The sequence below is a fragment of the Dermatophagoides pteronyssinus genome, unplaced genomic scaffold, assembly GCF_027571235.1.
Source record: "Dermatophagoides pteronyssinus isolate colony J.1.1.1.1 unplaced genomic scaffold, Derpt_VIB-CSIC_2022.12 sq0021, whole genome shotgun sequence".
NCBI classification, from domain to species: domain Eukaryota; kingdom Metazoa; phylum Arthropoda; class Arachnida; order Sarcoptiformes; family Pyroglyphidae; genus Dermatophagoides; species Dermatophagoides pteronyssinus.
Genome location: NW_027461545.1, coordinates 356,580 through 495,934, shown reverse-complemented (window position 1 = coordinate 495,934; position 139,355 = coordinate 356,580). Strand labels below are relative to the sequence as shown.

The 139,355-nt window shown below is 28.5% G+C and overlaps 23 protein-coding genes and 2 long non-coding RNA genes across 36 annotated transcripts in view; 11 read left to right on the top strand and 14 right to left on the bottom strand.

Annotated features, from left to right (window-relative positions):
* The window catches only part of LOC113791168 (ras GTPase-activating protein 3-like), a 4,762-nt gene extending 3,672 nt beyond the window's left edge, over window positions 1–1,090 (bottom strand). Inside the window, exon 1 of the mRNA XM_075822871.1 lies at window positions 38–1,090. Within this exon, the coding sequence (XP_075678986.1) occupies window positions 38–258 (221 nt within the window). The 5' untranslated portion in view covers window positions 259–1,090. The remainder of the gene's footprint in view (window positions 1–37) is intronic.
* An 8,944-nt stretch (window positions 1,091–10,034) lies between these two features.
* LOC113791190 (uncharacterized) lies at window positions 10,035–33,347 on the bottom strand. Of its 2 annotated transcripts, none has more exons than XM_075822838.1 (6): window positions 33,223–33,347; window positions 23,260–24,117; window positions 15,572–16,614; window positions 15,125–15,496; window positions 13,106–13,201; window positions 10,035–13,015 (listed from the first exon to the last, which is right to left on the bottom strand). In XM_075822838.1, the coding sequence occupies exons 1-6, from the start codon at window positions 33,300–33,302 to the stop codon at window positions 12,354–12,356; spliced, it is 3,111 nt and encodes a 1,036-aa protein (XP_075678953.1). In that variant the 5' UTR covers window positions 33,303–33,347; the 3' UTR covers window positions 10,035–12,353. The 2 variants fall into 2 exon arrangements, with proteins under 2 accessions (XP_075678953.1, XP_075678952.1); XM_075822837.1 differs by lacking the exon at window positions 33,223–33,347 and adding an exon at window positions 29,940–29,968.
* A 175-nt stretch (window positions 33,348–33,522) lies between these two features.
* LOC113798929 (uncharacterized) lies at window positions 33,523–35,900 on the bottom strand. Its single transcript, XM_075822839.1, has 3 exons — window positions 34,982–35,900; window positions 33,765–34,102; window positions 33,523–33,687 (listed from the first exon to the last, which is right to left on the bottom strand). The coding sequence occupies exons 1-3, from the start codon at window positions 35,196–35,198 to the stop codon at window positions 33,538–33,540; spliced, it is 705 nt and encodes a 234-aa protein (XP_075678954.1). The 5' UTR covers window positions 35,199–35,900; the 3' UTR covers window positions 33,523–33,537.
* Window positions 35,901–48,445: 12,545 nt separating this feature from the next.
* On the top strand, window positions 48,446–49,621 carry LOC113798935 (uncharacterized). Its single transcript, XM_027349523.2, has 3 exons — window positions 48,446–48,666; window positions 48,739–48,930; window positions 48,988–49,621. The coding sequence occupies exons 1-3, from the start codon at window positions 48,588–48,590 to the stop codon at window positions 49,386–49,388; spliced, it is 672 nt and encodes a 223-aa protein (XP_027205324.2). The 5' UTR covers window positions 48,446–48,587; the 3' UTR covers window positions 49,389–49,621.
* On the bottom strand, window positions 49,520–54,979 carry LOC113798928 (long-chain-fatty-acid--CoA ligase 1-like). The gene is made up of 19 exons (XM_075822852.1): window positions 54,102–54,979; window positions 53,922–54,012; window positions 53,798–53,843; window positions 53,544–53,737; window positions 53,219–53,465; window positions 52,432–52,550; window positions 52,244–52,311; window positions 51,969–52,170; window positions 51,729–51,898; window positions 51,605–51,637; window positions 51,509–51,533; window positions 51,353–51,450; window positions 50,994–51,292; window positions 50,702–50,922; window positions 50,548–50,639; window positions 50,362–50,478; window positions 50,150–50,299; window positions 49,982–50,083; window positions 49,520–49,851 (listed from the first exon to the last, which is right to left on the bottom strand). Exons 1-19 carry the CDS (start codon window positions 54,213–54,215, stop codon window positions 49,618–49,620), a joined length of 2,622 nt encoding a protein of 873 aa, XP_075678967.1. The 5' UTR covers window positions 54,216–54,979; the 3' UTR covers window positions 49,520–49,617.
* A 233-nt stretch (window positions 54,980–55,212) lies between these two features.
* On the top strand, window positions 55,213–55,943 carry LOC113798936 (small ribosomal subunit protein uS11A-like). The gene is made up of 2 exons (XM_027349524.2): window positions 55,213–55,478; window positions 55,541–55,943. The coding sequence occupies exons 1-2, from the start codon at window positions 55,330–55,332 to the stop codon at window positions 55,845–55,847; spliced, it is 456 nt and encodes a 151-aa protein (XP_027205325.1). The 5' UTR covers window positions 55,213–55,329; the 3' UTR covers window positions 55,848–55,943.
* A 30-nt stretch (window positions 55,944–55,973) lies between these two features.
* On the bottom strand, window positions 55,974–62,071 carry LOC113798930 (uncharacterized). 6 transcript variants are annotated; one of them, XM_075822846.1, is made up of 5 exons: window positions 61,905–62,071; window positions 60,865–61,354; window positions 58,110–58,283; window positions 57,627–57,981; window positions 55,974–57,394 (listed from the first exon to the last, which is right to left on the bottom strand). In XM_075822846.1, the coding sequence occupies exons 2-5, from the start codon at window positions 60,913–60,915 to the stop codon at window positions 56,064–56,066; spliced, it is 1,911 nt and encodes a 636-aa protein (XP_075678961.1). In that variant the 5' UTR covers window positions 60,916–61,354; window positions 61,905–62,071; the 3' UTR covers window positions 55,974–56,063. The 6 variants fall into 6 exon arrangements, with proteins under 6 accessions (XP_075678961.1, XP_075678962.1, XP_075678964.1 ...); XM_075822849.1 differs by lacking the exon at window positions 60,865–61,354 and adding an exon at window positions 61,668–61,757 and having other exon boundaries at window positions 55,975–57,394; window positions 61,905–62,069; XM_075822847.1 differs by lacking the exons at window positions 60,865–61,354; window positions 61,905–62,071 and adding an exon at window positions 58,497–58,523.
* LOC142645757 (uncharacterized) lies at window positions 61,343–61,834 on the top strand. The gene is made up of 3 exons (XR_012846813.1): window positions 61,343–61,432; window positions 61,518–61,637; window positions 61,720–61,834. It is a non-coding gene; the product is annotated as an uncharacterized LOC142645757 (long non-coding RNA).
* Window positions 62,072–62,999: 928 nt separating the features above from the next.
* Window positions 63,000–64,178, bottom strand: LOC113798933 (putative methylthioribulose-1-phosphate dehydratase). Its single transcript, XM_027349519.2, has one exon. The coding sequence runs from the start codon at window positions 63,990–63,992 to the stop codon at window positions 63,252–63,254; it is 741 nt and encodes a 246-aa protein (XP_027205320.2). The 5' UTR covers window positions 63,993–64,178; the 3' UTR covers window positions 63,000–63,251.
* A 418-nt stretch (window positions 64,179–64,596) lies between these two features.
* LOC113798931 (uncharacterized) lies at window positions 64,597–73,036 on the bottom strand. 3 transcript variants are annotated; one of them, XM_075822936.1, is made up of 6 exons: window positions 72,879–73,036; window positions 68,554–68,688; window positions 68,191–68,484; window positions 66,397–66,491; window positions 66,254–66,282; window positions 64,597–66,137 (listed from the first exon to the last, which is right to left on the bottom strand). In XM_075822936.1, the coding sequence occupies exons 2-6, from the start codon at window positions 68,680–68,682 to the stop codon at window positions 64,804–64,806; spliced, it is 1,881 nt and encodes a 626-aa protein (XP_075679051.1). In that variant the 5' UTR covers window positions 68,683–68,688; window positions 72,879–73,036; the 3' UTR covers window positions 64,597–64,803. The 3 variants fall into 3 exon arrangements, with proteins under 3 accessions (XP_075679051.1, XP_075679049.1, XP_075679050.1); XM_075822934.1 differs by lacking the exon at window positions 72,879–73,036 and adding an exon at window positions 71,328–71,354; XM_075822935.1 differs by lacking the exon at window positions 72,879–73,036 and adding an exon at window positions 71,814–72,176 and having other exon boundaries at window positions 64,598–66,137.
* A 2,079-nt stretch (window positions 73,037–75,115) lies between these two features.
* On the bottom strand, window positions 75,116–76,518 carry Atg3 (Autophagy-related protein 3). The gene is made up of 3 exons (XM_027349510.2): window positions 76,152–76,518; window positions 75,458–76,082; window positions 75,116–75,373 (listed from the first exon to the last, which is right to left on the bottom strand). The coding sequence occupies exons 1-3, from the start codon at window positions 76,360–76,362 to the stop codon at window positions 75,223–75,225; spliced, it is 987 nt and encodes a 328-aa protein (XP_027205311.1). The 5' UTR covers window positions 76,363–76,518; the 3' UTR covers window positions 75,116–75,222.
* A 164-nt stretch (window positions 76,519–76,682) lies between these two features.
* On the top strand, window positions 76,683–79,180 carry LOC113798923 (G2/mitotic-specific cyclin-B3-like). The gene is made up of 5 exons (XM_027349507.2): window positions 76,683–76,842; window positions 77,241–78,135; window positions 78,214–78,516; window positions 78,602–78,732; window positions 78,809–79,180. Exons 2-5 carry the CDS (start codon window positions 77,290–77,292, stop codon window positions 78,852–78,854), a joined length of 1,326 nt encoding a protein of 441 aa, XP_027205308.1. The 5' UTR covers window positions 76,683–76,842; window positions 77,241–77,289; the 3' UTR covers window positions 78,855–79,180.
* A 70-nt stretch (window positions 79,181–79,250) lies between these two features.
* Window positions 79,251–79,935, bottom strand: Arpc5 (Actin-related protein 2/3 complex, subunit 5). The gene has a single exon (XM_027349512.2). It carries the CDS (start codon window positions 79,829–79,831, stop codon window positions 79,370–79,372), a length of 462 nt encoding a protein of 153 aa, XP_027205313.1. The 5' UTR covers window positions 79,832–79,935; the 3' UTR covers window positions 79,251–79,369.
* A 206-nt stretch (window positions 79,936–80,141) lies between these two features.
* LOC113798926 (uncharacterized) lies at window positions 80,142–87,756 on the bottom strand. 2 transcript variants are annotated; one of them, XM_075822933.1, is made up of 4 exons: window positions 87,642–87,756; window positions 83,314–83,468; window positions 81,383–83,138; window positions 80,142–81,317 (listed from the first exon to the last, which is right to left on the bottom strand). In XM_075822933.1, the coding sequence occupies exons 3-4, from the start codon at window positions 83,085–83,087 to the stop codon at window positions 80,323–80,325; spliced, it is 2,700 nt and encodes an 899-aa protein (XP_075679048.1). In that variant the 5' UTR covers window positions 83,088–83,138; window positions 83,314–83,468; window positions 87,642–87,756; the 3' UTR covers window positions 80,142–80,322. The 2 variants fall into 2 exon arrangements, with proteins under 2 accessions (XP_075679048.1, XP_027205314.2); XM_027349513.2 differs by lacking the exon at window positions 87,642–87,756 and adding an exon at window positions 87,249–87,443 and having other exon boundaries at window positions 81,383–83,468.
* Window positions 87,757–90,530: 2,774 nt separating this feature from the next.
* LOC113790281 (ninjurin-2-like) lies at window positions 90,531–93,951 on the top strand. Of its 2 annotated transcripts, none has more exons than XM_027339925.2 (6): window positions 90,531–90,822; window positions 91,490–91,547; window positions 91,970–92,006; window positions 92,098–92,185; window positions 92,288–92,432; window positions 92,642–93,951. In XM_027339925.2, the coding sequence occupies exons 1-6, from the start codon at window positions 90,763–90,765 to the stop codon at window positions 92,764–92,766; spliced, it is 513 nt and encodes a 170-aa protein (XP_027195726.2). In that variant the 5' UTR covers window positions 90,531–90,762; the 3' UTR covers window positions 92,767–93,951. The 2 variants fall into 2 exon arrangements, with proteins under 2 accessions (XP_027195726.2, XP_075679021.1); XM_075822906.1 differs by lacking the exon at window positions 90,531–90,822 and adding an exon at window positions 91,131–91,378.
* Window positions 92,839–94,491, bottom strand: LOC113790282 (carbohydrate sulfotransferase 1-like). The gene is made up of 2 exons (XM_075822904.1): window positions 94,155–94,491; window positions 92,839–94,089 (listed from the first exon to the last, which is right to left on the bottom strand). The coding sequence occupies exons 1-2, from the start codon at window positions 94,420–94,422 to the stop codon at window positions 92,927–92,929; spliced, it is 1,431 nt and encodes a 476-aa protein (XP_075679019.1). The 5' UTR covers window positions 94,423–94,491; the 3' UTR covers window positions 92,839–92,926.
* Window positions 94,492–96,099: 1,608 nt separating this feature from the next.
* On the top strand, window positions 96,100–98,730 carry LOC113790285 (T-cell immunomodulatory protein-like). Its single transcript, XM_027339932.2, has one exon. The coding sequence runs from the start codon at window positions 96,422–96,424 to the stop codon at window positions 98,234–98,236; it is 1,815 nt and encodes a 604-aa protein (XP_027195733.2). The 5' UTR covers window positions 96,100–96,421; the 3' UTR covers window positions 98,237–98,730.
* Window positions 98,731–102,385: 3,655 nt separating this feature from the next.
* On the top strand, window positions 102,386–104,446 carry LOC113790287 (uncharacterized). Its single transcript, XM_027339934.2, has 8 exons — window positions 102,386–102,622; window positions 102,705–102,845; window positions 102,933–102,975; window positions 103,053–103,109; window positions 103,203–103,316; window positions 103,580–103,617; window positions 103,737–103,949; window positions 104,014–104,446. The coding sequence occupies exons 1-8, from the start codon at window positions 102,614–102,616 to the stop codon at window positions 104,299–104,301; spliced, it is 903 nt and encodes a 300-aa protein (XP_027195735.1). The 5' UTR covers window positions 102,386–102,613; the 3' UTR covers window positions 104,302–104,446.
* A 125-nt stretch (window positions 104,447–104,571) lies between these two features.
* Window positions 104,572–106,691, top strand: Schip1 (Schwannomin interacting protein 1). The gene is made up of 4 exons (XM_027339935.2): window positions 104,572–105,643; window positions 105,699–105,894; window positions 105,960–106,059; window positions 106,128–106,691. The coding sequence occupies exons 1-4, from the start codon at window positions 105,080–105,082 to the stop codon at window positions 106,138–106,140; spliced, it is 873 nt and encodes a 290-aa protein (XP_027195736.1). The 5' UTR covers window positions 104,572–105,079; the 3' UTR covers window positions 106,141–106,691.
* Window positions 105,900–106,951, bottom strand: LOC113790290 (homologous-pairing protein 2 homolog). The gene has a single exon (XM_027339936.2). The coding sequence runs from the start codon at window positions 106,863–106,865 to the stop codon at window positions 106,206–106,208; it is 660 nt and encodes a 219-aa protein (XP_027195737.1). The 5' UTR covers window positions 106,866–106,951; the 3' UTR covers window positions 105,900–106,205.
* A 22-nt stretch (window positions 106,952–106,973) lies between these two features.
* On the top strand, window positions 106,974–109,036 carry l(3)07882 (Nucleolar protein 14 homolog l(3)07882). Its single transcript, XM_027339931.2, has one exon. It carries the CDS (start codon window positions 107,078–107,080, stop codon window positions 108,911–108,913), a length of 1,836 nt encoding a protein of 611 aa, XP_027195732.2. The 5' UTR covers window positions 106,974–107,077; the 3' UTR covers window positions 108,914–109,036.
* Window positions 109,037–109,074: 38 nt separating this feature from the next.
* Window positions 109,075–110,575, top strand: mRpS22 (mitochondrial ribosomal protein S22). Its single transcript, XM_027339933.2, has 4 exons — window positions 109,075–109,374; window positions 109,444–109,614; window positions 109,665–110,222; window positions 110,291–110,575. Exons 1-4 carry the CDS (start codon window positions 109,075–109,077, stop codon window positions 110,390–110,392), a joined length of 1,131 nt encoding a protein of 376 aa, XP_027195734.1. The 3' UTR covers window positions 110,393–110,575.
* Window positions 110,195–111,553, bottom strand: Elp5 (Elongator complex protein 5). Its single transcript, XM_027339937.2, has 2 exons — window positions 110,598–111,553; window positions 110,195–110,528 (listed from the first exon to the last, which is right to left on the bottom strand). The coding sequence occupies exons 1-2, from the start codon at window positions 111,464–111,466 to the stop codon at window positions 110,402–110,404; spliced, it is 996 nt and encodes a 331-aa protein (XP_027195738.2). The 5' UTR covers window positions 111,467–111,553; the 3' UTR covers window positions 110,195–110,401.
* A 69-nt stretch (window positions 111,554–111,622) lies between these two features.
* On the top strand, window positions 111,623–112,886 carry LOC142645765 (uncharacterized). Its single transcript, XR_012846820.1, has 2 exons — window positions 111,623–111,823; window positions 111,892–112,886. It is a non-coding gene; the product is annotated as an uncharacterized LOC142645765 (long non-coding RNA).
* Window positions 111,825–114,895, bottom strand: LOC113790283 (purine nucleoside phosphorylase-like). 2 transcript variants are annotated; one of them, XM_027339930.2, is made up of 3 exons: window positions 114,751–114,895; window positions 112,714–112,883; window positions 111,825–112,642 (listed from the first exon to the last, which is right to left on the bottom strand). In XM_027339930.2, exons 1-3 carry the CDS (start codon window positions 114,759–114,761, stop codon window positions 111,948–111,950), a joined length of 876 nt encoding a protein of 291 aa, XP_027195731.2. In that variant the 5' UTR covers window positions 114,762–114,895; the 3' UTR covers window positions 111,825–111,947. The 2 variants fall into 2 exon arrangements, with proteins under 2 accessions (XP_027195731.2, XP_027195730.2); XM_027339929.2 differs by lacking the exon at window positions 114,751–114,895 and adding an exon at window positions 112,993–113,270.
* Window positions 114,896–139,355: the final 24,460 nt, after the last annotated feature.

Sequence of the window (139,355 nt, the reverse complement as noted above, 5' to 3'; positions counted from 1 at the left end):
TGAAAAAAAATAACAGTGGCAAAATCAAATGTCTTACTCCAATGTTTTATCAATAGAATTATGTGTACGAAAAATTTCTTCACTATCCAATCGAATAACACAATAACAATCTTTTATTGAATTGGTACCATTTTTTGGTTGAAGATTTTTTGCTTCACCAATTCGTATTTTAACCTGTTGAACCAAACGTACATTCATTGAATGTTGCGGTTGAGCATCCGTTGTTGTTGTTGTTGTTTGAATAAAACTTTGTTCCATGTCATTTTATTTCAATTTTTTGTTTTTTTGGTTTTTCATGAACAAAAAAATACAGACAAAATCTTCATTGTTGATGATTGATGGATTTTTTTTTGAAAATTCAAAATTCATTAACAAAATAAAGGACAATTTTTCTTCATTCACAAAAATTTGCTGTTGATGTTTTGAAGAAACTTTTTTTCAATGAATGATTTTTGCAGCGAGAGTGCCTCTCTCTCAATCGAATCAATCGAGATGATAATTTTTTTTCAATTTTTTCGGTTGCAGCAGCTGATGATCATGATATTTTGGTGGTGGTGGTGGCTACCACTATTACATCGAAGAAACAAAAATGACAAAAAAACAATGTTTGAAAATTCACGAAAACGAAAAAATTGATTGAAAAACGAAAAATAATAAACGAATGCGAATGCAACAGTCAATCACATCGAGGAGGATGGATGGATGGATGAATGGGGTGAAATCTTGAACAAAAAAAAAACTTGAATGAAAAACGAAGAAAAGAAACTGTTATTTACAAACAGCAGCACCAAAGTTAACTGAGCAATTTTTTTCAAAAATGAAAAGCTAAATTGTTGTTGATGATGATGGAAGAATAGAATCTGATTTTTCGTTGTTGTGAGAAATGAGAGAGAGAGAGAGAGAGAGAGAGAGAGTAAATTATCATCATTAAAACAATTTTTGGTTGGAAGAAAAAAAAATTGAATGAAATCAAATTGAATGAATGAATGAAAATAACAACAAGTAAAGTGTGTGTGGTGGTATAGGCAAATAGATAAATGCAGCGAGGGAAAATCTCTCTCTCTCTCTCTCTCTCTCTCTCTCTCTGTGTGTTTATTGTTGTTGTTATGACTATATACACACAAAGTGTTCAACTGTGTGGATATAGTAAAATGAAAAACGTTCGAATTCGAATAGTAAAAAAAATGAAAATTTTTCAAAAACAAAATTTATAAACAAATAATGTTTATTTCTGCTGGCGCCAAATTTTATTTCTTTCTTTTTTTTGGCAGATTTGTTTAAAACATCGTTGATATAAACAAAACAAAAAAAAACATTCGAGAGAAAAAACGTACATGTTTTCGAATGGGGAGAGAAAAACAAAAATTGATTGATTGATTGATTAACCAGATTTTCTATTTTTTTTTCTTATTTTATTGACTTTTAGGCACGATTCTGTGATTCTGTGATTCGAATGTATCAAGTTAATTATTCAAGTTTGTTTTTTTAAGATTGAAAATTCTGTGATTTTCGTTTGTTCTCTTAATTCCGCATCAATCAATCAATCAATCGATCGATCGATGTTGTGGTTTGTTTTTTTCCTCACTAAAATCAATTGAATGAAGAAAAAAAAATTGATGTACATTTTGCATATTTTGATTTTTTTTTCCCATTTTCCCCATTTCAATTATGGTAATGTTATTTTAATTTCATTCATTCATTCATTTCATTCATTTAATTCAATTTACGCACACACACTGATTACGCACGCATCATACAATTTATGATTTACATTTACACTATACGTACATCCACAACGTACATTTTTAGAAAATTTTATGAATGAATGAATGAAAAGCAAAGGGGATGTGTAAAATAATGTTAACAATGATGATGCTAAATGATGATAATCGTTATGATTGAATTATGTTCCGGAGGTGTTTCCTGTTGTTGTTTATTTTGTGTAAATATGTCCATTTCACACGATATCATTACATGATCAAAACAACAATCAAAATATCTACTATATGATTCATTAATGATGATATCTTTTGTTTTTTGTTCGGATGTCATTCTATTATTATTGAATAAAAAAGGATTCATTTTTTTAACCCTTTGGCCGTTTTTTGAATGTAAGAATTTACATTTGAAAACTGAATTTAATTTAATTTCCGGTATTGTTTTTTCGGTCTGGACTTTGAAATTATCGATTAATGATTAATTCAGAATAATATCAATTTTCAATCGATCAATCGATCGATAATCAAAATATTTTTTTGGAAAAAAAATAATCATCGTTTACATCGTTGATCTAATTTCACTATCAGTGAAAAAGAAAAAGAAAATCAAGTGCGATAAAACTAAAAACCAAAAGGTTGTCAATCATACAACACAGTGGCCATGAAGTTTATTTACATTTTTTTTTCTTTCTCTCGCCAAAAAGTCTCATTGAATTCTCATCATTAAACAGAAATCAGAAATCAGAAAGATTCCCATGGTATCACACACATTGATCATTATCATTCGGAAAGTTGTTGTTGTTGTTGTCTATCCAATTACACCAACTGTAAACAAACAAACAAACAAACGATGCGAAAACATTGATAAAACATTATCAGGTTCCGATTTTTTTTCCGGTTGTTGTTGTTGTTGTTCAAACAAAATTGATTTAGGATTGCTGATAATATATTTTTAACCTGATTTTTTTAACGATTTTATCCTTTTGTAATCCAAAAGGTGTTAATTTTTTTTTTTTTTTTTTGTGAATAAAAATCCTATTAAAGTTTAAATCTTCGACACAAGATAGCGCATCGTTTATCAAATTTTTTCTTTGGGAATTTTTTCATTAAATTTTCAAAAAAGGAAAAAAAACATCAAAATCGTCGATTTTTCCAGAAAAACATCCGGTCGAAAATATCTAATAAAATTTTTGCAAAAAAAACTCCAATTTCTTAACACTTTGAAACATTTCAGGGGTAATAAATAATTTATTATTACATTTTAAATAATACATTCAAATTGGATTTTTCAATCTGAAAAAAATCGATCAAATTCTTCAATAAATTCAATGGAATGAACAATGAACAATGAACAAAAAACCTATCATTTTTCCCATTGGAATAATGTTTTGAATAGCGAAAACGAAAAAAAGCATCCTTTTTTTCTCAACAAAAAAAAACGGTTAAAAATTTCCAGAACCAGAACTCCAGAACTCGAGAAGAAACAAATAAATATTATGACTTTAATGTTGTTGTTTATCCTTTTCTTTTTCTTCTTATGGATGATGATGATCATCATAACTGTCTGACTTACTTACTTGACGATGTGATAATGATAATAATGTCATGAAAATTATTATTATTACCATTCAGTGTAATGGATGGTTAACAATGAATAAATCTTTCTTTTCTCTCACTCTCACTTGAATATAATATTTTAATGTTTTTGTTTTTCATTTCACTTTCGTAAAAAAAACACTTTATTATCATCAATTTTTTTTCATTGAAAAAAAGTAAAGAATATTCTTTGAATATTTATTTTCAAATTGAGAAAAGCAAAACTCTACGGTTTATGTCAACAAAAAAAAAAAAATGAATAAATTGATTTCGAAAAAAAAATTTTTTTCTCCACATTCTTATCCATTTTTGGTTGATAATTTTTGATCTGATTTTAAATCTTAACAATAAGACACCTTTTGGGTAATTCATTTCGGTTGGCATTTTAATGGCAACAAACAAACAGATAATCAAAATATGAAAAAAAAATGAAAATCATAACGATAATGATAATGGTTTTTTTCGTTTCGTAATGTTTTTTAATATTTGAATCAACGATGATGATGGTAAATGGAAAATAATGATGGCCATCATTATTATTATTATTTATAATCATCATCATCGTAGTCGATGCATATTTTTTTTAACCCCCAGAAACAACACTGGATATGTTTTTTTATCTGTAGGAAAAACGAAGCAAAAATAAATGAAAAAATATTTTGAATATTTTTTCGATTCGATTCTGATTTTTCCCTCATCAATTTGAATGATGTTGGTTTGGTTTCTTATATTTTGCCTGATTTCCAAAGTAATTAAATCTTTCAGAAAAAAATCTTCAATCTGAAATTCAATTCAAAGGTTAATTGACTTGAATAAGTTTCTCTTTTTTTTTACATATTTTTTTTTTCATTTGAAAATTTTGTTCTGGTGTTTAACACTCGAACAAGAAATTCTTTTCGACAATTATCATTATCAAGTGTAGGGCAATAAGTGTGTGTGTGTTGCAGGCAATTTAAATATGATGATCATTATGATCATCAACTGGCGAAAATTATATGGTAATCAAAAAAAAAACAAACCCAAGTTTATTTTTTCTTTGATTTTTAAAATGAAAGTAATAGAGCCAGAGAGAGAGAGAGAGAGTAAGTGTGTGTTAAACGATTCGATGCTTACGGGCATAAAACAATAATTGATAATTTTCAATGATTTTTTGTTTTCAGGTTGAAATTGAAAAAGAGAAAAGATAATGAACTGACGATTTTGGTTCAATTTTGTTGAATTGCAATTAACATTTGCCTTTTGTGCAAATTCTTTTCGTTTTTTCTTCATTTGAAGAAGAAAATTGAAACAAAAACAAAAACAAAAAAAAACGATTAAATTGAAATTGAATTCTCCGGATCGAAAACTCGATTTAGCTAGACAGCTTGACGACAATATTTTGTTTCGATTTTCATTTAATCATCATCAAATGAATGAGGTGAGGTGAGAGAATTTTGAAAAAACAAAAAAGGAAAAAAAACTTTATTTCATTCGGTTCGTTGATTGTTTTTTTGCGAAAATTAAATGAGTAAATAAATTAAATGTATGTTTATCTCTTTTGTTTGGTTGTTGTTTGTTGTTGTTTGTTGTTGTTGTTTGATTGTTGTTGTTGTTGAAAATTAATGAAATAATAACAATAAACAATGAAATAAACAAGTTTAAACTTGGGAATTGAGAATTTAATCATTACGGCCATTCAAATGAATGAATTTGAATGAAATGAATTAACGAACGAGCGTTATATATCCGATACGGTAGTAGTTACGGTTTCAATGACTGACAATGATTATTCAATTTTGAAACATTTCAAGTTGAACAACAACAAAACAAACTAATAGACCGAAATTTTTTTGGTTGTTGTTGTTGTCTTTTGCATCATCATTTATAATTTATATTTTGAATGAAAACAAAAAAACCTTTTTCGGAAAAGAAATAACGGTGGGAATGTGAGAAGAAAAAAGAAGAATAAATCGAAAGATCTGTCGGTGTAAGCAGAATTTTTTTGTTTTGTTTTGTTTTTCTTTTGCATTTGGGGTAAAAAAACAAAATAACCGTTTGAAAAAAAAGGCACGTGCCTTTATCTATTTCTTTTTTTCTTCATTTTTTGTTTGTTGAAATTGTTGCAAAGAAAGATGAATGCCAAAGATGAATGAATCTTCGAAGACGACGACAAGGAAAAAGTTGAAGAAAATGAATGAATGAATGATATTCTTTTTCTCTCTTGATGGTAAAGCAACGCGATTTGTTTTTTTATCGTTTTTGAAGAATTTTTTTGTTTTGAAACTGAAAAACAAAAACAAAACAAATGATTTATACGAAGGAAAAACATTGAAAAAGTGAGAAATGCTGATTTATACGGTTTTTTTGCCTCTTATTTCCAATCTTTTTTTCTCTTTGAGTTTATTTCAGATTTTTTCTCGCTCATTTCTCACGTTCCAAACACATTTTCAATTTTTTTTAACGATGAATATTTTGAATGGAATTTTCCATTGGCAAAAAAAGAGCCAAAGAGAATCCAGTTATTCAATCGTCCAACATAGAACGAATTGAAAAAGGTCAAAATCAATCAATCATCAAAATTGGACATCATGTCATTCGACACGAGATATTCTATTCAAATTCAATTTTAATCCATTATATAATCCATTTCTGGCTGTCAAATGATTTGATTGAAAAGCCAAAGCAATTTTTCAATTTCCTAATTTTAGCTAATTGATGGCGATGAAAAGCATCGATCGATCGATCGATTGATTGAAATGTAACAAATGAATGAATGAATAAATTAGATTCCTTCTTCTTGTGTGATGGACAATGGTGATTATGGCTTTTTACGTAATCGAAATTGTGTAAAGTGAAGAAAAGTATCCAGAGAAGTGAAAAAAAAATTCAATTTAAAGATTCAATTCAAATTCGTGAATCTTAGCTGGCATCACCAAACAAATAAGCTTTGAGAAAATTGGATTTTTTTTTTTGTTTTGTTTTGTTCTGGGTTCTCTCTTTCTCTCTGTGTTCAAATTGCAGCAAACTTTTTGTTATTGAATACAATGGCCACATGGACAAACAAACGAAAATTGCATAGAATTTTTGTAAAAGAAACGATATTACATAACGTCAGAATCAAAAAAAAAAAAAAACGAAAAAAAGCAAATTTCTTTTTATTTTGGATAGAGAGCGGGGGTGAAAAAAGCGAAACAAAGTATGCGAATTTTGTTCGTTTTGGCCACACAACACAGACAAATTGCCAACAAAGCAAGATTGATCATTTTTAAATGTTTTCTATTTTTTTTGGACAAAATAAAATAATAAATACCAACAACAACAACAACAACAACAGTGATGAATGAATGAAATGTTTTTTCGATGAAAATGGAGAGAGAGAGAGAGAGAGAATTGGTTGTGCACGAATTTGATTATATAATTTTCATTCATTCATTTTTTTCTCAGTTTTTGGATATGTCAATTTTCAATTCTTTAATTCTTCATCATCATCAGATGATGATGATCAACAACAACAACAACAAACAGACAAAATCGATTCATCAAAATCCTTAGTTTTATTTTCTGTGGAATTTTCATTGTTTTTCGTTTAAAAAAAATGAAATGAATTATTCATTTCATTCCTTTCTTTGTAAAAAATACCTTAGAAGAAGAAAATATTCATCATATTTTTTTTATGTGATCAAATTGTGATTACAACATCAACAAATTACCACCACCGCCATCATCATCATCCATTCATGAATATCATGATGATCATCATCATACATCAATCAAACGAGAAAAAATCGATTAACAAATTTCTGTCTTTTTTCTTTTCATAATTTCAAAATTAGATTTTGAATTTTAGTTTAGTTTTCTTTTTTTTTGGCAAAAAAAAATATTAATAAGAAAATGATGATGATCATTAAGGGTTAAAAATATGATGGAAATGAAAAATACATTAAAGAATGGAAAAAACATTACATTTTTTTTCAAGGAAAATTTATGATTTTTTCGTGATTTTTCCCCTGATTTTATCAATTCATCATCATCCACACAGACATCGTAATAATGTCAATATTTGAAGAATTTAACTACAGAAAAAAAAACTACAGAATTCCCATATTTTCTTCGTCGAAAGAATATTCTCAAATGTCACTTATAACCAGATTTGAATGAATCGGAAAAAAACAATTAATTAAAATTGATTGAAATATGCATCTGGAGAATATATTCATTCATTCAGTTTTTTTTCGCTCAGAATCGATCAGCATAATCATTAGGATTTTATGCAAACCAAAAAATATGACAAAGTTAAAGATGTGAAAACAGAAATTTCCATTTATTTTACTTTACGAAAAAAATTGACATATTTGGTTTCTCTGATGGTTAATCCGATCAAAATTACAAAAAAAAATTGGCAGAGGAAAAAAATCAAACTTTCAACGTATGAAAAAATGGGGAAAAAAATTTGAATTTCTTTTCCTCCGGTTTTTTTGAAAAATCAAAACTTTTTTCTCTCTCTTTGTTTAACCGGGTTTTACGATGATGATAAAAAAAATGAAAATTAAACAGAAAAAACACCCATTAGACCAGGGAAAAAAACAACCAGGAAAGTTTTATTTTCGTTGACTTTTTTTGTTTGTTTGATAAGAGAGAACCTATGACAGATGATCTATTCATTCACACACACACACACATACAGATTTCGGCAAATGACATTTGATAGGAATATATAAAAAAAATTTGATTGATTGATCGATTTTTTTTCTTCCAAAAAAATTGATAAGAAATGGTATAATATTAATGATACTTTTACTGTATAAACTGGGCAAATTGAATACAATCAAATAAAAAAGAAAGATAATAAAATGAATGCAAGTGTCGTTGACAATTGTAAAATTGTTTTCACAAACTGATAACCGTATTTGCATCACGAATACAAAGATAAAAGTAATCGATCCAAAAATCAATTTCCAACACCAAAAAAAAAATGGGCTTGTTGAATGACCGGATCCACCATAATTCACACACACAAAGATTATTTTCATAATTCAATTCAATTCAATTCAATCAATCAATTGTGAAATGCTTCAAGCAAAATCTTTCTTTCTTTCTTTTTCGGCCAATTCAATTCATCATGGACATCGACAGTTGCAGAAATTATGAATAAAGTTTATGAATTATTTTTTTTACGTAATCTAATTGTATCAGCAATCGAAAAAAACTATGGATGATGATGAATCCAAATCGAGAGAGAGAGAGAGAGAGAAGTGAAATCGAGATATGAAATGAAATGATCCAAACGAAACATTTTTATTTATTTTAAAAAACACACACACACAATAAATTACTTTTTTTGCTGCTGCTTTCTCTTGGTTTTGCTACATTCACAAAAAACATTAATCAATCAAAGTCAAAAAAGAATACGGTACGCGGTAATTCAAATGCACACACGTACCATTTTTTTCTGATCCAAAGTTTGAATGATGATGATGATGGTTGATTCAAATGAATTTGCCTTTTGCCTCTTTTCTTTTGGATATTTTTTTTTCGATGATGGTGATGAGGGGGGTGAAAGAAACTTTTCCAAAAGTTTTTTTTATACCAATTAAATCCCTTTATTATTTGGAAAGTTTTCCGTTTTTTGTTTGATAAAAAAAAAGTTTTAATTTCTTTTCTTCTATTTGGTTGATTGCAGCATCAAATATCATTCGGTTATGCCACCACCACCACCACCACCGCTACCAGATGTAGCATCTTTGAAAGGCAAACAAAAAATCATATGGCCAGGACCAAAGGCGTTTATTGATAAATATCATCGATCCAAAAAAATGAAAAAAAACATTGGCTATTATCAACCATCAAAACCGATTCAATCATATCTCAAAGTCAAGAAAATGAAAAACCCCTGCAAATGAAATTGCAAATGATGACAATAGAATTGTGAAAATAGAAATTACTTGGCAAATGGTAATCAATCATTTCAAATGAATGAATGAATGAATGAATGAAAATGGAGAATAATCACGATAGTGTCGAAATAGCTGTTCTGGTCATATCATTGAATCATTTTGAATTGAATAATATTTCTCATTCTCGATTACAAATGATGAATATCTTTGTTGTTTGCTGTGTGAAATATGGTGACAGCAGTAGTAGTAGTAAACATTTGATAAAATGAAAAATTGAAATCGATCAATTGATCGATCCAAATCTTCTTTTTTTCTGTGAATGAAACAAAAAACTTCTGACAATTGTCACACACAGAGAGAGTATGGACATTACATAATGGCCAGGTGTTTTTTCTTTATTTTCTCTAACTTTAGCTTGTAATCAACAACAACAACAAATTTTCTCACCTTGATTATTTACCGTCGTCGATGACGACAGGGACAACACAACGATGAATTATTATTAATGATATTTTTGCTGGTTCGGGTAAGAGAAAGAAAAAAAATATTGATATCATTTCCATTGGCACTTGAATTTCCTGTTTTTTTTGCAAAGTTTTTTTTTGGTCGAATCCTTCAAAAACAAACCAAAAAATCAGGAAAAAAACATCATCAATCGTCATTAAGAGTTTTAGTTATATGACAACTTTGCAGCAATTTTTGCTGCTGCTGCTGCTGCTGATGGAAATTCATATTTAAATATGACATATGCAATTGAATGAATTGAATTGAATGAAAATCCCAAAATCCCAAAGATCTTTAGGTCAATAGAAAAATGATTCGTTTTTTGTTGCTGAAATTTTGGAAATTTTAAAATTTTAAAATCATTTTTTTTTATTTCAATGTTATTCAAATTCATCAATCAATATCATGTGTGTTTGGTTTGGTGTTTGTGTTAATGTTCTGTGTGTTTGTGTGTTTTGGTTTGCATTTTCATATCGCCGGTGAATATGGATTTAAATTAACTATACTGAGGATTTTTTTTCTGTTTCCTCATTTACATGGTTTTTTTTCTTTGGTGACTATATTGACGGTTGCATAATGTTTGAGGTGTTAAATGTAAAATTGTGTAAATAAATAGAGTGCAAAGAGAGAGTAGTATATTTTGCCAAAAAAAAAATTGTATTTATAAATGAAGAATTTCTTTCTGTAAATGAAAATGAAATGAATCAAGATCAGGATAAGATATACATAGTGAGAGTGAGAGAGAAAGAAAGATGTTTTTTTTTGTGTTTGGTTATGTTATGCATATAATAATAATGGTGACAATTTTTTACTTCGGTGGAAATATTTGTCGGAGAGAAGAAGAAGAAAAAGGGGAAGAAGGGGAAAATAAATCAATATTATGTTACTAACTACAACCACTAATTAAAATTGAATGAATAAAATAATAATTGTTCAGGTATGTGCAAAGGTAAACGGTTGTTCAACAAACAACAACAACAACAAGAATAAGAATGGTTATTAGTAAAGAATTGCAAAGAATTACGCGAAGAGAGAGAGAGAGAGAGAATCGTGTTTGGGGAGAAAGTTTTTCTGTTTTCATTATTGAATCGTCATCAAATACAATCAAAAAAGATGCAAAATTTCAAAACGAAAAAATGAAATGACAAAAAACTGTTGTTGTTGTTGTTGTTGATAATCCACAAATTTAATTAATTTTGTTCACCACTTTTGACAGCAACATTTGACATTCGCAGAGAAAGAGAGAGAAATATAAACAAACAAAAAATTTTCAATTGTAAAGCATCCATCATCATCATCATCATTCTTTTGCATCCTTCATCCGCATCATAATGTTTTTTTTTCATCGTCTGATATTTAATTAATTAATTAAGAATATGAATGTGTTGAAACATATTTTGAAATATATATACCCAGAATGAGAGAAGGGGGTTAAATGAATTTATTATTATGAAAAAAAGTAATAAGCATCATCATCATTGGGCATTGATTGTGTGTGTGTGTGTGTATGTCAAAGACAAAGACAAAATTCTTTTCTTCATTAGGTTTTTTTTTCGGGGAGGAGAGGAGGGGGTTAACTGATCGATATAACACCACCATCATTGTGTGTGTAACAATTAACCAGAAAAAAAAATGAAACACCATTGTGTGTGACTGACTGAATGAAATGACTGGCATTGACATCTAGCACATATCTCTAGCGCACGACATGGATTCTGCTGAATTCTGCTGGATTCTGTATGCTGCTGCTGATGTTCGGGCTTGAAAAAAAATCAAAAGAATTTGCTACTAATTGTTTCTATATAGACAGACAACAACAAAAAAAAAAACAAACTTTTGATTGTGTGTTGAGGTTAAATTAATTTCGAAACAAAAACGAAAAACGAAAAACTAAAATTCTGATTCTGCAGAATCTGATCATCATATCACACACATACATAGTTTGACAATGATGACTCTTTGTTATTGACATTTTTTTTTTGTTATTGTTATTGTGCGTTTCATTTGTTTTAGCATCTCTCTCTCTTTACTTCTCGCATCTGCAAAAGAATTCAATGAGATCCATATACATGTATAATGAATGACAATGAAAAAAAGAGCCACACACACACATGACAATCAAAACAACAATGAAAATTGATAAAAAAGAATAACCAATCTGTTGTTGTTGTTGTTGTTGTTGATTCAATTTAATTATAATCAGGATTTTTTTCTGTTTTTTTGTTTTTGTTTTTTAAACAATAAAAAAAAATGGATGCGTGTGTGTGTGTGTGTGTTTCAAACATATCTTCTTCTTCTTCTTTTTCGTATGATGTGATGACAAACAAATTTTGAAAAAAAAATTTTTCAAAGTTTGCATTTTTTCCTTTCTCTCGCTGTGTGTGTGTGTGTTTTTTATGTGTATTTAGGTTCCAGCTTTGTTTGTTTGTTTGTTTGTGATTTGATCGGGTTATCTGTGCAAAAACGGGTGTTTTGTTTTTTTTTTTCTTTGGTGAAAAAAAAATCCAATGAATATTGTTAGTAAAAGTAGAAAGCAGAAAAAAATGCCTAAATAAACAGAAAAATTCTGTTTGTTTGTTTTGTTTTGTTTCATTCGCAATGTTTATTTGGAAAATCAAATTTTCGTTAACCCCCCCTCATCTCCTTCTTTTGGGAATATTCTTCAATCAGCTTCTTCATCCGATGATGATGATGATGATGATGATGTTGATGATGATGCTGATTCGGATGATGGTGATGGTAATGGTGATTGCGATGATGATAATGATCGTGATATTGATGATAATCGTGATGGTGATTGTTGCTGTCCGGTTGTTGTTGTTGTTGTTATCGATGCTTGTTGTTGTTGTTGCTGTCCAGTTGCGCTTGTTGTTGTTGTTGGTGTCGGTGGTGTAGGCGGTAACGATGACAATGATGTTGATGGTGGTGGTGATGAAGATTTACCATTGTTATTTGCTTGTTGTTGTTGTGATTGATTATTTTGATTGGTCAATGACCCATTATTATTATCATTATTTGATGATAATGATGAGTTATTATTATTGTTGACTGTTTGTTGTTGTTGTTGTTGTTGTGGACTATATTGTTGTTGTTGTTCTTGTTTGTTGTTGTTGTTGTTATTTGATGATATATTATTATTATGACTGCCCATTTGGGTTGTCGTTGTTGTTGTTGATGATAAACTTGTCATTGTTGTTGTCGGTGGCGATGATGATGATGATAATTTTTTACTATTACCATGTTGTTGTTGTTGTTGATGTTGAAGTTCATTTTCTAATTTACGACGAAGTTTACGTTCTTTTTTAAAACGTTTTTGATAAATAACTAAGAGAGAGAGGGGAAAGAAAAGGAAATTTTCCAGGAAAAAATAATTTCGTAAATTTTTCTCAAATTGAATAAAATTTTTTTGTTTACCTCGAATTTTTTGCTCTTCATTCAATTGTTTTTCAACATGTTCACGTAGTTCACGTTCACGATCCAATTGATTTGAATATTCATTACGTATTTCAGCTATTTTAGAAAAGAAAAATGAAATCAAAAATCAGGAAAAAAAAATTTCCAAAACCAAAATTGACAAAACGAAAGCACAAAACGAAAAGCATTGGAATTTTTCATTACATTCTTTTCATTTCATTTGTTTCTTACATATTTTCAGTTTAGGAAAAAATATTATGTAAGACACGTACTACCAAAATCACACACTTTAATGTTCCAAAATAGATTCCAATGGGTAACCCTTTTTTCGTGTTTTGTTATTAATATTTTTTTTTCACACATCATCATCATAATAATCATTGTTTTTTCATTGCATCATTGAATCGAATATTCATTAAACAAAAAATAATGAAAAAAAATATATTCTCCCTGTTACTAAAATAATATTTTGCCATTTGATAAAGGAATTTTTTTTTTGTTGAAACTTTTGTTATTGTTCCATATTGAAATATGTAGCATTAATTTGAAATATTCGGGTGTGAGAGAGAGTGGAAAGGGTTAGGATTCATATAACCGTAAAAAAGTGATTTAATCCTTTTTTTTCTGCCTTTCAAAAAAAATATTTTCTCTCTCCTAACCCGTTGTTGTTGTTTGTGGGTAAGGGTGATTCGGTATGGAAAGAATCGAAAGAAAGAAAGAATTTCATAAATGAGCATCATGTGAGTCAGGAATCATACAAACAAACAACTCCGGCCATACACACAGAGAAGTCAAAATAGTGTTCATGGATCACGGTAATTTTGGTCAGAAAAAAAACCATATTCAAAAGGATGCGGTTTTTTCTTTGTTTGTTTGCTGTACTGATGATGTTCAGGAATCTTTTTAAAGGATGTGTTTTGTGTTCAGTGTGTGTGTGACTAGAAAAATTTAATTTATTTCGATTCTATTAATTTTTTTTTGTTTGATTAACACTGTGCTACCCTCGTGCATTCATTCACCTCGTGTGTGTGCGGATATTTCATAATTTTTTTTCTGGAAAAAACCACCACCACCACCACCAATACATTTAGTAGTTTTTTTTGTTATTGCTGATGTTAATTTCCGTATGATTATCATGATGATGATAATCGTTGGATAATAATGAAATGAAATGAATCCAGTCAGAGAATATTAAATTGATAGATCTATCACACTGAACATGGTAGAGAATTTCATTTTTTTCATTCATTCATTCATACGATATGATATGATTCATTTCTCATATGATTATTCATTTCATTTTTCATTACAAAAGAGTTTAATTATCTTTTTTTTTTTTTTTGCTTTTCTTCTTCATCATTATTCTTATTCTGTGATGAATTGATTTTCTGTTCTCCTGTTTTGTTTTCATTCATTTGATTCTTTGTTTCTCATCCATTCATTCATTCAGTTTGAAATGTGATTCCATTTTTTTTAATATTCCAGAATAGAGATGGATTTTTTTTTGCAAAGTATCAAACCAAAGATGAATTAGCAATGGCAAAAAAAAAAAGATTCATTCGTTTAATACAGAGTTACTCGTGTGTCCATAATCCACATTTTGAATAATAATCATCATTGATGATGGTGGAGAAGAAACGAAAGAAAAGAAAGAATCCCGAATTATCATCATCATCATAAATATTAATAATTGACTGTTTTTTCCATTCACACTATCTGTTTTTTTAAATATTTTTCAAAAAAAAAAAAAAAATTAATCGCTCACACACACACCGTGGACTGCAGAACTAAACAAAACAAAAAATGAAAGAAAGAAAAAAAAACGATGTGTGTGCCATTTGAAGATAATAAAAAAAATTTTGATTTAATTTATTCATTCATTTTTTTACTAAAAAAATTAAAATTCATAGTCGAGTGAGGTTAGGTTGATGACCATGACTATGATTCATAGTCGAGTGAGGTTAGGTTAGGCTGATGATGATAGTGAAAATTTTTTTTTCTTACAAAACTTAAACTAACCTTTTTGCATTTGAAGTTGTGCTTGTTGTTGTCTAGCATTATGTGCTGCAATTGCTAATAAACCTTCAATATTTCGTAATAATGTTTCTAGACAATGTTCCGGTTGTTGTTGTTGCTGCTGCTGTTGTTGCAATGATTGATTCAATAATTGTTGTATAGCAACATTTTGTTGATGATTCAATGTTGATGATGATGATGAATGTCCAATTGTTGATGTTGCAGTGGCTGCTGTTTCGGCAATTGCTTCTGATCCATTTGGAATCGATGATGATTCAATTGTTGAATCATCATTATTTTGATTATTTGAATTACGATTATTATTATGATGATCAAATGAATAATTTCTTCTGGTTAAACCATTGTTTCCGATTCCTATTCAAAAAAAAATTGAAAATTGAAAATTGCAGCAAAAAAATTGCAGCAATCACACTGCAATTAAATTCTTACCATTAAAATTTGTTGAAATATTTTGATTATCACCACCATTACCATCAACAACACTATGATTACTATCGATATCATCATCATCTCTATCTCTATTATCATCATTATCGGTTGTATCGGCATCTTCATCATCATCTTCATTATTGTAATTTTTCATCAATCTTTTTGTTGATCTTGATGATGATGATAATGATTGTTGACCATGAGTGTTATTTTTTAAACCACCATTGATCATTGATGATTTCATTTCTAAATCAGATTTATCAATAACAGTACGATTTTTCGAATGATGATTATGATGATATTGATTATGATGATGATCCATTCGGCTATTTCTACCGATTGTTTGATGATGATTTCCATTTCCATTATCATCATTATGAATTGCTGTTGTTGATGATAAATTGTTTGCAATCAATGATTGTGATTTTTCATTGATTAGATCAACATTGCCATTATTGATGATAGAGTTTTTCATATCAAATAATGATGAAGTTCCATTGAAAAAATTATTAGCCGCTGCTTGTAAACTATCGATACCGGTAGTAGTGGTGGTCAATGAAGAATTACGATTAGTTAGATTTAATGCAGCAGCTGCGGCTGCTGCTGCTGCAGCATTTGCAGGTAAATGTTGTTGCTGCTGTTGTTGTTGTTGCGATAATAGCCATAAATATGCTGCTGTTGGATTAAAATCTGCAGCGGCTGCAGCTGCAGCAGCCGCTGCTGCAATTGCTTGTTGTTGTTGCTGTTGTTGATTATCCAATATTGTTCCAGGAATTGATGATGATGTTGTTGCTGCTGCAATTGTTGATGATGATGATATTGTTGGTGATAAATTTGAAACAATTCCATCCAAATTGCGATTTCCACCATTATTCAATGATGATAATGAACCAAATGAATTATTTCCGATTCCTGTTGTTGCTGCTGCTGTCGACGATGATGGTGATGATGATGAATAATGTTGCTGATGATGATGATGTGAATTAATAATACCTGATGGTGTTGGACTACTACCACTATTATTATTATTATTATTACCGAATCTATTTTGACAGAAAACGAAAAAGCAAAAAACACCGAAAAACAAAAAATTAATTAATTAATCCTTCAGCATAACTAATTATTTGATATTTGAGGGAAACGAAAAAAAGGGGTAATCATCTTTCATATATCTTGTTTGTTGCAGTCAATATGTCATATCTGCTTCTTCCACCACCACCAAGTGAAAAAATTCAAATCTTGAAACAAGAAAAACAGCTGAAGCAAAAAAAATTTGCATAGAAAAACCATTATCCAAAACAGCAAACGATGAAGGATTATCATTTTTATTTTTTTTGCTGCTGTGTTGCTGTTTTATCATCACCATCGAAATGATCATCACGATGATGATGATGATCCACCATTACAAAAAAAAATGAATATTAAAAAAAAACAGGCAATAAATCTATAATGCGTGCCTTTTTTTTCATTCTTCTGTTGTCTATTTTGACATTTATCCAGGGGGAAAGGCTATTTTAACCCGAAAAAAGTTTTACGAAAAAACAAAACGTGACATTTGAACGAGTGTGTTTCTGGAACACAACACTCAGTTGGCGGTGTTTGGTTCAAATTGGTATTTGTCAAAAATAATGTTGCAGCAGCAAAAGCAAATTGATGCTTTAAAAAATAAATGTTTTATTTGATGCTTTAAAAAATAAATGTTTTATTTGATGCTTTAAAAAATAAATGTTTTATTTGATTTGACTATGTGTGTGTGTGTGTGTGTTTGTGCAATGATAACAACAACAAAAACACTGACACTGAGATAGAGAAATAGATCACTTATATGACCAAATAATAATAATAATATCCGTAACCAAAATGGATCATCATGATTTTTTTGACTGTTAAAGTAAATAAAAACTTTACGTTTTTCTAGTATCATCCTCATCACATTGTTTTAAATCATATTAAAATCAAAAGAAGAACTGACTGGCTGGTTATCTGGCAAAATGGTTTTTTTCTATTCCTTTCATTGAATTAAATGATGGAAATAAAATATATTTGGCTGAATCTCATTCTCTGTGTTTGTTTGTTTGTTCAAGTGATTTTCTCGATTGAAATTGAAAACAAAAATCTTTTACAAAATCAAGATTCTTCTTTGGTGACGTTTTTTTTAATGACCAAAAAATATTGCTTGTAAAATTCAATGAAATGAAATAAAATTTATAAGATCTGGGCTTCTGGATTTGCAACAACAACGAACAACGAACAAGGAAGTCATAAAAATTGCTGCAACGAAAAACAAATTGAAAGCAATTTGAAAATAACAAATTCAATCTGTCAGTCTGTGTGCTTTATGGATAACACAACAGAATTTTTTTTTTTTAATCTTTGTTGTTCATCATCATTATCATTTTAATGACTAAAAACAGAGAAAGAGAAAAATGTTCATTTCCAGTAATGTTTTGTTTGTTTGTTTTTGTTTGATTTTACTGGCTTTAAAATCTAAAAATCTTTTTGGTCACACATAAATCAATCCGAGAATCGGAAAAGTTTCCAAAAAAAAATTTTCGATTCGAATTGAGTGTGCGCAATTTGATGATTTGTGATTCGAATATCTGGTCTGGATTGAATATTTTTCATTGCTGCTGTTTTTGAAATGTAATTCACCAAAAAAGAGAAAAAGACAAATTGATGGAAAACATTGTTTTTTTTTTTTGCCGTGAATTTACGAAAAGCATCTCTGTGTTTTTGTTTGTTGTGAATATCCGATTTTTGTGATGAATCTTTAGCCCGAAAAAATGCAAACGAGAGAAAACAAAACAACAACAGAAACTTAAATGATTGATCAGTTTTTTTGTTGTTGCAATATCAAATTGATTACAGAAGAAAATTACTTCTTGTTGTTTGGAATCATTACTTGTAATTTGTTGTTGGTTGTTTTGTTGTTACTCATTATTATTGATGTTGCGGATGTTTTCAACACAAAACCGAAAAAAAAGATCGATACATCTTCGGTATTTTTGTTTTCAATAATATTTGATTGCGTGCCATCATTCATTCGAATGAATGAATGAATGATGGCACCAACGATTGATTTCAATTTGTAGAAACATAGAGAGAGAGAGAGAGAGAGAACGAGAAATCAATTTGTCTATTAAATTATCATTAGTTGTGTGTCCAGCAAAAAACTTTTTTTCCATTTCGCTACATCTAAGGTGTCGGGATAAATTTTGGTTTTTTTTCCTATTTCTGGTTTCTTCAGTGATGCATTACACATACACACACATTAAATTCATATTATTTTATCGTTTTTCTTCCCGTCATTTCAAGCCAAGTCAATCAAAAAAAAAAAAAAACTGGAAAAAATAATATTGATCACCACCACTTCGTATGATAAACATTAGCTAAATTGGAAAACTAACTAACCACCAACCAACAACAGAAATAAAGATATATATTTTCTGACCACAATTACTTGTTTTTTTGGGGGGTGAAATCGACTATTTCAACTCCACCATCATCAACTATTTTGACATCATCATCATCATCTAATGCATCATCATTACATTATTATTATTATTATAAATATTTGAATGTATCAATAATAATCATTGTTAGAACAAATATCCAACAAAAAAAACCACAAAATTGATCGCGTGTACAATGTAGATAATGTTGATATCGATGATGTTGATGATGAATCGTGTATAAATTTTTTTCATTATGATTCCTATGTTGTTTTTTGCATTCGAAATTGAATTGAAATGAAATTGAAAAAAAAATTGAAAATCAAATCAATCAATCAATCAATCAATGAGAAGCAAGTTAAAGATAAGCAAAGCAAATCATAATGGGATGTAATTGAAAAGAAACGAAACAAAGCGAAGCAAACCACAAAGCAAAGCAAGCAAGAGAATTGATTCGGCAAAATTACAAAGTTTTTCGTGTTTCAGATATATCATTGTGCGTGTGTGTGTGTGAAATAACATCTTAATAACAAGATTGATGTGAATGATAATAAAGATGTTATCATGCTACAATGACTGGGAAAAAGTGTCAATTAATAAACATTGAAAGATGAATTTCAAAGATGAATTTCTCTTCATTTCTCTTCATAGCATCCAATAATTATGACATTTGAAGAATTAAAAAACAAAATTCGTGAATTCAATTCTCGATGATCATGGTGATGATGATGATGAATCAATTTTTTATAATTCAATTTCAGCAGAAAAAAATTCGTGCATCAATTGATTGAATTGATTGAATTATAGCGTGACTTTTTTTTGGAAAAAACCAGAGAAAAACTCTGAAAAATTGAAAAATCTGATCATCAAGAAGATTCCCGAGATTGAAAAAATGATGCAATTTTTATTCTCATTTTAATTATTGCATCATCATCAATGAGATAAACACACACACACACACACACACACATGGTCAATGTTTTTTTCAAAACATATGTGTTTTGTGTGTTTGATCTGTCAATGGACATTTTTTTTCCATAATGTCCATTGATTTATAAAATATGGATTTTGGAAAAAAGTTTTGACCTTTTTGCTGAATTTAATGACCCAAAAAAATTGTCTGACCACCACCCTCGAAATTATTCAAATTTTAACCAAAAAAGAATTTGTCATCTAACCCTGTGTGCGTCATCTAATGATGATGATAATCTAATAATTTTCGCCAATCGATATTGTTGTTGTTAAAAGTGTCTTTGATTACAACAACAACAACAACAATCATTATCAAAGACTTTCTTTTTTTCATTTGGCAAGTTAATTTACTTGGACAGAATGATTGATTACTTTTTCTCGTTTTCTATTCATTTCAGTTTCACATAATGGGTGACAAAGACATTTTCCTTTATATGATTTCGGGTTGATTTGGAAAGAAGAAAAAGAAGAAATTTGAGAGCTTCGAAGTAATCAAGGAGACCAAAAAAGCGCTTTCGTTTGTATTCGGAACATTCGGAAAAAAAATCCTGATAAAAAAAGCAAGGATCTTAACATCAACGAACGATAAAGAAACAATAGGCCAGTAAAAGATCTTTTTGATTCATTCATATGACAGGACAGAAAGTAGTGGAAATAGGAAACAAACGAACAAACGAAAAAGCAATGAACGACGATTGTTGTTGTTTGAATTTGAAATCCAAAAAGCAATTAATCATTCTAGTTAGTTGACAGAATGGGTGATATGAGATGAGGGGGAGAGAAGAAGGGAGAGATGATCATTGATGATGGTGGCATAGTTCACCAAACCGATTGATTATTGAAGATTGGAGATGCAAATGAAAACTTTTTATTTTGAATTTTATCTTTGAAAATTTTTTTTTCCAAAATTCAATCGAAATTCCAAATTGATAAAAAGAATTCATCCTTTTTTTGAAAGAAAGAGAAAGATTACCGAAATGTTTAGCTGTCCGGGAAGTTTCTCACAATTTCTATCCCCCTATCTTTTTTTTTTTTTTTTTTTTTTTGATTAACAAATGATGATAATGTATTTTAGACGAAGATGTAATGAAAACGTAATTACATCACAAAAAAAAACGTAGTGATGGTAGTGGTAGAAATAGTCGTTTTTTTTAATCGTTTGAAAGTTGATGTATGCATGGTCTTAATATATTTGTTATATTCAAATGAATGAAAAAATTTAAACAAAAAAAAAGTGAAACGAATTCGTCGTTCCAGAAAAAAACCGATCATTCATCAACCCTCAATCATTCATCGTGGATCAAAAATGGATCCACAACCAACGAATGAAAGAAACCTAGCAATTAAAATTATTCAAATATTTTGCTGCTGCTGCTCATTTGATGATGAATGTTTTTTGCTTTATGCAAGGCTGATATTGTCGTTTTTTCTGGTTTGATTGATTAGGGTTAGTTGATGTGTATATATAGCGGTACACAATGATGATGATGATGATCGGATGATAATTGGAAATGAATTTTTACGAATTTTCATTGAGCATAATGGCTGCACCTTTTTTTCTGATTTAAATGAATGAATTTTTTAGAAAAAAAATTATCAAATTTCCAAAAATGAAAACATTTTCTCTGATTATCGTTGTTGAAAACAGATCGAAAAATTCATTTAAAAACTGGAGAAATTTCCCCAGGATTTTCATTTTTGTCTAAATGAATGAAAAGTTTTTTTTTGCCAGAATAACGAATGTGTTTTTAATTAGATCGTATAACAACACTATTACCACCCAACAATACTTGTGTGTAGTTTGCCAACAACAAAAAAAAATTTAAAAAAAAACGAAAAGATTTCTGTTTCATTCGAGATAAAGTTTTTTTTTCTTTTTTGTTAATTCATTTCATCACTGACGTTCATTTTGATTTTCGGTGAAAAAAATTGTGTTTAGGATAATTAAACGGATACGGTAGATGTGTCACACACACACAGAATCACAGAATTTTTTTTATACAGTTTTTTTCTAGAATCCATCCATAATATCCGTAGTAGTGTATGTCGCATAGAATTATTCTCTCTCTCTCTCTCTCTCTCTCTCTCTCTCTCTCTCTCTCTTGCTAGTTAGTTATCAAGTTTTTAACCCTTTCACGTTCAACTGAATTTACTTTTACACCAAGAACACACACACACAATGGCAATTGCATAACGCACACACTTTTGTTGACTAATAAAAAAAACAAAGATGAAGTGACGAATAGAAAAAACGCGAAAAAAAAGATTACCGACACACACAACATTCACACTTTTTCAATGGAAAAAAACTTTCAAGTTCCATTCATTCATTTGGGATGATGTTTTTTTTCGAAAAACAAAAAAAAATCAAGAATGATTAATGATTATGGCCATCATTTGATGATGTTGCAATGCGAAAATTGCATTGCAGAATTTAGAAATGTATTTTTATTGTTGTTGCTGCTAAATTTCCTTTGGAAAAGAATATCTTTTTTTTCAATTTTCATCAATGAAAATTCATGTGACTTTATCGAAACAGAAAATCATTTAAAATTCTCTCAAGATAGATGGAGAAAAACGAGAAGCAAATTTGGAAAATTGAAAAACCAAAATTATTATTATTTTTTTTTGTTTTCAATTTTGAAAAGAGAGATTAGTTAGTTTTTTTGTAATAATAATTTTTTGATGAAGAAAAAATCGATATAATCGATATTTAGTGAAAATGTCATAACAAAAAACAAACATGAAATATAAAAAAAAAGAACATTGATAATGACAACATTGTAATAAGTTTTCATCATCATCAAAATGATTATGGTTATATTGTTCCTGGATCATCATCAACATCATCATGATAATAATGTTTTTCATTTTTCTCTCTCACTCTCTCTCCTGATGATGATGTCATTCTCAGTAAATTAAAAAAAACAAACTAAAATGTCCAGCTTTTTTCGCAGCAAAATAAAATAAATGATGATGATGACAATTATTGGCCGTAAGCATCAGACCAAACACATAATAATAATAATTGTCAACCTCACCCAAACAGAATTTGAATTGAATTGTTTCAACGCTATGAATAGCAGGTCTATTCTGGTTCTTTGCTTGTTCTCGATTAGTCAATAGGGACCGATGGTGGTGGATCAAGAATCAAAACAAAATCATCAGGATAATTTGTTTTTTAAGCAAAATAATAATAATAATGAAACAAAAAAAATGAAAAATTCGGGATTTAGTTTAAAAATTCTGGTCAAACCTATTTACCTATTTGTTGTTGATGATGATGATGATGTTGTCGTCGATGATGTTGTTGGTATTGATGTTGATGATAATGGTGTTGATAATCCAAGTGCGGCTGCAGCTGCTACAATTTGTTGTTCACGTTCACGTTGTTCTCTTGATGATAATGTTGTTGTCGATGGTGATGATGATGATGTTGTTGTTGTTGTTATCGATGCTGTTTGATGATGATGATGAGATTGATGATTTGTTGAAGATGATAATGAATTTTGTTGCTGTTGTTGTTGTTGTGCAGCGGCTGCTGCACTTAAATGTTGCAAAAATGGAAATGCAGCTTGATAACCATTTGCAGCAAGCATTGCTGCAGCAGTTGCAGCAGAATTTGCAGCAGCAGCCGCTGCTGCTGCTGCTGCATTATTATTATTATTTACATTATTTTGATTATTTAATTGTTTATTTAAATCTAAATCCGATAAACGTAATCGATTATGAATCGATTGTATTGAATCATAAAGTGATGATGTACGATTTGTATGTTTTTTATTGTAAGTACGTTTAACATAATTACAATCTAAATCATTTGCGGAGGATGAATATCTAGCTTTTTTATTATTCGTATTTCCATTTCCATTTCCATTATCATCATTATTATTGTTATTTGATAATGCAGCAGCGGCTGCTGCCGCTGCTGCTGCTGCATTTGTAAAACCTAATAATGGTAATAAATTATTTGCCGCTTGTGATGATGTTCCGGTTGGTGTTCCTGTTGTTGTTGTTGTTGGTGTTGATGATGAATTTAAATGCGAACCAGATATGGAACCAGAATAATTTCCTGGTTCTGGACTTGGTATTCCTGAACTACGTTTTGGTGGACGACCAGGCCTGATGATAATGTAAAGAAGAAAAAAAAAACAAAAAAATTTTTAATGAATCGAACCAGATGGAAACAAAATTTGCATATTTCTCACAACAACAAAAAACGCGTGCGCTTTTGTGTTTGATCAACAAACAAAAACCTGAAACCAAACAAATCAAACAAACGCCAAAAATAAATAATAAATAAACAAAGGTGCAAACATTCACACTCTTCATTATCTACAAACAACAACGATTCTTTCCACCCACACCAGAAAACACCAGGAAAAAAAATATTAAAATATTTTGTTTGTTATTCATTTGATTGCATGCATTATTTCTTGTCATTCAACATGAATATTATTCAAGAAAAGAATCAAGAGAGAAATATTTGCCATTATTGCGCCATAATAATATTAATTTTTTCTGGAACAAAAACAAACAGAAAAAAATGGATCAATATCCGACGTATGTCACACACATTTATTCTAGTTTTGCAGTTTTTTTGACAGAAACAAAAAACCAATAAAAATTAATAATTAAGCTTTGTCAATGTTGTTGTTGTTGTTGTTTATTTTTCTCCAAACAACAACAATTTAACAGAATAACCGAATGAAAGAAAAAAAACCTTGACGGTTGTTGTTGTTCAATGTTTTATTTTTTTCATATAAATATGATGTTTACATAAACACCAACGGTGTCCCCATAAACCACCATAAGTTTTGTTCGGTTTTTTGTTTTTCGTTTGGCAATGAGAAGAAAGATTTAGATAATATTATTTATATGATTTGTAATATCGATTTTAGCCTGATATAATAATAATCCCAACTAAACGAAAAATATTATATTACAAACAAACAATATGTGTGTGTGTGTGGTAAAATCCATAGGCGGTTTTGTATGTGTGTGTGTTTGGATCAAAAAAAAATGGTACATTATCATTATCTTTATCATATACACACACACGTGTCAAATATGATCCAGCAAAAAAAACAAAAATTTTGTCCTGTTCATTTTAGACAATTTATTATTGCTGTTTGGTGTTGGTGGTGGTAGTAGTGTACATTCATTTCTCATGAGGTGGCCACTGATGTAATAGTTTTTTGCTTTTGTTTCAGCTGGATTGTGATAAATTTCCCTGGAAAAATAAGCGAAAAGTTTCCCTCTTTTGTTTTTACCTTTTTTTTGAGAATATCTTTTATTTGATGATACTGATGATGATTATTATTGATGTTTATAGCCAAAGAGAGAGAGAGGGGAAAGGAAATAAAAACAATAAAATAAAAATAATATCAGCAATAAATTGCATTGCATTTCATTGTCGAATCAATCAATTATTTATTTATTGCTTTTTTTCAACAACAACAACAACAACAACAAACAAACAAATAATGTAATGAATAATAAAGTGTGAAACCATTTTTAGATAAATGAATTGACTTTGTTAGTTATTTAAGTGGAAATAGTCGATTTCAATAAATTTCAATTTACATTCGACGATGAAATGGAAAGGAAAGAGAAAAGAGAATATTCCGATTCGAAAATGGAAATAAAATGGATTTTTTTTCTTTCGTTGATCGGTTTTTGAATCAGCAGAAATAAAAAAGGGAAAATTCCTTGGCCAAAAAAAAAGTTTTCGGGAAAATAAACAACCAGAGAACCAGGAAAATGGATTGCTTGGAAGGGAAAAAACGAGGAATTTTCCCCAAAAAAGATTCGGTTGATGTTTGTTTCAACCAGGCAATCGAAAAAAAACATCACCCAGAATGATTGATCGATAGCGAAAAATTTTTTTGCAAAAAGCGAAAATGAAATTTAAAAAAAAAATTCAATATTCATTTCACAGAGATCAAATCAACAAACAAACAAACAAACAAACATTGTGAAACCAAAAACCCGGCATTAGGTTTGGTTCGTGGAACGAAAAATTTCATTTCATTTTTTTAAAATAAATTTGTTACGGAAATTGAAATCATTTTTTTTTCGTTGTCGTTGTTTAGGTTTTTTTAAAAATTTAATTTTTTGTTTTCAAATTTCAATTGAATTTCTGGTGTTTTTCGTTTCGTTTTTTCTCTTTTTGCGGTTTTCAATGTCGATTGACATTTTATTTGGGAAGAAAAACCCAGAGAATCGAACAAAATCATCATCAGGATAAAAAATCACCGGTCCCAAGAGTTTTTCATGATGTAGCATCACTGTTTTTTTGGTTTTTTTTCGGGTTTCCATCGATGATGATGATGTAATATAAATCATATTGGTGTGTGCGAAAAAGTAGATTCGAGGAGAAACCAAAAAAATGTCGAAAAGTTTTTTGGCCTGTTAATCTCTCATATAGAAACCATAATCGATTATCAATCACAATGAAAATGACAAACGTACACACACACACACATACTGAGCGAATTGAAATTGCCCGAAGGAATTGGCTTCAAAGCCAGAATTATTATCATCATCATATCAGACGCGATGATTATGGAAAACTTAACTTCATATTCTCTCTGTGTATGTGTTTGACTGATGATTTTTCTGTGATGTTTGTTTGTTTTTGTTATTTTAACACAAAAAACAAACAAACTAAACAAAACATACACAGGAGATATTTACAACAAAAAACACCGTTAGATCATCAATTTTCTTCTTTTTGTTTCCATTAAATAAAAACCAATCAAAGATCGAATAGATCGATCGATCGATAAACAAATTCATTCATCATCATCATCAATATTATCGATGAAAATTACATAATCATCACTGTGGATAGATATATTTTAAATAATGGACGAAATAAGCAAATTTTCCGAAAAGTTTTTATCTTTTCAAGTAAATATTTACATAGACAAAAAATGATGATAATGACGATTATCATCACAGTAAATCTATTTCAACCTAGAAAAAGGTAAAAATAGGCATTCAGTGCAAAGGGAAAAAATAAATGTAGCCATTCAAATGATGAAAATGATCACGTTTTTTATAGTTTCTGGAACACAAAATTTTTGTTCCAGAAAAATAAATATTTAAATTCAATATTTTCATTTGGAATTGAAAAACATTGATTTTTCATCATCATCTTCATCATTTTTCTGTAACATGATTTTCCAATTAAATATTTTCAGTTTTTTGAAAACTTGAACATTTTGCTGTTTTTCATTCACAAAAAACGAAAAATGGAAATTTTTTCCAACAAAAAAATTGTGGTTTTTTGTTCGGTTTGTTTGTTATTGTTATCTCGAAAATCTCTTTCCTATCCACTTATCTAATCTGGCAAAACAACATAAGTTGAAATTTTTTTTCAAAAAAAAAACCAAAACGAAACGAAAAAACCTAAAATTGGCTTTCCAATTTGAACAAAACAAACAAAACAAATGGAAACAAGAAAACGAAAATTTGATATCTTTACAATCTGTTGTTGTTGTTGTTGTTGCTATATATTTCTTTCCTGTTTATTTTCCTCTGTCTATCTCTTCAAAGTTTGACAAGTTTTTACTCTTGATGATGATGATGGGAAAACATCCATTCAATATTCAGCCAAAAAAAAAAAAAAACATTTTACCAATGATGACCCTCTTGTTTTGTTTTTTTCTTTTGTTTTGGAAAATTTATCTGTTTTTCGGTTGTTTGATTTGAAGATAATGATGATTATATGCAAATAAATAAATAGCCAAACAAACAAACAAAGATTTGAATTTGAAAAAAAAAATTCGGGTCATTTTTTATTCAATCACATCTGTGTACTATTGGGTGAAAATAGAGTAATTTTTTCGAAAAGTGATTTTGAAAGAGAGAAAAAAAAAGTGCAACAAATGTTTTTTTTTTTTGCTGATCTGAATAATCATCGAGAAATCATGTTTAGCAAAAAAAAAAAAAAATCATCATTTGTAAATCGTGATCATCATCTGAATGCTGATGAAATGGACACACGAATTTTCAATCGACCAATTTTTTTTTAAAAAAAAACCGCCGAATTTGATTATGATCATCATCATTCACTCAATCAAATGACATATTGATCGAGTTGTAAGCGCAAAAATCGTTTTGCTTGTTTTGAAAATCGAGCCAAAATTCAACTAATTTTCAAACGAAAACTCAAACAAGCATCTGCATATCATGGAAAAAACATTGGCAAAAAATTGAAACGTGAAAAGCAAATTTTTTTTTTTTAATAAAAGTAATTTTTGGATTTGAAATGGTGAAAAACAACAATCAGATAGATTTGATTGAATCATTTCCATTGAATCATCATCATCATTGAGAGATGGCTTATCTATTTTTAATTTCAAATGCAATTTGATTTGATTTTTTTTTCGTAATGAAAATGGATTGTTTCTTGTTTGTTGGTGATGATGATAATGATAATCACGAATTTTCATTTTAAAAAATGTGATTGGCTTTTGTGATTGTTTTTTTCTTTGATTATACAAATGAATTGAAAATGGTGTGAATTGATAGAATTTACGAGAAAATTTAGCGAAAAACGAAAAACAAGAGAAAAATCATCATAAATTATCATCGATAAATTGATGATGATCATCATCACCAATGATAATGATGATATTCCATCTGGGATTTTACCAAAAGTTTCTTTTGGCTGAATAATTCAATTCACAAGGACATCTATACAAACACAGCAAGCAAACGCACGAAGATAAACATGTTTCTATTGTTTTCAATTTTATCAATCTTGATTATTATTGATTTTGAATTTGAATTAATTAATTGATAATTAATCAATTTTTTTCAGTTTTCTTGCATATTATTTAATTAAATATTAACAGCCACAATCAAAAGTCAAAGGAAAAAAAGTGACTATCGATTTTTTTTTCTATCGATGCATTTCATTAATTTGCAAAAAAAAAGGAAATATTAATTTTCAATTAACAGACGCAAAACACAGACTTGAAAAGATCAAAAATCATCATCGATTGATTTGATTGATTTCTGACAAACGAACGAACGAACGAAAAATCCGTTAAAAAACGAAAAAAAAAGATATGCCGCCGCCATAGCCGGTCCATCATCAATAGACCTACTGCTGAAAAGTGATGATATCAATTATTGAGCTTTTGAATATCGTTTGTCTGTGTGGTTTGGTGTTTGACATCGACACGATCCGTTCATTTTTATTTTTTTCAATTTGATCCGATTCGATTCGATTTGAATGAATGATGAATGTTTGCTGTGGTTTTTTTTGGAACAAATGTTGTTCAATAAAAATAAAATGATAATAAACAACGAATAAAATTGGCCATCACGATTTGAATTTGGTCGTTGTTGATTGAAAACAATCAAAAATCAAAAAAATCAAAAATCATCATCATCATTCGCACACCAGAAATATGATGGAAAACCTAGACAATTTAATTGAAAAAAAAGTTTTTTCAATTTTTCAAATTTTTTATCAATTTCGTCAGAAAAAAACCTGATGATATGGCACACAACAAAAGCAGAGCAACGTTTTTCTTGTTTTCAATTACAACCAATCATCTTTTTGATGACATCAAAATGATGATCATGGTGGAAAATCATGATCTTTTTTTTTGATTATTCAACAACCGAAAACCATCAAATCAAATCATTGATGACTGATTGATATTTTCCATTAACCAAGAAAAAAACGATTGATTGAATGAATGAATGGAAGAAAGAAAGATAAACGAAACTATGAACAAGAAAAAGAAAAAACAATGGACAAATTGATGCCCAAGATATCAAATATCAAAAATCTTCAAAAAGTTTCGTTGTGTTGTGTGTAAAAATCCGATAAACAACAAAATTTTTTCGGCTATTAATAGACCATCAATCTACAAATGTTTTCAAATTTGTTCAACAACAACAACAAGATTTTTGTTTACTTGATTTTTATCATTATAGATTTTCTTCTTTGATGCTTTTTTGAATGCAATTTTTCAATATCAATTTTCTGTTGTTGTTGATGAAATATTTCTATCATAAAGTAATTTGGGCAGATGAAATGAAATGAATGCTTTTGAATGAATGAATGAAACAACATGATTGGCCTGTCAACTAAATTTTTTCGTTGCTGTTGTTTGATGATGATGATATTGTTGTTTGGTTGATTGAAATGAAATGGAATTAAATTTTTCATCTTTTTTTGATTGTTGATTGAATATAATTGAAAAAAATGGATGCATTTCCACAGAATACACAATGGAAAAGAGAGAATCTCTTTTTGAAAATCAAAATTCAATCAGATTGGTTTTTTGGAAAAAGAAAAGAAAACGATGATCATGATGATGAAAATTGATGTAAATTAAATGTCAGAAAGGAAAGTAGGATAAGAATAGAAGATGAAAAAAATTGAATTTCAATTTTTCAATTTTTTTTTTGAAAAAGAAAATTTCTGGGAAAATTTCTTTTTCTTTTGCTTTTGCTTCCAAGAAAGATTTCATTCAAATCATCATCATCATAATGATAATGGTCAGTCGTGGATTACCATCATAATGATGATGATGATCATCATCATCCGAGCAGAACTTAACCCGAAAAAGAAGAAAATCGAGATAGAAAAAAAACCTTTTCTTTTGAAAATTGCGTTGGCGTTTTTGGTTGTTGATTGTTAGCAATTTTTACAAAATCAAAAATTTCAAGCAACAATCATCATCATCATTATCATCAAAACAACGAGAAAAAAAATGGCCAATCATCATTTTTAGCCAATGATGATGATTGTTGATGGTCACATCTGTGTAAAACCAAAACACAAAAAAGTAAAAAGGCGTGTTTTTTTCATCCAAAACAAGAAATTTTTTCAGTTTTGAAACAAGCAACAAAATCAAACAATCAAAAAAAACTTGTCAGTCGTTTTGAATTGGTCAATTTTTCTACAACAGTTTTAGTTTCAGTTACAAATTGGTCTTTATTTCTAAATTGCATTATTGTTTTCAGAAATTTTTTTTCAAAAAAAAAATAATTGAAATCAACAAGTGAAAATTTCATTTTTGACAGCTCAAAAAACATATGTAAATTATTTTTTGAAAGGAGAGTGAAAACATTTTTAAAAGAAAACAGGAACTATCAATGGAATTGATTATTGTTTTGTTTTTGTTTTGAAATGTCAAAAAATCATTTTTTTCATTCCTAAATAATTCACAAATGAGAGACAAAGGGCGTAATTGATTGATTGAAACAAAAGTAAAAATATTTCAATGTGCCTCGAAGCAAAATACTCGAGATCAATATTGGCTATTTGAAAAGAAAAAAAACACAGGTAAGAAAACTCAGGTAAAAAATGATCATCATCATCATCGTTTATTTGACACCCAATAATACCAATTGTCATTAGTCATTTGTAGAAATTTGTACAAATGTTTTCATTTCATTTTACAAAGTAGTAATTATAATCTATAATTGTTTTTTTTGTTCTCTACGATTTCTTTCACTTAATAATAATAATAATAATAATAACGATTGAAATTGATGGGCGTTTCGGTCAAGTTATCTTTCGAGTCAATTAAAAAAACCTGTAGAGAGTGTGTCAGTGTTAAAAGCAAAAAAAAACAAAACAAAAATATTTTTCAAAATTCTCATAAAAAAAGATTTATGATATTTTTTTACCAGAAAAACAAAACTTTTTGTTGCCAATTGAATTCCAATTAATTTGAAGAAAAACAGAACAACAAAACAACAAAAAAAAAAAACATTTGAAATTCAGAAAAAAATTGAGGCAAGTCCACTGAAATCATACAAATCAAATGCGAAAAATCGAAATGTGTAGAAGATTGAAATAAAATCTACCCGACAGCAAAATCCGGCAATTTATGAATGTTTTAGTGTTCGATGCGGATATCATATTGATCAAAGCATTTTTTCAAATGATAATATGTTCATGGTATTTATTCATTTTCTTGTTTGTTAACACAGCAATCATCATGATCAAAAAGTCAGGATAGTCTACGGTCAATCACAAGAATCGAAAAAAAAAGAATTAAGTAGAAAGAAAACAAAGAAATAAGCATCATTTTTTCAAGTTTTTTTTTTGATGACCACAGTAATAAGCATTGGCCATTGTTTTTTCGCTCTATCATCATCATTTGATGATCCGCATCGTTTTACATCTGGTTGGATTAAAGCATCCAGCCAGCCAGCCAAAAATCAAAAGATCAAACGGTTGTTGTTGTTGTTTTACAAAAAACAACCATAAATTATTAATTTTTTTTTTGTTGTTTTTGATTGTTTGTTATTATATAATTATATTTCGATAATAAATTATTACATTATCTTTTAGTTTTTCTGTTTCTCAATCGAGAAATATTCCCGAAAATAAATGGATTTCCCATTAAATAGAATATATCCAACAAAAGAAAAATCATTGTTGTTTATTTTTCTCTCTCTCTCTCTCTCTCTCTCTCTTTGGCTATCTATTTGATTGTCGGATGCTAAAAATTGACCATTTGTCTCTCTCTCTCTCTCTCTCTCTCTCTTCAATCGACAAGATATACATCAGCAGATGTAATATGATTAGATGTTGATGATACTGACAAATATAAACAATAACTAAGGACAGAGGATAGAAACAAAAAAAAATTGAGCTGTTAATATAGTGTGCTTGTTTTGTTTTGTTTTTTGTTTTTGTTTTCGAAATGATGTTTTCCATACTGCAAGCATACATTTCAGATCATTCAGATTCAAATGAAAAATTTACTAAACAAAAAATTCTGTGCAGCTTTGTTTCAATTAAACAATATCAAATTTCATTTAATTTATTAGCCAAATTAATTGGTTGATGTTTGCTGCTCTGATTCTTCTTCTGCTTATTTTTGTTAGCTTTGCGCATAAATCTCGTATAACATCATTTTGCAATTGAAAATCAAAAAAAAAACTGAATGAAAATTCAGTTTGTTTGTTTGTCCTATGTGTATAAAATCACAGTGGTCTAACTAACTGTAGATCAACATCAGATATGCTTATGTAATAAATTTAGTCGATAAAAAATCATCTTCATTATTGATAGATGCGCTGAAACGTATGCCACTTAAAATTAAAAAAATTGATGGAGCATTTTGGGTGAGCATGCCATGCATATCGTGCGACATTGAAAATGAAATTTTTTTTGTTTATAATAAAAATAAAAAGTAAGCAGAAAATCAATGAAGAAAAAAAAACTTTAAAACTTACCAACTTCTTGAATGAATTGCCCATTTTTTATCATTATTATTATTATTATTTTTCATTTTTAGTTTGAATTGATCCATCATTATTATTATTGTTGTTTAGGTTGGTTTGTTTGTTTGTTTCATTCATTCGCAAAACCAATCAAGAAAACAATTTCGACAAAATCCAGAAAAATTGTAACAAAAGAAAAAAAAACAGAAAATAAAAACAAAAAAGAAAAAATGGCCATTGATTAGATTTTTGTCCAAGAGAAAAGTTCTTAGAATCGAATTTTTGGAAAGTTTTTTGAGAAAGTTTTTTGTAAAAATAAAAATTTCCTTACCGAGCAGTTGTACAATCTTTATAAAGTGTATCAAAATCATGTGTTGATAATAATTTACAACGATTAACACCGGGTTGTATTGCTCCTAAACCACGTAAAATTCTTACTTGTTCAACATTACATACGATTGGTACAATATCTAAACGCTGTTTGTTTGTGTTTGAAAAGAAATTCCGGTTATTCTTCTGCAAAAATAAATTAAGAATTTGGACAAAAAACAAACCTTAAGTTTAGTATAAACCGTATGTAGACCACCAACTAAATGTTTTAAAAATAATTCAAATGCTTGTGGTAAACATAGGAGATATTCTCCTTGACGATTAGCAGCTAGAAATGCTGCAATACGATGTCCACGATAATCAATCAGGCGACATTCATTTGTTGCAATATATTGTGGTTGTTGATTTGAATTATTTGATCCACCACTATTATGATTATGATTATTATTTGATGATTGATGTGGTGGTGAATAAAATGAATGATAACCACCACCACCAGTTAATGGTGATCCATTACCATTGTTGTTGCCAAATACACTGCCACCATGTCGAGATGATTTGTCTAAATATCATTTTCAAGGGGGAAAAATTAATGAAAAAATCAATGAAAAAAATTTTTTGAAAACAAACTAAACAACAACAGCAGCACTTTTTTGTTGTTGTTGTTGATGTATTCTGGATCATCAATTTTTATGTTTCACTTTTCTTTCTATTCTAGACTAACTGAAGGAATTTTTGTCTTTTTTGGCTTAAACCGTGCGCCACTCTATGCCAGAAAAAAAAGTTTTTTGTTTTGGCTGTGTGTATGTAAAAAATGATAACCGATTGAATAGAATGGGGTAACCTCTATATCCCATTTCAGAAAAAAAAATAATAATATATACCGATACACAATGTACGTTACAAAAAGTATTCATCCATAACCCCATAACCATCACTAACTAACTAACTAACTAATACTCAAAGCTATTCACGGATAGAGAGATGATTCCTATGGCTGGCTTATGTTGTTGTTGTTGTTGTTGTTATTCTGTTTTTCTGTTTGCCATTCTTTGTGTTTGATCTGGTTGAGGTTGATCCACACACACACAAGTGGACATTCGACAAACCTACTACATTATACAATAGTAGACACATCCATAATACCATAACCCCATATTTTTTATCAACAAAGAATCGACTCAAACTCACATTCACACACACAAAACTGTCATGATGATGATCAGAATGATGAAAATCACCAACAGCAACAAGAATTTTGTTGTTGTTTTTGTTGTTGTATATAGCTTTGCTTTAGTTTTTATTCATCGAAACAGAATCTAAAACGGAATCCGAACATGGATTATCAAGATTTGATTTTTTTTGTGTGTGTGTGTGTGTGTGTGTGTGTGTTAACGAAGTGTTAATTTTTTCGTTTGCAAAAAAAAAAAAAAAAACTTACGTGCAGTTCTGAGATCATTTGGTGAATCTGAATGATTACTTAAATCACCACCACCAATATCATCAATATCATCATCATCAATATCATCATCATCATCATCACTGATTGTTGATGTTGGACTATTATTTGATGGTAATTGATGATGTGAATGTGAATGTGAATGATGATGATATGAATTTGAATGTCTTGGACTTGGTGATATAGATAATTGAGACATTGTTTATCGATCAATCAATCAATCAATAATTTTTCCAATGATGAGATCAAGAAGTCGGATTTGGGCAGTTTTCAAAAAACAAAACGGTGGTCAATTAAGAGTCACACACAAACACAATGATAATTTTTTCAATTCAAAAAAAACGAAATTGTTTTTTTTTAAACATCCAAAATGTCAAAATAGAATGAAGAGAATGCGGATATACACGAAATACACGTAGAGAAACCAAGAAGAAATCAAAAAAAAAAAAAAAAAAAAATCAAGGTGTGTCATTCATTCATTTGAAAGCAAATGTTTTTCATCAAGTTTGGTAGATGGGTGGGTGGGTGAGTGTTAACACAAATAACATGACAAGAATCTAATCAAAAACAAACAAACAAACGGAAATCCAAATTATCTTGGATAACGAGCACAACATTCGAAAAACAATTCAGATTTCGAATTTTGAATTCACACACAAAATATTTCGAACAAAACAAAACGAACTAAAACGTATCGTACACAATCGAATCCAAACACCAAATGAAAACTAAACATTCAAACATTCACAATACATATGTACAAAAAGATATAGAAATTGGCAAAATAGAATAGAAAATTTTCGAATTCGTTTTTACATTCATTCAAAGTAGTAAAATGGGCTCCAAAATGTGCAATATAACAGCAGTCACACATATATAAAACACACAAATACAAATAAATAGATAGCACCCAAAAAAATTCACATAATATATATCATCATATTGTAGAAATGTAGAAATGTGAATGAATGAATGGAATGGAATGAAAATCTTCAACACCGAATCACAGACATACACAAACACACATACAAGAGACATTTATTTGTTCAATAGATGTGGAAAAAAGAAAATAGACAAGAAAGTAAAGAAACATAGATGCCCACCAAATAAAAAAAACATAGAGAAATGAATTTGAATTGAAATGAATAGAAATGTAATACAATGAATGAAATGAAATGAATGAATGAAAAAAAGTAGGCGATAACAATTCAAAGTGGGAATGGATTTGTAATCGAAACGCAAACGCAAAACGAATAAAGTTTTTTCGTTTCGTTTTGTTTTGTTCTGTATTTCATTTCACATTTCATTCATTCATTCATTCGTACATAGAGACATTGTACAAATCATCATCATCATCATATATAACTTCAAAGAGAATATCTGTGTGTGTTTGTGTCTCTCCCACTTTTTTCCAGTTGTTGTTCATGTTCAATGTTCATCTCTCTCTTTCTCTCTCTCTCTCTCTCTCTCTCTTGCTATCTCTCTCTCTCCCTAGCATTCGAACAGTAGAAAAAAAATAGTATTTTTTTTTCTCATTCTGGGTTGCCACCAAATATCTTTTTGTTTTGGTTGTTTTTTTTGTCTGTTTTCAATTCAATTCAGTCATTCATTTTTTTTATCTGGCAAAATTCAATTCCAAATACATACATATATAATGTGATATGGAATGTGTAATTAAAAAAAAAATGATGCCATTATATATGGTTGTTGTTTGTTATCTAATAGAATCCATAAAGATAGTTAAGATGGATCCATTTGATGATAGGGTATTATGTTTCAATCCTTTCATTTTTTTTTGGAAAGTTTATTGTTGTTGTTGTTGTTTTCAATTAATTCCAATTCAATATTGTTTTCTTTTCGTTTCCGAACAGAAATATCTATGCATATTTTCAGTTACTTTTACGTTGTTGTTGGCTCCCTTCAAACTGAAAAATTTCTATTCCTATCTTTTTCTTTCTTCTGACAAAATCATTTTTATTATTTCCCCCCCCACCACCACCACCACCAACAACAAAATCATAATAATTATATTCCTATGATCAGGAATTATATATGAGAAAAACGACTGCCGCTACCACTATCACATGAAGAAAAAAACTTCAAAAGTTTTCCATTGTTACCCAAACGTCTAAACAAAAACAAAAATCCATTGAACCGAATCACAGTATATGGATGAAATTTATGAACATCATCATCATATGAATATTCAATGTGTGATAGAAATAAAGATGTGCAAATACCCAAAAAAAAGAAAAGACATTGAAGAAATCAAGAAATTGGAAAAGAAAAAGAAGAAATACAACTTTAAATACGGATGTTATCTCTGCTGCAGTTAGTTTAGTTTAGTTTAGTTAGTAGGATGGTCGATAAACAAGTAGAAATAGTGGCCAAGAAATATTTTTGAATTCGAAAATAAATGTAGGTGTGGAAATAGGCATGGTTTTTGGTTTGTTCATTTCATTTCAATTCAATTCAATTCGAATTGATCATGTCATTAGTTTTCTTGGTTGAGACATTTTTTTGTTGCCATCTTTCTTCAAATTGCGCATCCACAACAAAACCCAAAGACATCCATTCCATTCTTTGTGAAGATGGAGATCCTCCTTTTATTTTCGGAAACGGAATTCCTTTTCGGTTTGATTTTCAATTCAAAGATTTTGCGCAAAAAAACTGAAATGAATTTTGTTTTTTCCCCTTGATTTTTTCGTTTGTTTGATGGAAAAACTTTTCAAGTGAAAAGAATCCTAATCACAAACACACACAGACAAACATTACCGAAAATAATGGCATTCATTTATTCAATGTTTGTGATGCTTTTATTAATGCCAGACATACACACAGAGTGAGTGAGATAAATAAACAAAGTAAAGAATCGATCAATCGAAAATGAAGAATTTTCTCCTTTCAACAGAGACATTCACATTCAGGAATTTTTTTAATTTTATTTTATTTAGGCCAAAATTCTAGAATTTTCTTCTTTCATGGGGCCTGCTCATCATCATCAACGATGACATTATAGAGCCAAGAATGTGGTGCCCAAAAATACCAATTACATAGCAAAGAATCCAATAACACAGTCATTCAGTCAGAATCGTATTTACGAATTGCGAATTGTCACAGAAAATAAAAATAAAAGAATTTGGATGAATTTGATGGTGGTGATGGAGAAATGTCATCGACATGCGCTGAATGCTTGCAGGTCGATGGCGCCCAACAAACAAACACATGCGCACTAATAATTTAGATTTTACAATGAAAATGTATTTTTGGGCGCCATTCAAATCCGGGTTCCGTCTGTCTTTCCATTCTATTTCCATTTCCAATGCATTTCCAATGCAGTGTGTGCATGTCATTCAAATGTAATTTTTTCATTCGAATCAAGTTGAACTGGAATTTTTTTTTTTGTTTGGTAATAAAATGCGCATGAACTTTGTATCTACATTCATTCATTCATTGATTGTAGGACAACAAGTTCTGATCATTACATTTCAAGTTTGTTTGATTTTTTTTTCTTCCATTTCTTCTTTGTATTTCTGGTGTCGATTCGTAGAACTTGAATGGCAACTCGAAGAAGAAGAATTTTCCTGCTCTGTGCCCTCTGTGTGTGTAATGCTCATGTTCAATGATGATGATGATGATTTTCGGAGTTATCATTTGGCAAAAAAAACTACGCAATAAAAGAAAGAAATTCGACCAATCGTAAATTCAGAATTGAAATGGTAATGATAATGATTCTCATTGGTATATATGAATGAATTGAATTGAAATAGGAAACAAAAAAACACCCAGAGAGATACAGGCCACCACCCAAAATAGTATTTGGCTTGGCGTCGACAATAAGACTATGATGAAATGATGATGATGATGATGATTTGTCTTAATGTTAAATGTGAATGTGAAAAATAAGAGCAGAGACAAAATATAAGGGGGATAGGCTTTCTTTAACTCTATATATGCAAGACAGAAGAAAAAAAATGAAGAAGAAGTGGGCGCCATTCAAAGACATTCATTCGAAGAAAAATATTTTTGGCTAAAGGGTTATTTCAACAAAGATAATCATATTGATTTTTTTTCTATTGACGAATCCGGTCATTTACATTTTTTTTTGTTCAATTAAATCAATCGATCAATCGATTAATCGAATCAAATCGATAAACAACAACAAATATAAATCATTTTTTAGTTGAAAAATTTCATTAACGCGTTCGCTACCAGCGACGCATATATGCGTCGTTTATTTGCTGTAGTTCTATGTGTTTTTCGAAATCTCCGGTAGCGAACGCGTTAACATTTAGAAAAGAAATGCTACCCGAAAAAAAAATCCAAAATAAGTTTAGCTATAGCAATAATAATAAATTTCTCTGGAGGTTTCAATTTAACCCAATATGCAAAAATGTTTCAATCTGAAACAAGTTTTTTCCATTTTGATTTAATGTCAATTTCTTTGCTGAAAACATTCTAATTAATCATCATGTTCATCGCATATGTGTATGTTTAATTAACAAACGTCATTTCTTAAATTCAACTAAAATCATACATAAATCTTTGAATAAATGATGTAGGAATAATCGATGATGATAATGATTGAAAATGAATATGGAAAAACAGCCAAAAGCGGCAGCAGCAGTAGAAAAAATTATGCAAGATCAAATAAGAATCGAATCCGAAAGAAACATTCAAAAGATAATCACAAATGAAAGCAGTAAAACGAAGAAGATTTTTTCGTTCATTTTGTTTCTTCGTTTCGTTCAAATCAGAATAATAAATTGCTTTTTATGTTTTCCAAATTAGAATGTTTTTCGTTGAACAAAATTTTCTTTAATCACAACAACAATAATAAAAGAAAACTTGGGTCGCGCGCGCGCTCGTACCTTGGGTCAAATTCAATTTCAAAGTTTCCAGGTTAAAATTTGTTTTTTGTTTAATAAGTCATTTTGTAATGGAGAAAAAACCTATAATTAAAAATTTTTTTTTATTATAATCATCATTATCATCATCATAGATCATTTTTTATTGTTATTTTTTTTTTTAATTTCGAAAGATTCCTAACAATTTTTTTTTTTGTTTGTTTCGGAAAACTTTTTCTGATAACATTTGATTGCTGATTGTTGTTGTTGTTGAAGAAATTCTATCTGAAAAAAAACATTTAATTCATTCATTTACAATGCAGGTGTGGTAAAAATGAATTGTCCTGATTTGAATTTTCAAATTCCAGATCAGAACAATTAGTAAATTTTATCATTTCAATGCGTGTGTGTGTTTTAATTGTTCAACAAAAAAAAAAAAAAAAAAAACAATTTGATTGCCAAAAATGAAAAAAAAAACCAAAAAACGAAATCATCATTTTTGCTACCTAAGAAATGATGTTCATTTTTATAGAGTTTCTTTTCTTTTCTTCACTCAAATTCAACAAAAAAACCAGAAAAATAATTATAGAAAAATATCTGATAAATGAATGAATGAATCGATCGATGTTTGATTGTCGTGATTTGTTATTCGATACTTATCTTTGTAAAGAGATAGAAAAAATCAAAACAAAATGAAATCATCTTTTAAATCATCAGTACTTTTCTATATTACTTGGTTGGTTTAAAGCAAAAGAAAAATTTTTGTTAATTAATCGTTAAGTCAAAAGAAGTGGGAAACAACATCATGAAATCCTATATTGATAATATAAATCTAAATGTTTGTTAATTTATTTACTGCTAATATAAATAGCATCATCATCATTATCATCATCATCATCATCTGTTTTTCAAACAAAAACCGAAAAAAATACTCGAAAAATGTTTTCAAACAGGCCATTACACTATATATCAATGGCAATGCAATGGACTTTCTGCAAAAAAAAATGTTCAAGGTGTCATTTCTTCAAACATTTACCTTTAGATCATCATCGGATGCTAAATAAAATACATGCACGTTTGCTTTCAGGCAACAAATGTAATAGGAGTTTTTATGTAAGAAAAAGATTCTTCGCAAAAAAAAATTTCAATCAAAAAACTATATAATAAGAGATGATGCCAGAGGGTGTATTTAATATTTTTTTTTTTACCTGGTGCTGCTAATTTCATTTCTGTAATGTTAGTTACATGGTTCGGTTAATTAATCATCTACGGAATAGGCAAATTTCTCATAGGTTTTAAAAAACGATAAATTCTGCTGTTGTTTTTCCTTTGCTCAAAAAAAAATAATAATTTCAGAAACACAGCACACACACATATGTATTCGACATTTTTTGCCATAATTTTCATATATCAAATTTACGTAAGGCAGAAAAAAATTGAAATTTTTCATTTTCCATTTTAAATAGACAATACAGCTCCACCTTTTATGCACGATTTTTAAAGCCAAAAAGATGTTTAATTTAGTTGATAAAAAGAGAGGGAGATTTATCCCGATATAAATCCTGGATATTTTATAAGTGTTATGACAAGAATCCCAGGTAGAATCAGAATCATATTATTATCATCCTAATCATCATGATCTATGTGTGTGTGTGTGTGGAAAAAAGCGAAAAACGCGTGCAATCGAATGAAATTTTTCTTGACTTTTAAAAAAATTGTAATTAAGAAAATATTTCAGGTAAAAAACAATGAAAAAAAACTTTTAAACAACCAGAAATTATAAAAAAGTAATAATTTTATACAAATTTTTCCGAATCAAACATAAATCATCATCACAAGAAAAAAAATGATGCTGCTGCCCATGTGGATGGTCATCATCTTTCATCTTTCAAAACCGAATGCAAGACAATCAAAAAAGTTGTTTGAATTTTTGTTGCTTGTTTTTTGTTGTTCAAATTGTAAACTCGAAACAAACGAAAAACGATAAAAACCAGTAAAAAAGAAAGAAAGAAAACCCGAATCATTCAATGATGAAAAAGATGATCATCATCGAGGTTTTTTTTCTACAATATTTATGATGATCATCATGATTATGATTACACATTAAATTTGGAATTTCAAATTCATAATTTATTGAATGAAATGAAATGAAATGAATGAATGAATGATGGATCGGCGTGATCTGGACATACATGTATTTTATTTCGAATGAGAAACGAAAGAGTATAATGACTTATAAGATTGAACAAACAAACAAACAAACAAACAAGAATTTTGTTTTTTTTTCTTCAATTGATAGGATCAATGATTCATTGATGATGATGATAATGGTATCTACTGTACATTTTTGATAAGTTGTTATTACATAATGGATAAATGAAGAGAAGAGAAAAAAAAAGAAGAATTTTTTCTTCCTAATCATATGATCGAAATATGAGAGATTCATTAACCAAAAGAAAAAAACAAGAGAAAAAGTAAAAGGAACAACAAAAAAAAAAACATCACGAAATTTCAAACCAGACAGCCAAAAAATCAAAGAAATTCTCATCAACATCTCAACGAAGAAGAAAATTTTTTTCGGGTAAAAACTTAGTGTCAATTTGTTAGTTGGCAAGAAGTGAAACTCAAATCTCGCTTGGCTAATTTTTGTCAAAATATATTCCTTTTTTTGCGCATATCATCCATATACGAAAATCCATAAAATGAAAATAAAAAACACAGTAAACATCTAAACATGAAAAAAGAAAATTTTTTCAATTTTTCATTTTTATAATTATTACATGAAGATGTGTGTGTGTGGTGTGTGAATGCTAATTATTATTATTATAATTTTTTGTTTTGTTTTGTTTTGTAACTAATTATAACGCGAAAAAAAAACTTTTTGACATTAAAATTAAAGTTAGATTAAATTAATTGTTGTTTGTTTGTCGACTATTTCTACTTGTAAATAATTATTATTATTTTCGGTGTTGTTGGTCGATCGGTGTAAAAAAAACGAGTTACGCATAACGATTTTCCAAATCATTTACAACAACATTCGTTCGATTCATTCATTCATTCATTTTGGCAGAAAAGAGAAGGAAAAAACTTTTTTGAATTCTCGAATAAAGTTTTTTTCTCCAGTTTTCTTCAGATCAATTTTCGGTTTAAAATAAGTTAAGTTTTTGCTTTGATTTTTTTTTTGGCTACTGAATGCACACGTGTAAAAAACACAACCAAAACGTACGGAAAAAAAATCTTTTGCAGAAAAAAATAAATTGAATGGGAATGACCAAAATGATGATGATGATGATTTGATTGTTAATCGTTTTTTCTCTGTGTTTTGTAAACCGGCCAATTATAATTACAATTATAATGATGATGATGATGATTTTTTTCCCTAAAAAATAGAAGAAAATTTGCATTTTTAAATCGTTCTTTGGTTCCGAAAACAATCATCGTTTTTTGTAATTCAATTTTTTTAAAAAAATTTCCAGAAAACTTTTCCTTCATTTTGTTTCAAATGGTCAGCAGCAATGTTTTCCATTTTCTCTCAACAAAGCGGTAACATTTGGCTATTTCCACTCATAATTTATTCTCATCTAAAAATGTTTTTCATTCATTTGACTGAAATGAGCAATATTCATATCATCATCATTCATAAAGTTATTCAGGGCAATTAATTTTCGTTGTTTAGGCAAAATTAATTTCAAAACAATTTAAATTAAATTAAATTAAAGTTTTTTTGAATGAATGAATGAATGAATGCGTGGTGTGTATGGTGTGTATTTATATGTGAAATAAAAAGGCTTGGTCGATTGAAATGAAATGAATGAATGGCCATTTCCACACACAAATACTAACCGAATGACTAAATGGACTTTTTTTGTTTTTCCAGAATTGCTTATCAGTCGAAATAGGCAGAAAAAATGTTTTTTGTTTCGTTTTTCAAATGGAAAAATTTTTCCCCGTAAAAAAAACATTATTTAAATTTTTTGATTTTTGATTTTTTTGATATTTTGATTTTTTTTAAAAATTTGAAAATTCAATTCGAGAAAAAGAAAAACCACCAAAACAAATCAATATGATGATGATGATCACTTAGCTGCCAAATGTGTTTGTTATCTGTGTTTTTCAAATCGGTTTTTTTGGAATCTTTTTGAAACAAGTGAAACCAAAAACGAAAACGAAAAAACCAGAACCCAGAATACAAACGAATGAATCCACAGTGGTGGTAACCAGGAAAAATTATTATGCATCATTATTTCTTTGTTATCGAATGACTTTTTTTGGGTTGATTTTTTTCCAGGATCAAAGATGATGATGATGCTATTGAATATGGCAGAAAAGCCAATTGATAAGCAACAACCGAATGAAAAGTTGAAAGTACATTAAAATGCTTGATGCACTTGTACCCATACCGAAATCACACACACACACACACACACACACACCGGAACATCATTGAAATCATTTTTTTTTATACTGATCGGGCGTAAAATAACAACAACAACAACAATAATAATGATGCAAACGCGTGTGCATCTCATAAATAATGGATTTACGAACGTGAAAAAACCCCAATACGCGCGTACTCGAGATTCGTAAAGATTCAGAAGAAGAAAAAAATATGAATATTTTTTCCCCTTGAAAGAAAACAAAACAAAACGAAACGAAAAATTACCCATGTTATCGATGATGATCAAAGAGAGAGAAAAACGCATAGATTTAAATTATTTCATTTTTTTTGAATAATTTTTAAATTTAGCAAAAAAAAAGGAGTGAGTGAGAGAAAGAAACAAAACGATATTACATAATCATCATCATCAGAGAGAATAATCGATATGATTTGGTTTCGAGAAATGTGGGTGAAATCCATATCATCATTAAATGTTTTCTCTGGGTTTTTGGGATGCACACACGACTCCTATTTGATTGATCTCAATCAATTCATCCATCCATTGCCAGATACGAAAACAAAAGGCAAAAAAACATTTGTTGTTTTTTAAATTTCGAAATTTTTAAATCGATCCAAATCGAATTCAAAAAATATGAATCAAGTTGAAAAAACTAATGTTTTTTTCGGTTGTTGTTGTAATCGGTTGGTTGATGATACCCGATACAAAACAAAAACAACAGCCGTTGTTTTGTTTCTTGAAAATGCAAAAGTTTCTTTTTTCCATTTCTAAATAATGATTACTCTTTCTGTGTTTTTTCCCTATTATTTTGACTGATTGAGCATAAAATTACATAACATTTTTTTTGTGACTAAATTCAAATCTAATTCGACTACAATACACACACAGAATTGAGAATAACCAGGAACAGTTTTGCGGTTATTCTTGATATGCAACCATACACCAATGCAGCAACCACTGCACAAGTCAATCATCATCAAAGTAATAATCGATTGAAAAACATAGAGAAAGAAAAAATTGATGCAAATGAAAAATGGAAACAAGAAAAAGAAAAACCTTCATATGATGAGATTCAGTAAAAAAACAGTAAAAAACTAACTAGCAAACTACCATGGTGAATAATCGAATTTTGGTTCGTTTTTTTTTTTTGGTTTGAAATTCAAGTAAATTTGGAAACGAAAAGAGTTGAAAAACGAAACAAAATGAATGTTTTGTCATCAGAGCAAAGCAAAAAACAAAAAAACATTAACTAATTATAAATTAATCATTTTTAATTGAATGAAATTTTCGTTTTTCGTTTTTTCTAACTTGCATTTCTTATTTGCATTTCATATTTGTGTGTGCAAATGAATGAAAGAAAAAGAGTAAATTCTGTTTTGTTTTTTTGTTTTTTGTTTCAATTAATTTTTTTTTTTAGTTTTCGGTGGTTACGAAATACGATCTTAAATGAATGAATGAATGAATGATTTGTATGATGACAAATTATTAATGTTGGGGTTGCAGAAGAAAAAAATGTTTCAAATAAAATTCCAGGAATCAAAAAAGTATTAATGAGAGCAGCAGCAGCTATTAGCAGCATCATTTAATTGATCAAATTAAAACACAGGGAGAGAGAGAGAGAAAGATGGGTGATTCTCGCTTTGTTTTGCCGTCATTGTGGATTCTTTCTTTGGGATTTTCCTACGTTTGTTTTCTCTCTCTCTCTCTCACTCTCCAGATGAATTTTACCCAAAGTTTTAAATTTCAGAATCTTTTACACACGGAGATAGCAAAAAAAAACATTCTGTGTATGAATGTTTGCCCAACTAATTGATTTAATATGTATACCATGATGACGATGTTTCAGTGTTTCAGTGTGTGTGTGTATGGGACAAATTTTACAATGTTGTTGTTTTTTGGATAAATATTTTACGATGAACCAGAAAAAAAACAAAACAAAAGAGCCACATTCATGTGGGGAGAGAGAGAGATTCCAAACATGGAGAGAAAAAAAAATATGTTTGTCACCAAGAGAACCTGAAACCAAACGATGTTTTATCCATTCATTTTTTAGCAAGCAAAAAAGCTACCACATAAATTCAATTATAAAACAAAACTGAAGGGGAAACAACAACAACAACAACAAAACACATATCATCAAATGGCAATGATGATGGTAGTGAATTACATGAACAAAAACAAAAACAAAAAACAAAATGTGCCATTTGCATATATGCGAATGATGATGGTGGTGATGGTTTTTTTTTTGTTTGTTTGTTTGGTTTTTTGGTTGTAAAAAACAACAACAACGGTGACCATATATAGTGCGAGAGTGAGTTAATGACATCAAATTAATTATTTTTGGGTATGAACAGAAACCCGAGAGAGAAAAAGAATCTCTTTTTTCAATGTTTTTCAGTGTTTTTTTTCTGGGCAATTCGTGAATCCATCTCGAAATATGGAAAGAATATTCCTATTATGGTAGATGCAGAATCTCTGGTTACTAGAGAGAGAAAAAAATCAATTGATGATGATAGGAATTCGCGAGAATTTTGTTTTTGCTTTGTATTTTACAACAATGTAACAATCACATCTTTTTTTCCTTTTAATAACTTTTTGGGCTGTCAGCAATGAAAATTTTGACAGTTTTTATCCAGAAAAAATGAAAAATAGAATAATCGATTGTATCGATACAAACCACAATGGCCACATCATTTTTCATTTAAAAAAAAATTCTAGCCAAACTTTGGGCTAGGAAAGTGAAAAAAACAGTGATGATATCTACCTATAGAATCACAAAAAGGTAATCATTGAACAACAAAAACCACCCTCTACTGATAGAAAAAAAATGAAAATTTTCAATCAAACAAAAGTTATTTATGGAAAAAGAGAATATTGTGCAAGGATGGTGGGGTGGGTGGAAATAGAATAGTTGGTTAAGGGCGAAAAGAAAAAAAAACATAACCAGAGATCCATTAATTTAAATTGATTCCAAAACAACGACAACAACAGAAGCAGGCGAAAAAAAAATTGAAACGGAACTTTATCGAAAGTCAGGAAAAAAATGGAAAAATAATTTTGTGACAGCAAAAGACTATTACAAGGGGAAGACTATTTTGACTGGATTGATAGTTATGGATTGTCGTCGGTTGGATTTTCGTTTTTTTTTCAATTTTAATTAAAAAAAAAAAACAGCAACAAAATTCATTTCTATATAACAACAGCAGCCATATCATTGTCATATCATCGTCGAATCGTGATCATCATCATCATCATCTACCCGATGACAATGTCGATGGTGGTGGTGATGAAAAATGGTCGAGCGAAAAATAAAGTCAGAAAAATTTATGAAACCTGAATGAAAATCAATTGATCGATCCACGAAAAAATTGAAAAAATCGTGGAACACCGATGATGATGAATATGATCCACACACACACACACAAACATAAACACAAACATAGCATACTTTTTTGAGGAAACTTTTTTCTGGGATAATCACGTTTTGAAATTGAATCATTTTTCGTTTGCATGAAATGGTTCCATTGGTTATTATTCGCGAATTTTTTTTGTTGAATTAAATTGATTTTTTAGCTCAAAACATATTCGGGGTTTTCCATAATAATGATGATGATGATTAGAAGATAGGTAAAAGGTAAACACACCCAAAAAAAAAAAAAATACAATATCAATTTTTCGCTCATAGGTAGATTTCATAGATTCAAATTCTGGTTGTTTGTTGTTGTTGTTGTTGTTCATTGTATTTAATGGATAATAATGATGATCATCGTCAACAACAACAACAAAAACAACATTAATTAATCGTCGATGATGACAATAATAATAACGGTGACTATCCACGATCTTTGTTGATCGGAAATATTTTCGTTCGTTTGGTTGATCTAAAAATAAATTGAAAATTATGTTTGATTATGATGGCATTATATTGGACATTTTTTTCAATCAAAATAATCCAGGTAAAATGGAGAAAATTAAAATCTATAGTCGTTTTTTTTATTTACAGATTTAAGGGGAAATTTTTTTTTTGAATTTTTGAAAATTTTTTGAATTTTATTTTCGCAAACAAATGGTAACCGTGGCGCCATCTCGTGTTCAGTAAACAAAATGATTTTTCAAATTCAATTTGACTTTTCATCATCGAATCGAATTGAATTGATTGATCGATGACGACAATTCAAAAAATTGATGAAATCAATTTTCAGCAGAAAAAACAAACAAACAAACAAACTAGCCACAAAGACAAACAAATCAATCAATCAATCAATCTGATTTTTGTCTGTCCATCAATCTGATCAATTTTTTTTCTACCCGATCAACTTGATTTGATTTGATTTTTCCAAAAAAATGAAATTCATTCAATTCAATTATTATTCTTTATTTTGTTTTTATTTTATTTCGATCATTTTCATTTCAAAATCATCAGGTTTGTTTTTTTGTTTTTTAAAATTTAAAATTTTCAAAATTTTGTTTTTTTCCCCTGCTTTAAAAATTCAAGCCAAACGACTTCGATTACCAATGCTGTTACGTAGTAATAATAAATTTGAATGTTACAATAATGTTTGTATATTTAGTGTAAAAGGTTTTACTACTGTACAGAAAAATGATCAAACAACTAGATTGGTTAGTGATGATGATGATTCTAAACAACAACAGCAACAACAAAATCAATATCATTTGCAAATTAAAGGTAAATTGAAATTTTCAACTTTCAATGCTTATTTGTGATGAATTTTCGAAAACACAGAATATTCGCTGCTCAGGATGGCTAGATTTTATTTTAAAGCTTCGTTTTCATCGATGAATGACGGTAAAAAACAACAAACGCAATCAAAAACAAATATTGCATGTCTTATCGTCGATTATTTAGTTAATGGTGATGAAAAATATCAATTAATCATTAGTCAACAATCAACCGAAACGGGAAAAGTGCACGTATTAAATCAACAACAACAACAAATTAAACATTATGATGATAAATGGAATACAATCTATGTAAATCTCGAAAAAGAAAATCTTGAAAAAGATACATTTATATTTGAAGTTATTTGTCAGAAAAACTGTACAAATGGATCAACATTTTCATTGTTACGTATCAATATAAATCAAGATAAATGTTTATCAACAACTTTACCAAAAACACCTTGACCAAAAACTTTTGACAAAAATCAGCCAACAAAAAACATTCATTCGGTTTAAACATGACTTTTTGTTTTGTTTTGTTTTTTTTTCAATTATTTTAATTCATTTTTTCTTCAAATTTTCTCATTTTTTTCAAATCAAATTTTTGTTTTTGTGTTTCAAATGGTTAAATTATATTTCCATTTTTTTCATTTTTTCCCACGTTAATTAAAAAATCCCGATGATCATTAATTAATTAATCTTGTGAATGGCTACCATTATTTTTTAATAATTGTATTGTTTGATCAATTTCATCACGAAAATAATGATATAATTCATAACGTTTTAATTTCATTGTTGGTGTTAACAAGCCAGCATCCTGTGTAAATGGTACTGAATGTAAAACAATATCATGTATTTGTTCATATTGTTTTAAACGTTCACGATTACCAATATTTTTTATATCATTTATTAATGTATTACGGAATGCCTTTGTTTTGCGGTTTTTGTTGGTTTGGTTTTTGGTTTTGTTGTTGGTTGATTAGAATGGTAAAATGATGATAATTAGATTAAGATTCTTTAAAGGGTTAAATGATTGCGGGATGAAGAAAAATACGTACCACATTTTTACATGCTTCAGCTGAACTTAAAAGCATATTATTTTCACTACACCAAAGATTTATACCATCAATATCCGGTACGATTACAGCTATTAAATAACCCTTTTTGGTTGTTTTGGTTTTCGATTAAATGAATTTGTTTGTTTTTGAATTGAAAAAAAATCTTACCTGTTCAATATCAATATCAACATAACATTGTCCAACATAAATACTTTGTATATAGATATTTTCAATTTTAATCGGTGCAATCCAACGTATTAAATTGTTATATTTAATAACACGTAAACATTGTCGTCGATCCATAAATTTAAGGCCATTCTATTCATACCGAAGGGTTAATAGAATTTATGAATCCAGTCAATCACATATAAACAGATTACCATTGTAAATTGGCCAACATCACCAGTATGAAACCAACCATCTTCATCCATATTTTCAATATATGTTTGATAATCCTTGTAATAACCGGAAAAAACATTTGTACCTTTTACACAAATCTTACCAATTGGAAAAAAAACAGAAATCATAATTAAGCTTAAACCAGTGAAAAATCAATCATCACTTACTTCACCCATTTGTGCATTTTTAGTCCAAATATTTAGCTCAGGTACATCGATCAATTTGATTGAACAACATGCAATTGGATTACCTAAATGTCCTGCAAATTAAACTACATTAATTAATCATAAACTAATTAATCAATTATGTTAGAAAATTTACTTTGTGATTGATCATTATATTTAGTTAATGTAACAAATGATGAACATTCAGTTATTTCATATGATTGCAGAACGGTACAACGTAATGAATTACGCATAAAATTCAATACTGTATCTGAAATTTGATTTGAACCACTAATCAATAGTTTAAGATTACCGCCTAACATTTGTTGTACGGTTTTGAATACCAATTTATCCCATATAGAATTTTTAATATTTTCGCTAATTTGATTGATTGATTGATAAAGTCAAATTGATTGAAAATCCGAATAAAGAATCATCTGAAAACTTACTTGAAAATTGTATCAGAATTTTTTGATTTCAAAGCAACATTCAATACTTTTGATTTCATCCAATTTCCTTTTAATTTTCCAATAACACGATGATAAATACGATTAAGGATTCTTGGTACACAAACCATAATTGTTGGTTCCAGTATTGGTAGATCACGTGATAAATCTTTAAAATCTCCGAAATAAATTCCAACACGACCACCGGAATAAAACATACAAAGTTTTATAATACGTTCACGTAAATGTGCAATCGATGAATAGGATACCATTGTTTCAAATTTTAAATCAATATTTTCATTCTAAGAATGAAATCTTTTCAAATCATTCGCTTTCTTCGTTGTAATGAAAATTTTACTTACAATTTGATGCAAAATAGCCGAACAATTTGCAACCAAATTACCATGTGTAAGTAATACACCTTTTGGTTGACCAGTTGTTCCACTTGTATAGCTTATTACTTTTTTTTAATTAAGTGAAATGAATTTTTAAAAAATCACCCTAAAAATCAATCTTACATGCTAAATCAGTTGCTTTTGGTAGCTGAATCGAAGAAAAAAAGATTCCAAAAATGAATTTTTCTTAATTGATTGAACAAAATACACTAATCTTACATTGACCGGTGATGGATTCAATGAACCTAATCTCTTTTGAAAGTTGAAATCATTCAACAGAAAAGAAAAAAAACCCAATAAAATCAATATTCAAAAATCAAAAATCAAATTTCAAAATTCATACTTCAATTTCAGTAAATGGATAAAGTTTTATATTCATTTTTTTACCATATGTCATTGTTTCCGGGTGAATATTTTCCGATGTAATTATGATTGTATGTAAATATTGACGACAAATATGCATTAATTTTTTTGCACGTTCATTTGAATCGGTTACAATGACGCCTGGTTCAACTATAAATCAATAAATTAACCCTTTTCCGTTTCCACAAATATTTAAAATACTTTGACTTTTATAACATACTTTGATGTAGAATTTCCAATACAATACTACCTTTAAATGTATCATAAATTGGTACGGATACCATTGAATAATGATAACAACCAAATTCAGCAATTAATGATTTAAAATTATTACGACCATATAATACAATCATTGTATGATTATTTGGTTCACAACCAATTTTTACTAAACCAGAACCAAATGAATGCATTTTAAATATTGTCTAGCGAAAAATAAAAAATCAAATGTTCAAAGTTGAAAAAAATTGACACTTTTTGATCTAAAAAAAACTTAACCTGATTGTAGCTAAACCATTCATAATCACTGGAATAACCACTTTTTCTTCCTATACAATCTTGTTCCTCTGTCAGACAGTAGAATGGAGGGTTGATTGAAAAAAAAATTTGATTTAATTAATTATAAGTGAAAAAAAAACCAAATGAAGAATCACATGATTCGTAATTTTTTCTCTTCCTCTTCTTACTTGCTATTTCAAATCCATGATAAATGCAGTCTAGGCAAGTTTTCACTTCATTATTAATGGTTAATAAATATTGTTCATTTTGTGAATACCAACGAATTGTATTTGTACTGTTTACAGTCATTTTTATTGGTTTTGGTATAGATGATGTTGTTGTGGTTGTCGTCGTCGTCGTCTTATGTCATAATGGCCAATGACATTTTGATGATAAAAAAAACGTACCCACAAAACGATAATGAGATTCGGGAGCAAAATTGAAGAAAAAAAAATTAAATTTCCAGATGAACGATAAGAATCATTTAGCGAAACTTACATCTTCGGTTGAATTTTCATCCGATAAATTTTCATCGTCCATTTGGTCACTTTTAAGTGATAAGAAAAACTTCTTTTTTTTGCAATCAATCAAACAAAAAAAACAGACTCGAGAATAAATGGAAAACCTTTCAAGTGAAATTTTTTTTTAAATTTTATTTTTAATTTAAACCAAACACAAATGAAAAAAGAAATATGGAAGATAAAAAAAAGAAAGAAAAAACCATTATCGATCGAAACTTGAAACTAAAAATTTGTTTTGGTTTCGATGGGTGAAGATTTTCATGTTATTTTTTTCAAATTTTGTTGAAGAAGACCATGAAGAGTATCTAGGGTTACCTTAGATACAATTTTTTTGTTTTTAAAAAATTTTGAAGAAAAATAAAATTTTTTGGTGAAAATTTTGCTATATAAAATCGATATTGAATAAGTTTCACTTCCAATTATCATAAAGGTTATTCTATTTGTCTAATTAATGGTAACTGGACGATCTTCAGTAGTAACTTCGAAACGAATTTCTTCTGGTTTATCTGGTACATTAAACAATTCTGGTTCAGCTAAATTTTGTTCACTTTCACGTGTAACCAATGTATTATTTGGACAAGTAGAACGTTCACTAATATGTAAACCAACACGATTAATTTTTAAATGATCCAATGTTTCATAAATATTTTGTCTAGTTGGATTTGATAATGTTCCATCACGTGATAAAAGCCACAAATATTCTGTAATAATAAATGAACGAAAAAAAAATTTGATTCAGTGAGTAAAAAATGAAAAATTTTCTTCAATATTCAACTTACCAGTATGATAAAATCCTTGAATAATACTACTGGTACAGGAATAAAGAACGGCAAATTCTTTATAATCGGTATCGATGATAGTCACTTCTGAACCTTGAAATGGTACACCAAAACCATAACGAATATTGTATTTACCAATTTTAGTTCCTGGATGTGGAAGACCATCACCTTTGACCGTAATTGGTAGACCAGCTCTTTAGAAAAAACAAATAAATTACAATGAAAAATAAAAATTCATTTCATTTTATGCTTACAATGATGTTCCTTTAACAATCACATTTAGATTACCATCATTATTATCTATAGTAACAAATAAAACACAAAAAAAAATTTTTTGTTTTGAATAACAAAAATCTTTGATCATTCAAAGGGAAATACCTGTACTACCTAGATAATCAACACGTAGACAACGCATCATAAAATCAAAAATTGATGGTGTCTTTTCCACTTCAACCCAATGACCTAAAAACTTTTATTTTTTTGTTTCAAAAATGTAAGAAAAAAAAATTCAAAATTATTTTTCAAAGTCAAAAAAAATTCAATTGTCATCAACCTTACCCGAGTCTTATCAAATGTTGCCATTGATGGAAGTGCTGGACATGGTCCGGATACAAATCGTTGACATTCAATCAATGAAATTGATGTTGCCAATAAAATTATGAAACGAAACATTTTTTTTGAAAAGTTTAAGTTTTTTGACTTTTGAAAAAAGATTCACAAATTGAAGGGTTCGTGTAGTGTGATTTGGTCGAAATCAAATTGAACACTAAGCTTATTTTTCATCAAATCAGGATGTTATATAAAAAATTTTTCATCGTTCATTCATTTTTTTTCATTGGATTTAATGGCCAGTTTGATGTTTGCCAATGAAGCAAAAGGTCATCATACTTTTCTGTTGATCTGTGTATTGGCCAAAAAGGTAAACAGGTGTACGAACGCGGAAAACCAAAAATCAAAAACCCTAAACAGGACAACCAGGTGATTGAACAACATCCCAATGTCCATTATCCATTAATGTACACCAACACAAAGATCGAATAAATTTTATTTTTGGGCGAAACAAAATAAAAAAAAATTATCGACCAAGTGGATACAAGAAAACAAAAAAAAACTGGATTATTCCGTCGATGCCGCCGCCATACATACACACACACACATATACAAAGAAAACATTTTGATGTGGGAAATCCAAACGTTTTGATCATTGATATTGCTCATCAATCAAGGGATAACCCTTGACCTTTTTTTTTGCTAAAAATGTAAATTGACTTTTTTTCAACATTAAATGACATCATTGATGTGATAAGAGAATTTGATACCAAATAAAATATTGGAAAAAAAAGAGGATGCATTATGTTTTGACAATTTAGTAAACAGTTTAGCAAACTAAATAGAGATTTTTGTAAAAAAAAACAAACAAAATTGTTTTAGTTTATCATTTTGGTCATTTTGGATAGAAAACAAAATTGTTTACATGGAAATTGTTGAATTCGAATCTATTATGCATTAGCAAACAATTTAGGTTAAAATAGAAATTTTTGGGTCTGAATTTAGGCCACACCTTTTTGGTAACTATCAAGCATGCATGGATATTTGTTTTATGGGTTGGGCATAGCTGACAATCTGCTCATGCCAGCATGCATGTGTGTTGTTGACACGTTTTCATCACTTCCAGCTAGCTACAAAGTTTCCTGTTCGTTCTTTTCGCCGTGTGTGTGTATGTTTGTGTTTGACTGTTTTGTTTGAATTTTTTTCAATTGTTTATCATCAAAATTCTTCAAGAATAATGTCGAAACGTAAAGGAAAAGCAAAGGAAGAAGCTCCAAATGTTCAATTGGGTCCACAAGCATTGGATGGTGAAAATGTATTCGGTGTGGCTCATATTTATGCATCATTCAACGATACTTTTGTTCATGTAACCGATTTATCGGGCAGGTATGTTTTTTGCCATTCAGGAATCATATAATTCTGAATTTATTGTTTTTATTTTAAATTAGTGAAACATTTGCCCGTGTAACTGGTGGTATGAAAGTAAAAGCTGATCGTGATGAATCAAGTGCATATGCCGCTATGTTGGCCGCTCAAGATGTTGCGGAAAAATGTCGATCATTAGGAATTAATGCTTTGCATGTAAAACTTCGTGCCACTGGTGGTACTAAAACCAAAACACCCGGACCAGGTGCACAAAGTGCTTTACGTGCTTTAGCACGTTCGGGTATGAAAATCGGTCGTATCGAAGATGTAACACCAATTCCACATGGTGGTACACGAAGGAAAGGTGGTCGTCGTGGTAGAAGATTGTAAAATCATCTAATAATTTTTTTCATTTTTGATTTCCTCAAAAAAAACAACAACTTGTATTTTCTAAAATCGAAATAAAAAAAAATTCAACCCGAAAAACATGCATATTTTGGTTAATTTCAATTTTTTTATTCATAAATTTGCAAAATAATATTTGGTTTATAAAATACAATAAATAAATGGCATTCGGGAAAGGATCATCATCGAATCAATCGGGAATTATCGCTGGAAATAAGTTTGAAAAAATGATGGATGAAAATGATGGTCAAATGATTGTTTTGATGATGATGATGATGATGATTTTTTTCGTATCATTATCATCATGAATATTATTGCACAAACAAAACAAATAATTATCAGGAAAATTAATGCTAAAATTAAACTGAATGTTGTTATGCATACAACATTCGATGATTGATCCAAAATCATTGGTGGATCATTATCGTCCGAGGTTATATTATGGCCGATTAATGGCATTTTTTCTGGATTCATTTCCAATGGAAATGATAAATCACGTGGTGATACTACTTGTATTGCTTTGTTAAGGCCGATTTCTTTTTCGTTTGTTTGTTTATCAACATCTGTTGTTGGTTGTTGTTGTTGTTTTAATGTTCCAGTAATAATCATTTCATTTAAATCACGACGTTTACGACGTTTATTATCACCATCTTCATTATAAAGATTAATTATTTCAGTATTTGATTGTTTTGTACATTGTTCAGGACATTGAAAACGACAAATCTGTATTGTACATTGAAAATGTACTTCCATTGAATCAGGAAATTTAAATGCTTGAAAATGTGTATAAGCCAAAACACTAGCACTGGATCCAAAATTTTTAATTTTTGTAAATTTTGTCATCAATTTTGGCCGTACTATACAACCATTTCCATCGACTAATTCGATTGGTGAACGTTTACCATCATGTGCAATACAATTTCGAACCAACATATCGAATTTACTTTCTTCATCTTTTATGGCTAATACCATTGTCATTGTTTGACCAATCTTAACAATCCCAGCTACTTCACTAGCCCATGGTCCTTTACCAACTTGTATTTGCATCCAACAACCAACATTATCACCGGCAAAATCAGCACGTACAACATCCAACATATCGACTGGAAATGGTCGAAATGTAACTGCTTTTTCATATTGATCATGCCATGTACAACGTAAACGTCTTGCTTGATCCCATGCTTCTTGTACTTGTGGATCATATTGTATAATGATTGTATTTTCAAAATATAATCCATTATCAGTGCCAACATCTTCATTATAAAATGTACCTTGTGCATTACCAGTCGTACCGCATGAATTAATAGAAATATCAAAAAATAATTTTTTTACACCACTATTTGGCATTAGATATATACAATTTCGATAGGTATAATGTCCTTTACTAAATATAACACCATGAAATGGTTTATCAAAATGTATTGATACTTTCATTGAATTTCTATCACATTTAACATCTAAAAATGTAATTTTTGGTTGATCATTGTTCGATGCGGATAATGATGATGATGGCCATTGTTCATTATTATCTCCTGGAAATAAACACAGAAAAAAATAAAAATAGGCGTGTGTAGAAAATAAAAAACCAAAAATCATCAGGAAAGATCAAACAATAATAAAACAAACAACCAGAACAAAACCAAACCAAACAATCGAATCGATCGATTCGATCTAGTTAAAATTATTATTATTATTGTTTGACCTGATTATCCTGATGATGATCATCAATGATCATTTGATGATGATGATGATAATAAAACTTACTTGATGAATCGCTTTGTAGATCAAATTCAAGATTATTTTCAATAGCAATATTTGGTTTAAAATTTGGTGGCGGTGGTTGAAATACGGCATGTTGTGGTGGTGATGATGCTAATGATAATGATTGTTTCGATGATAATGATGGTATTTGTGATGGTTGTTGTTGTTGATATTGGACAACGTGTTGATCCGATCGAAATTGTTGCGATGAAATTGTTGGTCGTTGTTGTTGTACTATTGATGATGATGACGAAGATGGTAAATTCATATTCGAATGTTGATGATAAGAAGATGTTGGTGTTATCATTCTTGTCATACCATTACGAAGTAATAAAAAATTCATTTCTTTTCCATTCATCTTGAATGATGATTAGTATTTTGGAATGGACAATAAAGATAAAAAACAAAAAAATCATAAAATTAAAATTTTTAAAAAAATTTCCAAAGAATTTTTTGTTTCGCCTATTTCAACCCCCCTACTCTTACCGGTAGATATGGATTCGAACCAAATGAATCTTGAATAATTTGTCGTTGTTGACGACGAGCAAATGATGATAATGGTATTGTTGTTGGTCGTTGTTGTTGTTGTTGTTGATGATGGCCATTTTTATTCTTAATGATATGATTGTGATCGATAATGATTGTGTCAACAATTATAACCTATTAAATATGATGATGGTTGGTTGGTTGGTGGTTGGTGATAATAAACAAATAAAAAATAAAGTTAACACCGAAAATGATAAGGAAGAAGGAAAGAAAAATCCCATCAAACAAACGAAATTACCGTGTCTGTGGTTTATTTGATGGAAAAAAAACAATGGCAAGTGATTGATGGAAAATGTATGGAAAAACAAACACAGAGAAGGAACTGACCCTTTTTTTCATTTCTTTTCTTTTCTTTTCCCAAACAGAGCGAAAAAATAGGAAGAAATTTTTTTTCGAAAAAATTTATTACAATTTCTGGATATATTCAATGTGACATGATGATGATCATTTGGTGAAAATTATTGTTTCACCAAAAACAAAGAGATAATCAAGATTAAATTTGGCTAACCAAAAAACAGTCAACGAAAAAAAAAAACAATATTTTTTCGCGGGTGAATCTCCTAATCATTTTACAATATTATTATTATCGAAAAAACAAAGATTCTTGGTTGTCAAAAACAAAAACAAAACAAGAAAAAACCAATCACAATCAATCACAAATCGATCAATCAGCCGACTAAAACAGAAACATTATTTACATTCGAATATCCGATTGGAAAACAAGAAAACACATTCGATCAACAATCGAATGTATCATATTAACAAAATTGATAATAATGATGAAGAAGAATCCTTTGAGAAGATAATTTTCACCTTCCTATTCAATCTTATTTGGTCGTGTTTTCTGTTTGTTTCATTATGTGTGTCAATCGAATGTTGTTTTGATCATTATCATCAAAATGTGTTACATTTTTTCTGTTTTGATCATGACATTGACATTGAGTGTTTGTTGTTGTTTGTTAACATCTTCGAAATGTTTGTTTGATTGAATGAATGTTTCGATGGGTTTTTCTTCTTCTTTTTCTCATTATCACCTTTTGTCAATTTTAATTTTGAAAAAAAAAATTTTCACACACAGACACGATTGTTATTATTATCATCATCATTGAGTCAATATGGATGTCATGTTTTTTTTCGGAATTCTGTAAAAGATCAGAAAAAAAACTTGTGAATTTTTTTTCATCATCATCACTTTATAAACTTTGACATAATTTTGTTGCCTTTGATGACAGGGAAAAAAAAAGTAGCCGGGAATTGATCTATATTTTTTTTCTGCTCTACCCGGTTATCATCAATCACGATAATCTCTTTTTTTATTTTTATTTCAAAAAAAAAAAAATCTATATTCGGTCATCATGATATGATCGATGATTCGTGTACAAGTGATGATGATGACATTTTTTCTGTTGATAAAAGATGACAAAGGTGTTAATAAACCAACCAGTCAATTGATGATACATTTTCAATTTCAATGAAAAAAAAACATCATGATAATAACAACATTTTGACACATTTACCTCATCATCTTCTTTCTTTCTTATGATTCTTTATGATTAAGATTAAGATTTTTTTTTTCTTTAAATAACCTAAACATAATCTTATTATTATTATTATCGGTTTTTTGTTTTCTTTCTTTTCTTTTCTTGTTTCCATATAGGATAAAAGAAATAAACGGGTGATGAGAAGCTATTCACGATAAAAACATTCATTCATTCATTCGGGATGATTATGATATTTACCTGTCTTTTCTTTTTTATTTCTGGTTTTCAATGTCCATTCATTCATTCATTCATTCATTCATATTCCATATGATATTTGTTTAATTGTTCTCTAGGTTACCTGAATGTTGTTTTCTATCTACCAATTTATTACATGAAAATATGACGCCCATAATCGTCAACGATGATTATGTTTCGTTTCGTTTTCAGGGTGGACATCATATATATTGTTATGAGATGAATATTTCGGTCAAGAGTCTACTTGGTGCATCTTTTTTTTCAATGTCTTTCTCATTTTATCTACCTGAAAGGCTTTTCCGCTACCAAGTAAACATTATTTATGGAAGAAAAAAATGTTTATTTTCTTAATTTCATTCAAACGATATGAATTATCTAATTATAATTTGACATTCAAACAAACAAACAACGAATGAAATGAAATGAATGGTCAGTATTAAATGAAATGACCAGTATGAAAAAAACGATGTCAATGGACAAATGTCATGGATGCTAATTATATACATTTATTTTCAAATGATATAATGATTACCAGGATTGGTAAATTGGTCAAGGTTTTGAACCTGAAATTTTCGTTTGTTTGTTTGTCCATTGATGATGATGATGATGATGAGAAAACCAGAAAGAAAAAAAGAAAAAACTTTCATTAACCCAGATTTATCATCAGAAATTGATGATGTTTTCATTTGTTTTTGTTTTTCGGCTACTAAATTTAACAAATTACTTCGACAAATGAAAAAACAAAAGACAGAAACTTTGAATGGACCGAATGATTAATCATCAACATCATCAATAATCGATTGATGGTGTAATCATCATGGATAATTTTGAAAAAAAATTGAATTAGGTTCGACATAGTTTTTGTTTTGTTTTGTTTTGTTTTTCAAATCGATTCCTAATCGATAATTGATCAATTTGATTTACAATTTAAAATTTGAAAATGAAAAAGATTTACTTACAGATAATGAAACGAACAAAGTCGGAATGAACAACGTTTTGAGAGAATTCATTTTTTGGTTTTGTTGTTTTCCTGGTTTGATTTGATCGATTTGATAATTGAAATTTTTTTAGAGTTGATCAATGAATATTTGAAGAAAAAAAAAATAAACACAAAAAAAAAACAAACAAACGGTTATCCACCACTAATCGTGATCATCGATAAATCAACCGAAAAAATCAAAATGGTGACATTCATGAGATTATCATCAAGATTGGAAAGTGATATTGGAACAGAATCCGAAAAAAAAGTAGAAGAAGAAATCTTTCTCTCTTTTTATCTTTAGCTCTCAAAAACACATGATATGATCATAACCATAAAAAAAATATCGAATCGGTCAAGTTGATTTCTTCATCGGACATCGAATACCATTCAGACATTGTTGTTGTTGATTTGTTGTTGTTTTCCAATGCAATGTACCTTCAACCTGACAATTTCGACCGATAACGATGCTGATAATAGAAAAAAAACAACAAAACAAAATAGAGAAAACAAATAGACAACAAAAAGAAAGAAAGAGAAAAATTTAGGTAAGATAGCCAACTGATTTGGCCAAAAAAAAACTATGTCTCTGTGTCAGACTCTTTTGTTGATTTTCTTCATTTTCTCATCCAGGATTGAGAGAAGCGAAAACAATTGAATTTATCCCATCATCTTTTTTGTCGTTTTGTTGGTTGGTTAACAAACAAGAAGAATGGCGCCAAGTAGAGAAAAGAACATGGAAAAATAAACAAGGTGAATATAGCTACAAAATATATACCTTACCTGTGTGTGGAGACAATTTTACAATGATTTTTTTTCATCATTTGGTTTGCAGTGAAATAAAAAATCTATTTATGGCTTAACTGAACTGAACTGAATGGATGATAAATAAAAAAATCATCAGATTTGGTCATTTTCGGTTTTTTTTTTGGAAAATTTGGATCAAATTAAACAGATTAACCAGATGTTTTTTTTTTTTTGGTTGTTGTTAATTTTCAATGGATAATTATCGTTAATTACCGAAAAGCAAACGTGATCTTCATTGGCAAATTAGTTCGAAAAAAAAACAAAGAAAATCAATGTTTGATGATGATAATCATCATCATTGTAGGTAGGTCGGATATCATCATCAAATGGGATACAAAATGATGGAACAATTCAAACGAAAGATTATCCATTCAATTTTTTGGATTTTCATTATCAAGATGATGATCAGAATGATACAAACAATGATGAATAAACGAGACAAACAAACATCAAAAAGAAAAAAGATCATTATCATCGAACAGTCAAAAATCAAAAATCATCATCCTTTAATTTTTTTTTTCGTTTTGTTCTTTTGAACAAAAAAAAAACCCAATCTGTACCATTCAGTGTTGATTTTTCTATGTCAAAATCATCATCATCGTCATCGAATGAAAAGGAAACAAAAAAAAAAAATATTATTTTTTTTAGTAACCCGATACCATATTGTACATTACACACATTTGAAACATAAAAGATTTCATCGAAAAAAAAATCATAATCATCAATTCATTCACACACACACACACACACAGTAGTTTTGAATGATGATCATTCAGATGAAATGAACCAAATATTTAACAAACAAACAAACAAGCAAAAATGTGATATTTTTAAATATTTTCTTTGAAAAAAAATCTTAATCCTCAAGATTTGAACCGAAATTTTTTTCTTCAATTTTTTTTTCGAAAGATTTTGAATTTATCATTATTGTGTGTAGGCGTAGGTTTTAATCTTATTGTTTGTTTGTTTGTTTTATTCTTTATTTAGGTTCTTATATGCGTTACATAAGGATTTTTTTGTGTTTGTGTGTTGATGTAAATTGATTCGCGTGATTGTTTTTTTTTCTTCTTTTCATTTAGTCAATTTGTTTGTTTGTTTGTTTTCCTTCAACATCATTTTAATATTCAAAAGAAAAAAATGTTTAGAGCCTGATGATGATCAATCATTTTTTTAGATATCATTAGCATTTTGAATATCATTTTGGTTATTGATTTTCATCTTGTTCTTGTTTGTAGCTATTTAAAGGTATTTATTTCATCATTACACAACACAAACAAACAAACATACAAAATACCGGATCAAACAATATATTGGGTCAAAACAGGTGATTTTCTTTTATTTTTTTAAAAAAATGATGTTCCCATAATGAACATCATCAAAATCAAGATTATGTTGGTCGGCAAGCAAAATATAACCCATTGAAACAAAACAAAAAAAAAAATTATCTAAAATTTAACAAAAGATATTTGATTGGGTGTCGTTCGGTTTTTCAAAATTTCATTATGTAAATATTTAGATCGATCAATCAGAAAGCAAAAAATCAAAAGTATCTGAACATCATTATTGACAGCCATTTGTTGTTGTTGTTGTTGATTTTATAACCGGATCGATACCAAATTGTTTCAATTGTACAACATAATTGAATAAATAATCATAACATTCGGCCATTGTTTTTGCTTGTTTCCATGTTCTACCCCAAATATAAACACCATGACGACGTACCAATACGGCATTTGTATCCGGATATTCTTCCATTACTTTTTCTAATTGTTTAGTTAAATCACGTTCGAATGGTGTATTTTCAATTATCGGTACGATTAATGTTTGATTATAATGATAATTTTCATTGGTTGAACCACGTTTTATACCTTTAATCATTTCTTGATGACTAACACGAAATTCTCGACCATCGGTTATAATTGTAGCTAAAACTGCCGATATTGAATGACTATGTATAACAGCACCAGCATTACGTTGACGATATGCAGTTAAAAATAATGGTGTACATTCACTTTGTTTTAAACATAATTTTTTCGCTGTTGGTAAACATTTAACATTACCATCAATATCAATGATGAATAAATGTTCTGGTTTCAGACATTCTTTTTGTACACCTGATGGTGCAATATAAATTTCCTGATTATTCATCCGTATAGACATACCACCACCAGTACCGGTTACCCAACCAAGTTTATACATTTGTCTACATAATTTTGGTATTAATTTTCTTGGATGTTCATCATCATCATCAATAAGATTGTCATTTTTATTGTCAATCAGTTGATCATTAGTCGTAGACATTGTTTTTTCCCACTGTCACCTTGTTGTTGTTTTACTCGAGAAAAATTTCATAAAACGAAAACACCAGAAAATGATGAAAAAGTTTGTTGCTCGTTCAAAATTGAAAAACAAAAACATTAATGATGATTTTTGGTTTTGAAAATGATCGGTCGATATTTCGATCGATCGATTATCTTATCAATAATTAATATTTTTTTATTTAGTAAATCGAAAAATGTTATCAAATTTCAAAGTTCAAAATCCAAATTTTAGTTTCATTTTCGAACATTATTTCGAAAACAATATCATCAAACACGACATCTATTGATGACAATTGGAACGATTTTCGTTGAAATTTGAAACGATCGGGCTGCCATCTCGTGTTCAAGTTTTGATTTGAAAAATTTTAAAAATTTTTTCAAATCAACCAAAAAAAAAGCAAAAACAAAACAGAAAAAAATGTCGACTAAAAAACTGAGAAATAAGAAGCAACAAGAAACCATTGATTTTAAAGAAAATAAAATGATTTATTTATCAAAATATCAGTATTATAATCAATTAAATACAAAAAGAAAAAAATGATAATAAAAATAAATAGTAAAAGAAAAAGATTATAATCAATGAAATTTTGTAAAATTTTTGTAGCCAATTTTTTTACTGTGGAATTACAAATGGTAATAGTGAGGATAAATACAAAAAATAAAAAATAAAAGTTATAAAAAGTAATAAAAAAATAATAATCATTTACGGAAAATCAATTACAATGATAATTTGGCTTTCAACGACAATTTTTATAATTAATAAAAATAGAAAAATGAAAAATCAATCAAATTTATGAAACATTCATTGTAAGATAATATGGTAACGATTGTTGTGGTTGTTGTTGTTGTTGTTGTAAATTATCATTACAAATATGTTGTTTTGAACATTGTTGTTGTTGTTTTTTAATTAAATTAGATGATGTTATATTTTTTAAACGAATAACTAATATAATTGTAACAGCACAGGTAATCATCAAAAGTAATGTAAATAAAACAATACTTATAATAAAACCAGTTGCAGGTATACAAATTAAACTTGTTGAATCATTAATTGTTTCATCGGTTATCGGTAGGAAATTATCCATTGATCCATAACCATTACCGTTATTATTATTATTATTGGTCAGCGGTAGCGAAAAAGCAACATCACCTGGTGCAACAACTTTAATTATTTTTTCCGTATTAACATCGGTTGAAGTATTCAATTTTTCAGTATCCAAATTATCATCAGCTTGATAATCTGTATAGGAATTTATTGATTTTTTCTTTCGTTTTAATTTGTTTAGATTAAGCGATCTGGGCATAGCACCAATTGCATTCAGTGTTAACGATTGATTTGGACGCAATAATGGTTGTTGTTGACTAGCATGATGTGATATTGTTGATACGGTTGTCGTAGCTATTTCACCAAAACGATTTAAAAATTTTCGATTATCATCTTTACCATTACCACCGTTGTTACCATAATCATCACCTTCACAATTAGCAGGTGGACATTCATGACGACAAACTTGTATGACACATTGAAAATGTACATTCATTGAATCCGGGAATTTAAATGCTTTGAAATATGCATATGAAACAACCGTTGCGGATGGACCGAAATTTTTCACTCGTTGAAATCTGGACATAATTTTCGGCCGTACTATACAACCATATTCATCAACCAATTGAATTGGTTGATGTTTACCATCATGTGCAATACAATTTCGAACCAACATATCGAATTTATTTTCTTCATCTTTGATGGCCAATACCATTGTCATTGTTTGTCCGATTTTAACAATCCCAGCAACTTCACTAGCCCATGGTCCTTTACCAACTTGTATTTGCATCCAACATTGAATATTATCACCCAAAAAATTTGCCGTCACCGCATCCAACATATCAACATTGAATGGACGAAATGTAACTGATTTTTCATAAAAATCATACCAAGTACAACGTAATTTTCTTGCTTGATCCCATATTTCTTGTACTTGTGGATCATATTGTATAATGATTGTATTTTCAATAAATAAACCCAGTGATGATGAAGATGGTGCTGGAAGATTTGTTTTTTCACTACTTGCCATTCCACATGATCCAAGATAGATTTCAAAATTTGCCTGTAATTTTCCGGATCCTTCATCAATCAATAATCACCATATCAGGTATTAATTAAAGGTAAATTAAAACAACGAAAAAAACATGGATTAAATTCAAGGTTAACATGATTAATAGACGAAGAAAATTCCTTACCTGCAGGCAAATGTATACATTTTGGGTCGCTAAAAGTAGAGAAACAAAGGTAACGATTATGAGAAAAAGTCGGTCAAATACAAAAAAGAAAATCGATAATCACAATCACCATCGTAATAATGATTATATTGATAGTTACCTACCTATAATATCCTTTGCTAAAAATAACACCATTAAATGGTCGATCAAATTCAATATTAACTTTCATTTGATTTTTTTCACATTTAACATTGATTGTCTAGTTGTGGGGTGAAACAAAATGAAAAAATTATTAGATAAAATTGTCCGTTTAGTCAAAAATCGATCGATTAAAAAATTAATTTTTTTTTTAACAAAAAAAGAAGTTTTTGTCACTTAGAATCAAGTGACGGGTTAAAAAGTCAAAAAAAAATCATCATTGAAATCAGATCAGATCAAAAATCTTTTCCATTTTTTTCTCTCGATTCTTTCGATTATAAAACCATAATCATATACCAATGAAAATAACGATTATGATGACCTTTATTTTTTTCTTTCTTTCTTTCTGTTGACCATCACAATCAATAATAACAATGTTTATTGTTGCTGATGTTCAAATGATGGCCAGCCAAAAAGTATCCAATTTTTTTTTTTTGGTTTAGATGAAAAAAAGCATCCCAAAAAAACGAAAAAACTTTTTCAAACCATCCATATATAATCATGTGGATTGTGTGTTTTCCATACATTTTCGAAATTCATATTATCAATGATCATCGTTCATCATTGCAATGAATGGTCAGTGTTTGAAGAAATGATCAACCTACGACATGATGATGATCAGTATCATCATCATCATTCCATAACCATTAAAGATCATTGAAGAGAGAGAGAGAGAGAGGATTATCATCATTATTATTTGTTCAACCTATTGTCTTTCTCTGGGGTTAGATTCATCACCTTTATCGTCAAAAAATCATCAAGAAGAAATGACCAATTGTGATCATCATCATCATTATGAATTACAAATTGTTTTTCTCGTTTGTAAACTATACCCTCTCGTATACTCGGAAGAAAACTACATTTTTCTTCAATGAAATGATGATTAATAATGATTTCCTACATTGTTTTTTTCTTCATAAAACACACACCGTTGGTGTTTTTTTTTCTGCAGAAAAAAAAATTTTTTGTCAAAACTGGAATGGAAATGAAATGAAAGGAAGGCATATTGGAAGCAGAAGTTTTCAAGTTTAAACAGGGCTAATTTTATACAAATAATATTCGCGCACAACCAAAACAGCATCAAGATTGCGTGAGCAAGAGAGAGAACGAAAACTCAAATGGTAAGAATGGTAGAAAACTTGCATTTTACAAATTTTTTCAAAATCTCTTTTGATGATATATGTGTGTGTGATGGATTCACATACATACAAACAAACAAGTACAAATATACCGGGTAATCGATTATTATTATGTAAGGAATGTTTGCTGTGTTGCTGCTTGGTTATATTCAAGTCAAGTTAGTCGGTCAATGTTTTTCCTTCGTTCATTGACGAATGAACGAAGGAAAATATTTCGCTACACCGTTATAATTGTGTGTATGTACTACCTTTCGACCTAAATTTTTTTTGTTTTTGTTTCGTAAACACACACACTTTTTTTCGGAATAATAAATGAAGAGAGAGAATTTCATTTCATTTCATTTCATTTCAATCAATCGATTGATTGATTTTTTTGTTTTTGTTTGTTTTTCTTGAATAAAAAATATTTTATTCAAGTTATTCCGATGATGAAAGATTGATGTTTGATTTTTGTTTTTTTCAATTTTTTTTCGGGTTAAAAAACAAACGAATACAGAAATGAAATAATCGATCGATCAGAAAACAAAAAAAAAAAAAAAAAAATCAATAGCGATCGATTCGAATTTGCTGATTTCTGATTGATCAGTTTTTCTTTGTTGTTATTGTTGCTTAGTTGCTTACCTTAATCATTGATGATTCTGGCCGTACCATTGGCCATAATTCATTTTGATTATTTATATCCATTGATGGTAATTTATTATTATTATTCATATTATTATTTTGATAGAAATTTTTATTTTTCATAAATACAGTTGGTATACCATTTGAATGTTGTTGATTATGTTGATTTTGGTTATTCAAATGATCATCATCCATATCATATTGATCAGGAAATGAACGATGTTCAGCAGGTATTGATATTGTTTCCTCTTCCAATAGATCAGATTTGCTATCGATTTCTTTTACCATTATATCCTATGTGTGTTTTAAAAGTAAAAAAGTTTAGTAAAGTAAAGTAATTTCTCTTGATTACAAATTGATTACCGTTATAAGACAGAGAAAAATGATTGAACGAATTGTCGTCAATATTGACCATTTTGTTGTACGAAACGTTGTTATCGCTAATGTCGTCGCCGTCGCCGTTGTCGTCAACATTTTTCCGTAATTAAACATTATAATCTGTGGACAAAAAAAAAAACAGGGTAAAATTCAGAAAAAGCCGGTTTCAAAGATAATTTTTGAAAAAATTTGGTTCAAACATTATTCGATCATGAAATTTCCATTTTCCACTATAGTATAACACAATAGAAAAGATGTGACAATCAGAAACTTTATCATCTTTATCATCAATATTGCACATTTTGGCTATTTTCATCCAATACAGAAAAAAAATCTAGGTCTTCTTTATCAGTTTGATCTTTTTTTTTCTTAACTTCAGGGTATCTTCTTTTTTTTTACTTCTTCACCCAGTTAAAATAGGCAATATTTTTTTCTACATAAGTGACAACAATGATAACAAACAAACAAAATTCCGAAACGGTTCATCTGTCAATCTAAATGATTCACATATCCAAATAACGAAAGAAAGAAAGCAAAATATCATTATCGTTATGACAATTATAATCATCATCATTCAAAATAATATTAAGCGAATGAATGAAAAACATTTTATCCATTTGACAATGAAATTGTCATTTAGAGACTGAGGTAGAAATAGGTGAATGAAATTTGTCTAAAAAAATAAGATTTGGCTAAATAGATAAATATTTGAAAAGATAAATCGTTTGTTGGTTGGTTTGGTGTTGTGGTTGAATGAATTTTTGATTCTCGAATCTCCTATAAAATCAATATTTTTTTCAAAAAGAAGAAAAAAACATTGGTGACATTGATTTATATTTGATAAACCGAAAATGATGATGATGATGATCAATCTAGGTGAAAGATGAAGATGAAAAAAGAGAGTTTATGCCTGTGTGTGTGATTGAGAGAAAGAAATCAAAGAATCGAGATCAAGACCACCAATAAATACGGTCATCAAATTTAAAAAAAACAAACCCAAAAACCATCATTTAGCCAAGATAATCAGGTCAAATATTTAGTATCTAATAAAGGTAGGTAGATGAGGGTTATTCATAAAGATTTGATAAGGGGTAAATAAATAAATAAACATTTAGACATTTAAAAGGGATAATCATAATTTGTCGTTATCATCGTCGTCTCTATTTTCATTGACAATTTGATCGGTCAGTTGGTCGATTCATTTGAAAAAAAATCAACCTGATTCTAGCCTGATCAAGACAACAGCGGACAACAACAATGACCAAATCGAAGAACAAAATAAGTTTTTCTTTTTTCTTTTTTCTTGTTCAATTTACAAAACCTGGATTGAATTCAATTCAATTCAATTCAAACGAATTGAATTTAATCGATGGACAATGAATGAATGGTCAATAGAAATGATATGAAAATGATGATGATGACCAATAAGCAATTACAAATTACCGAAAAACGTAAAACCACATTCGAATTGACAACAAAATGATTTTTTTCTTTGAAATGAAAAACGATAATGATTTTTTCTGTATTCATCATCATCGGCCACCACCACCACCATTACAATCACATCCTTATAAGGACCATATTAGGATGTAATTATTATGATGATCATCTGACCACCAGAAGAAAAGAATAATGGAAAAATTACCCGAAGATAATCATCGTTATCGTCATTGACGATGATAATGATGATGATAATGGTTAAAAAGAAATTTTTTTTTAATTTTTTGAAAGAAATTTTTATCGGTCAATCCAGCACACACACACAATTGAAACCAACCGGACAGAAAACTGTATTGGAAATCTTTTTTATTTCCCTTAAATTTTTGAAACAAAAATGATCAATTTTTGGTTGGTTGGTTGTTATCAATTGAAGTCGGTCAAATGACCGAAATGAAAATGTTGGTCAATTGAAGAATTTTCCTTTTGCCTGATCTATAAGAAAACTCTTTAAGTTGATCATCATTGGCACATCGAACGAGCGAATCGTTAAAAAAAATCCTTTTGGATGTTCAAAGAAAATAAATTATCATCAGGAACAAAAAACATCGGATAATAATCAACGGTTGGATGATTATTATTATCCAGAAGCAGTGAACAACGACAACAACAAAAATCTATTATATTCTTTTTGAATCGAAATGAATTGAATCGAAAGAACAAACTAAAAGAACAATCATCACATTTATGAAAATGGAAATTATGAAATGAAAGAATGAAAGAAAAAAAAATTGGTTAAAAATAGAAATTAATATCGAAAATCAATTTCGAATGGAGAAAATTGAATTTTGTACGATATGATAATTTTATTTTATTTTCAAATCTCAATGGACCAGAATGGGTAGAAATAGAATATTATTCAAAATTTCATTCATTGGTTGCAAAACTGATAAAGATCCCTCTGATTGATTGATTGATGGCCAAAAAACCAAAACAATGAAAAAAAAAATTACCTGAACACATAATCATCACAAGGGTGACAATCACACAGGTATTTTTTCAATCATTTTTTGTTCGCCAAAAAAAAAAAAAATATATTTTCTTCGTATTTACAGGTGTCACAGTTATTCGTAAGAGTTAATCATATAGGAAATGTTATGTAACAAAGCCAAAAACAAAGCAAAAAAAAAAAAAAAATGAATTATTGACAACATTTTCAATGATTATCATTCATTTGATTTATTTTCACCCTTGAAAATCATTGATTGAAAACATTGGAAAATCAGCAAAAAAAAACCAAAAGACAAAAAAAATTGACATACAGGTGATATCATCAGCCAAAAAAGTAGCAATTTTCTTCTTCTTCTTCAATCAATCAATAGGATTTTCTTCCATCAAAAACTCGACTCAATCATTTTTTTTGTTTTTCTTTTGGATTTGACACTGAATAAAACTTGAAATGACATCATGATGATGATCAAGATGATGGAGATGATCATTTCGATCATCATCATCATTATAATCAAAATGATATCAGCATTTTTTTTCTTGAAAATGGTGTTCATTCAAGCAAAAATTGTGTTACATGATCAGAGTGAGAGAGAATTTTTTTTTGATTGTTTTCAAGTCAAAACAACAAAAATCAAAGATGATAATGATTTTGAAAAATCTTAAGGAAATGAAAAAAATAGACATCGATAGACAGACAGGTAAACATTATGAATGTTTTGGATTGATTGATTCAGTGAAAAAATGTTTTGATTTTCGGTTGACATTTTTAAAAATGTTTTGTTTAAAATAAAACTTACCTATTTTTTTTGAAATTAGCAAAATTGTAAAAAAAATTTCAAATAATCAAATGAAAATGACACTTGTTTTGACAAAAAAAAATATTTTATCATTTAGGAAATGAAATTTTTTTTTTGAAACAAAATTATTTATTCATTTATCGATTCAAACACGAATCAAGATTATCGAGATTATCGATTCAAAACAATCGATAAACATCGTCACTATCGATTATATCGATATTCACTGAATAAATTTTTTTTTTCGAAAAACACACACACAAACATTCAAATCGTTGACAGAATCGCAATTGTAAAGTTGGTTCAACAAAGTTGATTAAAAGATTTTCTGAAAAAAATGACAATTTCAAACAACAACCGAATTGAAATGAAATGATAAATAAATCAGAAGCCGATCAAATCTTTAACGCAAAACAAAACAACAACAAAAATCTTAACACCCAATATTTTTTTCAACCAAAAAGATATTCACATGTTAATTTTTTTTCTCTCTCTTTCTCGCTCATCATAATCTTCAGATCTTTCTCACCCGAACCGAACAAGCACATACCGAAAGAACGAAGAAGAAAAGAAAAAATGAAAACGAAGAAACACAGAAAAAATTCATTACAAAAAAAATACCGTTCAGTTTGAATTCAGGTAATCTCAACGTAAGAGAAAAAAAATGTAAGAGACAAATTTCAAAGCAAAAAGATGAGAGAAAACAAAATTCCAGAACAACTGATCAAGTTTGGTTTGGTTTGTTTCGATGACAACCCGAAAAAATCGTTTCGTTTTTAAATTCGATCTAGGTACACACACACATCACCTTTACCTGTATGGTAAAGGTAAAGTTTATATCAAAATATCGACCAAATATTCCATATGTGTGCCACCATCATGTATCCTTAAAAGACGCCATATTTCCCCCCCCCTATGATCAGAACAGGACGACAAATCAGGTAAATAATAATAAAAAACAACAAAATATTTAGTCGATAGGTCGGTCGGTTGGTTGGTAGTTTTTGACCTATACCTGTGATTGACCTAGATTCAATCACTATGTTTCACTTATGAATTGGTTACCTGATGAAATAAAATGATGATTGGCGCCGTTGTAATATTCAAGATCAAAATCCTGTTTTTTTCTTCTTCTTCTTCTTTACCACCACCACCAACACCATCTTCGGGTTGTTTGTCGTGTGTGTGTGCGTTTGGTTGCCAAAAAATAAAGATGAAGAAAAAATCTCTTGTTATAATGATGATGATAATAATAGTGGAAGGTAAAGAAGAAAATAGAAGGATTTTTTTGTTCTGATCATAAACAAATTTAAAACAAATTATAATGATGATGATGAATTTTGAATCGAATGGTTTGTTTTCGACGATGATGATAAAATCTTATCATAATTTGATTTTGATTGTCAACTTTTTTTGTTTCAACGTTGTTGTTTTTTGAAGGTGATGATAATGAATAATTGGGAGAAAAAATGCGGAAAGAAATTTTTGCTGTTTTTGTTTTTTTTTTTACTGAAAGCAAATCAATATATTAAATAACGATTGTTTTTGAAAGATTTTTGGGATTATCTCTACAAAATTGTTGGATTATGGAAAAAAAATGATTTTGAGTTGAGTTAGATTAGGTTAGGTAATGACTATGATTCATAGTCGAGTGAGGTTAGGTTGATGACTATGACTATGATTCATAGTCGAGTGAGGTTAGGTTGATGACTATGACTGTGATTCATAGTCGAGTGAGGTTAGGTTGATTATGAAATTTAGTGAATTTTTTAAAATTTTCAAAAAAAAACAAAATTTTTAATTTTTTTTATAATTTTTATTTTGTTTGTCGATAGAAATGGATCGCTCTCACTGTAAAAAATTCATTATTAAAATAAAATTACTAATAATATTCTCAGCTCCCACTCACTCTTTTTTTTCTTGTTTATTAATATCATCTATATTAATATTGTTCTGATTTGTTCATCCTGAACAATCAAACATTATTATTATTCCCCGACTAACCATTGTCCAACAACATGAAAAACAAAATTTGACAATTTCATAACACCTACGCGCCTATATTTATTTATTTTACCAAATGGAAGGGGAGAAAAAAACTATTTTTATAAATAAATAAATATTATTATTTAAACGACCAACAACAATCACTGTTTATGTAAATAATATCCCTATATATGAAACCAAATGGTTGAATGAATTTTCTGTTGTGTTTTCTTTTCTTTTTCATTTCGGTTATTCAATTTGACAACAACAACAGAAAAAAAATAGCCTAAACAAATCAGTTTACCATTATGGTTTTGCTTGTTGGCTATTTAAACTAAATGTGAACCAAAAAACAATGGATCGCCATATCAAAAACGAACAAAAATTCATTCCTGATAGACCGAATCAAACGATCCATCCCATCGTTGTCGTCGTAAAAAAATCAAATAAATCTATCTATATGGTCATTCGGTTATTATCCAAATGTTTGTTTGTTTGTTACCATACACCAAAAATGAACAAAAATAAAAAAGAAAATCTAAAATTAGATCGGTGATATAATTGAATCAAATTTACATTTTCCAAAATGGAAATATCCTTTTTTTCCTCCCGAAAATCCCTTCTTCTTTTTCCAATTGTCCATTTGACAATTAAACAAACGAAGAAAAAACCCAAAAATTCATTTTATTATCATCATCATCATCATTATCGACAGCGTTTCTCTGTATCCATCCATGATTAAAAGACCAAAAGTGATTTTAAAATGGTTATGCTTGTTCAATGTGGTTAGATTGAACCTGGTTTTTTTGGTTAAATAAATAAATGAAATTCTCCACCCATTCATTTTAATTTCAGAAAAAAAGATGATCAAAGATTTTCTTTCTTTCTTTTTTTTTCAATTTCATTTTGTTTTGTTTCTTGGTATTTATGTCATTCAATCAATCAATCGATCGATTTGATTTGATCGATTATAATGGATTTTTCTTCATTCTTTTTTTTTATTTGTTCTGGTTATGATCATCATTTGAATGGTGATAATGGGTAAAGTTTGCTGATGGTGGTGGTGGTGACAAAACTGGATTTTTCTTTAATGCAAAAGACAGGCTCCATAAACGATGATGATGATCGAAGAAAAAAAAATCGGATCGTGAGAATCTATCAAATCAATCAATCAATCGAATGCATGGATTTGAATAAAGATTGATCACACACAACGTGAAGAAGAAAATAAAGAAAAATCAAATTTTCAAAACGAAAAAAGAATGTTTACGGCAAAAAATTCCTAAAATGACATACATTCATGGTTGGTAAAGGAATTTTTTAAAGAAAAAAATTGATTAATTTTTAATAATTTTTTTTTATAATTTAAGAAAATTTCCATAAATTTCGGTTTTGCTTGTTTCGGTTGGCTTTTTTTCAAGATTTACATACAAACATTTTGTGTATAATCATATTGTATTGTTGGTATAACTGATTGTACAAATTTTAAAAATACAATTAAATAACGATCCACATCTAATTGTTTTTCATTTTCTTCCATTGTTGTCATTATTTTTTTCATCATTTCAGCATGTCTATTATGTTTTTTTTATCAAAAAAAGGAAAATTTGAAATAATCGATAAGATTGATTGATTGATCATTGATTGATTTTACAAACCTGCAAGGATGAACCGAAGCCATCATACCCGGAATATTTGGATGCCATTCCATTGTAACAGTTTTTTTTGCATGATCTTGGCTAATATCTTCATACATTTGTTCAATTGATAATGGTTGTAGATATTCATCAAAACCGGATAACCATAAACGTGGTGTTTGATAATATTTATCATATGTTATATAAAGATCATATGTACGGGTTTGAATCACATTTCGATTATTATTATTTTTTGAATTTGAATTCTTTGATTTTTCAAATTCTTGTTGTTGGCGTTGTATTTTCAAAAGATCAGCAACACATTTATCATTTTCATCCGAAACATCTTTACGATTCATATAAGCTTCAATATCCTCGGCTTCACTATCATCATCATCGCCATCGTCTTTTTCGTCATCATTTTCCGCAACCATTTTCAAATCACGAACCTGATCAATTAATTCATTATCTTCGGTAACTTCAACACCCAAAACAATATCATCATCATCGTCGTCATCATTGTTTTGTACATTATTCGAATCATTAACATGTGCATCAACCCAACCACCTTCCGAATCATTTTCATCAATAATTTGTTCCTGAAATTTTATCGATTCTAAATCTTTATAACGTTTCGAGCAATGTACTAAAATGGAAAAACAGAAAAAAATTAATGAAAATCAATTAAAAACAGACAAAAAGTGTTAAAACAAACCTTGTCGTGTAATAAGAAATTGTTTATTCGATGGTAAATATGATTTCAGTTTAGTTTTATCACCTGTTTGCCATTGCCATGTTGGACAATGATGAACTAAATAATCACCAGCTAAAACAAATTCATCGGGTGTCAGTACACCAGTTTCTTTAAATCTAGATTCTTTTAGTACTGGTGTTACATATTCAGCTACTTTTAATAATAATGACATTGTTTTTTTGTTTTGGAAGAAAAATTCTGCTAAAATTTAAGATCAACCTAATATTTGGAGGAGAAAGAAAAAAAAACCTGTGATAAAAGAATGTCGATGATGTCGACGATTTACATTGGAAACTCAAAAAAGTCAATCAAAACTGCAGTGCCTCGTGTTATCATGTGATGTAAACAACATTATTGAAAAAATTGCTGCGCAATTCGATAACGTTTTATTTGAATGGATCACAATTTTTCTTCCTAATTCAATTTAAATCAAATCAAATTTTCGAATACCAAACAATCGAAACCGATTTCGTTAAAATAATTTTTAAAATCAAAAAAATTTTATAAATCAAAAAAGATTAAAAAAGATTTTATAAGTTTTTTTGTGTTATTTTTTTTTAAATAAATAGATTTTTGTTTAAAAGTTAAGCGCGCGCACATTACACACTCATCGATAACAGACACACAAACACACAACACACACACAACAAAGGTAAGGACATTTAAAAAAAATTCGTTATAAAAACACGAAATATGATTGGTTGATGAATTTAAATGGACGACGATCAACACTGTGTGCGCACAGAAAAAATATGAGGGCGCACTTTTCAAAATGCACGAAAGTGAAAGAGAGAGAAGACCGTTTGACACTGACTGACTGACTAAAAGTTTGGCATTTAACACCAACCAAGTCGATTTTCAAACGATTTTTTTTCACTCACTCGTTTACCGAGATATCATATTCAACTCTGAACTTCGATCGTTCTGGTTTAATCGTTTATTTCTTTTTTTGGATCATGATTATTTTGTGTTTTTAAACAAACATCAGAAGCCTTTTAAAATTCTTCAAATCATCATCATTTAATCCATTTTTTATCTTTTGTTTTTTAGAATCTACATTCATTTTATTTTGGCTTTAAACAAACAAACAAAAAAAAATATGGAAGCTCAAAAAAGACCATTAGCAGCTAATGTGGTAAATATTCGTTGCGGTGGTGTTGTTGGTCAAATGGATGGCCTATTAAAGAATTCATTACCGAAAAATGATCCAAAATTATTGAAACGTGGCCGTGATTCACCACCGAATTTATTGCAGAAAAAAAAGAAAAATTTTGGTGTTGCTGGTGGTGCGGCAATCAAAAATGATGAAAATGCATACGATCCAACCAGAACGATCGAAACCAAAATCAAGAATATAAAAATATCACAGAAAAATGATTTACCATTAAAACCGTTGATGATTAATAATAATAATAAAAAACAACAAAATGAAGTAGCGAAAAACTTGCCAATCAAAGCAGTTAAAAATCGTAATGCAATTGGACAAAAATCATCAACAGCAGCGACAACAAAGCCAAATGTTCAAAAACAACAGCAACCATCGAAGACTGTTGCTGATGATGATAAAAAACATCGAATCGATCCAAAAGATTATTATGAACCACCAAAAAATCTACCAGCAGATATTATCGATTATGATCGTACACAATTGGAAAATATAAATTCCGAACCAATTTATGCATTCGAAATATTTGAATATTTACGTGAAAAAGAACAAACAACTCGTTGTGTAAAATATATGCATCAACAAAAAGAAATATCATCTAGGATGCGTACAATATTAATCGATTGGTTGGTTGAAGTACAACAAACATTTGAATTAAATCATGAAACATTATATCATGCTATAAAGATTATGGATCATTTTCTAATGTTATCACAGATAAAACGTACACGTTTACAATTACTTGGTATTGTTTCAATGTTTATTGCTGCTAAATGTGATGTATGTCTTTTTTTTTTTTTGTTTTGTTTTCAAACGATAAAAAATTCTAATCAATTTTTCATATTCACACTTCTACAGGAAAGAATCTATCCAATAATAGAAGATTTTCTTTACATTACCGATAATTCATATGTTCGTGATGATATTATAAAAATGGAAATAGAAATACTACAAGTATTACAATTTAATCTAAATTATCCATTATCATATAGTTTTTTACGTCGTTTTGCACGTGTTTCATCACAAACATTAGAAACATTAACATTAAGTCGTTTTATACTAGAAACATCATTAATGGATTATACATTTATTGATGAATTAGATTCAAAAATGGCTGCCGCATCATTATTATTAGCATTACGTATGAAACATTTACAATGGGTAAGAGTATACAAATTGAAAAAAACAATTTTTAAAAATGCAAAGTTTTTAATTTAACCCTTTGTTGTTGTTGTAATTTTTTTAGAATAAAACATTAGATTTTTATACTGGTTATCGTGAACAAGATTTAATTGAATTAGCCAAACGTTTAAATCAATTGATAAAACCTGTAAACAATAGACAACAGGAATCGATTCGAAATAAATATTCCGATAGGTAATGATGGTTTTCTTTTCTTTTCTTGAACTTTTTTTTCAAATATAATTTTTTCTTTTTTTCTATCCAACTTTAGTGTATTTTTTGGTGTAGCCAACATTCGACCATTGGATGATATTTAACAATTTGCTTTCGTTTTTGACCTGTCGATTCATTTATCTTATCATCATCATCATCATCGACTACACAAACATCAACAATCAGCCGGCAGACCATTAATATAAAATAATTTATTTGATAAGAAACAACAGACAGATTTTTCATCATTCCTTGTTTTCTATTCATCATCGTTTTCTAATTACTTTTTAACTTTATTGCAAACCCAAATCTTAAATTTTTTGTTTTTTGTAAAACTTCTCATCAACTTTTAACGCAAGCAAACACACATAACAGCAAACCCTTTAATCGACTTATAAAAAACATAATAATAATATTTTTGTATTTTTTACTTATTTGATTTTATTCACATTCTCATACCAATATATAAATTATACATCCTTGCCAGAAAAAAATAAATCTTAATAATAATAAGGTAATTTTTATTGGTTTTTCAGGAATATTCTTCTTTTGAAAAAAAAAAGATTTCTCATTGCTTCATTAGATGGGATGGACATATATTTATAGAATTCATACATGTTTAAACACGTCGTCGATCAGTTAATACACGAATAATAGAACCAACACCACCTTTTTGAAATGCTTTATCATGCCATACTAATAAATGTGCACTTGAATTATCGGATGGTAATTCAAAACCACGATAAATATATTTCATTAGTATATCGATTTCATCAAAATTCAGTTCCATACAAATTGATTCAATTTCAGAAATTTTTACCGATAATAATACTTTTAATACTAATTGAAAATTTGCATCACGTAAATGTTGACTTTTGGTTCCAATTGGTGATGAATTCAATACTAATTTTAATGCTTCTTTTAATTTACCCGAATTGATTAGATTGCTAATTTCTTTTTCATCAACATTCAAACCGGCCGGACTAGTTTGATCCAATTGATCTTCTTCTTTGAAAACATCTTCACAAAATTGATCAACATCAATCTTACGAAATTGGCTGCTTATCGTATTTTTGGCCATTGTTGTTTTGATTTTGGAATAATTCTTTTACAAACAAAAAAAAATTGAGCAAATAATAAACACACGAGAAACTTTCACAACACAGAAAAATGACAACAACGCCCGTTTTTTTTGACAATCAAATGATGCCGTTCATATAGTATAGGACTCGAATGTTGATTAAATATAACGAATGTTGAGCTGATTTTTTTCGATTTCCTTGTTTTTTTAAAAATAAATAAACTTTATAAAATGAAAAAGATTTTAATTATCCACATTTATTTTATTTTACTTATGAATTATATATTTAATGAATGAAACGAAATGAAATGAAACGGAATGAAAACAAAAATTCCCCAAAAAAATGGATGAACAGATTTGATTTTTGAAAATTTAAAGAGAAAAACAAAACAAAATTTTGATTATCCAGAAACAAATTAAATTTAGTGAATGGTGAGTGTATTTTTCTTTATATAAATTAATTAAGCAAGTAATGTTTGTTTACAAATTTATTATTTTCGTTTAATTCTTTTGTTTGTTTTTGTCGATGATTTACCATAACGAATATTATTATTACCAAAATTATTATTAAATTGATTAATTTCTTTTAATTTTTGTCTTTGTTGTATCATATTTTTTAATGTTAATAATGTTGTTGGACTTGCACCAGTACCATGACGAACATGTTTACCAGTTAATGGCCTACTGATACGTTTACGATCAAATATTGTACCATTAGTTGTATCAGCTGAACGTAATTCAGTTATACCACCACCATTACTACCACCATTAATAATAATTAAACCATCTTGACTACAATCTGGTGATGTACGTTTTGTTTCATACAGGCCATTATTTTCAAATGATGATGATAATGATTTACCATTGAATGATTGCTGATTTTTCATATCGAATCCAATCGGTGGTGATTTTGTCTTTGATCGATCCAAATGATCATTACCATTCGGACTTATTGTTGTTTTCGTTGTTGATGATAATAATTTTGCATATGTTTCAGCAACAACTCTTGATGCAAATGTTGATTGTTCCTGTTCATGTTGTTGTTGTTGTTGTTGCATTAGATAATAATAATAATGTTTATATAGATCTAATTGATGATGATGATGATGATGATCGATTGATGATGATAATAATTTTGATTCATTTTGATCAAATTGTGATTTCATCATCATCATTATTGTATCAGGATTAACAACAGCATTAGCAGCAGTAGCAGCAGCAGACAATGTATCGGCAGCCATATATTTAATCGACGATGGTGATGATGAAATTATCATTTCCGTTTGTTGATTAGAATTTAAATGATGATCATTGTTGTTGTTATGGTTGATTCGAAGATCAAGTATATTGCTAGCCAAACTGCCATTATTTCCTTTATGATCACTACCACTATCATCATCATAGCCATTATGATTATGATTATTATTCAATGAATGTTTTCTTTGTTTAATTTGTTCATTATCACGACGTTCATTATCCCAACATTCTATATATGATAATAGAGAAATTTTACAGAAAAAAAATTAGAAAAAAATAGAAGAAGAAACTTACCAATAACTTCCTTTCGATAATTACGATAAAATTTTGTTTGATTTGAATCTTGTTTTTGTTGTTTATTATTATCAAATTTTTCATTTGAATTTTTCGATTCTTTATAATTATTATTCGCTGTTGTTGATTTATCAAGTAAATAATTTGATGCAAATAATTTTTTTGGTGCACAAATTTTTGTCGGTGAATTATTTGTCGTCGTTGTTGTTGTTGTTATTGTTGCTTCTATCGATTTTGTTGTTGTGGATTTTCGATGATTATTATTAACAAATAAAATTGGTTTTATCGATGATGATGATGATGATCGCAGTAAATTTGATTCAGATTTTGATCTTGAACAAAAATTTCTTCTTTTGGTTGTTGATAACGATGACGATAATGATGGTAAACAAGGATAACTTGATGATTTTTTTAGTCGAAAATTTATAATCTGTTTTCGTTGTTGATGTGGTGGTGGTAGTGATGGATCATCACCATCACTTCCTTCGTAATAGCAAGCCATTTGAGATCCATTTAATTTCATCGTTAATAATTGTTTGGATTGATTTTTCATTATCGTTGCCGTTTTTGTTGTTGTCGATGTCGGTGGTGATGGTATCGATGTTGTTGATGATAATGATGACGGTGGTGAAGATGATGATGATGACGATATTGTTGTCGTTGTTGATGGTAACGGCGGTGGTAAATGATGATGATGATGATGATCATTATCATCATTTTTTAAAATATCAATTGTTTGACCATAATCAACTGTATGATAATCATATGGTGATGATGATGTTGATGATGATGATGTTGATTCAGTTGATAATGGTGGTCGATGATGATGAATCCTATCATTTAATTGTCGTTGTTCATGATGATGATGATGATGGTGATGATTATGATTACCATTTGTCAAATGAATCGGATGAATTGGATGATGAGGATGATGATGATCAACAACAATTTTGGCCGCATTCGATTGATAAGGAGGAAATATAATTCCATCTTGTGCGGCAGCGGCAGCTGCTGCCGCTGCAGCAGCCGCATGAAATCGATAAGGCATCACATAATGATCCAATAATGTGGATTTTGATTTCAATTGATGATGATTATGATCGATATTGTTTGAATGTGATACGTTTGTTGATGATGGCTGCTGCTGCTGCGGCAGTGGAAGTGGTGGTGGTGGCAGCGGTGGCAATGGTAATTGACCACATCCTACCGGATCAATAAATAAATATGGAAAAATATTACCGGAAGATTGATGAGAATTTGAATGAAACGTTGATGATGGTTGTGGATGATAATGATGTTTCATTAGATTTGGAAATGAATATCGACCAGAAGTATTATTATTTGCGGCAGCAGCAATTGCCGCTGCCGCTGTTACATTTGTTTGCGACCAATCATTAATTGATGATTGCGATTGATTAGAATTGAAAAATCTTTGTCGTTGTTGATGATCATATTCTTTAAACGATCCAAATGATGAACCATTATGATTTGAATGATGATGAATCGATAGTGGTGGTTGAACAACAACAATCGATTGTTGTTGTTGCGTTGAAGATTTTTTTACACTTAAATCAATTGGAATATCTTCTTTGATTGAAAATGATGAATTGGAATTTGTTGATTCAACAACGCATTGATGATTAGTTGATGATGATGTCGATGATGATAATAATGCATAGCTAATAAAACGTTCTTTTGGTTTCATAGTTATTCTCAACAAACAAATTATCTGTTTTTGATTTGCAAAAAATATTCACTTGTTGTTTCGTTTGTTCATTCAAAGATTGGTTGTTTGTTGTCCAAAATGATTTTCGTTTTTTTAGTTTGAAAAAAAATTTTCAAAAAGAAAATCAATAAATTGAAATTAAGAAATTTAAAAAAACCGGGGAAGAAGGAGCAAAGGGTTAGAAAGGCTGTTGAATATTGATTACCATTGATTATTTGTTTTTCACAGAATTTTTCTTTTTGAATTCTTGATGATTATGTTGATGGTGGTGGACTATGATGGACTAGTAGACTTTTATTGATTGTTGATTGTTGATTGTCTATTAAATATGATTTGTAATTCTGTTGAAAACAGAATTCACTATGTGATTGAAGAAATTAAAAAAAACAAAAACAAAAAAAATCAGTGGTTTTTATTTTTTTTTTTCGTTTCAAATGAATAGATTTCAAAAAAATAAGATAAATTTTTATTGTTTCCAGGAAAGAACTAGAGAAAAAAAAGGTAAACAAATCAATTGTCAATCGATGTGATTGATCGGAACAACAACAACAAAACGATTTTCAAATTTTAATTTAATCAAATTCATAGGTTCACACACAATCTGTGTTTGTTTCTATGTTATAAATGTGGTGGGTGGGTGGAAAGATAATTTTTTTATTTTCTTTAAAATTCTACACAAACAAACCAATTTGAAATGAATAAACAAATTTTCTCACTTGGCCATCGAATGTTGATGATAATGATAATGATAAACGTCAACGAACCATTAAACAACAAATCAAACAAATGAATTTTTCTGTCTCTCGTTTTTGGCATCCGAACTAAATTAAATTTTGTTTTTGTGGTCGAAAAAAAACTAAATAAAATAAAATTCAACCGGCCGGAAAAGATTTTTTTGCTGTTGCTGTTTGTCAAATTCTTGTGCAAAAGATATATATGACAGGTAAGATGGTTGACTTGATTTTGTTGGAAAATTTTTTTATTTAAAAAACTAAATTGGTTCAACAAATGAACAACAAAATAAACGATATTTGTTCGCCCATTTTAACCATATTTTATCAGTAAAAAAATTATAATTTTTTTTTTATTATTTGCATCGTTGATTTACGATGTTACAACAGCAAAAAACAACAACAAAAAAAAAACAAAACAACAACAAAATTGACACAATTGAAACAAGGTGGAGACGGAATTCAGTTTGATACACAGAAAAAAAACAACTTACATCAGAAAAACTTACATAAAAAACAAAAATTCTTTGAACTATAAAATAATTCAATTGGAAATTTGTCACCAAAAAAAAACAATGTTTTTTTTGCTTGGTAAAAAAGTTCCCAAACGACCAACAAAAAATGATTTAAGATCTGATCAACATAACTGATGACATTGAATGTGTCTATTTTTTTGTCTATGTATGTGTGAACCCTATGGCCCAAATAATTTTTTTTTTTTTTGTAAAATAGTACCGTTTGTTTGACATAATTTCTACGTTTTGTTGTTGTTTATGTTGTTTATTTTTTTTATTGTCAGTGTGGGAGGGTTTTTCTTCTTTCGGTCAGTTTACAGTAACAGTTTTCGGGTTGGTTCGCGTGCATTTGCATATTATTTTTCGTCAACCAAACAAATGATGATGTATTTGGTAGCTGAATGAATTAAGCTCTGGCTGGATAGCCATTGGTCAAGTATTTGATTTTTGTTTTGAATACGCGCGCTTGATATTGCGCGGGTGGTTGAATGAATGATGATGATTTTAGAATAAAATAAAAAAAAACTAGGTCACTAATCACTCGAGACTCGACTATACGTGTTTGTCTCGGTGTGTGAGTTACGGTGGACAGCCATCATTCATTTTTGATTATTTTTTTCCATAAGATTTGCCAGATAAAAAAACAACAACAACAAAAAATCTATATATTCGGGTGGTTGAAAAATATAAATCAAATCAAATTCGTAAACAACAACCGACCGACCGACCGACCAATAACCTATTTTGAATTGAAAAAATTTAGTAATTTCAATTTTATGATGATGATAATGGCTACCAATTTGTTGTTGTTGACTATTTTGACCCCTTAGGTCACACATTTTAAATTCCCATATTACCGATCATCATCATCATCATCAAATGTAACGGTTCTATGGTTGTCATATTTTTTTTTATTGACGGCCTGAAAAAAAATTCAGATGAAACCAATAAACAATAAACCATAACCAAAAACTACACCAAGTGACCAATGGTCAACAAAAAAGAAAAAGAAAAAAAGAGTTGTATGTGGTGAAGAAAGCAAGTGAGTGACCTTTGAGTTGAGATCTTCACTTTGACCTAGAACAATTTCTTTCTCTGGTTGTATCGGGAGGGTTATCATTGATTTGGTTTTTATGGTCTTTTGGTCAAAATTTTACAGTAGTTTTTCATCACCCTGTGGAAAAATCTCATCACACGGTTATTTCCAAAAAAAAAATTGATTGATTCTGACCTTATTTACATTTTCTTTTTGAAGTTTTTTCGTCATTCAATTCGCGATAAAGGGTTTCTCGTTCGAAGAAATTCAGAAAACAACCATAACAAATCTAGTGACATTGAAAATTTCATTGAAAATCAAGAAAATGTAGAAATAGCTGGGAGCGGTTTCCGCATTTGTTGGTCCGGATTTTTTTTCGTTTTTTTCTTTGGGATTTTTCCATGGAAAATTTTTCCATTTTCCTTGGAAAATTGCTCAAATTTTTATTAGATAAATATTACCTCATCGACAACAACAACAACAAATGTTGCTTCAAGACAAAAAAAAAGGAAGGGTAAATTCCTTAGGTAATCATCAAGGTAATAATTCCAATGAAAAAAAGCTGAATTTTTTCCAAAGAAACTCATTTTTATCTGAAAAAATATCAAATTTTCTTATCAAACCGGGTGATATAATAATGATTTTCATCGTCATCGACAACACAATTAACGTTAATTATCCTAAAGGTGTGTGTGTGTGTGTGTGTCATTAGCAAATCTTTTGGAAAACAATAAAGATTTTTATTTTGGAAAAAATGATCAGATTTCTTGATTTCAGAAATTTTGTTTAGTTTTGTTTTTTTCAGCAAATTGTTTCAGTTTCAGTTTTGGAAAACCAGTTTCTCTTTGGTTTTTCGGATTGTAATTTTCTCTTTCATTTTGATTGAAAAGATTATCGAATTGAAGAAAAAGTGGTAGTGGTGATGATGTTGTTGGTGGCCAACGAAATAATGCTTTCACTTCCGCATTTGATTATTGAAAAAAATAATGTTTAATAATGGAAAATCAAATGATAATAATAATTTTTTTGTTCAAAGTTTTGTTTTTTCGCTTAAAAACTGTTACCCTTAAATTTGGCTTCAAAGCCAAAGCGTGTGTAGTAATGCACGCTGCTCACTTACGGTCAAGTCAACCTAACCTAACTTTTTTCGAAACTTTTCAGCAAATTTTTCTAAATTAGGCAAGCAAAATGAATGATTATTAGTGACCTAATTAGGATTTTTTTTTCTTCCATATCGATCATTCACTAATGTTTTTTTTTCGCCAATAAACAGGATTCGGTTGTTTCCGGTTCAATCATCAGTGTAAAGGATTTCCCGAAATGTTTTTTTTCTTCCCCATTCATTCATTCATTCATTCGTATTGAAACAATTGAATGAGGGGGGAAAGAAGAAAAAAGAAAAACTTTTCGGGAAATCAAATTAAATAAAAATGATGAGAAATGATAATAATAACAACAATTTCATTGACTGACTGACTGAAATATATTACGATTTTTGTCTTGGATTTTCTCAAATTGGAAATCTTTTCTGGCAACAATATGTGTAGGTGGATATGCGGAACAGATGATGGAAATAAACTTTCAGTAAATTTTCTCTCTCTCTTTCTCTTTCTCTTTTCACTTGAAACTTTAAAAAAAAAAAAAAAATCAAAAGCGAAACATTCAACAACAACCAGGAAGTCATTAAAATGATTGTTGTCTAAAGAAAATGATGATGATTGTAACGGTGTTCCATCATCATCATCATCATCATCATCATGGAACACAATTCATAAAAATAACACGCGCAACGGGTTATTATTGTCTATATCGTCTCTTTGCCTTGCCTTGCCTTTTCTATGTTTATCAAAACACATACAATAATAACCGGTTTTTTGTCGTCGCATATATTTTCCGTTGTTTGTTTGTTTGTTTATTTGTTTTTCCGTAGTTTTTTTCGTATTTTAATTACATGATTGCAGATTTTTTTTTGTTGTCAGTTTTGCGTTGTTGTTTTAAGCGATTTTTTAAAGATTTTTAAATGGAAAAAAAAGAAGAACGTTTTGTTGAAAATCAATTTCATGGCCGATTTAGCTTGCGTTTAGCAGATTGCATGGAGAAAAACTTAATGAAAAAAGATTTGAAACATCCTTATCTTTAATCATCTTATGATCATCATCATTATTTATCATGGGATTTTTCAGTCAACAAAAAAAATCTATTCCGTAAAAGTCGTAAATTATGAAAGTTATCAAATTGAATTCAAACTCACATTGGATTTTGATTGGAAATTTTTTTCAGTGGTGTGTTTTTTTTCGAAAAAAACAATACAATTTCATTAAAGTAGCCAAAAAAAAAAAAAAACAAATCACAAAAATTTGCAAAAAAAAAACAATAACAAAGATGATTTTGATGATGACACCATAACAGGATTAAAATAAAAATAACGATGAAAGAAAAAAAACTAAATTAAACTAAAAACAAAAACAGGATATAAATCTTTCATTATTGATTTGATTTGATTGACGTATAATCCGCAAGAATTTCGTTTCGTTTCGTTTGTATTCACACACATCTAATGAAAACTGTTGATTTGTTTAAAGGGAAAAATTTACGCCGGATATCGGATTTACAAAGTAATTTTTTTCCCATTCCAAAGAATATTACAGGATGATGAAGGATTTTTGATGATAACTGTCGATGATGATGATGATGATGATGATCATAAATAATTATGGATGAGATCAGACATTCAACACACACCTACCACCACACTCGCATGCACACTCAAGAATGCACTTGTTACACGAATACATCCATAATGATGATGATGATTAATTTCCAAAAGAATCGTTGATTTCAAAATAATTTTTTCATCACAACAAAAAGACCATCTTAAAGATAAAACAAAATCATTTCCACAAAAATGAATAACGTTCTAACAATCATGACGATTCATTGATTCCGTTGAAAATTCTGTGATGCATTCTATTTTCAATTTAAAAAATAAATTTTAACACTGAAGAACAAGGGTGGGTGATAAAGATCAACATTTAACACTTTACACACACACGATAGGTTGAAATCCAAACGGGTAAACAAGTAGAAAAAAAAATCCAAATCACACATACACCTCGGATGTTTGCTGTTTCAACCTTTACCAAGAAAGCTGGAAGAAAAAAAATTTATCATTTTTTTTCATTTGTCGAAGCAACAGGTCGGATATATCCAAAGAAAAAAAATCAAACCAAACATAGATAGCAGCAACAAGGAGAAATAAAAACACGCGCAACGATGATAACATTACGAACAAATCTGGTGAGTAAATCAAAGAAAGAAAAAAGAGAATCCTAAGGACGAAAATTTCAAACGGAAGAAAGAGAAAAGCAGCAGAAAAAAAGATCCATCCAGTTGTGAAAACAAAACTTTTTCTTTTTCTTCTTATTTAGGGATTTTTTTCGCTTTCTTGCCTTTGCTGTTTATTACTTTCGCTTCCCGTTCCTTGTGTGTGGTGAAAACAAAAAAGAGATGAAATTAGAACAACAACAACAGCAACGAAGAAAATTACCCGGACTTTCTTTTTTTCGACTTGAAAATAAAGCATCTAAAGTTAGTCTAATGTGCAAAAAACGATTTTTAAAACAATTTAACCGGCCATCATTTTGTTTTTTGCTTTTTTGTTTATTTACATTGCTGACCTGATTTTCAAAAATCTTTTTTGTTTTGTTTTTTTCTATTTTAAAATTTTTTTTTGAAAAAAATTAAAAAGAAAAAACCAAACCAAACAACGTGTTGCACGCGTTTGGATTTTCTCTTGTTTTGGCTTTTCGCTTCGTCCCCCTTGTTGTTCCGTAAATTTCAGTCGTGATCCAGGTTGAAAGAGAGAAATTTTCATTTTCTGTTTCTTGATTATACCAGTTCGAAGATAATGAAAGAAAGATTTTTTTTAGTCAAAACATCATCATCATCAATAAATAAAATGCGGTAGTAAATCAAGATGATGATGATGATGAAGAGATGTCGAAATAGTCGGAAAATAGAAAGAACAATAGCTTGTTGATTTTTATCTTCTTCTGGTGTGTTAGTGTTATCCGGGTTAAAATAGACGAAAAAAAAGATATTTAAAAAGGATGATATTATCAATAGATAGATTCGATGATCTGATATAGGATTCAAAAGAAAAACCCGACAATATCCCAAAATTCAATTTCGATCTAGAGTTACCGATAAAGTGAAAATAGCCATCATCATCATTATTATTAGCAACCTCGAACTTTTGAAGGAAAAAAAATTAATTTTATCTTATCACACACCGACAAACAAAAAAACGTTGACCGATTTATCATCCATCTATGTTGTTGCTTGCCTGAATACGGTAATGATTATAATATAATGTCGGATGATGATGTTTTTCTAGCTAAACAAACTTTCTAACTATATTCATTTGATCACGGAAGTCAGTCAGTTAATCAAAAAAAATAATCTTTTTCTTTTTCTCTCTCGGTCGCTCGTTTTCTCAGTTTTATTCAGTCGTCTTTTCTTTTCCATTTCTAGCATCCGAGCAAAACATTGATTGATTTAGTTTCAGTTTTTTTGATATTTCCAATTTTGTCAGTGTGTCTTTTTTTCAATCAATCGAATGGTGATGGTAAAATTTTGATGGATAAATGTCACGAATGAATATTTAGACTTCCGAATAGAAATATGGATGTCCGGTTTGTTTTGTTTGTTTCTTTTGTTCCTCAGAAAAGTCATCGATATCGATGATTTTTTTTGTTTTGTTTTGTGACAAAAATCAAGCAAGGAAACCAAGAAAATGAAGAAAATGGAAATGGTAGAAGCAAATAAAAAAAACCCAAAAAGGATTTGCAAAACAACAAAAATCAATACGAAGAACAACAAAATTTACTTCCTGGAAGACTATTTTTTTTTCATTTTATTTTCAATCGAGCGAAAGTGGCGCCACCACCGTTGATGATTATGATGAAAATGATGAAAATGAAAATGACGCGCGCAATTCAAAAAAAAAGAAAAGAAAAAGTTTTTGGAAAAAACAAAGAAAGAGAGACAACAATTAAGAGAGACAAACAAACAGAAAAATAAAACCTATTCAAGTGTAACCGAGGATCGATATTAATTACAATTTATAAAATTCATTTTTTTTTCTTTTGTTTTTTTTTTTTTTTGGTTGATTCGGGAACCTATCGAATTATTTTGGTGTTTCAAATATCACCATAGAAACAACAATATAGTGAGAAATCAGAATCATTTTGTTGTTTGTTGTTGTTGTTTAGGTTCAGTTCAGTTCACGTTACTTTTGTTTTCCAAAAAAAAAGCCAAACAAACGAAATCTAGTCCAACCAAAGAAAGAAATTACTGTTATTACTAATATTATGACATCAATATTGCCAATAAATCAACCGACATTATCAGAAGAAGATTATAATAATGAGGTAAATAATTTTCCAATCAAGGTTGATGATTTAATGAATGAATGAACATTTTCAATGAAACCATTCATTGATTTCTGTGATTAACTGATTTCTCATATTTTAAATTACCCGAAAAGAAAATTTTCATTCTCTTTTTTTTCTCTCAATGATTTTTTTTTCCAATCCACCTTTATGAACGTGATTTTTATTGCGTTTTTTTCCTTTCTTTCGTTTTCGAAAAAATTATTATTATTATTCACACAACACCTACACACCTGAATTTTGAACAATAATCATCAAGATGTTAGTTTAGTTTGCAAGTTGCGTATTTATTTTCAAACACACACACGCTACACCTTCTACTTGCTACCACCATTTTCATCAATTTTTTTTATATAAAAAGTTTAGTCATTTCGTGTTTAAAGGGCGTAAAATTCTTTGAAAAACAAAACATCTGCTCCATTGATTTTTTTCCAATTTTGTTTCATTAGATTTAGTGAAAAAAAATATTCAGTGTTTTTTAGTTTTGCTGTGAAAAAAAAACAAACAAACAAATATGGAACGAATCGGTATTCAGGTGTGTGTGTGTCGGAACAAATCAGAAATTTTTTCGCCAAATTTAAAAATTTTTTCACATTAAAATCCCCGAAAGAAAAAACTAATCATTTTGCATCTTTCATCATTACAGCCAGGCAAAAGTCGTATCAATACAAATTCATATGCAACGAAAAAAACAATTTCACAAGGTAAATTTCAATTTTTGGCCAAAAACAGAAACAAAAGCTAAAAACCAATTTTTATCATGATAAATTAATAACTTTTCTGCTTTTTTCATCATCATCCCATGTCTTCATTGTAATTTGTCTTCCTTCATTATCATCATTTGTGTGAATGCAAATTTGGATTATCATAAATATTATTGATCAATTATTGATCAACAATCAACGAAAACGAAACAAAAATCAATTACTATTGGGTGCCTGGGATCATCATTGTTTTTTGATTTTTCTTTCAATAACGATCATCATCAAAAATTATCGATGAATATATCAAATTTCTATTTGTCCAAAATCAATATTATTAATGAAATTTATATGTTAATTTCTTTCGTGAATCACTCTGTCAATCAATCGATTCAATCAATTCAAATCATCAACGAAATCCATAGGATTGTTTGATGTTGCATTATTGACGGCAAATGCAAGGTCAGTCAATTAGTTCCAATGTCTTTTTTATATCCTCGGTTTACATTGTAATTAACATTTTTTTTTGTATTTGTAAATAAATAATTTTTAGCCAATTAAAACATACACTTACATTGGGTGATAAATCTAGATTCTATTTATTAATGGTTATACTGATTGGTGCATCAATTTTATTACAAGTATGCGTTTTATTGATTATAATTTACAAATTTAATTTTCTAAAAAATTTATTAATAACAAAATTTTAAAAATCATTAATCATTTCATTATATATTCAATAGGTTTTGGTTGGAATCATATTCATCTATTTAGGTTATCATAATATTGAACATGAACAAAGACAAAAACGTTTAAATAATTTAAATAATATAACAACAATACTAGTGTTTATTATCACAGTAATCAACGTATTTATATCCGGTTTCGGTATCAATAATCAAACCAATAATTCAATCGATTATGATTAATTCAAATTGACTTCTTCTTCTTTTTTTTTCTTCCTTTTTTTTCTATGTAAAAAATTCGGTATTTCGTTGTAATGCATGCCCCTTTTTGGAATTTATTTTTTGCTGATTTTTCCTTTTACTTTTTTCTTTTCTGATTCTTTCCAAAATCTCTTTGTTTCCCTTGATCAGCATATGAAAATGATGGCGGTAGAATCGATGATTATGATTTGAATAATAATAATTCTACATCGTTGAATGATTTATTATTGAAAATTAATCGATCCAAATGGCCACTACAACCACAACAAAATTAATTTAAAAATGTCGAACAAAAAACTTTGTTAAAGTTGTTGTAACCGAAATATCAATAAAAACAAGAGAAAAAATGCAAAAAAAATATATATTTGTCGATATCACATTAGATGATGAAAATTTCATCTAGTCAAATCATCATCACGATTATTTGAAATGTCACTAATTAATTTGAGTTGAATTTTCTTGTTGAATCGATTGTAATATTTTATTATAATTTAAACGTTCAATAATATCATTACAAACTTGTTCAGCCAGCTGTAATTCACTTTGATTTAATTGTTTTGTCCATTGCCATGCTGTTGATGTTGAATTTAATCGATATGTTGAATAGGGATTTTTTTTATCTTTATCTTTATCTTTATCAGTACCACGATGACGATTATGTTGTGGATGTTGATGATTCGCAGTACTATTTGTTGTATGTGTACGCAGAAATCTTTGTATATATTGTGAAAATTCTAGATTAATATCATGAAAAAGTTTTCGTGTTTCATTGAATGGATTTGCAGATATATCTTCATAACGTATAAGCAATAGATTATTATTCAATTTCGATTTTAAACGATCATAATCATTTAGATCTTCTCTCATATCATTACAAATATTTGTTAGATTTTTACATTGATCTTGATTACACCATTCCATTGATTTACGTGAATTATAAATACCACGTGGATCACGAACTAGATAAATTACTTTAAGATTTTTAATTTTTTCATCTTCTAATCGTTTATATAATGATTCAATATCTTGTAAACGTAATCGTACTGTTTTAATTATATTATAACGTGAACGACGACAAACATCACCCATAAATTCATTATCATAACAAATAGACATTGTACGAAATTTACAAATATTCCAGAAAAAACGATTCCATCTAACAAGAAATGTATGATTATGTATCCATTGATTATATTGTATGGCAGAATTATAATTAGAAAAATTACATTGATAAATTCCATTAATCAAATCAATAGCATCAGTTTGATTATTATTATCGATACGTAATTGTCTTGACATATAATGTAATGGTTCAAATGTATAAAAACTTTTCCAATTTTGTTGTAATAGATCACCAATAAATGATGAACCGGAACGAAAATAACCCAAAATCAGCACACGTTGTTGATCATTACCATTGAATATTTTAAATTTTTCAATAAAATTATATTTATGACGAATTGCACGCATATTTTGTTCATGTTTTTTCTGTTTTTCCAATTGTTTTTCATCATTAGTTTTATTCTTTGAATTCGAATTCGATGATCCAAATGTTTTGGATAATTGTTCAACAATTTTGTTATACGACCATTTTGATTCTGTATTTCAATGAAAATAATCAATCAATCAATCAATCAAAAATCAATAAATCTGAATAACTTACCATCATTATTATTACTTTGATTTTTAATATGATTCAATGTTGAATTATTACAGGATGATATGTTGTTTGGATTATTTAAAACAAAATGATTATTTACTGTTGATGAAATTTGTGAATTTTGTTGTAATAATATGAATATAGCACCAGCTGCTATTAAAAATAGGAATATTTTCTGTTTTTCCATTATAAACATTTTATTATTATTTGTATAATGATGACCAATGATCAACGGAAAACCATTAAAACGGCAAATATATCTACTGATCATTGATAGATACACTATATAAAAAAAATATTGATGATTGGAAGAAAAATATATATTTTTCAATGATGATGATTCACTGGAACTAAATGAAAAAAAATGCAGAAAATACAGGTAAAAAAATTGTCAACAAAAAACAAAATTCCAGGATTAAATTGGATTAGAAGTGATGACTTTAACATTACCATCAAGCCAAAAAAAGTAAAAAGTGTGGAATTTTAATCATTTGATAAACGATGATTATTTTAATCAATACAGCGGCAATAATTTAGTGGTATATCATTATAAATAATCTTCAATACACGAATGACGACGACGACGAGTAAAGAAAAATAACGAAAATTTATTTATTGATATGGCCAATGATGATAATAATCACTTTTTGATACTCCAAACATCAATTTGATATGATGAGGATGCTCATTAGTTTTCATCAAGATGATGATGGTCACTGTTTGTATATTGAATTTCCCATTTGGAAAAAAAATATCATATTTTCAAATGGAAAAATTCTCTCTCTTTCTCTTTTTTTCACATGCATGTAAAATACTCAACAACAACAACACGGCTGTCCACTATATTAAAAAAAAATGTTTCGGTTGATGATGATATACAAACACAACTGTTGCTTAAATCAACAAGTGGTATGTTGTTGTTCAACAATGTTTGTGAATGCTGTAAATAGCAACCAACCAGACATTCAGACATTCATTCAATCATCAAATTATCGATTTCAATTCGATTCGTTGATATGATGTTGATGACGACATTATATATGAATTTATTCATCGATGATGACCATTCGTTGTGATGATGATGAAAAAGAAACCGAATAATAAAATTATATGGTTTTGGTTCGATGGCTCATTTCTTTCGTTCTCTTCAATCAGCAGCTGTCTCTCTTTTTTCGTTCATTATACAAATTGTAAATTCTCTCTTTTTTTCCTTCTTCTTCTTCATCAATGTTCTCACGGCATCATCAAGTTTTTATTTCTGACTGTATCATCATCATTTGATGGTTTTCAAATTCAATCTTCTCTTTTTCTTTTGTTCGAATTCGAATTTAATATATCATTCGTAAATTGATTTCAATAAAATGAACGGATTGATCCACAAAAGAAAATCCAAAAGATAGCTGAGCAACATAGTTATTATTTTGGAGAAAAAAAATCTGCAGATTCTTTTTTTTGACCTTCATATTTATGGCGATAAAGTCCAACCGCGTATCATCATCGGTCTGATTGATGGCTGAATGATAATTGTGCACTGAAAAAAAGGCAACAGGAAAAAAAAGAATTTATTATCATCATAATAATGTACAATGTACACACTCACATGATTGAATTTGTTGTTTTTTTTTATGGTTATTTACTGTCATTTTTTTTGATATGACAATAATAATCTAATGCTAGACATGGCCATTTTCATTTATTAGATTGTCATTTGTAATGATTCATATGATTGTTTTTTTCTGCTGTTGTTGTTATTTTCCCTCGTTCAGGAAATTTTGATTTTGATGATGATGATGATGCGACAAACTTTGAACAACAAAACAGAAAGTGATCTGGCGGAAAAGAAGGAATACAAGAAAAAAAAATCAATCAGTTATATTGTCTGTTATTTCGTTTTGTCAATGACAATTGTTAAAATTGTCGAGAGAAAACTGAAAAATTGAAAAAAACAAACATTTCTTGATGGATATTGAAATGATCATCATTTGATCGATTCGAATCTTCCATGATGAAAAGGTTGATGATGCTTGACAAATTGATTGATTGATTTTTTCCGATTATTGATTGAATTGATCAATGACAAATTGCCGGTTTATTGTTGGTTTTGTTTTAAAATTTTTCAATTTTTCCTTTTTCTCATGAGAAAAAAATGAGTTACGTTCTTTATGAATAAGAATCTTTCACGTAAATAAACAAAAAAAAAAGCAAAAAATTCTCATAAAAATGTCTTGACATTTAAGGTTTTCCAAAATGTTTGTTAAAACAGCATAATAATGGATTCATTATTTTTGACGTTGTTATTGCTGATTGTTTTAAATCATCAATCATGTTTTGGTGCTGATAAAAAAATATTATTCAATACACAAATCAATGGTTTAATAGCTGCTTTTAATGATTTTGATTCAGATCGTTTTACCGATGTTTTTATCATTACCGACGATGGTCATACGTTACAATTATTAGAATCATTGGAAGATGAACCTGATCTTCAACCTTCGGATCAGATAAAATGTTCATTTCAAAATGAAAAAATTACCGGCATTATACCGGCCGATTTTACTGGCGATGCAATAATGGATGTATTAGTTATAACTAAACCTGAATCATCATCGGGAAAATTATTCAAAATATGGATACTTCGTGGTAATAAAACTCATCTAGAATGTGAAACAAAAAAACCATTGATCGATAATGCCCTCGGTCATCCTTTAATACTTGATTATAATGGTGATATGATTACAGATTTTCTAATTGAAACAACAAATTGTCCATATGAATTATGGATTATGAATTCAATATACAAACTTTCACGTGGTGAATGTCGTCGTAATCAATTTGGTGATTCACCATTACGTTTACCACATTCAAATGCATTTGTTAACATTCGTAATTGTCAACCAGATTCATTAGATTATTCAACCGATATTGTTATAACAAATGAAAAACATATTGAATATTGGCTAAATCGTGAAGGTTTCAATATTGAAAATCGAATCAATATAAGATATCCAGATGAATCTTTGTATACGATTGGTCAATCAGCTTATATTGATCTAAATATTGATGGTTGTATTGAACATATAATTGCTGTTTGTAAAAAAGAAGGATTTTTTCATCAACGATGTTCGCCACAAATTCTTTGGTATGATAATAAACAAAATGAATGGATTAATATTGCCGATTTTACAAATCATTCGAATCTTTATTTCGAAACAATCGATACTGAATTCGGTATACAATTACCGATTGCTGTACGTTCGGGTGATATTGATAGTGATGGTTATGTTGATTTGATTACTGTAATGAAAAATAAAACCGATTCAGGCCAAATTAAACAAATTGCTGTCATTTTACGTAATATTCCGGATGAAACGAATCCAAATAGAAGAAAATTTATTCTTTTCTGGACTAGTGAACAATTAATCCATAATGATAATGATAATGTAGAATTGGTTTCATTCTTAGATTTACAAGAAAATGGAAAATTAGACATAATATTGACAACGAAAAATTCAACAAATCATTATAATATTAAATGGATTTTAAATACATTTGTTGATAATTCTTGTTTTTTGAAAATTTTGGTTACTTCAGGTCTTTGTTCGGAAACATGTCCAAATGAAAAAGTTCCATATGGTACAAATCAACCAGGACCATTTGTATGTTATGAAACATCCGATGTAAATGGTCAACTAATGAAAGGTTGTTCAGCACAATTATCACAATCATCATATTTTGCATTACAAATGCCTTATTCAATATTTGGTCTTGGTGAAACACCAAATTTTGTTGAAACAGTTATTGCATCAATACCAACCAATGAAAATCAACCAATACGAAAATCTAAATGGACACAAATTGTACCTGATGCCCAGGTAGTATTGATACCATATCCACCGAATGAAACTGCATATTGGATTGGTAAATTATTCTATACACCAAGCAATATGATTTCATCAACATTAGCTGTATTGGCAATATTATGTGCAGTATTAATTGTTATTATTTTCATATTACATCGTAAAGAAGTATTGGAAGATTTAACTGATCATGAAGAATATAAAAGACATTGGCCCGAAAGTAGATGATAATAATAGTCATAAAAATTTCTTTTTCTTTTCTTCAAATTTTGATATATTTATATATACATCATTCGTATTCGTTTATTTTAAAAATAACGACGATGACGACGACTATTATTGAATTTTTTTTTTGCTTTTACTTTTCAATATTGCAGCTTAATGATATTGATCGTGATATTTTTTTTGGTTGGTTTGATATTTCGTAAACAACAAATCTTGACAATCATCATTATTATTATTATCATTCAATTGACCATTGTCTAATCTTTAAATGTATTATATCAGCAGCATAGTAGTAGTATTGGCCATAAACGATGATCTTGACATCAAATATATCTCTTTCGTTTTTTTTCATTATCATCATCATTTTTGGAACAATTCTTCTTTCAAGCTTTAAAAAATATTTTCCCAAATATCAATTGACAATTGTGACCATTATAAACCAAAAATAAAAATATTCATTGATTACAACAACAAAAATTATCTATGAAAAGAAAGAAAATAAAATAAAATAAAATAAATCCATTTTTGTATGTGAAAAACAGAATTGTTGTAATGTTGTTTTTTTACCTCGAAATTATTTTTGAAGTATTTTGTAGCCAAAAGCGAAAAAAACGAAGAAATTATGATTAAAACAAATTCAAAATACGGATTTTTTGATATTAAAATGAATGGTGGGAGCAAAAAACATTTTGACCAATCAATTCAAATCATCATATCTAGAGCAGCACGAATAGGTCAAATTTGTTGTTGTTGTTGTTGTTTTCGTTGTTTACGTTTGTAATTTTTTTTCGTCATTATAAAATTATAGAAAAACAACATAGGATCAATTTCGGATGAAAAAAAAATGTTAAACCATAAATTGAATTCACAGTCAGTGGATTTATTATGAACCGAAAGAAAACGAAATAAAATTCATAAGAAAATAAACAAACAAACGATAATAATCGGCCTACCTTGAAATTAAATTTTTTTTTGTTTGTTTGCACTTTTTCAATTGGATCGGATCGAAATAACAATAATTTTCCAGGTTTTTTTTGTTTTTTTGAAGGACATTTTTTTAAAATGGAATATCTGTTTCGATATTGTGACATTCGTTGACAATTTGATTTCTTCGACCAGAATGATGTACTTTTTTCGATGTTTATTTTGAAAAATTGAGCAACAAAGAAAATTCAACAAAAACAAAAATCGTTGACAGATTTGGTGGTCAACAAAGAAATTAGTCGGAAAGTTCCTTTTAATTCGAATGTTTTTTTTCTTTCCCCTCTGTTCGACTATTTAAACCTAATCAAGTTCAAAAATGTAATTTTTGTTTTTTTCGAACGTTGTTTCGCAATTTCGAACAAACAAACAACGGGAAATTCAATGATCATCATCATCGTAAATCTTTTACGATCAAAGGATGTTTTAATTGTTTTTTAAAATTTTGAAAGAAAAAAAAGTGAATTTAAAATGTAAAATAAAGCTATTAAAAGTGGGGGCGAAATAGCCTAGAAAATCTATTGTTGTTTTTGTTTTTTTATTGTCACCATTGTTGGAAATGATTTATTGATAATCAAATCACGGTAAGTGTGGATTTAGGATTTTTTTTTTTTTTTTGGTTTTGCTCGAATGATTTTGTTTTGTTGTTCTTTTTTGTTCTTCACTAGAAATTCGGAAATTCAGAATGAATATTAAACATTTTCGCCTAACAAGATAATTCGTCAAATTTTTCTTTTGTTTTTTTCGAAAAAATTTAATAAAATTTGGCCGATAATAATTACCAAGAACAACAGCAACAACAACTCTTTATTTCAATGAAATTCAGTAAATTAAGCTTCAGATAATAATAATGTTTTTTATGATAATCATCATCACTGTCAAATTATTATCATCAACAACATGATATGATATGATTATTATTATTATTGATCTATTGATCTAGATCCGTTAATAATAATGATAATGATGAATATGAAGAGAAGAGAAGAAAAAAATTCATTACAAATCCTTAAATCTTTGCCAATTGCTTCTTGTTGTTTTGTTGTTTTGTTTCAAATGTATTTGCTTCACTTTCAAACCTATTAATTATACCTAAGTTCAATTAAATCAGGCACGTGCTTATCATCATCATCATCATCCCCTGAAGTCATCAAAGTCACAACTCATCGACCGACTACTGATCAATATTTTTCAACTACTGTATTTTCAAATGGAACAATGGAATAAAATCATATTTCTTGACTTGTTGTTTGCCAAGGTAATTTCCTTATTTAATAATTTTTATTATTTTTTTTTGTTGTTTGTAAAATTGAATATGGATTGAATGATAATAATGTTATCGTAATTGTTATATAACACGGATTTTTTTGTTTTGTTTTTTTTTCTTGGTTAAAGATTTATGACTAATTACTTTTGGACAATTTTCTTTTTTTTGTTTTGTGTCCATATCCTCATTTTCAAATTAAAAAAAAAAATAGAAATTTCAACCCATATATGAAAAAAAGCTGTACGTGTTAGAAACCTAACCTCACTCAACTATGAATCATAGGCATAGTCATAGTCATCAACCTAACCTAACTCAACTATGAATGTGATATTGATATTTTAATTGTAATGACATTGCTGAACATATGAAAACAAACACCAAATTGATTGATTTGTCATTTATTCATAGATTTTTTTCGCCCATTTAAATCCGTCAATAATTTGGGATTGCCAAAACAAAAAATTCCACTGCCTTGTTAGTACCGCGTTTGTTTGTTGATGATGATGATGATGAATAACCGTATTCACATGACGGAAATTAACATTTTTTTTCCACCATCATCATATTTTTGTGATTCAAAATGTGTTGAATTTGCAATTGATTTTGATTTCGATGATGATGATTGAAAAATCAAAAATCAAAAAATGATTTATATCAATATATTTCCCCTCCTTATTCCTCCCACACACACACACTCACTCTAATTATCATGATTATTTCATTTTCCTTTCGGCTTTTTTTCTCAATTCACTTTTTGGTTTTGTTTTGTTTTTTGTTTTGATTATAATAATAATAACTATTATCATCAATTAGCGATTGGTTTTAATTGTTTTTTTTCTCATGTTAACATCGAATTAAAACATTAATATTGATTTTTCCAATTTTCGGAAACAAGATAATACCCGGGTATCACGAGACACCGTCCGCGATTATCGTGATTTTTTAGCTGACTTTCTTTGTCGGATTACATAGTCATTATTTGATTTTTTTTACAATCCGGACAAATTGATTTTTTTTCTTTTTTCCATTTCGATTTTACTTTTTCTCTCTTGAGCAACTTTCACAATTAAGAAAAATGATTTTTTCTTTTTATCATTCGATTTTGCCCAAGGCCACAAGTGTTATCACATCATTCTTGGTAATGATGATGATGACCGAAAAGAAAGTTAAAATTTTAAAATTTTTATTTTAGATTTTTTTTTAAAACTCTTCGATAATATTGATGATGATAAAGATGATTGTCATGGTCATAATTCTTTACATAGAAAGAGAGATTATTATTAAATTTATTATATTTCGATTTATAGCACGATTTTTGTTTTTTCGATGAAAAAACAAATCTCATTAAACAATAATGATGATGATAATGTTTCGAAATAAGATAATGAAAACAAAAAAGATGTTTTCATTTTTTTCAATATCGATTTGATTGAATTTTGATCTTTTTTTCTGATGTTGTTGTTCAAAAATGGTTACCCAACTACCCGAGCGGCCATAGTTTTTTTCAAGTTTAGCAATTCAAATCCAATTAGGAGATTGGAGAAAAAAATACCCGTATTACGTAACCAGTAGTAAGAAAGAAAAAAAATTAAGAGAGAGATCTTAATGAAAACAATCAACAAACAAACAAACAAGAGAAAGAAAAAAATGAAAGTTTATTAAATAGCCATTGTAAAGTGAATGGTGTTCCAAATGGAACAATTCAACAACCAGCCAACTTTAATCCAAAAAGAGATCGGGCAACAAAAAAAGAGACAAATTTTACTTTCATTTTCATTCCAGCAAGCCTAGCTAGCCAAAAGAAAAAACTCTGATCTCATTTTTCAATTTCGAATGAATAAAACTTATTATCGTCGTTTGGAACCTTGTCGAATCATATAAATACTCGACATTAATATTAACAATTTTTTTGATTTGTTTCATCAACAAACAACAACGAAAAAATTCATTCATCATCGATCCGATTTTGTGAAAGTTTTTCTTCGAAATTTTTTTGTGCGTGCCAGATTCAATGTGAAAAAAGTGACAAAACAGCAACAACAACATAAAACCGGGATAAAATATTTAAATTTTTCGGTCAACCTGAACATTTTGTTAATTGTTTTGTGTTTTACCTGCGAAAAAAAATAACCATGTACAAGGTCAGAGAATTTTATTTATTTTTGTTTGCAAAAATCTTTTCAACTTTAAATTTCCCGAAAATTTTCTCGAATTTTTTTTTAGATTTTTTTCATTCTTATCGGTACAATATTACCATCATCATTTGGTTATGGTTATGGTATGAGTGGTATGGGTGGTAATAGTGGTTATACAAAACGTAGTACTTATGGTGGTGGAAGTAGTAGCCACGGATATGATAATTATGTAAGTTTTTTTACCGAAAAAAATTCCTGAAAACTTTTTCAATTTTTTTGTTTAAATTTTACAATTTTCGTTTTGCTACAAAATTAGCATGCACCACAGCCATATAAATTTGGATATGATATTAAAGATGGTAAAATTGTTTAATTGTTTTGCTTTTCTCACAATTAAAAAATTAATTTCATTTTTTTATCTTAATTTCTCAAATAGGATATGGAGGTGGCCTTTATCAAAAAGAAACTGGTGATGAATATGGTAACAAAAAAGGTGTGTGTTTGTATTTCATGTTTATTAGGCAAATAAGAAAACTAATAACAAAAATTATTCAAAAAAATTATCTAACGAAATTAAAAATTACAGGAAGCTACGGTTATACAGATAGTTATGGTATATATCGTCAAGTTGATTATGTAGCAGATAAAAATGGATTTCGTGCAACGATTAAAACAAATGAACCAGGAACGGCCAATCAAAGTTAGTTTTTTTTTCTTTATTTGTAAATTATATAATCTTTTCCAAACACACAAACGAAATACACACACATTTACACATTTGATAAACTCCTAACTCTAAATCCAACCTTAATTATCCAAGATAAGAAAAATATCGGAAATCAAAATTGAATAAATAGTTCAATCAATCGATATATCGATATATAATGAATTCAATCGATTAATCTTTAAATGTCTTTCTTTTTTTTCAATATAATTTTGTCTTTGTCCAATTTTTTCCTGTAGATCCAGCATCAGTTTATATTGATTCAAATGCTCCAGCCGTAAGTGAATTTTGTTGTTCTTTTTCATTGATCCAAATTAAATCAAATCAATCATTATCATCATTAACTTTTTTGTTTTGTTTTGTTTGTCTATTTTTGATTTTTTGATTTTAAAAAAGGTTCAATACGCATCAGCTGAAAAATATGGTTCATCCGGATATGGGAAAAAAATCTCAGCATCAAGTAGCGGTGGATACGGTAGTGGAAATAGTGGATATAGTGGCAGTATGACTGCTGCAAGTAGCTATATTAAATCATCACCAACTTATTCCGATGAATCAACGAATAATGGTCAATTTGGTTTATATAAATCAGCATCACATTCAACACCGGTATGTTTTATTTTTTCAAACAAAAAAATTGTTTTTTTCTCATTATTTCATCTCCCCTTTTCAGCAATATTCACCAGCCAAAACATCCGCCTATAAACCAACAACAACATCAACAATAATTGATAATGAAAAAATCAAAGCCATTATAGCTGCATTATCATCACCATCAACATCAGCACCGATTTATCAAATGCCAGCATATTATATGGAACCAAAAACTGTTTATAAAAATATACCATATAAAGCATCGGCATCCAATCCAGTACCAATATTGAATATTGATGCTGAACAAATTCAACAATTATATGGCCAACATTCATTATATCAACCAGCCAAATCAATCAATCAATAAACCTAATCAATCAATCAATTCTTGATATCAATCACCTTCTCTATCTCTGATGATATTAAAAAAAAATCACATTCCATTTCACACACATTATATTTATTTTTGAAAAAAAATCATTTTCGCTCAATTAAAATTCATTTATTCATTGTTTTTTGTTTTGTTGAAAAAAAATCCACAGATCGAATTCAGCAGATCGATTGATTTCGATCGATTGAATATCGAAAGGATTAATTTTTGGTTTTCTGGTTTGAACATCGTCGATTAGTGCTTGTTTTTTTTTGTTTGGTTGGTTGGCCACACACACAGACATCGAAATGATTTCTGTTTCGCTAATAGGATTTCTGTTCGGTTGTCGTTGGCGACTTGATTGTATATATTTTTTTCTTGTTGTTGTTGTTGTTGTTTCGATTCACGGCGTATAACAAAACTGCTCCAACAACAACAATAACAACATTTTTCGAGTGTCTCTTTCTCTCTCATTCGCTCTTTAAATGTTTCTCCACTCAATTTCTCGGGTTTCAAAAAGAAAAAATCGATGGTGCTCAATATGTTCATATGTTTTTTTTTTCTTCTGTAAAGATTGAGCCGAAAAAGAAGATTTTCTGTTTTGTTCTGTTGTCATCATCATCATCGAAAGTAAGAAAAACTAAACCACCCAAACTGTTTTTATTTTCAAATGTAAAATTATGCAATCATCAAGTCTTCCATCATAATTTAACTGGATTCTTTTTGACAAAATATTCCTTTGAAGAAACCAATAGAAACAACCGAGAGTTTTCATATGTCTAAAACCAAAGATCAACAGTCATCAACGAAAATCAATCAAAATGTTGATGAAAATATTGAAAAATTGAACATCAACGATGAAGACGAAGATGATGAACAAAAACCGATTGAATCTTCATCGAATGGTGGTGATGCAAACAGTAACAACAACAACAACAAAGAAGAAATACGAAGACGTTTAGCATTCGAAATTGATGATGATCCAATTGCTCAATATAAATTGAATGTACATAAATCAAAGAAAAAATCACAATCATTATTATCATCATCACGTATACAGAATTTAGATAGTTTACAAATATGTTTTCTAAATGAAAATAATACCGATAATAATGATGATTATATATTTGGTGATCTGAATCAAATTGGAAATGAAACAAATAATAATGATATTATAATGCAAAATCGTATTTATTATTTGTTTAAAAAATTACAAAAAGTTAATTTTGATTTAGATAAAGTTGATCTATTTGTTGATATTGAAAAACCAAATGATCAATTAAAATTTTCTGAATATCATTCAAAATTATATACAGAAGCAAAGCTAACACTTTCACAGGTTTGTTTTCTTGTAATTTTGTTGAATTTTGGTTTAATTTTTTTGATTTTCAAAGATTAAAGAAATTTGTAAATTACGATTAAAAATTGATAAAGAAAATGAAAAAGAAATATCATCCATTTATGATTTGATACATAATTTTCCACCTGATTTTCAAAAAGGTATTACCAAATTAACCATACCGATTTTACGACGATTACGAATGTCCGAACTTCAATTAATTGTTAATGATCATTTTAGTCGAATCGAAAGTAAGTTTGAGAGAAAAACTTTTAATTAAATTTCAAATTTTTAAATTTTTAATTATAAAACATAGAACTAAATACAAGTTTAGTTAAACTTTTAATCACTCGAGATGAATTATATATGGAACAAGATTCATTATTGGTTGATATTGAAGATCTCACTAAATTTTTGTAAGTAAATCTGGAGAAAAAAAAACATTTTAATGGAAATAATCATTTCTTTTGGTTTTTTTCGATAGACTTTCCAAATGAAATCATTTTTTTTAAAAAATCAAAAACTTCGGTGCAAACATACATAGAGAATCTTTATCATCATTTTAAACATTGGAAGGAATAATAACGTTATAATCTTCATCCGTTTCGATACCAACTTCTTCGAAAAAATCTTTTTTCTTTTTTGGACAATTTTCCATTATTGTTTGAATGATACCGGTGGCCATACGTTTACGTTTTCGCCATTCATCAATCAATTTTTTACGTTTTACAGTCAATCGAGATTTTTTCTCCAAATTGTCATCAATATTTTCTTCAACCGTAATATTTTTTGATTCATTAAATTCTTCAGATTTTTGACGAAGTTCATCAATTTCATTACGTAATCGATCAAGATGATTTTGAAGTTCTTCAATTGATTTTTGACTTTTTAATTCATTTAATTTTATCTGTTTATCATTAATCGATTGTTTTAAATCATTAATCAATTGATTATGTTGTTCAATTTTTTCTTGCACTTTTTTCATTGATTCTTCATTGAAATCGGTGTTTGTTTGTGAAATAAAATATATTTTTTGTTTGCCATTTAATTTTTCAGTCACATCATTTTGTTCGACTAACAGATCTAATGATTTTTGTATCAATGATTTATTGTATTTATTTTGGAAATTATTGGCCACATCTTGACAACTATATGGACGATTAGCATTGATAAGGAAATTTTTCACTTCTAATTTAGCATCATCGATATTATTTTTAGACATTTTTTTGAAGTTTTGATGATAATGATGAAATCTTAAGTGTCATCGACGATGAGTGAAGTGATATTTTTATCAAACAAACACAACAAACAAAAATTCGAATGTCTTTCAGTCACGTGGTTTGTGAATTGTGCCAAAAAAAAATGTAGAAATCGGCTGATCAACACACGTGCGAATTTGATTTAAAAAATTTTTGTTTTGTTTTTGTCCAAAAAATGGCTAAAAATCAGGCAAAAAAACGTTCAAAAATTGAAATGAAAAAAGCAGAAGAATCACGTTTGAAAAATGAAATGAATCCATTCGAAATACGACATAATAAAATCAAACATAAAGTATTGGGACGTAAAATCGCTAAAAATGAATTTGGCAAACCATTAATCAATCGTAATCGTGCCTATAAAAAACGTGAACAAACATTATTGAAAGAATATAAAAATACGAATAAAGCTGGCCATGGTCTTCGTGATTTACGTGAACAAGATGCAAATGTACGAATGATTGAAAAATATCGTCAAGAACAGAATCGTATTGATTTTAATCATAATGATATTATCGAATTGACACATAAAGGTCGACCATTAGATGAAATGATTGATGATCGTATCGATTCGGATGATGAACATTTAGATCTATTTACTCGTGATGATTATGTTGAAACCAGTCATTTTGGTGGTGGTGAATATGGACCATCGAAAAGTAAAAAAGAAATTCTTGATGAAATTATGGCCGAAAAAGCCAGAATTAAACTTCAACAAGAAGAAACAATTAATTTAACCGAACAATTAGATAATAAATGGAATGAAATTCGTAATCTTATTCGTCATAAAGGTAGTAATCAAACAACGATGGATAAAAAATCCTATCGTAATGATTATGATACACTTTTACAACAATTGGTATTTGATGATAAAAATCAGGTAAAAGAATCTAGCCTTAGCAAAACAACCCAATCATCTACATCAGCCGATGATCAATCAACACCGGATGGTCAATTTCGATCCAAACTTAATTCGATTGAAAATCTGAATGATATTGGTCAAATACTTGATACGATTAAAAAAATGATTGATCTTTTAAAATCAAAAGTAACAAGAAAATCATTTATACTTTTAAAAGATCGACTTATTGCTATTGCTGAAAAACAATTAAAATTTACCCCAAAAGAAATGGCCATATTAATTGTTGGTGCATATTTCAAAGAACTACAAACATTTATTCATCTAATTATTCTACGAACATTGAACAAAATTAAATATTCAAATTTAATGGAAATTTCTTGTGCTATATTTTTGAATAATTTCCTGCTGAAAAGTCAATCCATCGATAAATTCTGCCCAGAATTATTTGTTCATGTTGATAATTTAGTTCGTTTATGTTTACCACAATCATCGACTAAAATTAAACTTTTTCATCGATTAGAATATGAAATTGATTGCCATTTAAATGTATCAAAATTTAACGATTCAGAAGTTGAAGAAAATCTTCGTTATAAAGTATCATTAACCAATTTGTTTGATGGAATATTCAAATCAAATGATTCATCTTTAGTTAAATATAATCTTGCCATACAAATATTCAGATTATTATCAAATCTTCGGGAAAAATATTCATCATCATCCACAGGTTTTATGTTATCATCGACAATCAAAATGATTGATGAATCAATTCGACCTGCTGTTGTATCGAAACAAATGAACCAAATTCTTGAAGAAATTTTCAATAAATTTGAAACTGCAGAAAAATCATCCAACAAATCCGTTATCATCGTTAATAATATTAAACCAAAACCATTTATTCTACCATTATTGGAACCAAAATTTGAAGATGATCTTCGTCTGAAACCAAAATATCAATGTGAAAGAAAAAAATTAACAAAAAAATATAAACGTGAATTTAAAGGTGCACAACGTGAAATCAGAAAAGATTCAAAATTTTTACGTGATACTTATTTGAAAGAAGTTGAAAAGAAAGATCGTATACGAAAGAATAAAGTAAAAGAAATCTTAAAAGATTTATCCATTCAACAAGGATTGTATAAAAAGAAAAAATAATTTTTTTTGTAATAAAATTTTTCATTTTCAAAACAATCGATTGTAATCGATAGTCCTTCACCCAATAGCTATGATCACATGGCAAACCAATGTTTTGTTTGAATTTTAAAAATTTTCTTTTTTTTTGAATAAAATTTTTTTCTTTTCTTTTTGCTGACAAAATGTTTAAATTTCATAAACGTAATTTATTGAAATTATTTTCACAATCAGAAAATCTTCATAGGATATCGAATTCAAGATGTTTTACAACGACCAGATTTCTTTCGAATGAAATGAATGAAAAAAATCAATCGACAACAACAACAAGAAATGATATGGAAGATTTGTTTCTTGATAAACGTGTTGGTTATCTACTCAAAGCATTAACCGGTTATGATCCGGTAAAAGTTTTTTCCACTAAATCCTTAGATAGTCTTAATTCACCTAAATATCGTCTTATGACTGATGAACAATTAAAAATGGTCAGTAATATGAAACAATTGGTTTTTTCCGAACAATTATTAATGTCAAACATTAATTTCATTTAAAAGGAAATCAAACAAGCTGATCAACGAGCAGATTCATTGTTACAAATGCCACCGGTAAAATATCCAACAGAATATGAGCCAAGAATTTTGGAAAAAGATATTGCACTTCAAGGTTTTCTTGATCCATCAATCAAATTAGTTTTTATGGATGCTACAGCCGGTTTTACGGACAATGTAAGCTTATTTTTTTCATTTCCTTTGTTAAGTTGTTTTCATCATTATAGGAAAGAATGATTGTTGTACGTGAACCGGATGGAACATTGCGTGAAGCAAATCGTGAAGAAAGACATCGAACTAATCAAATATTTTATCCAATCGATGAACGTCACATTGAATTACCTAAAATGTTTGATGAACCACATCTAACTGAAATGATGAATCGAGCAGCATATAAATTATTATTAGATAATATTTGTCTGCATTTTGAACCAGAAGATCCAAAATATCAAGATTTATGTCATAAAACTTATGAACATATCACATCAAATAATAATTTTGATCATTTATTATTCACACGTCATTATGGTGGAATGGTTTTCTATTTAGCATTCAATCGTAAAATTGATTCACTTTTATATCATCTAATCACTGAACAACGAATCAATGATGGACATAATCTATTAATTTTATATTACATTATTAATCCAAGTGATGAAGTATCGAAAATTGTTGATGAATTCAATTCAATCACACCGCAAGAATCATTAGAATCTGTTGCCGATATTAATCGAATAGAATCATCAAAACCAATAGAAATGGAAAAATTTCTGAATTTATTAAAGGTAATAATTTGTTTTTATGCAATGTTTTATTCAATTAAATTGAGATTGTTGTCTTTTTCTGATTGTAGATTTACTTGAAAAATGATTCCAATTCGAATCTAAAATCACGATTAGAATTATCATTGCAAAAGCTGTTATCCGAACAACAACGAGATGAAGCGAAAAATTGATAATAATTTTTAAAAATCTAGATCATCATCCGGATCTTCATCATCGAAATCATCAAATTTATCATATGTATAGATAATATTATATTCAGGTGATTTGTTGGATTGATTTTTTGTTGATGGTGAATCATCATGTTTTCTATTCAAAAAATTATAATAAAAATAAAATTGTATTATTCAAAGAAATTTTCAAATTAAATTAACTTACTTTACATATGGTAAAACAAGATTTTCTCTTGCTTCTTCTTCCTGTTTCGTTAATGTTAAACGAAATGATGATTGTGGTAATTGTGAAACATTATCTTCGAACAATTTTTCTTGTTTCATTAGATTATGTTGATTAATGAATTTGATTTTGGAATTTGAATCAATTTCAATATGTTCATGTTTTTGATCAAATTGTAAATGTGTTCGTGGATGTTTCTTTTTAGTAATCACATGACAATGTATTGTTTTTTCCAAAGAATTATCATTTTGTTTACAAATTTTTGAACAACATTGTCGATATGATTTGTTTTGGCTGGTTAATCGAAAATCAATTATAACATTCGAAATGTAAACAATGTTTGATTCATTTGAATCTTCTAATGATGAATCAAACATTGAATGATAGATCAGTATGATTTGTTGATAATATTGTTTGATTCGATGAAGAAATTGATAAAATTTTCGGGCAATAATTTCATCATCATGATCATCATCATCGAAAATAAGAAACAATGGATTTATACTATCAATAACCAATACATTCGATGAATCATTTTTCGTTGCCACCGAAATGAGTTTCGATTCAAATTCTTTAATATCTGATTGATTGATTTCTTGATCATCCAAAATTTGAATTTTCGAATTGGATTTGGGTTTGAAATGTTGTGGATTAGTACCGAATAGAATGATATTTTTCGATGAATTTTTCGTTACAATACGATCGATAAAATGTTCAAGAAATATTGTTTGTTGATTCAATGTTTCTAAATCATCAATTAATGTTAATATTAATGGTTGTAAACGTGTTGATTCATCCCAAACATCTTGTAATAGACAAGTTTTTTCAACAATTTTTGATTTATTGGACATCTTCTTTCAAAAACAATCACCAACAACAGAAAAACGATCGAAATGATGTTTTTTGGCACACGTTTTTTTTGTGTTTTGATCACGTGGTTCGTTTTTTGTCATTCGACACTAGATGGCGCAAATAAATCAATTTTTTTACTTTTGAATAATTTTTAATTTTGCGACGAAACGATCCGCCTGGAACATATGATGGAGTGTCCAAGTCTGACAGGAAGGTTGGCATGCAGATACGGATACCTCACATCTCATCCAAGCTAGTTTTTTTGTTCTTATTTTATTTTTTATTATTATTGTTATTTTTATTATTGTTGTTGTTGTTTTACCCGTCTGTGATTTTGCCGAACAGGCGTAAATAAAGTTAATTCATTCAATTTTTAATTTTTATTTTTTTAAAATAATTTAATAAAATCTGTTTTTAATTTAAGATTTAAAATTAGATATAAATGCATTCATAATGATAAACATCACGATATTATATAAATTAATTATCAGCAACAATTTGATCATTTTGAATATTGTTAACAATTTCTTGAATTAAATTTTCAAAATCATTTGATCGTTCTTTAGCAGCAGCTAATACTTCTTCATGATTAGCTTTATCTTCGGAATCATAATCGGTAACAATTTTATTTGTAATCAATGAAAATGCTATAACACGCATACCAGAATGATGTGCAACCATTGTTTCGTGTACAGTACTCATACCAACAGCATCACAACCAATCATACGTAAAAATTTTGCTTCAGCAACTGTTTCAAAATTTGGTCCACCAACCATAACATAAACACCTTTACGAAAATGTTTTTCAATTTGCAATTTTTCAATAGCATTTTCAGCTAATTTCATTAATTTTGGATCATAACAAGTATTCATAGCTGGAAATCGGATACCAAAACGATCATCATTTGGACCACGTAATGGATTATTACCGGAAAATCCAGGGAAAAAAATATGATCTTTAATCATCATAATATCGGTTACATTGAAATTTCCATTCAAACCACCGGCAGCATTCGTAGCGATTAATGTTTCAACACCTAATCCTTTCATAACACGAATTGGAAATGTACATCTGGCTAATGAATAACCTTCATATGCATGAATTCTTCCTTTCATACAAACGATAGGCGCTTTGCCAAGATAACCAAATACTAATGTTCCAGCATGACCATGAACTGTGGGGAATTTCAAAGTTAATTTTTATAAAAATTTGAAATCAAGCAAAAATCTAATAGACAAAACAAACCTGTACTAACAGGAAAATGAGGTATATCTTTATATTCAATTGAAATTGGTTCGGTAATCAGATTGGCCAGACCACCCAGTCCAGATCCACAAATAATACCAATAGTAGGTTTAATCGATACTTTTGTTTGTAAATACTTAACGGATTCATCAATTTCTTCATGTGTTATGCTATATTGTCAACAAAAAAAAAGAGAAAAAAATTTTCAAATTAGAAAATTAAAAATCAAATAAAACAATTTTAAAAGATTTTCGGATTTAAAAAAAAACAATTCCCAACCGATGATTATCATCATTTGATTCTGGTAAATGAGAATTTTGATTCTGATGATGATTATGATTCGAATTTTGATGATTATTACGATGATTATGTTTAGATTTGATTGGCGATTTAGATTTAGCCAAATAGGATTTTATATTTAACAATAAATTTTCCATTTTTTTCAATCACAGAAGTAAAAACAAAAAAAATATTTAGTACGGAAAAACAAATCAAAGCTTCAAATGTAAAATCGAAGTTTATTGTCCTCAATTATGTTCAAATGATGAAGAAGAAGAAGAAGTTATCATAGACAAAAAATATCACTGGTTTAAATACAGCAATTTTCAGAATAGCGACTATGATGATGTTAATGATAAGCAATCATCATTGAAATCAATGAAAATCTTGAACGCAAACAATAACAACAACAACAACATCTTGCAACCAAACCAACCAAACAGAAGCAATTTTCATTTATAAAAGTTCAAAAAATTGGTTATCATGTTTGTTCAAGTTTACTACGATTTAAACTAAAAAATTTTTCGCCTTCTTCAGATTTGGTCATATGAGGATCGACAGTGAGCATCCAAAAAAGAGTTGTAAACAAAAATTGCTGAAATAAATAAATAAATAAATAAATTTTTAAAGAGCAAAAAAATGGGATATTTATGAAAATCATTCGATATTTCGATGTCTTGCGAATTTCCTCAATATCATTTTATCGATGATAATCGATAAAATCAGAAGAAATCAGTTGAAGAAAAAACAAAACGAATTGCAGAGGCCAAATCTTTCAAATACAAACCCAAAAACCGAACATGTGAATGAATGTCAAGATAGATGAATGTTTATTTATTTTGTTTGGACAGAAAATTTCTAATCAAATCAAACGGGAAGAAACAGAAACGGGAAAAAATTCCATAAAGAAATTTTTTCTTCAAATCAAATTTTGATGAGATAAGCCAAAGCAGCAACAACAACAACAACAAAAACATACAATGTTTAAATCAATCAACTTTTAGAATATTTGTTTTGTTTTGTTTTTTTGAATGTTTAGATATGATTCGATTTGATTAGTATCATATATATGAAATATATTGATTTCATCATTGAATTTTTTTTCAAACAAAATAATAGGCAAAAAAACCATTGATTTCATTGAAACTATTGAATTTATTGATTGATTGCCTGAATTGTTTGTAATCAAATATATGTGGATTTTGTTTGTTTTTATTTCAAACCAGAAAAATGACGAAATAAATGATAACCATGTTAAATATCATTTGATTATCAATTTATATGAAAATTTCGTTGCAAAGGAAAAGTACATGTCTATGATTAGAATTCATTCATAGAAACCATTAAAGTGGTTGATTGGGTGATTTTCGATTTTCTTCTTGATTTTCACCCAATCAATCGATTTCATCTAATAGATTAGAAATTAGAGATGAAACAAACCAAAGAATCAAAGTAAATTATCATCATCGTATATGACACACGTTTGATTTTTAGTTAGTTTGATTTGATTTGATCTGATGGTAAAGATGAAAAGAAAAACTTAACTAACATTCTGTTATCTGATCATTTGCTACAACCGGGTAATTTTATACAGGTTTTCTCAAACAGCAAACTAAAAACGAAACATTGTAACTTAAATACCTGAATTTATTCAATCAGATTGGGGATTAATGACCGAAATTCAATTTGTTTTATTCAGGTGAAAAAATTCAATTTTTTAAAATTTTCAAATGAAAAAAATGAAGTGAAAACACTTACATATAAGCCATGTTTTTTGGTTTGGTTTGTTTCGCAGAAATGAAAAACGATCAACAAGCAAAATAAATAAAACGAAGGTAGATTGAATGAATGAATGAATGAATGGGTAGAAAAAATTTAAATGCAAGAAATTCCCATACATTTTATATATTTATAACGGTTATAAGATTGTAAAATTGTTCAATTTGTAAAATCAAAAAAAAAAAAAAATTATAATCATTAAAAAATACCAATCATAAAATCTGTAATTATCATCATCATCATCATTAATAATAATTTAAAATCAGACTTGTAACAAACCGCGGTAAATTAACTCAATTTAATTTGTCACTTTTACTATTACAACAAAAATTATAATTAACCAGAGAAAGAAATTTACACACATCAAGTGCGTGCCAAAGGTGATTTGCTAATGATAATAATAATAATTAACGGTTGGTTGGTTGGGTTTTTCGCTAATTGAAAAACATCATCATAAAAAGGGTTTTTTTGGTTGTAATTAAAAAGAAAAAAAAACTTGTAATAATCAAAGATTATAAAATATGTCTGACAATCTTTATTTGTTAATCACACATATCATTTGGTAGGTTGTTTTTCATTTCATTATTTTTCCAAAAAAAAACAACAAAAAGATTGACGTCAATTTAACCACCACCAAGAACAACAATGATGGCCAAGTTTGTTTTCTGAACGACAAAACAAAAAAAATTGACCTTTAACTGAATTTCTTAATCGCAGAATATTTCTTTTGATTCTAAAAATATAACGTTTTTAACACTGTCTTGTTTTTTCTGGTGATGGTCAAACAAAAAGATTCCGGAAATTTTTTTTTTCTTTTCTGCTTCTCAAAATGTTACCCAAACATATTTAATTTTTATCATCAAAAAAAAAAAAAAGAAAAAAAAAAGAAAATTTAATTTTAAAGTCGCAAACCGAACAAAAAATGACCATTTTTTTCCTGAATAAATATTTGATTTGGTACGTTCATCAGGTGTACGGCCGGTTTTTTTTGGTGGGGGAAAAAAGTTTCATCAACGAAAATCACTGTGTGTGTGTGACATTCAAAGAATAATCGCTAAACGCTAAATGTTAACTGATGCGTTTTTTCTCAAAAAAAAACGATATGGTTATAGTAACCAAGTTTTCGAAAGTTTTTCATTATTCGAGACCATTCTGTTTGCAATGATTCGCACCCTATTTTTATATATTTACCTTTATCCTTTTTTGTTTTGTTGGTTTGTTCAAAAAATAAATGATAACATAATGGATTTTTTTTTACCTTTACCTTTTTTTTGTTGTTGTTAGTGGTGGTAAAAGTTATAAGCAAATAGTTGGGTGTGAGATTGTTATTCTGGTAATTTATACCTGGGTTTTTTATCATCATAGGTAACACACAGAGAGAGAGAAAGAGAACAGACAATATCAGAAGGCACTAACGACGTCATTTCTTGCTTTGTTTTTTTTTTTCCTGTCGATCAAACATCGTGGAATCAGTCTACATTTACTATGATGATGAACATGGTGGTGATGTTGGTCATTCAATTCATTCACAATGAAAATTATGAATTTTTGAAAAAAAATAATCATCAACATTTACTTCTTTTAATCGATAAAAGATGGCGATAGCTGTATTGATTATTTTTAAAAATAATGATAAATATAATAGAATTTAAACATGGCTTATTCGAAGATATTTTCATTCTTGATTCTAATGGAACAAATTATATTCAATTGATTCATTATTATCATCATATAGTGCCTTCCATTATTCAATTTTTACTTGACAATCAATCAATCATCATCATCAATATATATTGACCAGGTAAGTTAATTTAGCTTAGTAAATTCAAAATTCGTAATATACATTATCAATCAGACACATAGTTTACAGCACAAACATATAGGATTAACCCTTTTGTTGTTGTTGTTGTTGTTCACAAGTAAATGAAGACATTTATCATTCATCAATGATAAAACAACAACAACAACAAAGGTGAAAACAAATTTATCATAATTATTTCAACAACTACCAACCTATTTACCTTACAAATAATAATTTTCTTTCATTATCATTATCATTATTATTCACTATCAAGCGTTATTATTATTTATGAACACCGTTTATACAATTGAACAAAAATTGATTATGATAATGTTGATAATGAAGAATTTAGAATAGAATGAAAATATAGATAAACAAACTGACAAACTGACTAACTAGCTTTATAAAAATAGCGTTAATCACTTTTTCATTGAACCATAAACTTGTGCGATAGAGTTATTATCGCAATCTGTCCGTTTTTTGGTTAACATTTTTTTTTATTTTTTCAACATTCAATTGTCGATTTGAATCGATTCTTCAGGTTTTTGGTTCAAAGTCATCCCCCACAAGTTTTACTTTTTATCCAACAAAACAAGAAAAAGATAAGGCCAAAAAACATTGTCATTCTGTTGTTGTTGTTGTTAACATTTTCAAAAACAAAACCAAAATGATATCAATGTTGTTGTTATCCATTGTTGAAAACATTCCCAAAAAGAATTATAAAGAAGATGTTATCAACATTTATATAGAGAATATGCTTTTTTAAGAAAAAAAACATTCTTTTTGTTTTGCATCCATGAAAATAGCAAAAAAAAAGATAAGAAATGATCATTAGGCTTTTGAGTGAAGAAAAATTTATCGATCTCACCAGAATATCACTGATATTGGTGACTGATTTACTTTCTTTCATTCATTCATCCAATTCAGGAATTGATAATGAATCCTATAACAACAACAAAAATTAGGATCATAATCTGAAGAGAATTTTTGGAGAATTTTTTTCATCGTTATCTTTTCAGGAGAAAAAATTAAGTCATAATGTGATTCTTGTCTGTAGTCGATATCGAAGAGAAAAGATAAGGAATATTTTATGTTTGTTTGTTTCTGTTTTCAAGTAAATCAACATTTTTGAATGTAATCGAAAAACAAATCCAAAGAATCGTTGAATTGAAAGTGATGCTGAAAAGAAAGAAAATAAAAACGAAAAGTTTATCATTGATTTGGCAATCATTTCAAAGATTTTTCTTCGTTGTTGTTTTGTTTGGATCCAGAGAGTTTCATTTTTCTTTCTTCTTCGTCTGAATCAAATGATGATGATGATGATGAAAAACCCTCCTTGAAAACTGATAAGAATTTTTATTTTAGAAAATCTCTCTCTATCTCTCTTCACTATTTTTGATAGTGGAATTTTTTGTTGTTGTTGTTGTTGTTTGGTTTCGATAAAACCTAACCTAACCTAGAAAAAAATGATAAATATCGACGATATGGTTTGGTTTGGTTCCAAAGTTCAAAAATAAAAAAAACATCACAAACATCACAAACATTAACATTATCAATCCATTGATCTATCACAAACTCTTATCTTTTATCGAATTTCACTTCAAAAAAAAAATGTTTTTTTTTTCCTCTCTCTAGCTATCTAGCTATCTCGGCTATCTCTTCGGCTATAAAGCTATTCATAAGCGATAAGAACTTTGAAAAGATTTTTTTTTTTATTTAGAATTTTTGCTTGCTTGCTTCTTATCGCTTATTATAGCTCTTTTGATTTCGACAAAAAAAAAAATTAAAGGAGACAATTCCTTATCTAATGTAGAATGGGACAAAAAAAATATCATATCACATTGAATGAATGAATGAATCAAGTTAATATTTTATCAGTCAAACAAACAACATTAGATTTAGCTAATTTTCTTTCTGTTCTTCTTCCTTCTCCTTTTTTTACTATCATATAAGCTATCTTCCTTACAAAATAATAATAATTTCTCTCTCGTTTTTGGGCTAAAAAATCAAAAATGAAAAGATTTTGGATTTTTTTCTGATGATAATTTTGATGAAGAAGAAAAAAAATAAGTTTGTTATCAACATTAATTGACCATAGATCTTGGTTGACTTTATCAACCAAGATCTTTTTTCAAGTTTCTTTTATTCAACTCTGGGTGAACATTACCCTCCTTTAGTTTTTTTTTTTTGAGAAAAATTTTGATTTTTGATTCTGATTATGATTTTTTCCATCATCGATGTTGATAAAAGATAATGATGATGATGAAAGTCAGATATAAACCTTGGGTGTGTGTTTTCTTGGCTAAAAGCCTATAGAATGATTTATTCCATTTGAAAAAGAGAAGAGGAAAATTATCGATTTTTTTTCTTCTTTGAATAAAAGTGATGGTCAAAGATTTTAATCGATAAGTTTTATTTTTGCTGCTGCTGCTGCTGCTATTGATCAATCCATTCGATAAGGATGCAAACATGGTAAAGGTTAATGGTATTTTGAGCAAGCAAAAAAATTTTCCATGATGATGATGATTCAAGTTGATAAGATTTCATTTTCAATTTTTGTCAATCTTTTTGATTGCCAATGTCATCATCATCAACAACAACATTATCATCATCTCGATCTTCATCATTAGATCAAGATGATAATCAAGAATTTTCAAATCAAATTTTAAATCTTTTTTTATAAGCAACAGGTTTTGCAATCTTTTCACAAACAACAACAACAACAACAATGATGGATGTTTATTAACCCTCGGCTATCCAGGTGGGGTCAAATTTGACCCCAACGACATTTAAAACTTCGCCATTCGAAAATCTATCAACATAAATCAATTTTCTCTTGAATGATCGAAGATCTATGTTTATTGAACATGATAGGCAATTTTCACCGTTTTCCGACTAAGAATAGTGGAGAAATCATCGATTTTCGGGATGAAGTCTAAATGTGCATAACGTAAGTGCTGTAGGATCCCTACCTACAACACTTACGTTATGAACGGACCCCAAATTTAATAGGAAAATCAAAATTTGTTTGCCGCTTTGTATCATTAATGATATGCTTTTAAGATAGAATTTTTTGATGAAATTTTAAAATTGATAATATTTTCTAAGAGTTGAGCACAAAATTTTAGATTATTTTAACTTTCTAACATAATTTAAAAGCGATCAAAGTTGGGGTCAAAAATGACCCCACATGGATAACGACGTGAGAAATGCTGCGTGAATAGCGGAGGGTTAAATAATAATAAAAAAAAATTCCCGGGAAAATTTCCTTGATGAAATAAAATTTCCAAACATTATTATGATGTGATGATGTGAAAAACATCCAAAAAAGATTTATTATTATTGTCTGATGGTTCACATAATAAATTCATATCCGAAAAAAAAATTCTTGTCCAAATTTCATTTGTTTGAAAGGCTACCTTTCTCCAAAAAGATTTTAAATATCCAGAATCTTTTCCGGAAAAGTAGAAGAAAAAAGAAAATCAACGATCCGTAAAATCTGATATTTAATCATCAAAATTTTCATTCAAAAATTTTATAAAAGAGGCCTTTTCAACCAAGCATCATCATCATTTTGAATAATCTTTTAAAGAGAGAAAAAGATACAAACTATCTGATAAATGTAAAAGATAAACAACAACAACAACAACAACCATAGTGATTCTTCATTTCTTTCATTAATTTTCTTATCAAATTATTTTTTGTTTATCAAATTTTTCGTTGAAATTTTCAAGTTACACACACGCCCAATGTGAATATTTTAAAGATTGTTGTTGTTGTTGTTGTTGATGATGATAATGAGAGATAATAACATGATGAAAAACGAACGACGATGATACATCGATTTGAATATAATTAAATATTACATATCCATCATCATTTGATGAGATTTTTTTCCCCTTTCATTTGCCGAATCTCTACATACAGGGCGTTTGATAAGTCCCTGATGAGTTTTTTTCGATATCATTCAAAAAGTATGAGGATATAAGATATGATGTTTATGGTGAATTTATAGGGAATTTATTAAGGTTTTGTTGAGTTATCATCAAAATTTTCCATCGATGATACTTTTGATGAAAAACGATTTTTTCCGAATCAATGTCTAAAATTTTCATCAACGCAATGGCATTTTCTCTATGGAGGCAATAGCCATATTTTCCAATGGAGTGTATGCTATGATCGCGTTCGAATTTCTGTTATGCTGTTGTGCTAAGTGAAAATTGTGTTGAATGACCAAACTTGTGATTTTTTCTGAATTCATGGATCATCCCGAAGAATCAAAACTTGGAAAATCAAAATTACCAACTTAACCAAAAAAAAAAAAAAAAAAAAAAAAAAAAAATTATCAATACCATATTATCGTCAGCCATTTTTTAAAATAATCTTATCATTGATACCATTCTGCGGTAGATGGTTAGATTGTTGCTTTAAATAATATGAATTTGTCAAGTGATGATTCTTCTGGATGTTTGGCCGATTCAGAAAAAATTGAAGTTTTGCACATTCAACATAATTCTCACTTTGCTTAACAATTTAGCACACATTGGAGCTATGCTAATGTATGGCTATTGCCTCCATAAAGAAAATGCTATTGCCTTGATGAAAATTTTAGACATTGATAGAATTACCAAGTGATGATTCCCGACAGGTTAGGTTAGTAATTTGAGTTTGTTCAAATGATTCTGGTCATTTTAGGTCAGTCAATTGGGATATGTCAAATAATGATTTGTAAAGGTTAAGTTAGTGATTTGACTTTGCCAGAAGAATCATCACTTGACAAATCCAAATTATTTAAACCAACAATCAAACCATCATGATACCATCCAGAATGGTATCAATAAAGCAAGCAAAAGATTCTTTGGCTCGAAAGAAAACACCGATCGGTTTACGAACATTTTCTTATAAAAATTAAAATATGAATAATGAAAAAGGGATAACAATAATAAGAAAAAGATAACAATGATATGGTTATAACAAAAAATAACAATGATATGATAACGACAATAAAATAACAATGACAAGATTATTTTTAAAAATGGCTGACGATAATATGGTATTGATAATTTTTTTTTTTTTTTTTTTTTTTTTTTTTTGGTTAAGTTGGTAATTTTGATTTTCCAAGTTTTGATTCTTCGGGATGATCCATGAATTCAGAAAAAATCACAAGTTTGGTCATTCAACACAATTTTCACTTAGCACAACAGCATAACAGAAATTCGAACGCGATCATAGCATACACTCCATTGGAAAATATGGCTATTGCCTCCATAGAGAAAATGCCATTGCGTTGATGAAAATTTTAGACATTGATTCGGAAAAAATCGTTTTTCATCAAAAGTATCATCGATGGAAAATTTTGATGATAACTCAACAAAACCTTAATAAATTCCCTATAAATTCACCATAAACATCATACCTAATATCCTCATACTTTTTGAATGATATCGAAAAAAAACTCATCAGGGACTTATCAAACGCCCTGTAGATTTATTTGTTTTTGGTTTTGAATGAAAATTATCAAATCAATAATGATTTTCTGGGCTTGTTGATTGTGGTTAGCCAATTTTTTGTTTTTTCTTGAAAAAATCAACAAAGCAGAAAAAGTTTAAAAAATTCAATGATCGTCATCATCAGGACTGATTGAAATCATTTTTCAAGAGTGGGAAGATTTATTATTATTTTTTTAAATATCAAAACGAAAAAAAAATTTCAAATGTCAAATTGCAAATGTCTTTTTCTCCATTAACAAACCAGAAAAAACAACCAGAAAACCTCTTCAATTGAATATTGGTTTGATTATTTTGGTGTTGTTTCAAACATGCGAAATATGTTTTGTCCAAGGAACCAAGCCCGTTTTTCATTTCATTTCATTTCTTTTCAATGAAAAAAGAAGAAAAGAATTTTCTCACAACTAAGGATTGTTTCTTTGGTGTTTTTCATTCATTCATTCATTCAATTTTATTTGGTTTGTAAGGTATATATGTCATAATGATTGGTTAGTTAGTCAATGGTGGTGGTGGTGGTGATGGTTCAATTTTTTTCCATTCAGTTTTTTTTATAAATATAAAAGATAACGGGAGCCAAAACAAGAAAAAACTAACTAAATTATTATTATTTAACACTCACACACACACACACATTGGTTCCATAAATTATTACAACTTTTTTCATTTCTTTATTATTACTTATTTTTAGGATCAAATATTTAACAAAGGGAGGGATAAAGCCAGAGAGAGAGAGAGAGAGATATGAAAAAGAATCGAAGAGAATCTATTACGCCCTGAACAATTTTTATTTGAATGGATATTGAACTTGTGTTAGTTTCATTTTTGTCGATGACGTTGATATTATTCATAAGAATTGTTTGTGATTGGGTTTAGATCAAACAGACACAAAAAAAATCATCAAATCATTATTCACATCCATTATTATCAACTGAGAGAAAATTACAAATTTACATCTGAGAAATTTGATAAATAATAATCTTGATAATTAAAAAAAATATCATCAAAATTTTTTTAGTATTTCTTTTTTTAAACATTGATCCATTTAAAAATGGAATTATAAAATTATAAAATTCTCATCATAAAAAAAATTGAATTAAAAAATGAATTGCGGATTATGATTTTTTGCTCTATTTTCTATCGTTATTGTAACATTGTATTCTGATTGTGTGTGTGTGAAAATCCCAAACAAACAAAATTTATTATGATTACGGAAGTTATGTTTATGTTTGTGTGAATCTAGATTGTTGTTTTTTTTCCATATATATAACGATCTACATCACGATCATTTTCTGTTTGATTAATATTTTCATATTTTTTTCAACAACAACAAAAAAATACGGAAAAATCTTTCTATTTACCTAAAAACAATGATGATTCAATCCAATAATCCAAGCTGAAAAAAACCAGAGAAAAAAAACATAACATAACAAGCAAAACCAATACAAAACCAAGGTAAACAAATTCATTTTGAAAAAAAAACTATTTTATTGTTACTTACACAGAAGGCGTTTTTTTCATTCTTTCATTCATTTTAACCCCAAAAAAGATTTCAAGGATTTTAAAAGTATTTTTTTCTGTTTTGTTTGTTTTGTTTTTGGTTATTATCATTACAATTTTTTTTTTGCTTTAATCGACATCATCAAAAATGATTTTTTTGTGATTAAAAATTGCACGCACACAAAGTAAAGACTAAGACAAAACAATGGATTTTTTTCATTTTGATATTGATTCTGGTTGAATCTATTTACCAAATCAGCCAATCCCCCTTAGAACATCAAGAATCGAGAAAAAAAAGAGTTTATGGAAAAAAATCACAAAAAAAGCAAGCAGATTCTTTATTTTCACCTTGATCTGAATTGAGAAATATTTTTTTGAAAATATCAAAAAAATTCGTCGTCATAATTTGTAGAATTTATTTATGGAAACAAAAAACTTTACTTTTCCACACCCGTGTGTAACATACATATCAAAATTCTATATTTAAAAAACAATAGAAAAGACATTTACATCATCAAAAAACCAAACAAAAAACAAAAAAACAAACATACTACCCTAGTGATATTTTAATTGGTTGACCACCACATCAACAATGATGACCCGAAATTCTGTGGATAACCTGCCAATTCTTTCAATGAACAAAATTCTAGCCAAAGTTGTTGTTGTTGTCGCTGTTGTGAATATGTACTTACCTACAGAATTTTAAAGTTACTTAACTTTGTTGTTGTTGTTGTTTATTATTATTTGCTTATCTTGCTGACCATAAGCAAACACATTCTGCACACACATATTACCAAATAGACAGACAAAACACACACACACACATAAAGAATATCACGAACATTATCATTACAGGGCGACAATTGTCATCATCATCATTTTTTTGGGTGGAGATCATCATCAAGTGTTGATGAGAGAAGAAAATCCTAGAACAAAAAGAATGAAAAAACCAATGATCATTTTGATCTATGATTCTTTTTTTTTGGGCGTATTTTTCTCCACCCTCCCTCCGATTCTTTGTTTGATTCTTTCTTTCTTTTGATTGATTCAACAGACGTTTTTTTCTGTGTGTGTTTGGTTGAATCAATATGGCTGAATTGAAGGGGAAAAAATATATTCTGAGTTGATTTGACTTGACTTGATTTGTTGTTGACTTGTTTCATTTTCATTTCATTTTACAAAATTCAGATTCATTTCGATTCAAATCAATCAACTGAAAGCAACAACAACAATAATTTCTTGAATCAAAAGTTTCTGTATTTTTTTTTTTTTTTTGCTTACAACCAGTTGATCAATTGATTGATTGAATACTTTGATTTTTATTTTATTTTTTACTTCTTTCAACATCGCTCAGCAAGTGTTTTGTGAATTTCGATTATCGATTATCAATCGATTTCTTGTTGATTGTTTTTGTCTCTTTCTCATCGTATGGATATTAATCTCCATCAATAACAAGTGATAATTATTCATTTGTAACAAGAAAAATTACAAATTTTTTATAAAACAGAAAATACGTCAATAATTAATGATGACGATCATTACCCAACCTTTATGATTGAAAAAAATTCAAGATAAAAATCTATGTTTTGTTAAACACATCGATGATGATGATGTAATTTCATTTTTGTTACGTGATTTTTTTTCAAATGTTCATGTTGTTTATCGCTTAGATTAACACAGAGAAAGATAATGAACAAATTGAATCATCAATATTAATTGAATTTTTTTCTCTTTTCACTTCAATATATTCAGTGATTGATTGATTGATTGATTAAAATCAATTTTTTCTTTGGCCATGACGTCATTATCATAATCGACATCATCATCGTCATCATTGAATCAATAAAGTACGTATCGAAAAAATGTTCTCACTAAAATTGTTAATTAACTTAATGAATAAAAAAAACCATCATTCGATGATGAATGATATTTTTTCAAAATCAAATAAAACATATTTCTTTTAAACTAAACAAAATAATAAGCGTAAACAGGCTTACCTAGCCTAAATACAGGTAGCATTGCGAAAAAACAAAAAAAAAAAAAAAAAAAAAGAAAACTTGATTAGCAGTAGATCTTGTACAATCAATAAATTATTCACAATAAGATAATGTTTGTAATGATTTTTTGCCGCAATCTTTATTAACCTTTTTGTTGTTGCTGGCTGATTTCTTTGAATGATATGCAACGGAAATTATTATTATTATTATCATTATCATAAAGGTGTTGTCTTCATAATAAAGTTAAAATAAATCATCAATAGACTAAAATAACCCTTTAGTTGTTATCGTTTTTTTCATTTCAATTTGAATTCGAAAATCATTATCAAAACCAAAAAAGAAAAAGGTTTTGATTTTTTTACCTGGCAATTAAATTGATTCTGATCATTTGGTTATGTTTAGCTTCGGATAAATGTGTTGATATCGCCACATATTTGTGAAATAAATTCATAGAAAGTTTGATTAAAAAAAAATTTGATTTTCAGATTGATTGATTGATTCGTTCAAGTTAGCGCAAAAAATTATTTATTAATCCATAATTTTTTTCTGCAAAGATGCTAATTGCCTTTTTATGTTGGCCACACAGTGGTTTGAAAAATTTGATAAAAAAAACATAAAAAGAGAGATTTTCATCAATTTTTTATTTTTTTCATCATTTTTCATTCCATGATCAATAATGATTAGCTAATGATTATTGATGATGATGATGGTGATTTTTGTTTGTTTTGTCTTTTGGTTTTCATAACGATAATTCGGGTCATTTTGTAGCCATCAGAATAAATAAATAGAATCTAATCAGTGAAACAACAACAACAACAAAAACAACTGGCTTCAAAGAGTTAAAATGATGATGATGATGATGATGATCTATATTGGTTATTTATTAAAAGCAATTTTTTTTGGTAATCAAAAATGAAATTATTTTTTATAAAAAAGTCATAATCGTCAAAAATTTTCGATAAAAAAACTTTAAATGAATTTTTATCAAAAAAAGATTTCTGATGATGAAAAAAGTAAATTAAGTAAAATGAGAGATTAGTCGCCATTGATTATCATTATGAATATCGCACATCAATGAATGAATGAATGAATGAATGGGTCAATTTGGAAAAAAGAATTGAAAAGTCTTTTCCATCATCACCATTACCATTATCATCATTGATGATGATGAAGAAAATTGAAAACTAAACTGAAAAAGATTATCATCATTTTGTGGCGTCGTCTTGGTCGATATTGATCTCGCTGATGTAACACGATGATGATGGCCGGATCTTCAGAAAGAAAATTAGATTCAAAATAATCAACTTTTCGGATCTGATGATTGAAAACCAAAAAAAAGGCGACGAAAAGAACAAATTATTATTATTCAAATTCAATCAACGAACACATATTTTGATAAATTTTTACAGTAAAGTTCACATCATCATCACTATATAAATGAATTTTCGTTTATCATATCTTCCGGTTTTTTATCATCATCAGTTTTTTTTCGGTGAGCAAAGATCATTTTGAAATTGAATTTTTTTTCATTTTGGCAAAAGAAGAATTAATTGAAAAAAAAGATAAAGATTCTGAAATGGAATTTTTTTACTATTTTGACAAACATGATCCAATGATGATGATAACATCGTCATCACATCAGTTTTTTTTTTGTTTCTATTTCGACATTAGTGTGTGCGATAGATATGGATAGATAATTCTGTCAAATATCTCTCTCTCTCTCTCTCTCTCTATACATAATGTGTAGAAAAATATTTATTCAAACAACAACAACAAGTCGCGTGTCATCAGTGATAATTTTAGATGAAAAAATTCTGTAGATTTCTTATCAGTGATTCCACACACACACACACACTGAATTCTCTTTAGTCTAATTTTCATCATTTTACATTTACATTTTTTGTTTTTTCGTTCTTTGGTTATCAAATTCTTGATCATCAAAGAACCAAAAATGAAAATTTTTGTTTTGAAAATTGAGATAAAAAAAGCTATTCTGGTGGTTGATCATATCGCATATGCAAACAAAGTTTCTAGCTAAAAAAATGTCATTTGTTGTTGATAAGAAAAACAACAACAACAAAAAACTGCTGCATAGTGCCATCTTGATGATAGAAAGAAAGAATGAGAGAAAATTCAATGACTGCAGAAAAAAACCCGATAATTCTTGAATTCTATAGAATCAAGAATTTATCTTTAGTTATTATCTGATCAATAAATCAGTATTTATTTGAAATTCATGTAAAATATCGATTAGGAAATAGTGAAAATGTAGAGAGAGAGAGAGAGAGAGAGAGAGAGAGAGAGAGAGAGAGAGAGAGAGAGAGAGAGAGAGAGAGAGAGAGAGAGAGAGAGAGAGATGAAAGCGATAATAAAAATAATAAAAATTTTGCATTTTTTTTCGTTATCGCAATTCCAAAACAAAAAACGCACGTCAATTTTTTGTTTTTGTTTGTTTGGTTTCCGAATTCAATGATGATAATGTCAATGGTTTGCATTATCTCTTTCCTCTCTCTTTTTCAATCTCTTTCTTTCAATGGTATGTGAATGGATTCTTTGATCCCAACCACCACCTCCCCCATTATCACCCTAAATAAGAAGGGGATGTTGATTGTTTTGACCATCACCATTGTTATTTATTTTCATTTTCATTTTCATTTGGTTTTCAACAAATTCCATATCTCTTTCTAAATGGTTAAATATCAAAAAAAAAAAAAAAAAAAAAAAATCTATTTTAACACGTTCATCATCATCCGATAGTTTCGAAATAGACAACAACAACAACAAAATAGATAACAAGATAGAAATGTTTGATGTTATTATCTTTAGGGTCGTTTCGTTTCTCTCTCTTACTCTCTTTCATGATGTTGTTTCAACGAATCTGTTTCAAATGTTTGGATATTTATCTCCATTCTCTTTGCTGTTTTTGGATCGAATTCAAACAAAACAAAACAAAAAAAAAAAAAAAAAACGAATAGATAAGGCACCAGGAAAACGAAAAAAAGAGAGAGCGACTATATCTATCTATACTGGAGACAGACACACATATATAAACATAGAGATAAAGAGAAAAAAAAGTAGACCCTAAAGTGATAAAAAAAAAGATAGATTGAATAGATAGATAACGGTTGTGTATCACCCAATGGTATTCGTACGTTTTTGGTTCAAAAGAAAAAAAAATTCTCAAATTCATTGCCATCCCCCCTACACCATCATCCACCCTGATCACTGATTTGATGATGATGATGGTAGGTATTTAGTTCACAATTGATAAAGCCAGCCATTTTTATTATTATTTAATGTTTCAACACACACTATATTCAGTGAATTTCTTATCTCTTTTTCCTTTTGAAAAAAAGTCACTTTTCGATTGTGATTCTGGGTTAGAGATTTTTTTTTTCTTCATTTTCTTTCTATTTATTTATTATTTTTTTTCGTTATCAATTGTATAATATGAATGTCATTGGAATCAAGAGAATGGAAACAAAAAAGATTAAAAATAGTTAAGAATTTTATAGAAAATATTTCGATTGAAAATCGACAAAAATAATGACTATGATTCATAGTCGAGTGAGGTTAGGTTGATAGCCATGACTATGACTGTGATTCATAGTCGAGTGAGGTTAGGTTGATAGCCATGACTATGACTGTGATTCATAGTCGAGTGAGGTTAGGTTGATAACTCAAGACTGAATAAATTGTGCGCAATCGAGCAAACCAATTTACCTTCAAAGCCAAATTTAAGGCAAAATTTTTTGATTTTAAGCCAAAATACAAACACGTTCAAAAAAAAACATTTTCCTGCTTTTAATTCATGATAGATAGATAGATAGATAGATAACTTAGAAAAAAAATCTTTCGTTATTATTATCATTTATTCCTTCTTATCATCCATGAAAACAAAGATAATGATAATGGTAATTAATCACGTTTGTTTAAATGGGGAAAATCAACAAAATCAACAGCAACATCAAAAATTCAGAATTTAGCAAAAAACAAAAAGATTACACACACACACTTATTTCACTCAAAGTATTTTCATTATCAAACAATCAACAATCACATCATCATCAACATCATCATCAAACATCAAGAATCGACGACAATCTTATCCATTCGTTTATCTTTTTGCTTTAAATGGTTGAATTCAACCAAAAAAAAATATTCAAAAACAAAAACCTAGCCACTTTATCATTCATGCATGTTAATTTCAATGATGATGATGATGATGATAATGATAATCGAATGATTAATGTCGATAATGTAGTTTTTTTTAAAAAACATTCATTTCAATGGAAAAAAGAAACAAAAACATTTTAGCTACTTGATGTTTATCATCAACCATCATCAACTATACTACCACTATCAGATGATCCTTTAGATTTGGATCAACAAAGATTCCAAAAAGCCAAAAGCCAAAAAAAACGTTTAATGTTTTCTTTTTTTTTTTTTTTTTTTTTTTGCATAATTATCCTCATCAAATGAATTTTCATTTTCATTTTTTTTTCGCTTTGTTTTTTCTGAAATAATTATTATCTAATCAACAACAACAACAAAAACCAGTAGCCAACAACAACAACAACAACAACAAAAATTATCTATCTATTTTTTCTGTGGATGTATGTTTATCATTGATCACAATTTTCACTATAATATTACATTACATCAAATTTTTTTTCCAGTTGCATACAGGTAAAAAAATTTCAGGTACAAACAACAACAAGGTAAATGAATGAAAAATATTGATGTTTATCATCGACATTATCATAGGGAATTTTTTGTTTTTCTCGATTGGACATTCAACGATCAAACACACCTGTGTTTGTCGACCAAAAAAATTCACATAGATTTTTTTTGTTTGATAGATCTGATATGATAGATTTGATGTAAAGATAATGATATATCAATAAAATTAAAGATGTTTAGATAGATAAAGATAAAGTAGCGATAACGACCATGTACACACAAACATGATGATGCATTATAAATAAATAAATTTTTTTTTTTTGAAAATGGATTTTTGAAAAAAAAATTTTGATGGAATCTTTTGAAAACAACAGCAACAAAAATTTTTGCGTTTTGATTTCTTAACTATTTTCTTACGCTCATTCAATTTAGCTTAATTTAATATTGATCATTATCTCAATCGCAATCTTGCCACCACTTATTCATTCATTTCTTATCGGGGAAAAAACATCACCAATAAGAAGAAAGAAAAAACATTTTTTCCCCAAATAAGGGTTGTGTCATTTGAAAAGTCTTTTTTTTTGCAATTGGAAATTGATTTTTATCAAATATTTCGGTCCATAATAACGCTTCTGTTATCGTTTTTTTTCAATTTCAACAAAAAAAAACTACTAAACAATGTTTGTCTGGTGATAAAATGATAATGTTTTTATTTTTTGTGCGTGAGCACGCTTTCAAAATAGCCACGTGTCTGAAAAAAAATAATGCACGCGTTCCAAAAATATAACGTTTCCACTATTTCCACTGTATTTGGCCTTTTATAGCCAAGTTTTATCAGTAAAGATCGATAAAACTTTACGTAATAGCAAAAAAAACAGGTTAATTCTTCCGCTAAATTGAAATTGAACGTTTGTTTGTTTGTGTGTGTGTTTGAATGCGATATCAAATTCTTTGCCAAAACTTTGATTTTCTCCTTTCCATTCCACTCATTTCATTTTCTTATCATCATGATCATCATACAAAACTGGTTGGTTGGCTGGTTATCATTGATGAACCAGAATCCGGCATTTGCATTTGCTTCCTTGGCTCTCTCTCTCCCATTTTCATTTTGTTTGTTTGTTTGTATTTCTGGAAATGGCTGATTTCAATGATGATAATAATGATGATGATGATTATCATCAAATCAAATCGAATTGTAAAAAAAGCAAAAAATCTTTATCAATTCTTTTTCAGTATTATTCATCAACCATCATCATCACTATCGCTATCGCAAATCATCATCGAAACATCCAGAAATTGCCTGCTGCCTGAATTTGCCGGATGTGTGTTTATATGCAACACACACACAATGAAAATGGCATTTGTGACGTGTGTGTGTTTGCACCAGGGCAAAAAAACACACTGAAAATTACTGATCATTTCAAGATATAAAGGATACCAGAGATTCTCTCCCCCACACAATCAAAAATCAAAAAAACCAGCAAGAATTACTTCAGAGTAGAGAGAGAGAGAGAGAGAGAGACGGCTAGATGGTAAAGATTTCGTTTCGTTTCGTTTTTTCAAATGTTAACATCATCAATGTTAAACTAAACTAAACTAGATAAAGATCTTTGTTTGAAGATTTGCACTTTTTAAAAAATAAATATGCAATGATAATGATGAAAAGCTTAGAATTTCTTCTTTCTTTTCTTTGACTCTTTTTCTTCCCAAAAATAATAATCATTCAAATCATCATCATCATCAATGGAACTTGTTAAAAAAAAGATCTTTATCATCTTTGTCATTGAGTTTCATTCATTCATTCATTCATTTACAAATATAGCTTGAGCAATCATTACATTACATTTTACTTTGTTGTTTTTGCTTTCTGTTTTTTTTTGTTTGATTCAATTGATAATTACATTTGCAATCATATACATATCTCATCATCAACGGCAACCAGTTCCTTTTTTTTGTTGAATCCCTTCAGTTAACATTGCCATGAAAGCCATTCACATATCCAATGACCTTCAATGATGATGATGATGATGATGATAATGATAATAACCTGATGATAATTATCTATCTATCTTTAGATAGAAAATCAAATACCATCAGTAAATATCATCATTAAATATATATGAGTCATACGAGAGAAAATAAAATTATCAAGAAACGAAAAACGAAACTTGACTTTTATAAATGGATTTAAGTACAGAATGGGGGAGAAAAGAAGGAGAATAAAAAGTCAAAAAGGAGAGTAAAGGAGGGTTATAAACTCATAATAATAATAATATTTTGTTGACGGTGGTTGCTTGTCTTATCGATACATTTCAATCAGTTTTTTATTTTAGCTGGCTGGCTGAAATGGATGAATGGCTGGTTGGTTGGTTTGTTCGTAATCACTTTCGATCTTTTGAAAACGATATATTTTTGTTGTTGTTGTTGTTGTTGGAAAAAAAGCCATTTCAAAGATGATATCGATAAATGATTGACTGATTTTTCTATTTTTTCTGTTGATTTTTGGTTTGGGTTCAACAACAAACAAACAAACATTTTCTGTTTTGAAGTGTAAAAATGAATTGAAAACAGAATTTTCTTTTGAAGAAAAAAACTCAAGAATTCTTATCATCATCATCATCGTTCTAAAGATAATTTTTTTTCTTTGATTCTTTATTTTCATTCGATGATCGATTGAATGACAATTTCCGAACAAAAACAGAATTCAATCGAAGAATGAAAAAAACTGAAAAATTTACTGAATGAAAAAACAAGATCGAAATGAAGTGATGTGATTATGAAAATTTTTAAAAATTTCAAAAAAACAAAAAGCAAAAAACAAACAATCGTCCTTGTTGTTGTTTGATCATTATCAAAATTAAAACAAGAAATTCATGATCGTCATCGTTGAATCTTTTTTTAAAATCTGAATTTTTAAAAAAAACTTTAAAACCACACACACACATAGTGAATATTAAAAATTCAAATGAATGAAACAAACTTAAAGATTCTTATCTTTATCAGAGAAAAGGTTTATCCCCTTTCAGATCAATCTTTTTTTCCCTTGTTTGATGATGATTATTTGTTTCAAGTCACGATTGCTGCTGAATAAGATAATTGCATCAAAATTGAAACAAACGCAAACAAGAACCAAACATGGAAATGATTTTTTGTTTTTTCGAAGAAAAAAAAATTGTCACGTTGTTTATGAGCTACCCCGACGTTTGTTTTTCCGCGAGTGAGTTTTGACAACAACAACAAAAAACCTTGAAAACCTCATTTCAAACAAACTGATTTTGATTTTTCAATTTTTTTTTGTTGGATATAAATTGCGGCCGATCGCAATCAACAAAAAAGACAATAAAAATTGAATAGAAAAGAAAAGAAAAGCTTACTTTGTTGTTCAATTCTTTTGGATTTGAATTGAAAATGTTGAAAATTGAAAAAAAATTGAAAGTTTAATGATGAATTGAATATGGAAGGAAGGCAAAATTTCATCAACAAAATGTTTCTGTATCTTTATCCTTGATCGAAATACAGAAAAAGTTTTGTTCAAGAATTTTTTGTTTTTGATTCGGTTTTTAGTTGCTGAAAAATCCTATTCTGATTTGATGATAATGATAACGAAAAAATTCATTCATTCATGTTTGGCGGTTGTTGTTGTTAATATTGGCCACCACCATCGCCACTTTTTTTTGTTGTCTTATTTGATTACGATCAAAGAAAAACTTTTGAACAAATACTTGTTGTTGTTGTTGTTTATCGCACATCAACAAACAACAAACAACAACAACAACAAAATTCAACGTCATTAAAATTTTGTTTGAATGAACAAACGATGATTGCATAAAAAGTTGATTTTTTTTTAACAAAGATTTCCAACCAAAGATAAACAAATGCGATGCTCAATATATTCAATACATACACTCAGATAGGTATGGATAGGTGTAAATAGTGTGTATTCGAATATTCGAATAGGGTTGTTGATCCATTCATTCATTCACATAGATATTGATCAACAATCAAACCGGACAATCATCATCATCATTAACGAAATTTTTCAGAATTTTCATTTTTTTTTTTTTTTTTTTTTTTTTTTGGTAGAACCAGAAGAAAAACAAAAACAAAACTTTTGATGATGTAATGATGTCGTCGTTTCTCTTAAAAAATTGATCATAATTTAATGATAAAAAACGAATATGAAATATTCATTTTACCTTTTCCATCATTTTTGTGGCTTCATGCTTGTTACCATCATCATTATTATCATCGACATTATCTTCGACATTTGATTTGCTATGTAGTTGTTGTTGGCTATCATGTTTAAAATAACGATCATCATCATCTTGATGATGATGATGATTCGATGTTATTAAATCAACCAAAAAAAACAGAATTTTCATCGGTTAATAATCCAATTATCTATTGATTATGATCATTTTTTGGTTTGAAAATCTTGTATATTGTTGAATAAATCATCTAATGATGATGACAAACATCAAACATCAAACATCAAACATCAAGCAACAGCAAAAAATGTTGACATTAATCAAGATGAAAAAAGTTTAATTAGTTTAGGTTACCTGTTTTGTTTGTTGTTGTGTTTTTGAAGAATTTTTGGCTCTTTAATCAATGACCATTGTGTGGAAATGGCCACTTTTTTTCTGGAAAAAATATTTGCATCTTTCACACTCGCTCACTATCCAATATATATCACCTTTACATATCTAAACATTCATTCATCTTGATCCAAGCCAAAATTGAAATTTTCGGGTATTCTCTTGGCTATAAATCACTGAATTCACTCAGTGTTCATTGAATCATGGAATTTTAACTTTTTTTTTTTTTGAATTTCTGAAAATGATGAACCGAAATATACCGATCGATCTTTGTGATTTTTTTTTTTGTTGTTGGTCAGTTTCGATTTGATTTGTGATTGAATTTTTTTTTTATTTCGGGATTTTCCATTTTCGGGAAACAATTTTTTTTTTGGTTCATTCAATTTTCCCAAAACGAATAATAGATTACCTTGTCCATCGAAATAAAGTGATAATTTGAATTTTTTTTTTTGCTGGTTTTTTTTTGATGTATAGTCGTCCTTTGTGAATTGTTTTTTTTTTTTTTGAAAAGAGATTGATGATGAAAAAATTCTGTGATGAAAAAAATTTTCCATTAAAATTTTTTGGACAATTCAGTATGTCAAACCAAAACCAATCACATCATCATCATCGATTTGAGAAATGAAAAAAGATTCATTCAACGAAACAAGAAGACAAGAATTTCATTCGTTTGCGTAGGCAGAATTAACAGAAATCATTTCGATTTGATTTTTGCTGTTTCTCGCCAATCAAATGATTTGAACATCAAATTTTTTCTAACCTGATGATGATGGCTATTTCAACACAAATGTTATCAATTGATCAATCGATCAATCCGATTAACCTCGAAAAAAAAGAAAAATTTAATCAGAAAAAAATCTTTAGCTTGCTTTTCCCCCTGTAGAATGAATCACAATCACAATCTATCCAAAGATCACATTTCATTTGGCTACTGTATTTTTTTACACAATTTCTCATTTGATTTTGATCAAGATGATCAAAAATGGAAAACTGAAGAAATTCATTTTTTTTTCTGATTATTATGATGAACTACTTGTTTTACGTTTGGCAAAAGAAAAATTTTCTTTCTTCGCAAAAAATAACCAATCCCAATTGTGATGATTGAAACGATTATAAACAATTGAACAAAACAACAAAACAGATTAGCTATTTTGTTATGTAATTTTCAAGATTATCATCATTATCAACAGCGAACAACAACTGATTTAATCTATCAATGATGCTGTTGTTTTCTTCCAATAACCATTGTTGTTGTTGTTGTTGTTGTTGTTGTTGTTTCGGGCTAAACATCCCTATTTTTTTCAATGTAATTTTTTTTTCCGTTATTTGTTTGGCTATTGTCACAGTGGTGGCGGTTGATTAGAGTAGAAATAGACAGAAGAAGAAAAAAAATTATTTATTACTAATCCATAAATCTTGTTTTTTGTTGTTTTGAATATCGGTAAAGAAATTTTCCTTGGAAAATAGCAAGAAAAAACTTACTGATAATTTTTTTTTTAATTTCTGGAAAACTTTTCCTCTCTCTAATCATAATAAATTTGCTTAGCGATAATCATATACGATACACGTGTTTTCGGAAACTTTTCTCTTCAATCCAATTATGTTGTTGGCTGTTTTATAATTGAATCTACGTTTGATTAGTTTTTCATTCATTCATTCAATTCAATAATCTTTGATTGAATTTTTTCCATCCCAAACAAAAAAAATCAATTTTGACTTTGTGATTTATTGGGATTCATTTTCGGTTTTATCTTTTTTTTCGTTTTTGTATTTGGACCAAGATTCATTGATTTGAACTTTGTTTTTCTAGTTTTTTTTCTAGCAACTTTCATCATCAAAGAATAACATTTTGTTTCAGAAAAAAAATTCTAATTTTTTACATTTTGACAACAAACAAAACAAAACAAACAACGAAAATTGTTAAATTGATAAGAAGTTTTGTCAAAAGAAGAATCTGCATAAAAAAGTAATTTATTCACATCAAAAAATAATCAAAATGTTGAATTTTGTTTTCAGTAAAAAAAAACAAAATTTCATTTCAATTTGCAATCTGGTTGTTGTCAATAACAATTTTTTACATAATCAATTTCTTTACTTTTTTACATTTTTATAAATTATTTTCCAATATGTTGATTATGATTTCATTTTTTTTGTTGTATCCAAAAAAAAATCAATAATCAATAATTGTTCAATAATATTCGTCTGTCCTTTTTTTTCAACAAATTCTGGATCATTATTTTCATCATCATCATCATCATTTTTCGAAGCAAAAAAAAAAACATTCTTAGATCATTTGATTGGATAATGATAATAATAATAATAATAATATTCTTGAACAACAACAACAACAAATAGAGAAAAACATCATTCGACACATCATCAAAACATTTTTTTTTGATCATCGTTTGTCGATATTCTGTTGTCGATTGTTGTTGATTTCATTGATTTTTTATTACTTTTTTTTTCTTGCGAAATTCTGGTGAACGAACGAAAAAAAAACACCAAGAAAGAATGTAAGAGAGAGAGAGAGAGAGAGAGAAACTATTATTATCGAATGAAAAAAAAACATTAATAATTGAAAATCCTCTTATCAGTATCGAACAGTGATTGTGGAGAAATGAATGAAATGAAAAAAAAATGAATGAAATGAATGGATACCCCAGAAAAATACATTGATGATGTTGATTTTTCTCTGTTCGACAATGTTTGTTTGTTTGTTTGTTTGATCAATTTTAGTTTCGTTTTCTACAAATATTCTCCAATCTTTCTTTTGATCATCAAACATTGTTGTTTATCGATAAAACCTGATGATCGTCATCATCATCATCATCATTTTTCTAAAATCAATCACAAATATTTCACAACAACAACAACAACAACAAAGATGCAGAATTTGTTGAAAAAATTCTCAAAAAAGGAATCCGGAATTATATCACAAAAAAAAATTGACATTTATCCTACTTGTCGAATGATGATAATAACGATGATAATAATAGTGATTTTACCAAATAATAATTGTGATTTATAAGTATCGATTTTTTTTTTTCTCTCTCTCTCTCTCTCTCTCTCTCTCTCTCTCTCTCTCTCTCTCTCTCCTTCTTTACTTTTATCTTATTAACAATTGATTCTTTTGCCCATTATCGTCATCAGCGAAAATCATAATCTATCTATGGCCAGACACACTTACTTTTTCCTAAAAATGGTCCTGTGTGTGTGTGTATCTGGTTGTCGTCGAGATATCAACCCAATAATAATAATAATAATAGTCAGGAGAGAAATCCTGATATATTTTTGTGGACATCAACAACACCAACAAATAAGCAATTAAATTTATCTCTCGTTTAGCATCATTTTTGATCGAAAAAACCGTTGTTATATAGTGAAGACAATCACTTAACCAACCAAACAAACAAACAAAAACTGTCATCATATTTATTAAACAATTTTTGTATTTTTCGTTTGTTTGTTGTCAATGTTTGTTATCATTAAAAACATAACATTTAATGTTTGTTTGTTTGTTTGTTGTTGGTTGTTCTTCAGGAATTTTAATAGATAACTTATCATTAGTATGAAAACATTCATAAATTCTGTTATTATAATAATAATTCTAAGAATTCTAAGTAAAAGAATTGTCTCTTGAATCTTGATATAGAGAGAATTATTTAAATGTTTTTTTTAAGGTGTTGATATGGAATAATGGTCGATAAAGGTGATGTTGGACAAAGGTTTATTGAATTTTCTTTTCCACCATTTGACCACTCTGGGAATCATTCTTTTTTTTGACACTTTATTCATTTCGCTTGTTTTGTTGCTTATCACTATGAATCCAGAAAATTTTGTTTCATTTTTTTCCTCCTTATTTGTTCACAATGGTTTGCCTGTTTTTTGATGACAAATTTTACTCATTTTTTTTCCTGTTTGCTTGTTTCAATCAATCGATATCGATTACATAAGCAACAACAAAAAAATAGGTTACTGTTGAAGGAAAAGCCTCAAAAAAAATTTATCATTTTTTTAAAAATCAGAATTCTGTTCATTTTCATTCATTTTCGATAATAATGATGATGATGAAAATTTTCATTTAAAGAATTCATTTTTTTGTTGAAAAGTTTAGGTCGATAAAACATTTTTTTTTTTATCGTTGACAACAAAAATTGAATGTTTTTTTTCAGCAAAAAAAAAATTGAACGAATGATAATGATGATGAAAAACATTTCAATCATTGAGAATAATCATCACCATTTTTTTCAACAAAAAAAAATGATGATATTTTCGTTGTTGTTGTTAGAAATTCTTATCAGAATTTTTCGTTCCTGATTCCCCTTTTTAGCCTTATTTTACCCCTTTTGAAAAATTTCAATTCGATTAATTGTATTTAAATGGTTGGAAAAAAATTCTTGATTATTCTTGAATTTTTTTTTCTCATATCATCATCATTTTGTTGCATTCAATAATAATGATGCCCATTGCTTGTTTGCTGTTTGATGCTTCACAATATCGA

Excerpts from the sequence above, each read along its gene's own strand:
- LOC113791190 (XM_075822838.1), bottom strand. The coding sequence starts at position 33,302 with ATGATGGATCAATTCAAACTAAAAATGAAAAATAATAATAATAATAAT. Across the intron at positions 16,615-23,259 it reads TCATCATCAACAACAAATAG|ATTCGGTAATAATAATAATA; the intron begins GTAAATAGGTTT and ends CTGTCAAAATAG. Across the intron at positions 13,202-15,124 it reads ACAACTTCAAATGCAAAAAG|CTGAAATACGTAATGAATAT; the intron begins GTTAGTTTAAGT and ends TTTCTAAAATAG.
- LOC113798929 (XM_075822839.1), bottom strand. The coding sequence starts at position 35,198 with ATGTCTCAATTATCTATATCACCAAGTCCAAGACATTCAAATTCATAT. Across the intron at positions 34,103-34,981 it reads AAATGATCTCAGAACTGCAC|ACAAATCATCTCGACATGGT; the intron begins GTAAGTTTTTTT and ends AATGATATTTAG. Across the intron at positions 33,688-33,764 it reads CGGTTTATACTAAACTTAAG|CGTTTAGATATTGTACCAAT; the intron begins GTTTGTTTTTTG and ends ACAAACAAACAG.
- LOC113798935 (XM_027349523.2), top strand. The coding sequence starts at position 48,588 with ATGAAATTCATTCAATTCAATTATTATTCTTTATTTTGTTTTTATTTT. Across the intron at positions 48,667-48,738 it reads TTTCATTTCAAAATCATCAG|CCAAACGACTTCGATTACCA; the intron begins GTTTGTTTTTTT and ends TAAAAATTCAAG. Across the intron at positions 48,931-48,987 it reads ATATCATTTGCAAATTAAAG|AATATTCGCTGCTCAGGATG; the intron begins GTAAATTGAAAT and ends TCGAAAACACAG.
- LOC113798928 (XM_075822852.1), bottom strand. The coding sequence starts at position 54,215 with ATGTTTCGTTTCATAATTTTATTGGCAACATCAATTTCATTGATTGAA. Across the intron at positions 51,534-51,604 it reads TGAATCCATCACCGGTCAAT|CTACCAAAAGCAACTGATTT; the intron begins GTAAGATTAGTG and ends TCTTCGATTCAG. Across the intron at positions 51,451-51,508 it reads AAAAGCAACTGATTTAGCAT|TAATAAGCTATACAAGTGGA; the intron begins GTAAGATTGATT and ends ATTAAAAAAAAG.
- LOC113798936 (XM_027349524.2), top strand. The coding sequence starts at position 55,330 with ATGTCGAAACGTAAAGGAAAAGCAAAGGAAGAAGCTCCAAATGTTCAA. Across the intron at positions 55,479-55,540 it reads GTAACCGATTTATCGGGCAG|TGAAACATTTGCCCGTGTAA; the intron begins GTATGTTTTTTG and ends ATTTTAAATTAG.
- LOC113798930 (XM_075822846.1), bottom strand. The coding sequence starts at position 60,915 with ATGAATTCTCTCAAAACGTTGTTCATTCCGACTTTGTTCGTTTCATTA. Across the intron at positions 57,982-58,109 it reads GTTCGAATCCATATCTACCG|ATGAATGGAAAAGAAATGAA; the intron begins GTAAGAGTAGGG and ends TCATCATTCAAG. Across the intron at positions 57,395-57,626 it reads TCTACAAAGCGATTCATCAA|GAGATAATAATGAACAATGG; the intron begins GTAAGTTTTATT and ends GTTTATTTCCAG.
- LOC113798933 (XM_027349519.2), bottom strand. The coding sequence starts at position 63,992 with ATGTCTACGACTAATGATCAACTGATTGACAATAAAAATGACAATCTT.
- LOC113798931 (XM_075822934.1), bottom strand. Across the intron at positions 66,283-66,396 it reads TTTAGCAAAGGATATTATAG|CGACCCAAAATGTATACATT; the intron begins GTAGGTAACTAT and ends CTCTACTTTTAG. Across the intron at positions 66,138-66,253 it reads ATGTATACATTTGCCTGCAG|GATCCGGAAAATTACAGGCA; the intron begins GTAAGGAATTTT and ends TGATTGATGAAG.
- Atg3 (XM_027349510.2), bottom strand. The coding sequence starts at position 76,362 with ATGTCATTATTATTAAAAGTAGCTGAATATGTAACACCAGTACTAAAA. Across the intron at positions 76,083-76,151 it reads ATTTCTTATTACACGACAAG|TACATTGCTCGAAACGTTAT; the intron begins GTTTGTTTTAAC and ends TTTCCATTTTAG. Across the intron at positions 75,374-75,457 it reads GCTTCGGTTCATCCTTGCAG|ACATGCTGAAATGATGAAAA; the intron begins GTTTGTAAAATC and ends AAAACATAATAG.
- LOC113798923 (XM_027349507.2), top strand. The coding sequence starts at position 77,290 with ATGGAAGCTCAAAAAAGACCATTAGCAGCTAATGTGGTAAATATTCGT. Across the intron at positions 78,136-78,213 it reads TTATTGCTGCTAAATGTGAT|GAAAGAATCTATCCAATAAT; the intron begins GTATGTCTTTTT and ends ACACTTCTACAG. Across the intron at positions 78,517-78,601 it reads GTATGAAACATTTACAATGG|AATAAAACATTAGATTTTTA; the intron begins GTAAGAGTATAC and ends TAATTTTTTTAG.
- Arpc5 (XM_027349512.2), bottom strand. The coding sequence starts at position 79,831 with ATGGCCAAAAATACGATAAGCAGCCAATTTCGTAAGATTGATGTTGAT.
- LOC113798926 (XM_075822933.1), bottom strand. The coding sequence starts at position 83,087 with ATGAAACCAAAAGAACGTTTTATTAGCTATGCATTATTATCATCATCG. Across the intron at positions 81,318-81,382 it reads TTATCGAAAGGAAGTTATTG|AATGTTGGGATAATGAACGT; the intron begins GTAAGTTTCTTC and ends TATCATATATAG.
- LOC113790281 (XM_027339925.2), top strand. The coding sequence starts at position 90,763 with ATGACATCAATATTGCCAATAAATCAACCGACATTATCAGAAGAAGAT. Across the intron at positions 92,007-92,097 it reads TTATTGACGGCAAATGCAAG|CCAATTAAAACATACACTTA; the intron begins GTCAGTCAATTA and ends AATAATTTTTAG. Across the intron at positions 92,433-92,641 it reads CGTATTTATATCCGGTTTCG|CATATGAAAATGATGGCGGT; the intron begins GTATCAATAATC and ends TCCCTTGATCAG.
- LOC113790282 (XM_075822904.1), bottom strand. The coding sequence starts at position 94,422 with ATGATCAGTAGATATATTTGCCGTTTTAATGGTTTTCCGTTGATCATT. Across the intron at positions 94,090-94,154 it reads TCAAAGTAATAATAATGATG|AATCAAAATGGTCGTATAAC; the intron begins GTAAGTTATTCA and ends ATTGAAATACAG.
- LOC113790285 (XM_027339932.2), top strand. The coding sequence starts at position 96,422 with ATGGATTCATTATTTTTGACGTTGTTATTGCTGATTGTTTTAAATCAT.
- LOC113790287 (XM_027339934.2), top strand. Across the intron at positions 102,976-103,052 it reads TGGATATGATATTAAAGATG|GATATGGAGGTGGCCTTTAT; the intron begins GTAAAATTGTTT and ends TTTCTCAAATAG. Across the intron at positions 103,950-104,013 it reads CAGCATCACATTCAACACCG|CAATATTCACCAGCCAAAAC; the intron begins GTATGTTTTATT and ends TCCCCTTTTCAG.
- Schip1 (XM_027339935.2), top strand. The coding sequence starts at position 105,080 with ATGTCTAAAACCAAAGATCAACAGTCATCAACGAAAATCAATCAAAAT. Across the intron at positions 105,644-105,698 it reads CAAAGCTAACACTTTCACAG|ATTAAAGAAATTTGTAAATT; the intron begins GTTTGTTTTCTT and ends TGATTTTCAAAG. Across the intron at positions 105,895-105,959 it reads TCATTTTAGTCGAATCGAAA|AACTAAATACAAGTTTAGTT; the intron begins GTAAGTTTGAGA and ends TATAAAACATAG.
- LOC113790290 (XM_027339936.2), bottom strand. The coding sequence starts at position 106,865 with ATGTCTAAAAATAATATCGATGATGCTAAATTAGAAGTGAAAAATTTC.
- mRpS22 (XM_027339933.2), top strand. The coding sequence starts at position 109,075 with ATGTTTAAATTTCATAAACGTAATTTATTGAAATTATTTTCACAATCA. Across the intron at positions 109,375-109,443 it reads CTGATGAACAATTAAAAATG|GAAATCAAACAAGCTGATCA; the intron begins GTCAGTAATATG and ends TTCATTTAAAAG. Across the intron at positions 109,615-109,664 it reads CAGCCGGTTTTACGGACAAT|GAAAGAATGATTGTTGTACG; the intron begins GTAAGCTTATTT and ends TCATCATTATAG.
- Elp5 (XM_027339937.2), bottom strand. The coding sequence starts at position 111,466 with ATGTCCAATAAATCAAAAATTGTTGAAAAAACTTGTCTATTACAAGAT. Across the intron at positions 110,529-110,597 it reads CTTGTTTTACCATATGTAAA|AAAACATGATGATTCACCAT; the intron begins GTAAGTTAATTT and ends TTTTTTGAATAG.
- LOC113790283 (XM_027339929.2), bottom strand. The coding sequence starts at position 113,150 with ATGGAAAATTTATTGTTAAATATAAAATCCTATTTGGCTAAATCTAAA. Across the intron at positions 112,884-112,992 it reads TCAAATGATGATAATCATCG|CATAACACATGAAGAAATTG; the intron begins GTTGGGAATTGT and ends TTGACAATATAG. Across the intron at positions 112,643-112,713 it reads TCATTTTCCTGTTAGTACAG|TTCATGGTCATGCTGGAACA; the intron begins GTTTGTTTTGTC and ends AATTCCCCACAG.